At 50.1% G+C, this 141032-nt stretch overlaps 7 protein-coding genes and 1 pseudogene across 9 annotated transcripts in view; 2 read left to right on the forward strand and 6 right to left on the reverse strand.

Annotated features, from left to right (window-relative positions):
• Positions 1-10014: 10014 nt before the first annotated feature.
• EIF3L (eukaryotic translation initiation factor 3 subunit L) lies at positions 10015-25979 on the reverse strand. The gene is made up of 13 exons (XM_080939428.1): positions 25911-25979; positions 25397-25445; positions 24134-24344; positions 22971-23050; positions 21917-21978; positions 19696-19765; positions 19424-19497; positions 18034-18205; positions 17074-17228; positions 15662-15832; positions 13606-14103; positions 11028-11108; positions 10015-10213 (listed from the first exon to the last, which is right to left on the reverse strand). Exons 1-13 carry the CDS (start codon positions 25941-25943, stop codon positions 10175-10177), a joined length of 1695 nt encoding a protein of 564 aa, XP_080795554.1. The 5' UTR covers positions 25944-25979; the 3' UTR covers positions 10015-10174.
• A 2464-nt stretch (positions 25980-28443) lies between these two features.
• LOC308438202 (mitochondrial import receptor subunit TOM7 homolog) lies at positions 28444-28609 on the forward strand (annotated as a pseudogene). Its single transcript has one exon. The product of its transcript is annotated as a mitochondrial import receptor subunit TOM7 homolog (transcript).
• Positions 28610-36771: 8162 nt separating this feature from the next.
• Positions 36772-46746, forward strand: ANKRD54 (ankyrin repeat domain 54). The gene is made up of 8 exons (XM_080939423.1): positions 36772-37152; positions 38866-38913; positions 41995-42093; positions 44063-44134; positions 44565-44612; positions 44689-44813; positions 45383-45490; positions 45862-46746. The coding sequence occupies exons 1-8, from the start codon at positions 36828-36830 to the stop codon at positions 45934-45936; spliced, it is 900 nt and encodes a 299-aa protein (XP_080795549.1). The 5' UTR covers positions 36772-36827; the 3' UTR covers positions 45937-46746.
• A 7520-nt stretch (positions 46747-54266) lies between these two features.
• Positions 54267-55802, reverse strand: GALR3 (galanin receptor 3; the record flags this gene model as incomplete). Its single annotated transcript, XM_080939663.1, has 2 exons — positions 54267-55014; positions 55444-55802. 2 exons carry the CDS (start codon positions 55800-55802, stop codon positions 54267-54269), a joined length of 1107 nt encoding a protein of 368 aa, XP_080795789.1.
• A 4541-nt stretch (positions 55803-60343) lies between these two features.
• GCAT (glycine C-acetyltransferase) lies at positions 60344-66464 on the reverse strand. The gene is made up of 9 exons (XM_080939662.1): positions 66258-66464; positions 63651-63781; positions 62673-62774; positions 62299-62445; positions 61768-61922; positions 61596-61678; positions 61264-61435; positions 60830-60951; positions 60344-60568 (listed from the first exon to the last, which is right to left on the reverse strand). Exons 1-9 carry the CDS (start codon positions 66442-66444, stop codon positions 60417-60419), a joined length of 1251 nt encoding a protein of 416 aa, XP_080795788.1. The 5' UTR covers positions 66445-66464; the 3' UTR covers positions 60344-60416.
• Positions 66465-66897: 433 nt separating this feature from the next.
• On the reverse strand, positions 66898-68874 carry H1-0 (H1.0 linker histone). The gene has a single exon (XM_080939845.1). It carries the CDS (start codon positions 68618-68620, stop codon positions 68036-68038), a length of 585 nt encoding a protein of 194 aa, XP_080795971.1. The 5' UTR covers positions 68621-68874; the 3' UTR covers positions 66898-68035.
• Positions 68875-96607: 27733 nt separating this feature from the next.
• Positions 96608-120168, reverse strand: TRIOBP (TRIO and F-actin binding protein; the record flags this gene model as incomplete). 2 transcript variants are annotated; one of them, XM_080939411.1, is made up of 14 exons in its annotated part: positions 96608-97211; positions 98100-98260; positions 98871-98957; positions 100226-100339; positions 100421-100580; positions 101006-101108; positions 102644-102791; positions 109369-109479; positions 110097-110625; positions 111976-112085; positions 112358-112447; positions 112541-112609; positions 115331-115387; positions 120022-120168. In XM_080939411.1, 13 exons carry the CDS (start codon positions 120166-120168, stop codon positions 98102-98104), a joined length of 1884 nt encoding a protein of 627 aa, XP_080795537.1. In that variant the 3' UTR covers positions 96608-97211; positions 98100-98101. The 2 variants fall into 2 exon arrangements, with proteins under 2 accessions (XP_080795537.1, XP_080795538.1); XM_080939412.1 differs by lacking the exons at positions 96608-97211; positions 98100-98260; positions 98871-98957; ... (2 more) ...; positions 101006-101108; positions 102644-102791 and adding an exon at positions 108883-109223.
• Positions 120169-133893: 13725 nt separating this feature from the next.
• LOC308438383 (TRIO and F-actin-binding protein-like) overlaps positions 133894-141032 on the reverse strand; it is a gene marked incomplete at both ends in the record, with an annotated part of 10562 nt that continues 3423 nt past the window's right edge. Inside the window, 2 exons of the mRNA XM_080939737.1 lie at positions 133894-136115; positions 140169-140325. Coding sequence (XP_080795863.1) covers positions 133894-136115; positions 140169-140325 — 2379 coding nt within the window. The remainder of the gene's footprint in view (positions 136116-140168; positions 140326-141032) is intronic.

The raw sequence follows: 141032 nt of genomic DNA on the forward strand, positions 1-141032 counted from the left end.
GAGAGGGGAACATTTAATAAACGCTGGTGAGAAGGACTGAACTAATAACCTAGTTCCCGGGCTCACATTTATTTTCACACACGTGTCAAGGTATGTTTCAGAGATAAAGTGGAGAGGAATGAACTGCAGATAAGTCAAAGGTGGACACTTGCCTAGCAATCAAAAGGCCTTAGGCTCAATCCGGGTCCCTCCCCTACCCTCAAGAAGGAACCTTTAGATCTTAGAGATGGCTTAGGGGCAAAGAATATATTATTGTGGCCTATAGTCTCAGCACCTGGGAGGAGAGGCTGGCAGATCTCTGTGAATTCCAGACCACCTAGGGCTACACAGTGAGACCTTATCTTAAAAAAACAACAAACACAAAAACAAAACAAAAAATATTGCCACCAGGAGCTTCTGGTCTCTGAACCTAGCCACAAGATAAGGTAGCCCCTCAAAGGCCCATGTTTCTTCCATTCGTAGAGCCAAAGGTAGATTTGTGTATTCCTAGGTGTGGCATGGTCACATACCAACTGCTTTCTTGGCTGTGATTTCCTGGAAGACCTTGGATAAAATGCCACCTATGTGAGACTTAGCATCAGCATGAGTAAAAGGGAAGACATTCCAGCTGTGAGACCGCTAGGCAATTCCTAGGATTGACTTCCAGATGTGATGCTCCAAGTGTTTCAGTGACCTTCATTACTCCCCAAAGCAAAGCTCTGGAAATAAGCCTCTTGTTCAGACTGGGCCCAGCTGGATGATACAAAAACACAGTGGCTTCAAAAGCTGCAATGGGAAGCCCGGCACAGTTCTAGCTATGTGGGAGGCTAAGGTTGGAACATTGCGAATTCACAGCCAGACTGAGCTACATACATCCTGAGACACAGACTAGGTAAAGTGCTGGATACTGAAGCATGGGAGCCCATGTTCAAGTTTCCTAAATTAACAACAAAAAGCCAGGTGCCTATAGCATCAACAATAATGTGAGCAGAGACAGGGAGATCCCTAGAGCTCATAGGCCAGCCAGTTCACCCAAAGTCAGGACGAGACCCTTTCTAAAATAAGATGGGGGTGTGTGTGGTGGCACACCTCTTTAATGCCAGCATTCAGGAGGCAGAGGTAGAAGGATCTTTGAGTTCCAGGACAGCCAGACTATGTAGAGAGACACCATTCAAATAGATCGATAGATAGATAGATAGATAGATAGATAGATAGATAGATAGATAGATAGATGATGGATAGACAGATAGATGGATGGGTAGGTGGATGGATGGATGGGTGGGTGGAAAGGTGGGTGGGTGCATAGGTAGGTAGGTAAGTAGGTAGGTAGGTAGGTAGGTAGGTAGGTAGGTGTAGGTATGGTAGAGCCAGGGAGATGACTTCATGGATAAAAGCACTAACTATCAAGCCTAGTGACCCGAGTTCAATCCCTGAGCCCCACATAGTGGAAGGAAAAAATTGACTTTCTTCACACGCCTGTACTGTAGCATGCACAAATGATCCACACACAAAATAAATAAACAAACACAACTGCTTAGAGAGTGGCCAAGGAAAATATTCAATATCGTCCTCTGGCCTTGCACCTGTGTGCACCCTCCAATACACACAACCCCACAGGCACACACAGACACACACACAAAAATGTCACTCTCATATCAATACAGCATTGCTTCCAGTCAGACGCCACGGGGAGAAAAGCTGGCGTTTTTTACAGAGTTGCTAGTACTATTTATTGTCACAGTGCTGAGGAGTCACCCTGGACCTCACTCTATTCTCGAATGATACTAAGACGTGCTCCTGATGCCCAGGCTCTGATTGGAAAATAAAGTCAGCCTCAAACAAGGAAGCATAGATCTGCTCACTCAGCAACCCAGGGCCTCAGGCAAATTGTTGGGAAGATGGGTAGGTAACTCAGGAGCAAACACAGCTTTATAAGAAAAAGAGAGAAAGAAGAACCACATATAGAGAAACAGAGAGACTGATAGATTCAGAGAGAGACAGAGAAACACAGAGTGGGGGTAGAGGGAGAGGAGAGATCAGGCTGGGCTGTACGCATACAACCATCTCTCTGGGCTAGACAGACGGGAGTCAGACCACCTGTGGCCTAGTCAGTGCTGCATTTTCTAAGGGCCCCTGACCCTTAGATTCCAGGTTCTTAGCCTTAGGATTCCCCAAGTTCCATAGCTTCTTCTGGTGTGATCCTCAGTATTTCCACCCAAGCCGTCCACAGGCCTCTGAGCTACTCCCCAGGGTCAGCCTGGGAAAGCAATAGACAATGGGAGCCTTGTAGAGGCTGGGACAGGGCAGGCCTGAGGCCAGCAGTAGGCATGAGGAATGCCCGGGGGCAGGATGGCAGCTTCCTCCCTCTTTACCATTGTCTTGGGCTAGAACAGCCCAGGATTTGCTAGGACACTTGCTAGCCTGCCCTGAGGGAAGCTTGAGCCCTGGAATGCCAGATAGGCCTGGCCTCCCAGACCATTCTGGCTCAACTTACGACATTCTAGAAAATCTTCTGGGGACTGGGCAAAGGGAGCTAACCTTGAACTAAGCTCTGGGGAGAAGAGAGGACCCTGTGCTGTCTGTCACTGAGCATGCTTTGTTATCTGGAACTGCCCTGAGTCAAAGAAACTACTGAAAGACCCAACAGGCCAACAAGCTAATTTAGCAAGCTCCCCCGACATACTGAACAGAGCAAAGAGAGAAGAGGTTTGTTTGTTCATGGGCACAAGGGTGCTCATAATGGGAGCCCAACCCCCTCTCCTATGCATCAGACTGCTGTTGAGGATGCAGGTTGTTCTGAGATGCCTACTGCTGCTCTCCCTAACTGTATCTGTTCTCTGAGATCTGGCCCAGATGCTACCTCTCCATGAAGCTATCCCTGGCAGGCCCCAACTAAGATCAGGCCTTCAGGTCTTCTCATAGAATGAGAAGGGCCTCAAAGGGGATGTTCATGCTGAGCTCAGACAGGAATTTCCACAATGCCTACCCTGGAGGTACTGATAGCTGGTGTGGGAGACAGATCTGTAAGCAGTCACAGACAAGTGTCACACAAAGATGATGAGGCCATGATAAGAAAATGGACAAAGAACTTGAGGGTCCTCTCACTTCAGCAGGAAACTAAGGGTCAGGGTCAACCCCAAAGGTGCATTTCAGTGGTTGCCTACTTTTGGACACAGGAGTTTGCCCATTGGACAGAGATGCTAAACAATGCAAGCAGCTCAACTTTACAGGATATCAACTGTAGTTCAGACACTGCTCATTTCTGTCAGCAACATGCTTTGCGGCACTTCATAACAACTCTGGGGCCAGAGACCTGTCACCAGATGCAGTTGGGACTCATCTGGGGCCTTTTGGACCTTACAAGAATTTTCTTCACTGCCAAGATGTATTCCTGTGCTATGTGTGGTGCGGTGTGTCCACCGATCCAGTAGCGATATGACTGTTATAGGGATAAACAACTGCTTTCTGACTGGATTTGAGGCCTGCTCCATAGAAGGAAATTCATGCCAGGTACTGTAATCCTGTTCAAAAGCCTGTGGCTGGGAAGGTCTTAGGCCCTGGCAGAAAAGCCATTATTGCTGTCCCTTTAACCAGACATGATGTAGTCGTCAAAATGCCTAAGTAGTTAGGTTTTTATCCACTGTTTGGTTTCCTGCTCTAGTCAGAACAGCTCCCTACCCCACCCCCACACCTAGTGGGCAGCAGTCACTGAAGCTGGTCAAAGTGCCAAGACACGCAAACCTAAGCAGACATCTATATCAATCACCTTTTCCGATGCTCAGGTGACATCACAGGAGACAGGGCTGAAGGACCAGATGGCACGCGGTACGATGCTGTCTTCCGTGTGCCATCGCCATTACACACATGGAGCCACAGTAGCTGAGCTTCACTGTAAGGCTTCACAGGTTTGGGCCCATCACTATTTCATCACAGATGGGGCCCTGCCCATCCCTGGGGAGTTATTGGAAGTTTTCAGAGGTGTGGCCATTGGTGAGGAGCCCACGTTGTGATGTAACCATAGCTCATATAAACAATCCTACTCAAGCTCACAGGGTTACAGATATGCACAAAATAGAAGGGGACAAGTTGTGAGCTCGGGAAGGTGAACAGGAGTGGACTGCGGACAGGAGAGGGTGATAAGGGTGAACATGATCAGAATTCTTTCCATACAACCATGAAAACGTCATCATGAAATTCATCGTAGGGCTGAAGTGATGGCTCAGTAATTAAGAGCACCGACTGCTCTTCCAGAGGTCCTGAGTTCAATTCCCAGCAACCACATGGTGGCTCACAACCATCTGTCATGGGATCTGATGCTCTCTTCTGGTGTACAGGCATACATGTAGGCAGAACATTGTATACATAATAAATAAATACATCTGAAAGAAAGAAAGAAAGAAGCAAAGAAAGAAAGGAAGGAAGGAAGGAAGGAAGGAAGGAAGGAAGAATAGAAAAGAAAGAAAAGGAAGAAATTCATCCTAGCTAGGTGGTAGTGGCGCACATGCCTTTAGCCCCAGCATTTGTTAAGTAGAGGCAAAAGATCTATGAGCCTGAGGCCAGCCTGGTTTAGAGTTTTAAGATAGCCAGGGTAACCCAGAGAAATTCTGTCTTTAAACCACAGCAGACAATGTGTCCAAGTCCCCACGGCATAGCTGCAGAGCTGGTTGTCACCAGATTTAACATCCAGAATGCTGCCACCCTGGGATGCTCCACTTACACAGAGGCCCTGCCTTAAAATGTCAAAGGCCAAGCCTGGCCAGACATCCCCTATACCTCCATCTGAAGCCTTCTGGTAGTTTCTCTTCTCCTGTTTCAGCAGTAATATCTGACATAATATCAGTAATGGCACGATTTGCCCTTTGGGCCAGTATGGCCGTAGGAGATGGACTTGCGTGCACAGGAGATTAGGATAGAATTTATCTGGAGGAGAATGAGTCAAAGGGCTTGCTTTAGCACTGTTTGTAAGACACATTTCCTTCATGTTCCATCTGTACAGGAGAGCCCCGTCCGTCCCCCTCAGTGCAACCTGCCCCTCTGCAAGTCAAAGGCATGCAGAGCGGAAACAGTTCCTGAGTCTTCCTGACACAGGAAGATGGCCTCTCTGAGGGCTAGGTGACAAGGAAAGGGCTGTCACACACAGGAAAAGGTTTGTTTGCTTCCCAACTGCCTGCCTCTGTGCAGCACGGAGCCAGTAGCTCTTCCTATCACAAACAAAAAGTGACACTTTTCTGTCCAAGATCCAGGAGTTAGGGTGGGTTTCAGCCCTGGTTCCCCAGGACACCAGTTAACTGGCAGGCTATGATGGACACACACAGCTATGTCACCTTCCCTGGAGTCAGGAGCTAATAGAAAAGCCAAGGGTTGGGGAGCAAGAGCCTCAACTGACTAAATGGGCAGACAGCAGATTCTGCAAAATGAATGCACAAGTCTCCTGTTTAAACGGGCTGTACCAGGATGGGGACCCTGAAGTTCCCTCAAGACCCCAGTTCTGATCAGAGGAAGAAGCCATCTCTCAGGATTCACCAGCTCCAGTTGTAGAGGTTGGGTGGTGGATTCAGGAGGGAAGATCCTGGCCAAGGATAGAATGGAGCCAGAAATGAGCAAAAGCCCAGCCTCATAGCAGGCTGATAGGACTGCAGGGCCTGCTGGGAGACTGATTCCCACCCTCAACTCCTTTCTGCAAAACCCCAGAAAATTGCTGGTCAGGCTTTGGGCCTTGAAATGGGCGGGTCTCCTGCCTCCATCTCAGCTGCTTCCTGGAACCTCTCAGAATCCCGGAAGGCCAGCTCCGACCTGTCTGCAGTGCAGGCCGGGTGGAAAGGAGCAGCCACTGACACTGATCTGACAGGCTGACACTCACTATCCACTGTTTTATGGCTCTTGTCCTATGGCTCTACACTGTGCAGGCCTTAGCCACACACCATCACGTAAACTGTTAATGGTGTGTTAACTCTTCTTTTAGGTTCACAGTACAAGGTGGAAGAGGCAGAGAGTGAGGAAAGAAAAAAGGAAGAGAAACACTGAGGCCTGAAGGCTTCCAAGGCCCTCAGAGGTTTCGGGAGTCTTTAGCCAGCTCTAGCTGCCTTTGGGTGGGTGGGGTTTTCGTCTAGAGCTCAGGATCCTAATCCCAGCTATTGGCTCCTTCTCTCCATTTTGTTACACTCTTGGCACCTTGCTAGGCTCACTCGGGCTCTTTTCTCACTTTCCTGCCCGCTATCTACCTCTGCCTCACCTGATCCATTATCACCCCACTGTGAGTCAGGAAACTGGGCTTCTCCCACCCAGCAGCCTCTATAGTCAAATCCTGTCCCCTGTGACACCCGATGAATTTTTCTGTGCCTGCTGCTGGGCTGCTCCAGCAAGTGCCTCAGCCTCTTGGTGAACGTGGTCTCTGCACCCGAGTTTCTTTACTGCAGGAAGTGGAACCCAGAGTCCCCCAAAGGCTCCTCATGTCCTCCATTTGGTCCTTGGAGAAATAGACTAGAAAAAGCTCTTAGGTAGTGTTTGGAGGGCTCAGGTCCCTGCTCTACCATGACATTGCCAAGCTGTTGCACACATGACCTTTCTGCCTAGTCTATGACTATCAAATTCATAAGACACTAATAATGGCTTTCATTCCCTAATTACATAGTGCGGGCCGATCTAAGAACTCCATGTAATTTGCTCATCAGCACAATCGTAAGGCAGGTGCCTTTCCTATTTTATAGATGAGAAACTATAGCAGTGAACCTGTGCTGTAATCAGCTAGTGAGTGTGACAGGCGGGGCTTAAACCTGGCCACCACTACACTCAGCTATGCTGCCTTCTCTTACTGATTCAGAAACTTGTGGTAACTGGCTCCACCCAGAACTCTCGTTCCCTGATAACAAAGCGCTTGCTCTGGCCATGTATGGAAGGCTTCTGAGCCAGCTTGCTCTGCTCCGGGCAAGGCAGAACCAAGCCCCTGCATGTCGGCTGCAGCTGCTCAGCTCACTGCATTCCTCACTGTGCCAGGCAGAGTTCAGCTGTGCCTGCCCCACACCAGAGCTGCTGGCTGCCAAGCGCGGATGGCCACTGGGCTGAGGGATGACCTGGAAGCCAGCTACACACACTGTGTGACCCTGGGAAAAGAAAGCTGGGGGCCAGGAAGCCTTGTGAGTCAGCCTACTGCTGATCTGGAAAAACCCCTCAACTGTATCATTTTTATTTATGCATGTGTATGAGGCTCATAGTTTATACGTAACATGTGCCTGCAGGTGTTGGGGTCCCCTGGAATTACAGGGAGTTTTGAGACACTAGATATGGGTACTGAGAACTGAACCCAGATCCTCTGCAAGACAGTATTTGCTCTTAATCACTGAGCCATCTCTCGAGGTCCCTGATCCAGTGTGAGAAAGGAAAGAAAATACTTGCAACTCCAGTGTTAGCCCAGGGATGGTGTTTATATTGTTGCTTGCAAGACGGGGTTTCTCTGTGTAGTCCTTGCTGTCAGGCTGACCCAAGGGACTGTGTGAAAAGTACTTGCCACTTGCCTGAAAAGTTCAATCCTAGCACCTATATGGAGGTGCCTCCCTGATAAAAAAAAAAAATTTTTTTGAGACAAAGTTTCCCTGTGTAGCCCTGGTTGGCCTGGAACTTGCTCTGTAAACCAAGCTAGCTTTAAACTCAAGAGACCCACCTGCCTCTACTTCTCAAAGGCTGAGATTAAAGGGCTGTGCCACCATCATCTGTCAACTTTAAAACATTTTTAAAAATTTGGAGTGGGAGGCTCCCAAGTGATTCAATTAAAGGCCTATAACACCATGTCCGGCCTTAAAAACTGAATTTTAAAAACTGGGACAAGATTAGCCCAGGGGACTAATCACTTTTCACACACCTAGGGCTGCTGGATGAACAGCAGGAGATACTTGGGATTCAGAGCACAGCCCCTCCCCCAGCCAGGAACTCGCACTGGACCGGAAGATGAATCCAGACCCTGGCAGATCCTCACTCCAGTCTTAAGCTCCCGAGGCCACAGATGAAGAGCCTGGAGAATTCCCAAGGGTTTTACAAGCACTTGGGCTTGGATGTTTTTCTTGTTAAGGGAAAAATGCTCTTGCCTTTTTCCCTTGGAAAGTGGGGCTGGGTCCCAGGATAACAACAGTCTTTAAGACTGGGCTAACCTGGGTTCATGTCTGAACTCCACCCTTTATCTCTGGAACTGGCAGAGAGCTCTGTTACCTCTCCAGTGGGGCCCCGTCCAGCCTCACTCAGGCTGTGCCCCTTTACCACCCCCGACCCTGTAGTCTCTGGCCTCCCACTTGACACCTGCACCAACTGGCTGCCTTCTGCATTCCCTCAGCATCAAATGTGCTGTGGCCTCAGTGCCTTTGTTTCCTCTGCAGGTCAACACTTCCCCAGACATCTGTAATATCTGCATTCAAGATTCTACTCAAAGGGACTCCTATCACTGTTGTCTCATCGTGTCAAAAACACAAGGTAGTGTTCAACTGTCACTGACTTGCCACACTCAGCCAAGCATGTGGACATTGTCCCTAATTCTCCATGGGTAATATCATCCATGGTGAGCATAACTTATCACCCTGTCAAGGTTTAAGCTCCAAAGACAGGATCTAGTTTCTCCATATGTGGCTTTCCTCCTTGCCTAGTGGTACCTGTGGAGAAAGGACTCCCTCTTCTCACTAAGTCCTACAATGTCCTCAGGGCTGCTGTACCAAATCATAATACACCTGGAGGCTTAGAGCAGATATCACACTGTTCTGGAAGCCAAAACCCTGAAAACAACATGGAGGTCAGCTCTCCAGGAGAGACCTCCGTAGCTCTCTGCCAGGCAACTCCAATGCCTGTGCCTCTTACAAGATTCCTGTTAATGGATCAGACAGGGCCCATCTGGATGACCAAGATCCTAACCCATGTCCACACAGACCTCCTTCCACTTAAGGCTACATGAATAGCTTGCCGGAGTTAGGCAAATCAGTGGGAAGAAGAGAAGCACTCATGAATTCCAAATGGGGGGAGAATAACCAAGTGAGCATCCACTGTGTGCCAGGCAACAAATGGGTAGAAACAGCATCCCGCCCATTCCCACCCTTGGCTCAGAAAGCACAAGCTGTCCTGCAGTCACCTTCTGCGCTAGGCACCAAACTCAGGCACTGATCACAAGGCAAGGTACCAAGGTAACACATACATCATTAACACCCAGGGAGGGAAAGTCACTTTGCCCAGCTTTAGCACTGGCCAATCACCAGGAGTTACCAAGAAGCATGACTGTAAGTCAGACCATTCTGGGCTACTTTGCTGGCTACGTCAGCTTGAGCCACATATCAAGACTGTCTCAAAAAGCCAAAAAAGGTCTGGAGAGATGGCTCAGCAGTGAAGAGGGATCCGATGACCTTTTCTGGCTTCTGCAGGCAGTGCACACACAGTACAGACATATATGCAAATACCCACACTCATAAGATGAAGCTTTGTAAGAGCCCCTCCTCAAAAAACTCCACAACAAAAAATCTATAATCCTAGTAGAACTGAGACAGCAGGATTCTGTGTGAGGTCACCGTAGGGTACACCCCCTGTCTCAAACAGTGCCTCCACCACACACAAAAGACATTACAACATATCTGCAGAGGAAGTCCAACTGTGTCTGGCCGCAGATACTAATCTGGACAGAAGAACTAATAAAATTCGTTCAGAAACCACTTTCTAAACAAAAAAAGGTGAAGTTGCACAAAACCTGAGCTTTTAAACACGTCAAAGCCCTTTCTGCACAATTCCTGACAGTAAGAGATGCCCTATAGTTTCTTCCAAGGGCACAATGTCTACCACTAACATGCTATGCAAATTCTGGCAGGTCATTTAAATCTCATGGGATTCATGTGGGGCACAAGACAGACACAGGACATACAAATGTTCTATAAAGCATTTAGTATGTTATGAACACAGGGATAAAAGAATTCAGTTTCCACACTGTCTGATGCACCGGAAAGCTGAGTACACAGGAAACAATGGACTGTTGCCAGAGCCACAGATCCGCCTGTAATAATGAGACCACAAACCAGCTCCAATAAAGACCCTTTACTGAGAGCGCCTTAAAACATCCAGTCCTTGATTTGAACAAATTTCAATTCAGCTGATGGCTGACTTAGGTAAGGCTTCTTGGTGACAGAATACTTCCCATCTATAATATCAAAACAGGTTTTTGACTCATGTCTGAGTATCTTCAGGGCCTCTGTCCCATCTTCTTCAGGGTTCGGTTAAGCTACACGGGAAAATAAAGCTAAATTAGATGTGGAATTGGGACCCATCCCAACGGTGTACACAATCAAGAAACCAGACTCCCAGAAGCCCTGGAGACCTGGAGAGCCACAGAAAGCCTTAGACCCCAAAGCAGCCATTGTGTTTTTCCTTGTCTTCACTTAGCAAACCCACAGCCTGGACTGCTTTGTCCATTTCATAGACAGGACAGGGCTGGTGTGGTTAAATTGAGCTTCAACCTTTTTTGCTAGAAGATAGTCCCCTCTCACTGTCTGGCAACTACAGGGTTAAAAATAATACCCAACTGTCATAACCTTGAAAGATCATGGCCTCTGTTGGAGGACTCCAGGTACTAGGACAAAGTGGCTCAGAGGTGCACAAGAGGGAGCCTCACAATTTTGAGCTCTTTGGCCTGACAAACAAGACAATTCCTAGGGCAAGATACAGGAGCACCAGGTCTGTCAAACAGTTTCCAGTCCTCCAGCCTCCAGACACTGGCCAGACCAGTCTGAGCGGGAGAACACCCCAAGTGGGGAAGGAGGAGCACAGCAGCAAATCCACCCTTATTAGGAAATACCAGAAAGGACAAGGAGAGCGGCACCCCATGAAGGGCCACCCACAGACCAAGATCTTGGAAGGAGATACCCTAGAAAGGGCTGACACAGCAGTTCCTGGGCCCAATTTGCTCCCCAAGCTGCCAGCCAGGCGAGCTTAGAAAGTTAAAGGGCCAATCTTGAGTTTCTTAAGAATAAAGATGAGGAGAATTTAAAGTTCCGTCTCTATCTTCAGACTTATCAGCTAACTCTCAGATGTCTTACCTCTTCAAACTTGTGGATCTGCCGGATAAAGAAATCCCCATAGCGTCTGGCAACCTTGGTGTCTGCAATATGGATCATGTCCTATGGGAAAAAGCAGTCAGAAGTGGTGGATGGGAGGGCAGGGACTCAGGAGAGAGCCACCTAGCGTGGAGCCACGTAACTGCAAAGCACAATAGTGTCAAGTGTTAACATCTACAGTGCTTACTGCAGCACTGAGGGGAGGGGCAGCACTCCAGCTTTACGCCAGCCCTCTTCACATTTTATTATGAGAAGGTCTAAACTGCCCTTGAACTTTAGATGCAGAGCCTGAACTATCACACTCAGCTCTTACACTAATTTCCAGAAGTGTTACTAGTTAGTGAGAAAGAGAAGCATGTAAGTGCCGTGGGCATACACATGTAATCCTAACACTTGAGAGAACCACCCTCCCTCATCACTCCCCAAGCAACCAGACATGACTGGCACAGGGCCTTTAAACCATGAATGTAGTATTAATTTACTATGAATACCGTGTCCCAGGAAAACCTGACTTGTGGGCTATGGTGATGGCTTTGTGATGGTGACCACCTGTAACCCAGCATTCCAAGTGGACGGGAGGTAGGGACACAAGAATCCAGGAGAGCAGATACAAGACAGGTCCTGTCTCATCACCAAGGAAGGTGAGAACTAACTCCCAAAAGTTGTCTCTGACCCCCACATACATCCAGCACACAGATCACACACATACAAATAAAACAAAAATAAGATTGGACTCCCAATGGCCACACTGGGAGGAGCCTTTTATTAAACTGTCCCCATGGAATTAGTGCTGAGTCACTGAGAGATGACAGTGGGTAGAGCAGGTCAACGATACAATCTCAAACTCAGAGATTCTCCTGCCTCAGACTCCCAAATGCTGGGATTAAAAGCATGTACCATCTTGCTTGTCTCTGGGTAAAGCCTGTTCCAAATTACTGGACAGGAAGATGGCCCAGTGATTATAGACACCTGCCACACAAGCTTGATAATGACTATGATCCTAGAGCCACATAAAGCTGGAAAAAGAACCAACTCACAAAGCTGTCCTCCAACCTCCCCCACACCGTATGGCATATGTATGCTTGTCCCACACAACTAATAATAAACATTTTTTTAAAAGATAGAAAAGAAAGAAAGAAAGGAAGAAAAACAGGTAACTCAAGCAGGTCCATTCATTCCACAACCACACACATATTCAAGAGAGATTATATTAGGCATATGATCCAAGCCTGAAATCATTCTTCCTAGGAGTCAGGGAGAGCAGGGGCACAGGGTGTTGGCAGTCTGAGCAGCCTGACAGATAAGCTGGACCCACAGTGAAGGACAGAGTCCCGGGCACATCTGTGAAGGAAGTGGTGAGGGAGACTGCAGTACCCGACAAAGGCTCACAGATTTGAACACTTGTCTCCAGTTGGTGCACCCCTTGGGGAAGGATTGATGAAGGTGTATAAGCTGGGGCGGACTTCGAGATTTCTGAAGTTCATGCCAATCCCAAGCACATGTCTCCCCTCCCCCTGCTTCGTGCCCAAGAATCAGATGTGAGCTCAGCTCCTGCTCCATGTTCCCCCCTGTGAAGGCTCAGCTTTGAAACCTTGAGCTCCAAGCTAAGTGCTTTCATAAACTACCTTGGGGATGTGGCGGTGCTTTGTCACAGCCAACAGAAAAGTAACCCAGACAATAAGTACAATGGCAGAGGCCTGTAACTGCAAGGACTTAGGAAGCTGAGGCAGGAGAATCAAATTTCACAAAATGAAATGAAACATTGGGCTGGGATATGGCAAAATGAACCGCACGTGCCTAACATGCACGGGCTCAGCTCAGCACCCAGCACTAAACAAAAAAACAAAAACTTACTGTCATGTTCTCCTAAAACAGGACACCAAAGTGTCACAGGAAGAAAACACAATTCTTCATCCTACTGCTTATCCCAAGGAAGCCACTGCCATGCTGGCACTTCCGAAAGATCTCAACATATACCCAGACATATATCCAAAGTATTAGATTGATAGCTAACCTACAAAGCCTTACTTAAAGCAGACAATGGCAGATGTGTATAATCAGGTGGGAGGGGGCGGCAGAAGAATCAAAACTCTACCCGTCTCTCAAAAGCCTGTGTCCTTAAAAACAATCCAAAATCGACATAAGCCCATCAACAGGAAAGCAGGTGAACAGAACAATCTGGGCAGAAGGCAAGGGAGGTGATATCTCCCACGCCTCAAGGCAGAGTGAGAGAGCTAAGTTCTGCCAAAGCTTAAACTTCACTTTCTGAACAAAGCATTCAGTGCCATCTCATGCCAGTAACCAGTAGGACGTACACTGTCCCAGTTAGAAACCACAGGTGACAGGAACTTGGGGCAGGCATAGCTAAAAGGTCCTCATAGACCTGGGGGTCACCCTTCTGCATGCAGAGCATCTTGTCCCCAAATCTCTCCTGCAGCTGGAGGTGCATGTTCTCGTCTCCCATCACCCTTTCCCTGCTCCCACTACTCCTAACCCACTACACATCTGGAGTAAGGACACATCCACACCTTTGAGAGGGTTAGCAGAGTGACCATGGTACCTTATCAATATAGAAGTCCACTTCTGAGGCCGACTGGAACTCGCCATCTAGGGCAGAAATGCCACTGGTCCATACCAGGTTCTTCATCTTGTGCTTGAAGACAAGCAGTTGGATGCGGAACTCCTGCTCCGTGAGGTCCAGGAAGCCGGCCAGCTTGGCCACAGGCATGGTGGTGTAGAGCTTGAGGAAGCTGCGGATGGTGGAGAGCTGGGCCTGCTGCTGCACTTCATCAGAAAACACCTTCAGCTGCTGCAGGAAGGGCTCTTTGTGGTAGTTAGGATGTACATTGTCGTAGTTAGGCACCACAGGCGACAAGAACTTGGGGCAGGCATAGCTGAAGAGTTCCTCATAGACCTGGGGGTCACCCTTCTGCATACGCAGCATCTTGTCCCCGTATTTCTCCCGCAGCTGGAGGTGTATGCTCTCGTCAATCCTCATGGGGTACATGGTGAGAGCAATGGCCAACAGAGCATGCATCTGCTCATTCTGCTTGTTAATCTAGAAGTCAAACATAGACCTCCTGAATCCCACTGCGGACCTGCTGCCCCACCTGCACGCAGCAGGTCTCGTGTTGCCTTTCACGCCCCAGTCACTGTGCTCTACACAGCCTGCGACACCATCCCCAAGCTCCCACCTAGCGCTAAGCCTTCTTTGGTTATCTCAAGAATCCTCCCCAGGACCAATTCTAAAATGATTGCTAAGATTAAGTTAGTAGAAATCTCTGATGTGGACAGAAAACAAAATTCTTGTTTGGATAATGGAGGACTTCCAAAGCCAGAAGCCCACGCTGCTCTCCATCCAGATCTACCGGGTGGGCCAGTACTCTCAGGCTCACACTGCCTAGGAGACATCTCCCAGTCCATCCGCCCCACCCACAGCTTCACATAATGTTTATTTTCAGTGCTGAGGACTGAATCCAAGACTTGGATCATGCTAAGCAAGGGCTCCACCATCCAGCTAAGCCCCAACCCCTCTAAATGGCTGTATCACGGAACTGTAGTGATCTAAGGTAAGAAATGCTTAGCTAGGCAGGTACTAAAGTCCCACTGAAGGTCATGTGACATGCAAAAGGAAAAAATCCTGTTGAAAAGCAATACCAAGTTCTCACATGCAGAAACTAAACAAACAAACTTTATAGATGAGTAGAAAATAATTGATCCTAATGACACAGGCTTTTAATCTTAGCTACCCCAGTGGTTAAGGTGAATCATAAGTTCAAAGTCTGCTAGGGCAACAGAGTTAAGTGTAAGGTTAGTCTAGGGAACTTAGGTGAGACCTTCTCTCAAAATAATTTGGGCTGGGGTCCAGGGAATGTGGCTCAGAGATACATTGCTGATCTAACAAGCACTAAACCCTAAGTTTAAGCCCCCTGACTCCTGCAACCATCCCACACACAGAGAGAGACAGAAGCTTTGAGTCTTGTAAGCTAAAATAATGACCAGTGTGGCAATATATACCCATGGGAGCAACAGGAGTAACCAACCACTTTCTAACTGGATTTAAGGTCTACTCCAGAGAATGCGATGTATGCTTACTGCTGTAAATTAGGCAAAGAACCCACAATGGGGAAGCCAATAAGCCCCAGCAGTGAACCAATGACTATTAGTTTGCTAAGTGGACACAGCATCAAAATGCTCTCTAACTCTGTATCTAACCAACTTTATCAAAGAAGTCGCATTGTAAGATGGATGGAAGTTAACAAAGAAACTCACACATGGCCAAAATCTAGAGAAATGTTTGTGGACCACTCAGCCACGAATGGAGCATCTTTATCACATCCCCTGCACCCAAGACCACAGAAAAGGAGGGCCAGAAAGATTGTAAGAGTCAAAGATGAAGTGCTCCGGGGCACAATAGTGTCCTCTGGACACAGCAGGATCCCTGTGCTCATGAACTGACAGCAACGGGGGTCTGCTGCTAGTCAGCAATCCAGCATGGCTCAGGGAAGAGCTCAGAAGCCCTCACCCCTGGCTGAGGGGCCTCTAGCACTTGATGGCTTCTGAGGGAGGGTCAGTTTTCAATGACTCCACACCCATGAGCTGTAGACTTCTCTTACCATTTCATACTTGTATGTGGTCCTCTGGAACATACTCTTGGTCCTCTGGATGTACAGGAGGATGTTGGCAAAGACCCGGATGGCATCCTGGTATCGACGCATCATTAAATATGCAAAACCAACATAATAGTAGGTGGTGACCTGGCACTCAGGCACACGGGAATACATGCTCTGCAGAGAAAGGTCGAAGCGTAGCCATGAGTCCTGACTGGTCCCAAATAGGATGAAGTCACCAGGGCTCAGTGGCAGCAGAGGTAAGCACCTTTCTGTGAGTTTGAGACAGGACGGTCTATATCAAGTTCCAGGACAGTCAAAGTTATACAGTGAGACCTGTCTCTTAAAAATAAAACCAAACATTAAAAGCCTAAGTCTTTCAGGTATTTGTTTTTGCTTTTGGAGACAAGCCAACCTTGAACTTGTGATACTCCTGTGTTGTGGTAAATATTTTTTAAAAGGTCCTGTTGATATCGACACCATGGTCTCACTCTGGGGACGCAGCTCCAGGAGCCACTAGAGCCTCGCCAGTGCAGAGCCAGTAAGCGGTGAGTTCTCGAGCCTGGCACCCACACAGCCCATTCCACGGGCCCGCACACTTCAGCCTGCACAGCAACAGCTGGAACTGCTTTTTTTTTTTTTTTTAAAGATTTACTTATTTATTATATGTAAGTACACTGTAGCTGTCTTCAGACACACCATAAGAGGACATCAGATCTCATTAAAGATGGTTGTGAGCCACCATGCAGTTGCTGGGAATTGAATTCGGGACCTCTTAACCACTGAGCCATCTCTCCAGCCCTCCAGCTATATTTCAGCTATCGCTGGACAAAACCATGACTCAACAAATCAATAACTTATCAAACAGGCTTATAGGTTAAATTCTCAATCCACAAACCCTCTACACAATAAGCTCAAAACCAATGGACAAAGATATAAACTGCCCATCTAGATAAGATAAATAGACCCATAGAAACTCTTAGAAATAATAATAACAACCTTATCAATCTAGAGATAAGCCGAGAAAAACATCCAAGTCTGCTTCCATCTTGGTTCCTCGTCCCCTTTCTCCACCTCCTCTCTCCTTACCAGAACTCTCCACCCACTCTCTACTGACCAATCATGTACCACCTTGACATCACCCTACACTCCAGCTGCACATGCTTCCCCAGAGTGCAAACACAACCATGCCCAGCTTTAACTCTACTCTAGTGAAGAGCTCTCACTCTCCTGTTCTGAAGACAGGACACAGACTCTCAGAGTACTCACTTCAGTACTGTCAGACAACCTCATCCAGCACAGACTCTTCAGGTTTGACTCTCAAACGGTGAGTGGGGGGAGAAGGAAGGGTCTGTTTCCTGGCTACTCATCCTAGGTCAGAGTTCTTGGAAGTCAGAACAGGAGACAGGTGTACTTACTTTCTTGTTCAGCTCAATATTCTCCAGCACCTTGATAGCCTGGTAGTAATCCCCCAGCAGAGAATGCAGGCGCAGAAGCCCCACCAGGCTGAAGTAGCCAAGCATCTTGTAGAGGGAGTGTCGTCCATATTCCCCAGCCACACTTTCGGGGTCACCTGTGAGGGACAGATGCCATGATGCTTCCACAGGGGAAGATAAAACATGCCAGGCCTGAGCACTGAATGCTACACAGCAAGACTCTCACCTGCTGCCAGGTTCCACGTGACCAGCTCACTTCCTGTAACATGGAATACCTCTGCCTAGTAATCTCACCAACCCGAGCGTGGTTGTGTTCTCACCTTCTGCTGACTAACAGCTGCTTTGAGAGTGGCTGTTCATCTGTTGTTTCTGTTTTGATCCTAATATCTGGTCCTCCTAAACTTAGGTTTGTTCTTGGAATGAGCTGCTGAGCTCCTCCCAGGTGTAGTGAACAGGAGTGGGTTTACTTCAGATAATTCAGTATCTTACTTTTGTTATTAAAAAGTTTCCTGCCTGGTGGTGGTGGACGGACACCCAGCACTCAGGAGGTGGAGGCAGGCAAACCTCTGAGTTCAAGGGCAGCCTGGTCTACAAGGAGAAACCCCGTTTTGAGAGATAATTTTTGTCTGATGCTCCAAATAAAGATGCTACTGTATGAGACTTTAGTCTACCTCATTTTAAGATAGAGTGGCAATATATAATTAGAACATTACGGTTCTCAATAATTTAAGTATGAGGGAAAGCAGGTGAAAGGGCTCAGCACTGGCTGATGTCAGGTGGAAGGACTCAACTTCTGCTTGTGTCCACCAGCACATCACCATGCACACACCCCCACGTGGTATTTTATTACATAAGGCATTTCCAACAAAAACTGAGGTATTAATCCAGACAAAGGTCCTGGGATACGGCGACAGTTGAGCAGGCAGACCCTGCCACACTCACCTCCGCTGGTGTAGACCTCCAGCTGCCGGTTGATGTTGGATTTGTCTACCAGAGAATGCAGCACGTTGAGGACACTGTGCACGTTCCAGATTTTAGGGTTGGATCTAAGGAAGTCTATCTCTTCCTCTGACTTCTTGGCCGTCTTGCAGCGGTACTGACTGAAGGACTGGAACTGTTGAAGAAGGGAAAGATGCAGCAGAGGCATAAATCCAAGACAAAGTATATGTCTTCATCTTAAAGCAAATGGTAAAATAAAGCATCATATTGTAGGGCTGGAGAGATGGCTCAGTGATTAAGAACACCGTCTGCTCTTTCAGACGTCCTGAGTTCAATCCCCAGCAACCACATGGTGGCTCACAACCTTCTGTAATGGGATCTGATGCTCTCTTGTGGCACAAATGTCTAAATGCAGACAGAACACTTATACATTAAATAAATCTTAAAGAAAAGAAAAAAAAAAAAAAGCATATTATTTGAAGTGACAGCTCTACAGGAACAAATTCTTATGAACACCTATGCACCAATGTCCCGAGATTAACTGATACACATAGGCACTTTCATGTTATCTGAGGATTGAAAATACTGACTAGACTGTCCTCTACAGAAGAAAACACAAGAAAGGACAGTCGGAAGAAACTCAAAAGACGAGCGCTCAGTCACGTTCCAGCGAGCCATCACTGGTACATCTCTAGCTGATATAATGGCCGAGAGGAATCAGAAACCAGAAGTTAGGAAAGTTCAGCGAGAGCAGGCCGTAAGGGCTGCCAAGGAATCAAAAGAGGCTAAGCAGGCATCAAAGAAGACAGCAATGTCTGCAGCCATGGCCCCCACCTAAACAAAAGATTGTGAAGCCTGTGAAGGTCTCTGCTCCCAGAGTTGGTAGAAAACGCTAAATTGGTAGATAAGAGTTTAAAATAAAGATGTCTTTAACTCAAAGAAGAAAAAAAAAGACACTGACTAACACCACCACCCCCCCAACACACACAAAACTGGTGGTGGCAAATGCCTTTAATCCCAGCACTTAAGCGAAAGAAGGCAGATGTCTTTGGGTTCTAGGCCAGCCTGGTCTACAAAAAGAAATAAACAGACACAAGAAGTTTCTATTAGATGGATGAGAGACTAGCAAGGCTTAAACAGGGTCAGTTACTGAGACCCTAGGCAGCCTCCAGGCTAGAAGCTACTTATTCCTGACCCTAAAGTATACACGGCCAGCCCAGTTCCTGAAGTCAGAAAAGTATCAGGCAGAAGAGCTCAAGCCCAAAACTTCCATGTTTGCATCTAGAATTCTCTCTCAGACTTCACTATTCTCTTCAGAGCCCAGTGCCGCAGGGCCATGCTGGAGACATAATTCAACACCGGCCATAGCCACTGTCATGGGCAGAACAGACACCTGGTAGATGAACTCATCAATGATGTCCCAGAGCCACTGGTTGGGGAGTTCAAGGGGAGCAGGTCCATCAGCATCTACAGAGATAACAGGAAAATCAGAGTTCAGACAGGAGCTTGTCTACTGGAGCAGGGTTACAGAGTGCTCATCATGAGTTCCTCACCAAAAGACTATAAACCACCAAACCCCCCTTCTTCCTACTCACACACTGAACTCTGGCTAAAAAGAGCTAACCAGGTGCTCACAACACTCCTTTAGCCAAACCTGAGACTTACTGAGGATGTAGTTGAAGAGATTGCAGTAGTTGTAATAGGATTCGAACCTCTGTTCTAAGGAGGGTCCCCCCTGGAAAGAGAAGATGAAGTTTTAGAGCTTTGCTCACAGCCTCCACCATGGCTGAGAAATGAGGCCTGTCCTCTCCATGTCCATAAGGGAGATAAAAAACAGGGTACCACAGTGACTGAACACCAGGACAAGGACAAGGTTCATGGCCATCGATCACAACCAACACTCACACAACAGACATGCAGGTTTAGAAGGAGACAAAGGGAAGATCCTTCTGCAGCTATGGACCTAACAAAGGGGAAGAGGAAACAGTGGGGCACCTGAAGGTCAGAGTTAAGGAGACAACCCAGCACTGGGCCACCACAGGTTTCCAGTGCTGGACTGTTGTTTGCAAGTGGATGATTCTATCCGCAGAGGGTCCCACTCTGATTTTATTGTGTGGACAGGCTGGTCCAGAATTCAGAGAACTGCCCGTCTCCTGTGTCGGCACCTGTGTACCTGGGCTGACATTGGTCGCCACTATCCAGGGCTGTGCTTCAGTGGAGTGTAGAGTAGTGCCCAGAAGAGCCCAGGCTGGCAGCATTTAAACCTGTTACATACAGCATGGGCTCTGCTGCCTGTGTGCAATTGGTATAGAGTGCATAGCTGCACTGACAGCTCTTCCTGAGGTCCAGAGTTCAAATCCCAACAACCACATGGTGGCTCACAACCATCTGTAATCTCCTCTTCTGGTGTGTCTGAGGACAGCTACAGTGTACTTAAATATATAAAGTAAACCTTTAAAAAAAATTGATTTAGATTCTGAACTCACCAAGATAGGATAATAAAATACTCTCTTGAGTTGACAAACACAAACTGGACTTTTTGAATGTTTTACCTAATAATTTTTATAATTATTTTGTTCCTATTGTATGTTTATTTCCAAGAGAAAGAACCTTTAAGAGAAAGAAAAAGAAAAAGAAAAAAAAAAGTGTGGGTGGGTGGGGGGTGGGGAATTGTTGAGGTTTAGTCTGTAGCTATGTATTGTGATGCTAAATATTGGCCTTCAAGATCTGGTTGCCCTCAGTGATGAGGGGATACTCATGTACATCAAGTGATGCTATGTAACCTTGCTCCTTAATTTAAAAGTATTGGTTGAATAAACATGCATACAGCCTATGCCTGAGCAGAAAAGAAGTAGGTGGAGTTTAGTTCCTGGGCTTTGGGCAGGTCTGAGGCAGGACCATAGGAGAAGAGAAAGAAGGTAGAGGGGGGTAGAAGATGCCATGGAGTAAGGGGATAAGGGATCAGGAAAACTGACCATGAGGCCTGCCCAGTCAATGTAAAAGCAACCCAGGTGGACCACAAGTCATATCTCAGGGTTATCAGCAGGGAAGTTGACATGATCACATAGAGGGTAGATATCTGAGCAGCTCTAGTGCTGCCTAAGGCTTATTGTAAATATAAAAGTTGTGTCTTTTATCTGGGATTGCATGACTTATTAAGGTGGGGTAGGAACCACCATTGATGGTTAATATTTATCACAACAGGTCAGTAATGGGGAATGAACAATCAAAGTTAAGTGTGGCATTCAAGCCGGCCTAGTGTACACAGTGAGCTCCAGGGCAGCCAGGGCTACTATACAGAGAAACCCTGTCTCCAAAACAAAACAAAACAAAAACAAAGAAAAGAGACCGGCAAAAACCTGTGAGGCTGACTCAGCAGGGCTACCACCTGACTTGGGATGTGTTAACCGTGATGTGCAGTGGGGACGTATGTGCACATGAAGGAGGCCTGGGATGATGGAGACATTGAGGACAGATAAGCTCGAGTGTCCAAGTGTCTACAACACATCCAACTTTCTGGGTCAAACAATTCCTCCTGCCTTTCTTCAAACATGTCAAAACAAGGAAGAACCAATGGATTAGGGGCGCGGGGCTGGCTAGGGAGATGCTTCATGGTTAAGAACACTTGTTCTTGCAGAGGCCAGGGTTAGATTCCCAGCATCCAACATGGTGGCTAATGGCTGCCTGTAACTCCAGTTCCAAGGAATTTGATGCCCTCTTCTCACCTCTGCAGGCACCAGACACACGGACAAGCAGACACATCACCCATACACATATAATAAACATAAAAAGAAACATAGGAAGCATCTTTAGACATGGACTAGAGACTGTATTATGGATGAAGCTGACATAGACATTTTACAAACACTAACACTGATGTACTCACACTGACTTTGGCGTAAATATGCCTGTAGTACAGTTCTTTGTACAAAATTAGGAATACAGCATCTGAAAGACATGATTGAAGGGTACTTCCTTAATCTACAAGCCAACCAGTTGTCTTCTGCATCAGCAGTCTTTAAGGTGGAGAGACAGAGGTGATTTAGAAGCTAAACTTCTTAAGCTTGTGCTCCAAGAAGCTGGGTATCCAACACATGGTAGCTCAAAACTTTGATCCAAGTACTTGAGAGACTTAGGATCTCTGTGAAGTCCAGGCCAGCCTGGACTACAGAGATAGCTCTAGGATAGCCAGGGCTAGTCTGGAAAAACAAAACCAAACAAACAAAAGGCTCAACAGCAGCCTGTCTAACATGCCTAAGGTCCTGGGTCACATCCTTAACACCACACATCTGCTGACCTCATCCACATAGAAAATGAAAGTGAGGTCTAAAGAGATGACTTAGTAATTAAGAACAATGACTGCTCTTCCAGAGATCCTGAGTTCAATTCCCAGCAACCACATGGTGGCTCACAACCATCTGTGATAGGATTCGATGCCCTCTACTGGTGTGTCTGAAGACAGGTACAGTGTACTCACATACATAAAATAAATGAATCTTTAAAAAAAAAAAAAAATAGAAAATGAAAGCAAGAGATGAGAGGCTAAGAAACCCAAGCCAAAGATCACCCTACCTCAAAGGAGGAAAATAAGTCTTATTTTCTTATTTGAAGAAGCTCAAATTGTATAGCTTTCTCTCACTGTGTAATTTCACCAACAACCTAATATTAATCTCTGGGGAAACAAAATTATAAGTGAAACAAACACAAGCCAGGTATGGTGGCACAGGTCTTTAATTCCAGCTCTCAGGAGACAGAGGCAGGTAGGTATCTAAACTTGAGCCAGCCTGACCTACAGAGCAAGTTCAAGGGCAACCAGGTACACAGAGAAACCCAGTCTTGAAAAACGAAGATAGAAAAATCACACAAGCCCTCTTGACCTCTCTATGAGTCCAGTCTTGACATCTGCTATGCAGCACCAAAAACACAGCATTTACACCTACCATTGCCAACTTGGGGTGCAATTGCTTCTGCCTCTGGCCACGGTGTATTCTTGAAGAATCTTTCAGTTAGCTTGGTCCAGCTGGAAGCCAAATGTAAACAATTAACAACTGCAAAACGAGACATATTCAAGACCCAACCCTCAAGTTTTATATACTGGGATTCAGAGACACAGGATATCACAGAAACAGAGCCTGAGGCTTCCGTGTACGGATTTTCTCAGCCCAGCTCTCCTCTTCAGACCCTCATGTGGGAACAGAATCCAACTCCTGCTCACCGACCCAACAGTGTCTGGTTATTTGTACACACACACCATCCTTGCTTGAAGTATTTCCCATCTCGTCCCTAGCTGACCCGTTCATAGCTAGCATTCATCGCCATCAGGGCATCCCCTCAATGCTACTCTGCAGCTTCCTTCTCCCTGGCACGCACGGCAAAGTTACATAGTTCAGAACTAGGCTCTGGTGTCAGAGCACGGACATCCAGAACTCAGCGTGTGCACAGTGTTAGCTATACAACTCATTTCTAGGAGTTTCCTCTATAGGTAAAAGGAGAAAAACCACAGAACTTCCATCATGGGATGACTGTTAAGAGCAAAGTAGTCAACACACACACCAATGACAATTACTGCTTCATCTGCACAGTAATATGTGCAAATTGGGACTACTGGCATTATTAGTAATGACATTATTTTAGACCTTGTTTGTTTCTGGGATCCAAAGCCCAGCTAATTAACATGGCTCCAGGCCAGTAGTTTGTAATCTGTGGGTCACAACTCCCTTGACAGGTCTTTACCTCCAAAAAATATTTACATTCTAATTCGTAACAGTAGCAAAATAAGTTATGAAGTAACAGCAAAAATAATTGTATGGTTGGGGCATCACAACATGAGGAACTGTATTAATGGGTATCAGCATTAGGAAGGCTGAACCGGTGCTCTGACTCAAAAAAGTCACAAAGACATAGTGAAACTGTCTCCAAAAACAAAAACCATAAGCCCTATTTACACACACACACACACACACACACACACACATATACGAGAGAGAGAGAGAGAGAGAGAGAGAGAGAGAGAGAGAGATTTGCACACGCAGGAGCTGTATCATCTTGCAGGTCCCCTTCACCAAGCTAGTTCCACTCAGAAAGACAATATTATGGTCCATACCTGTTCTCATAAATGTCCTGGATCTCATACACCTTCTGGTCAATGACATCACTAGAGACACGACTAGCCTGAAGCTCGTATACTTTCTGATCAATCAAATCCGAGACAGTCTTGTGGAAGTACTGAATGAAGTTTTTGATCACTTCAGGAATCACCTGATAAGTCTGCTGTTCATACTGTCGCTCATAGGCAAGGTCCTGCTTAGGATCTCCTAGAAGAGAGATACAATAAAGAACTCTAGAGTGCTTGCAGGCTTCTGATGAAACGTAAGGCCAGGACCACCCTACAGGGCTGGGAATATAGCTCAGTCTCAGTCACAGAATGCTTGCCCAGCATGACATCTGTGATCCTCAATCCCACCCCACTGTTCTTGTGCCTTCAGAACAATTACCATTAGAGTCACTTCTCAGCTGGGTAGGTGGATGCATATCCAACCCGCAGACAATTGGATCTATGAGGCTAGCATGGTCTATATGAGTTCCAGGATAGCCAGAGCTACATAATGACACCCATCTTTAAATAAAAATAAAAAAAAAAAAAAGAAAGGAAACCCACTTTCTAACTAAATGATGCACAGTAAGCTATTTTATTTCACCTTTAAAGAACCATTAACATGTTTACTTTGTAAAACTAACTGTAAGGGCTAATAAAACACGCACCATGAGCACTGCGAGCCACTCGGTACTTACTTCATTTCCAAGTCACTAGAACATTTCGGTAAACTTCAAAAGCCTCCCTCAAAATATCTGACTTAGACTTGGTTTGAATCAAGGAAGATTTTTCACACCGACATTTTCTTCCTTGGGGCTGGAGTGTGTGGTTCAAGTGGTAAAAGAGTGAGGTTAGCATGCACCAGACCCCAATCCAATCTCATCTCCAGTACCAAAACAGCAAGCCACAAAGATTTTTCACCTTCACCTGACAGTTCAGGGAGAAGGGTTGTCGGTGTGGTTCCGAGATGGTCTACAAACTTGGGGCTCTGGGTTCCACCCCCAGCACTGACAAGTAAGATTTGCCACAAGAAAAACCTAGCCTGACCAGTGATCCTCCTCTTCTGAGGACAGCAGGTAGACCACAAAAAAGGCCTGGTTTATTAGGCTCTTGTACTGCACCACCCTACCAGTCAGACCTAATGGTTGACACCACACTTGGGCCATCAGGAAGCAGTTTTTAACAGGGCCCTGCTGGGAGTCAATGCTGGGACGTTCAAAAAGTGCCAATCCTTGGAGGCACTGAGCCAGCCGGGCAAATTCAGAGCCTCACCTGTGTGCATATCATAGTCGCCCGGGTAGGCATAGGGGTCATAAGCAGCCTGCAGAGAAAGAGACAAAGTTAGCGAGACACGCCAAATGGGGACTCCAAAATGTTCGTCCTCGGGCGTCCATGTCAAGCAGGAGGCAAAATACACTACACAGATAAGACGGTCGCTCCCTCAGAGGGATTCACTTGTGTGAGAGAAAAGGGAGCACGAGAGAAACATGGTTACAGGTATGACAAGATAAGAAAAGCACAGTATTAGCCCGTCTGACGCAGACGCAATCGGAGTCAAGAGCTCAGCACCAAACACCCTTCAGCCCGCCTCAGGCTGCGACACGGGGGACATACGCCGGGTAGGCCGTCAGAGGAGGGACCGGAGAGGCGTCCCGGCGCCGGAAGGGCCGAGGTGATCGAGGCCCGCATGTTACGGCCCGATCTGGACACCGCCTCACCTCGGGGACAGATCCCACCGAACCGGGTCCCCGAGGCGGACCCCACCACGTGCTCACCGCTTCATTACCTCAGACTCGTAGTCATCAGCGGGATAAGACATGGCTACGGCGCTCCACAAGCCCGTGGCAGAGAGCGGAAGTAGTATTCCGCGCCTGCTTGGTCGGACCGGAAGTCCCGCCCAGCCCAACCTGCGGGGAAGCGTTTCCGGGGTCGCCGGGGAACTTTTAGAGCTCTGATTGGAAGGACGGAGCTCCCAACCATCGGAGATCCTTCCTCCCTGCAAAACCTGCTTTTCAAGGGATGTTATTCTGGAATGTTGGTGTACGCGCAGAAATAGGGGCCGGCATGATATAAAGGAGAAATCTGGAGGCCCGACCTGTTGGCTCATGGCTGCAGTCTTATGAATGGCGGAGGCAGGAGGATCGTAGCAAGTTCGAGGATAACCTGACTTAGTTATTTTCAGGCCAATATGGTTACAGAGCGAGGTCCTACAAACAAAACAACAAAAAAGAAAAAGGAAAGAAGAGGAATCATTAAAAAACGGTACCAAAAAAATGGTTAACTGTTGGCTTCAAGTAGCCTGCTAAGTTGTACCGGGCCTGACCTTAGATTTAGGTGTAAATGGTTTGCCTGAAGCGAGAAATTTCTTTAAAAAAAATTAAAAAATCAACCTGAGAACAGGCGAAAGGACCCATCATCTAGCAGGCCCTTGACGCTGAACCTAAGGACCTGAGTTCAATGTGGGAGATCCACATGGTGGAAGGCAAGAACCGACTTTTAAAGTTGTCCTCTGAGCTCTATGTACACTCAAGGAAACACAAACTAGATAAATGTCAAGAAAAAAAGGGTAGGAGTTAAACGTTGAGACTTGGTCCCATGAAGTGAGAAAGCCCTAAGAAAGTGCCCCCAGCTTTTCTACTTACGGATCAGAGAAGGCAGAGATGGGGACAACTGTGGAATGTTTGGATTGCTCACCTTAGACTCCTACAAGAGAGCTTAGGGGAAGCCCCCCAAGTTTCTGGAAATAGGGATGAGGTTTAAAGCAACCCAGCAGGAACAGATGCCTGGTATGTAGAGTTCTTTGAGTTCCAGAGGTAACTGTAATCGCATCTAAGGGTTGCGCGACTGATTTGCCTTACCTTCTGGGCACCAGCATCCATGTCTCCTGGTCACAACACTCCTTGCTTATCACAGCCAGGTACACAGCTCTGGGCTTCAGCACTCCTGTTCCCTCTGACTATAGTACAAATTACCCCGGGATCACTGTCAGGCTCTCTGTGGAAGACAGGTGTTTGCTACAAGTGTTGCCAATTGATGGCCTCTACTCAAAGCATCCTAGCATCCTATTTAGAATTGGCAGCCCCACCCCGAACTCCTTAAGGTCTATCTTTTTTGTGTGTGTGATTGGTTGGTTTGGGTTGTTTAAGCAAGAAATAACTAGGGTTTAATAAAGACTTTACTTTTAAGGTAATTATTTATTCCTCTGTGTGAGTGAGTAATACACACAGGGCATCAGTGCTCCGGAATTACAGGTGTTTTGTCAAGACAGTTTTTCTGTGTACTCCTGGCTATCCTGGAACTCAGTCTGTAAACCAGACTGGTCCTAAACTCAGAGATCCACCTGCCTCTGCCTCCAGCTTGCTGGGATTAAAGGCATGTCCCGCCACCTCCCCACTCATTTATTTCTGAGACAAGCTCTTTCTATTATGTAGTTGGGGTGGGGTGTCTGTTATGTAGACCAGGCTGAGCTCAAACTCACAGAGATCCACCTGCCTCTGCCTCCCGAGGCTGGGATCAAAGGTGTTTACTACCACACCCATCCCCCCAAGATGTTTTACCATAGGTTAGACACTAGCATTAAGAGAGAGAGGCGCTAAGAACAATATAAGACACACCTGAGAACAGAGCAATGAACATCTCACATAGTCATAATAAATATGGGTAAGGGTCCTCCAAGGGAGGGTTACCTTTGCCACTTTTCTTTGCCCCTCTGTAGAGTATGACCAGAGGTGACCATGGTCTTGAGACAAATGACTTTTTTAAAAAAAGACCATGGCTACTGCCGTGTCATGTCTTGCATCCAGCAATAACTTAAATCCCTACTGAGGTCCATTGCATGCATATGTTCCTGGGTGGGCTTCCTCCAGGATCCCAGATGCTACTAGACGCACACGGGGGAACTACAGCACAAGAGAAAGCCAAATGGAAAGTGCTTCCCTGAACAATTACAACATTACTATTATTGTGCCCATTTTATAAAAACATATAACTATCTGAGCCACTTCATTCCCTCAGTACACCCAGAAGTGGTCCCGGAGAGTCTAGAGACTCTAAGATTAGTCATCCAATCTTAGGATGGAGAGATGGCTCTGTGGTTAAGACCTCTGCTCTTCCAGAGGTCCTGAGTTCAGTTCCCAGCAGCCACATGGTGGCTCACAACCATCCTTAATGAGACCTGATGCCCTCTTCTGGTGTGTCTGAAGACAGCTACAGTAGTGTACTCACATACATAAAATAAATAACTTTAAAAAGAAAATTAGTATCCGAACGAACGCAGTCCTGTTTGTAGGGGCTCCTCATTCCGCTGGTCTGTTGTCACCATGGTGAAGCTGAGCAAAGAAGGCAAACAGGCTGTAGCAGCTCTTCAAGGGCGGCCAGTTTGCCATTCTCTGGGGCTTTATTCCTCTCATGATTTACCTGGGATTTACAGGGGGTGCAGATCCTGGAATGCCTGAACCATCAATTTTCAGCCTACTTTGGGAATAAAGGACTGTTTGGTCATATGGATTTGGACAAAATCCAACATGGAAGGTATGTACTCTGGCTGGATAAGAAAGGAAATGTCATTTCAGCTCATCTATGGCAGAGTGGGGTCTGCACTGACTTATAATAGACTATTAGAATAAATATTTTTGACGTTAAAAAAAAGGAAATTAAATCAAACATGGCAACATATTTCTGTCCTCCCAGCTCTTCAGAGGCTGAGGCAGAAGGATCACAAGTTTAAGACTGAAAAAAAAAAAAAAAAAAAAAAACTTTTCCTGATCTAAAATAGATTCTAGAGGAAATAGTTATTTGATCATTTTCAGTTTTGCAAATGTTAAAGTTGGGCCTGGGGTTTCAAGCCTGTAATCCTGGCTACTCAAGTGGCTGCGGCAAGTTCAAGGCCCAGCTAGGATATAAACTGAGTTTAAGGCCAGCCTGTCCCAAAAAGTAAAAACCAATCTGGGGAAAGAGCCCAGACTTGGAACACTTAGCTAGCATGTGGGTGAGGCTATGTTCAAACCCCAGTGGTGAAGGGGGAGGGGAGAAAGGACACAACATTGTTTTAGATCCAAAAACAACCAGCATATTCCATCATCAATCAGGAAAAGAAAGTATGTGTTTCAGAACATCAAGATACAGATTTGCTGCCTGGGTTTTGAACTTTGTGTTGCTTTTGTATGACTTGGGGCAGGTTCTTATTCAGCCAGCCTAGCTGTCCTGGTTTCTGCTGTGTAGCCGAGTCTGGCTCAAACTTGTGTTAATCCTCCTGCCTCAGCTTCTCCGGTGCTAGGATTACAGGTATGGATTCATAGACCAACACACCCGTCTTTAAAGATTTGTTTTGTCTTGATATCTGAGATAAGGTTCACTGTGTAACCCAAGCTGGCTTCCAGCTTTCAGTGGCCAGAGCTTCACAAATCCCTGCGGTTTTAGGTGTATACATCAAGACCCAGCTCTCTGTGGTTTGGTTTACAGTGTTCTCTCTGCAAGTATGCCGGCATACCAGAAGAGGGCGCCAGATCTTCTCATAAGTTGCCACGCCTGGCTAGCACCAGGCAGCAGGTGATAAAGTCAGCTATTGCTAAGTTGCTGTCCCTAGGTTCCTGGGAGAAGCCTCGTGGAATTGTCTGTAAGCCGATGCTTAACCACTGAACCATCTCTGTAGCTCCTAAGAACTTCAGAGGAGCACAGAACCAAAGAGAATCAGTAAAGCCATGAAAGGCCCTCCCTTGTTACTCTTTCTCATTTCCCTTTGTGCTGGCTCACTTCTTTTCTCTCCAGTCACAGATTCCACAGCTTTCCCTAATTCCCTTTTCTGAATGCCTGTCTATCTTAACTCCCTAGTATCTTATCTAGTCCAGTGGGCTTAAGGACCACCTATAGGCTGTAAACCTTCCATTTCTGTCTTCATCCCAGACTGTACTATTGAGGCTGGCTCATGATTATGTAATTGCTCATCTAAAAGGCATCTCAAAATTAGCACAAGCACTAGGGCTGTAGTTTAGCAGCAAAGACTTCATAGCAGGTGTAATGCTATGGCTAACATCAATCAAAATGATTCACGCCTTTAATCCTAGTAGCACCCAGAGGCAGAGGGGGTGGCTCTCTGAGTTCAGGTCAGCCTGGTCTACAGATTGAGTTCCAGAACAGCCAGGGCCAAATAAAAACAATTCCAAACTGACCTCTGACTTTCAGATGCTACCACATTTCGATTGCAGTTTCCCCTTCTCAATTTGTTGAATAAGGACAACTTTGGTTTTTTGATTGCCAGCAGGGAGGAGGAGGAGAGAGTGGAGAAAGGAAACCAGGTTCCTGGTGCTTGTTCACACTGCTACAGTCTGACGCTGGCGAGTTTCTTATAGACATTTAAGTACAATGTAAGTTTGGAAAAGAACCTTCCTGTTAACAGTTACCTCAGTCCCACTAAGACCATAAAGCTTAGCAAGATTAGATCTGTCCTCTACCATGAGCATGGGTTCTATAGGTTAAAAGCCTAGGATGTGGTGTGGTCTCTGACCAAGGCATTACAGAGGTCACCAGGCTATAAGGTGCATATAAGATCTCCCCTAAGGATGGGTTCAGTTGACGGAGAAACAAAGCTAAAGGTCTAGGGAGGGAGAGTTGGGGGTTCCAGTGAGGCCTGTCCTTACTGAGAGCAAAGGTCACTGGGTTATTAACCATATTCATTCCCAGCCTTCTGTGTGGAGCACAGGTATGCACAGCCCTTGAAGAGAGAAGCCCGTGTGCTCAGCATTCCTGGTTTCAGCTGTGCTTAGCTGAGAGCAAAGGACACTGTGCCCCCACAGTCACTCATCTCAAAACCTCTGTGGCCATCCTTCCCTTCTCTCCCTCTCTCATGCGGGCCATATTCAACGCATCTGAAAATCTTGCAGGCTCTACTTCCAGAGATGATCCTATAAGCTGGGATCTGGCCACTTGTCTCCATCATTCTTGCCCCAGGCCCCCATCTGAACTGTAATAGCTACTCCTCTCTCTTGCTTCCATTTAAACCCGTACTTGTGCAATTGCACTGAGTGGAGATGCAGTCCATTCTGGACTGCATATTGACTCAGTGAGCAGATGAAAGCCCCCACAGACCATGCAATCTTCATCACAGGCCATTTGATTTCCCAAGGCTCCTTGGCAAATGGAAAAGCAGGACTTCAAAGGCAAAAGAACAGAGCAGCCCCAAGCTCCTGCAATAGAGGATCTAGAAGATAAGGTGCTGCCTTTTGATCTGTTGCCTGGGGTTTGAGAGAGGAAATTCTCTGCTTTGGGCTATTAGTCCTATCCCAGCCTGTCATGGTTTTCAGATGGATGTATTTGAAGCTTCCCATTAGGCAAACTTTTGGCTACTTTATGGCTTACCTTCTACTTCAACCTTATCCCTTCCAACCCCCACAACACTAGATAGGAGAGAAAGGAGATTTGAGTGGAAAGATGGAGTCAATGTTGCCAGACTACTTCCTGTGATTAGGGGTGTTGAGTGAGGCAAGAAACTCTTCCTCCTCAGGAACTATCCAACAGCCTACATTAAACAGTAAACAGCCAGCAGCAGCAGAAAACATCTGCAGTTGGCAGAGTCACACCCCTGACAGAGCACGAGGCAAATCACAGTCCTTTGCTGTGGACTCTCTGAAGCTGAAGCGGCTCCATATCCCACATCTGGGATTGAACAAAAACTTATTAACATAACTGGGTTTTTTAAGAAACCAAAATTCACACTACAGCTCCCTCTTCCACACCCATGAGGTTGGCAGTTCCTTTCCCTTTCCTGTTTGGCTGCCCCAATAACAATCTCAGGAGCCCTGCCTACCCCAGCCTGCACTTGACTTTACCGATCAGCTAGAAGCATCATTATGGATCCTCTGGTATTGGTTTCATCAAGCAAAACCTAAAGCAAGGCCAGTGAAGGGGCAGGGTGTCTTCTTACTGCATCTTAAATTGTGTCTTTTTCTTTCACCATAGACTGAGAAAACTGTATTATTCATAGCCACAAGTAAAACATCTACTTACTTGTCTTGGTACTTTTTTGTTTCACTTCACTGGGAGTTTGTACATTTATTTATCCATTGTATTTGATCTCTATGGGGTTTTTGCCTGTGTGTGTTTTGTGCACCACATGCATGCATTCAGAGAGAGCATCAGATCCTCTAGAACTGGTAGAATAGCAGGTTTTCCTAACTTCTGAACCATCTCTGCAGCCCAGAGATCCGTGTTTTCTCTTCTTTCATTCTCCCTTTATTTATTTCTTTTTAAGATTTATTTTTATATTTATTTATGTGAGTACACTGTTTCTTTCTTCAGACACACCAGAAAAGGGTATAGGATCCCATTACAGATGGTTGTGAGTCACTATGTGGTTGCTGGGAATTGAACTCAGGACCTCTGGAAGAGCAGTCAGTGCTCTTAACCACTGAACCATCTCTCCATCCCCTGTTTTTTCTTTTTAATATTTAGTGTGCATAGGTGTTCTGGCTGAATGTATACTTATGCACCACAAGTGTCCTTAGACCAGAAAAAAAAGCGTTAGATTCTCTGGGACTCAAGTTATAGAGTGTTGTGAGCTACCTTGTGGATTCTCAGACTCACACCTAGGTCCTCTGGACCTAGTTCTTAACTGCTGAGTCACCTCTCAAACCCCAAGGCTTGCTTAAAAAAAAAAAAAAAAAGATTTAGGTTTCGGGATGCAGCTTAGCTGGTTCCCACTGACCCTCTCAGCCTTCTGTTTTTAATTCCTCTCTATTCCTTTGTGCCAACTTTGGATACCCAGAAACATTTTCTACCAAGGACCTGCCAGTAGCCACACTGGGCTGGGACTCAGGAAAAAGATTCTCACTACCCTTCCTGTTGTATAACAGCTCCGAGGGGAACGGTATCCTGGCAGTCAGAACCAAGAAATACTACAAAGTCAGACTGCGCTACAAACCTCACAAGAGATTTATTAGGAGGTAAAACCCCAGGAGAGTAGTTAGTTGCTTCTGCTCAGTCAAGCAGCAGCATAGAACTGAGCAGAAGTCAGAGTTTATTTTATATAAGATTGCTTAGGGGAACAGAGCATTCCAGGGTAAAGATAATCCAGGGTGGGGATTGGTGGGATTTCAAGTCCAGAGCTTGAGGTCAGCTCACAGATTGGTGGGATTTCAAGTCCAGAGCTTGAGGTCAGCTCACAGATTGGTGGGATTTCAAGTCCAGAGCTTGAGGTCAGCTCACAGATTGGTGGGATTGCATGTCCTGAGCTTAGGCTTTTTGTTCTGCAGGGTTGGGATTGGGTCCAGCCATTAGAACAGTTAAAAGGTTCTGTGGGTAGGACCTGGCACCTGGCAGTTGGAAGTTGTATGGCCCCCATAGACTAATGTATTGGAGTATGTGACATACAGAAAGTGGCACTAATAGGAGGCATGGCCTTGTTGGAGTAGGTGTGGCCTTGTTGGAGGAAGTGTGTCACTGTGGGGGTGGGATTAGAGATCTCCTATGCACAAGCTACACTCAGTGTGACATACAGTCTCCTTCCTGCTGTCTGATGATCTAGATGAGCTCTCAGCTCCTTCTCCAGTAACATGCCTGCTTGCACACCGCTATGTTTTGCATCATGATGCAAACCTCTGAGCCTTTGAAACTGTAAGTCCGGCCCAATTAAATATTTTCCTGTATAAGTGTTGCCTTGGTCTCTTATAGTGTCTCTCCATGATAATAAAACTGAGAGAGAGGTCCTCAGGGGAGAGGCCTGCTCTCTCATGTGCCTCTAGAGGCTTACCTGTCCCTCATTAAGATTTGTTTATACTTATTCTTAGCCCTGTAGCAGGCTGCGTGCAGGAGCCACTGCTTGCACCCCAGATCTAATCCTTAGAGACTCCATTGGTCCCAGTGGCCCTTTCATCTCTCTCCAGTCTTACACTTTGTCCTTCTTCGGCCTACTTGCAGAAGCCCTTCCTCTCACCACACTTCCACTCCCCGGGATTTCCTATTCTCAGATGACCCAATTCTCCCTAGTGTAAATGTCCCAGCTTGAATGGGAACAAATCCTGGCAGTCAGGAACCCAAGAATACAACAAAATCCAACTGTACAACAAACCTCACACATGAGATTTATTGGGAGGTGTCTTAGTTAGGGTTTTATTGCTGTGAAAAGATACCACGACCATGGCAACTCTTGGAAAATACTTAATTAGAAGTGGCTTACAGTTTCAGGGGTGTCGTCCATTATCATCATGGTGGGAAGTATGGTAGCAGGCAGGGCATACTTCATTTTAAAATATTTATTTATGTATATGAGTACACTGTTGCTGTCTTCAGACACACCAGAAGAAGGCAGAGGATCTCATTACAGATGGTTGTGAGTCACACCATGTGGTTGCTGGGAATTGAACTCAGGACCTTTGAAAAAACAACCAGTGCTCTTAACCACTGAGCCATCTCTCCAGCCCTACCCATCAATTTCTAATCAAAACCAGATTGCAAAGGCACAGTTTCAGGTGTATATAAATTATACTTCTGTGTGGGCTCCATACCCAGGAGCAGATGACCAACAGAAAATGTATTCAACCTTATCTTTGCAAACTTTTGTTTTATATTGCATTGTTTGGGCATTTTTGTATCATTGGTCCTTTGCCATTTTTGATGATTTTTTTTGTTGTTTTGTTTTTAACAAGAGAAAGAAAGGGCATGAAGGTGGGTGGGTAAGGAAGTATGGAGGGTCTGGGAGGAGCTGGGAGAGGAGAAAAGCATGATCAAAATCTATTGTATGAAATAATTTTCAATTAAAAATATTTTTTAGAAAAGCACTTAGAGGGCTGGAGGGATGACTCAGCGGTTAAGAGCACTGGCTGCTCTTCCAGAGGTCCTGAGTTCAATTCCCAGCAACCACATGGTGGCTCACAACCATCTGTAATGGGATCTGATGCCCTCTTCTGGTGTGTCTGAAGCCAGCTACAGTGTACTCACATACATAAAATAAATAAATAAAGATTAAAAAAAAAAAAAAGAAAAGCATTTAGAAACCCTCTTTCAGAAAACCAAAAGGAAAAAAAAGAATAAAAAAGGAAAGAAATATCTATCCATCCATCCATCCATCTATCCATCTATCTAAAAATCCCAGCACTCAGGAGGCAGAGGTAGGCGGACCTCTGAGTTTAAGGACAGCCTGGTCTACACAATGAGTTTCAGTACAGACAGGGCTACACGGGAAAAACCAATCCTTTGATGTCAGAAAGACCGACTCTATGAAGTTGCCCTCAAATCACAATCTTGGGGTAGGTAGAACAGAATCAGCACCCAAGTTCTTTAATTAGCACAAGGTAGTGCTACAGGTATTTATTGGTGTGTGTGTGTGTGTGTGTGTGTGTGTGTGTGTGGTGTGTGGTGTGGTGTGGTGTGGTGTGGTGTGGTGTGGTGTGTGGTATGTGGTGTGTGTGTACTTGCACCCTCCTTGGGTCAAGTTCAGGCCAGTGATTTCAAGGCTGAGGAATTGCTCTTCGTTTATCTGCCTACTACAGGGTTACTCCTGTATAATTACATAGAATGAAATTTTTTGTTGAAGCAATGATTCCCCAGGAGGGCAAGAGAAGCCAATGACGCAAAATCTAGATAATATCTTAGAAAGATATTATCGCTTTTCGCCAAGATGGCGCCGAAAGCAAAGGAGGAAGAAGCTCCTGCATCCCCCCTCCCCCAAACCGAAACCAAAGCAAAGGCCTTGAAAGCTAAGAAAGCAGTGCTGAAAAGTCGTCAACAGCCACAGAAAGAAGATCTGAACACCACCCTCTTTTCGGCGGCCCAAGACTCTGCGGCTCCAGAGGCAACCAAAATATCCTCGAAAGAGTGCACCCAGGAGAAACAAGCTGGACCACTGTGCTATCACCAAATTCCCACAGACCACTGGGTCAGCCATGAAAAAGATAGAGGACAACACGCTTGTGTTCACTGTGGAGGTCAAGGCACCAGATCAAACAGGCCGTGAAGAAACTATGACACTGATGTGGCCAAAGTCAATACCCTGATAAGACCTGATGGAGAAAAGACTATGTTCGCTTGGCTCCTGATTATGATGCTCTAGATGTTGCCAACATGATTGGGGTCTTCTAAACTGAGTCCAGATGGCTAATTCTAAATATACGCCTTTTTTTTTTCACCATTAAAAAAAAGAGAGAGAAAGATATTCTCGCGATAATACCGCCAAATCATAGTTTGTTTGATTTTTTTTTTTTTTTTTTTTTTTTTTAGTTCATTGAGTCAAAACACACCTACACCAGAGTAGTTAGGGTTTTTTCACTTTCCTTCCTGATTGGCTGGAGACCATTTTTCCTTGATTGGCTAAAGCATTTGCCAGTCGTTTTTCTGGAGCTACCACTGGGAAAAAAGGAAGAAAGGGGTGTCCTGAACTCGGCTATTTTATTGGCTCCGGTAGCAACGCCGCTTAGTGGAAAAACAACCCTAATTTCTGATTGGTTCCTATGCCCGCCAGTCACACTACTGAAAACCAATGTAGTATGTCTCTTTGTAGTATGTCTTCCTTACCTGATTGGCTGTGCTGTGCAGGCAGTGCGAGCTCTGATTGGTCCGACGCTCTGGTGCGGTCCGGCCTACCCGCACTCTGTTGCCGTGGTTGCAGGCCCCGCCCACCCGTTCGCTGACAGCGAGGCTTCTCCTGGAGGGAAGCGGGTCCGTTGGTCGGTTCGGAACGAGGCTGGCGCTGCCAGGCCCGCGCTTAGCCGTTGCCATGGCAGCCACCGGCGGGGGCGCGAACGACGAGTCGCGATCCGGCCGCTCGAGCTCGGACGGCGAGTGCGCGGTGGCGCCGGAGCCTCTGGCGGAAGCCGGAGGCCTGTTCTCTTTCGCGGACCTCGGCGCTGCTCTGGGCAGCGGCGCAGGCCTCCCGGGCCGGACGGTGGGCAGGCCACAGTCCCCGCTGCGCTACCTCCAGGTCCTGTGGCAGCAGGACGTCGAACCTCGCGACGAACTGCGTTGCAAGATTCCCGCCGGGCGGCTGAGGCGTGCCGCCAGGCCCCACCGTCGGCTCGGACCCACGGGCAAGGAGGTGCACGGTGAGCTTAGTCAGGGACCCTGGGGTCGCTTGTGAGTGATCGCAGTTGTTGGAGCTGCGGAGGACCGTGGCTTCGTCCACTTGTTCCCTGAATAAAAACTTTACACTCCCGAGGGTGGTTATTAGACAATAATGTGGGACAATGGAGAATACTTTTATTAGTAGAGAAGGGAGCCCAGAGCCAGTGGCCACGTTGTACTAATTTGTGTGAATACTCAAGTCTGAACCAGACTGCTTCACATTTGGCCCTTAGGCAACCTATAGTCACTTGAGGCCATGGTTTTCTGTTTGTAGAATGAGTACACTACCAGCCTTGCTAGGGTATTAAAAGTTAGGCAATGTTCTGAATGTATATTCAACCTTTGAGAGGGACCAAACACTTGTTTGATACACATTTTTAAAAATGTATCCTTTCAAGAGATACACTGTGAACCATGAGAAGTGACTTATACAGAATTTACTATAAGCAAAAAAACAAAAACAAAAAAACAGTCAGGTATGGTAGTACACATGTGTATTCCAGCACTCAGGAGGCAGAGGCAGGGAGATCCCTATGAGTTCAAGGCCAGCCTGGTCTAAGTAGCAAGCTCCAGGTCCACAGGGGGAGTCCTGGCAGTTCCAGTCAGGAGGTCATGCTTTGTAGCAAGCATCTTTTCCCACGGAGCCATCCCAGCATCCTTAAGTCTTGCATATTACTGAAGGACAATTCCAGTGATTACCATTTAGTCATGTTGGTTCCAAATACTTAGAAAAAATGTGTTATATTGTTTTCTACAGTTTGGGTGAAAAGGAAAATGGGGTGCAGAGAATTAAGAATGGAAAGGTTGTTTTTGGTTTTTTTTTTTTTAAAGATTTATTAATTTATTATATGTAAGTAAAGTGTAGCTGTCTTCAGACACACCAGAAGAGGGTATTGGATCTCATTACAGATGGTTGTGAGCTAGGATTTGAGCCAGGATTTGAACTCAGGACCTCTGGAAGAGTAGTCAGTGCTCTTAACCACTGAGCCGTCTCTCCAGCCCAAGAATGGAAAGTTGTAAGGTCTCTTTTTACACCTAACAGCATTTGACCTGGTATGCTGGTGTTACAGAAATTAAGAGACTTTCAAACAAAACAAAAACAGTGCCATACGGACCTATGCAGTTGTTACCCATTTGCAACTTTTTGGACCATTCTCTAACAACTAAGGTATTGCTTCCTGTTAGCTCTGAAAGAGAGGTGCTACCTTTGAAAGGGGGAAAGTTTCTGTGTAGGAAGTACCAAGTTTGGTAAGTCATTCAGGAGTGACCTGCTTTGAAGTTGGATAATAAGATGTTGACTATGATTAGCTCACAGAGGGCCAAATCAACCCTCATTCTTTCTGTCTTAAAAAAAAAAAAATTAATCTCAGTGTTCTTTGTAACAGCTCAGAGCTGGCAGGACAGTTCAGCCTTGCTTTGCAGATAATAGGCTGAGGCCAAGGATAAGTAACTGGCTTGCTCAAGGTCGCCAGCCACCACAAGTGGCAGAAATTAGATCTGGCTCCAGAAGTCACCTGTGGCCCTGGTCCAGTTTCTTCTTGTTGCCAGTGGGTTTTATCCTGACGCCTTTGCTTCAACACTGCCATGACTAAAGGAGGAAAATGAGGAAAAGCTAGGAACCCATGTACCTTCTGTTTGGTTCTGTTTTTTTTTTTTTTTTTTTTTTTTTTTAACTGTCATTTCTCTGTTTATAGCTCTGAAGCGCCTGAGGGACTCAGCCAATGCCAATGACATAGAAACAGGTGAGTGTGCCCAAGTGGGCCTATGGGCTGATGGGGAAGGAAAAAGCAAGTACTCCATGTCTGGGCCTTCTGGGTCATCTGCCAGCTCGCCCTCACCCCTGTGGAGTAGGCTTACTGCATTTACTCCTTGCTCTGAAGTCACAGTGCAAAATGGAAGCAAGGTGCTCCCTCGGAGTTTTCCTGGTATCCTGGTCTTACCACTGTGTGCTTCCTGATCCTAGCAACTATGTCTGTCTGTCTGGTGGGTTCCTCCACCCCCACCCCTAGGACTCAGCATAGCCCTCAGCAAGAGAGAGTGCTCATTTTGGAACGTGTGGCTCCCAGGAATGAACATTCCACCTTGACTGACAGGCGGCTGTTTTGTTTTGTTTTCTTTTCTTTTCTTTTCCCAAGATACGCTTTATTTATGTAGCCCTGGATATCCTGGAATTCACTCCATAGACCAGGCTACCTTCAAACTCAAAGGTAGTCTCCCGAGTGCTGTTTTAGACCTGTTATTAACAGGGCACCTGACAAACATGGATGGGGCTCTCCTCAGAACATTGAAACTGCCTTTCTATTATGCTTCCAAGTCTTCCGTAACTGAGGGGGAGCAGCAGAGGTACAAGGACTACTTCTAGAACAAATACTACTACTACTACTGATAATAATAAGGGTGTAACCCACTGACAACACCTCCCATGTTTACTGTGGTTGCTGTATTGCCAGAGACTTCCATCACAGACTAGTTAGCCGAAATAGTGCCTAAGGAGGGGCTTTGTTTTTGCTCCCGGTTTCGGATCTTTTAGTCCTCAGGTTATTTCCTTCACTCATCCCTCAGAGTGCTGAACTGTGCCCTCGTTCTCAGCCCCAAGGAGACAGAGATAGATGGATCACAAATTATGGCCTGTTCGGTCTACTAAACAAACTCTAAAACAGCCTGGGGAGGAGAGGGAGATAGAAATAAAAGGTTTGCCCTGGGGAATGTCTCAGTGGTTAAGAGCACTGACTGCTCTTCCAGAGGTCCTGAGTTCAATTCCCAGCAACCACATGGTGGCTCACAACCATCTGTAATGAGATCTGATGCCGTCTTCTGGTGTGTCAAGGTCATAAAAGAAATAAATCTTTTTTTAAAAAGGCACTAGACCCTGGGACCCATGTAAAAAATGTCAGTTATGGCTCCATGTCCCTGTCACCTCAGCCTTAGGTGATTGGAGACGGGTGGATCCTAGGAGTTTGATGGACAGCATCCGAACTGGAACAGGAAGCTGCAGGTTCAGTGAGCAAGACCTTGTGTTATAAAATAAGATGGCAAGTGATCCATGTTGGTGTCCCCCGCTGGCCTCTACCTGCACACCATAGGCACATGCACTTGTACACACCATGAGCACATAAGCTGTCAGCACTGATTCAGGCCAGTGTTTAAGGGAGTCAACTTCTAGCAGGCATGGGATTACCCCAGGAACCTGCCTCCTGATGGCTCCCTTCCCTTTGCCACAGCATTTGTCAACGGGTGCAGGACCTGGGAGGTCTCAGCTTGATCTGTTTGCCATCAAAGTTAACGTTTTAGGATATTTTCAAAATTCTACAAAGAAAAAGACTTTTAATGTTTCTTATTTGGGGAGCAAGTGTCATGGTGTGCTTGTGGTGTCAGAGGACAAGTTGTAGGCACTTATTTCCTCCTTTACTATGTGCAATTGAACTCGGCTCTTCAGTCTTGGTGACAAGTACCTTTACCCACAGCCTTCCTATGCACCCAGGCCCCTTTTTAAAAATGTTTAAACTGTCTTTAGTATGTGGCAAGAGAATGGGGTTCAGGCTAGTGGAGTTCAGGTTAGCCTTGAACTTGTGGTTCTTCCTGCCCCTGCTTCTAGAGTGCTATGGTTACAGAAGCGTGCCACCACACCCAGCCAGCCAGTCATCAGCACTAACTGAGCAGGTACTTACAGGACACTATGCCGCATACTAAAGCGCTAACCCTGTACCATAGCTGAGGAGAAAGTCTATAAAGTGACAACCATTCAAAACCCACACAAAACACAGCAGTGATATACTTTGTGTCTTTGGGTCTTGTCTCCTGGGTCAGTGTGCCCTCTGAACCTAATGCTGGGCAAAGTGTCCTGGTCTGTGAAGTGGCTGTGACACCTCGCTGGGTTACCATGCAGCTGATGCCTGGCTAGAACTCTGAGTACACTGTATAGTGAGGACCACGTCTCTTGCTGTTCAGGAACAGGATGAACATGGGAGAGGTGTGGGAGAGAGAAGAAGGGGCTGACTCAGCTCGGGAGAGCTGTGTAGACAGGAAGCAGTTCTTCCTCTGGCTGCAGGGGCTCAGACCCTGGACGGGCTCCTGGGGAAAAGAGCCTATAATGCCACTGACTCAAAAATGAATGGCAGCAATTTTCCTCACTTGCGCTGACACGGTCATTAGTGCATAATGTCTCCCCCTCTACAGGGCCTCCGCGTTGTCAGGGATGGAGTACCACATCCATTATCCCATCATAGCAGCGCCCATTTTCTGGTGACTGCTTTGCAAGTCCAGGCCGTCATGCCTGTTCCCAGCCCGGCTCCTGCCACCATCTCACACTGTAGGCCGAGCAGTGCTTCCTTCCTTAGCTTAGCCTGGGATTTTGTATGTCCCTGAGGCTTGTGCTCTCTCCTTTTCAAAGTGCTGCCGCTTCTCCTCTTTCCTCCTCTTCCTCCTCCTGTTTTACTTCAAGTACCAGCTGGTAGACTAGGTAGCTGTGTCTGGCTGGAATGCATATGTTTCCAAGCAGAGACAAAGAGATGGGGCCACAGCCTATGCCAGAATTACTGTGACTCTTCAGGTCCTACCATGGAGATAGAGAGCCTCTCCTGACATTCTGTCTTATCCCTAGAAACAGCTTAAACACAGAATCCATGACCAATACGATAAGTGAGTTCCTCACAGGGCTAGAGAAGTCTCTGGAGGGCCAGCATCCAGGAGGGACCAACTTTCCTGTGAACTGTGGATGGCTCATCTGGAGGGTCCCTTGAGCATCATTCATCCCTAGGGACTGCAGCATCGCTAACACGCCTGCTCTGTCACCCTTCTCCTCCCTTCCCCATCTTGGTTGTCAGTGCAGCAGCTGCTGGAAGATGGTGCAGATCCCTGCGCAGCAGATGACAAAGGCCGAACAGCCCTCCATTTTGCTTCCTGCAATGGCAACGACCAGATTGGTGAGTCCTGGGAGGCAACAGGAGCTGGTGAGAGGCAGTAAGTTTCTAAGCAGTAGGGCGGGGAGTTGCCGTCTGTATGCCTCAGGGGACCCAGGAGTATGGAATAAGGAAGGTTTGTGAATGGAGTCAAGTGCTAGGATTACAGATGTGTCCCACCACAGTGGGCTTAGTGAGTGGTCATTTAATAAACAGAAGGCCTTGCTAAATAAATGAGGGGTGTGTGTGTGGTGTGTGTTTGAAATGGGGTCACATGTAATTCAGGCTAGCCTCAGACTTGCTGTGTTGCTGAGAATGACCATAAACAAATCCCCCTGTCTCTGCCTTCAGAATGCTAGGAGTACACACATCTGGGTCAACTTTTTTTTTTTTCCTTTTTCTTCCGTTTGTGGTCCTGGAGATTGAACCCAGGGGCTTCAGTCATGTTAGCAAGTGCTCCCTCACTAAGCTACTTCCCTGGCTTTCCTCATTAGGGTTTTCATTGCTGTGAAAAGACCCCGTTACCAAGGACATTAAATTGGGGCTGGCTTACAGGATCTCTGAGATTCAGTCCGTTATCATCATGGCAGGAAACATGGCAGCATCCAGGCAGGCATGATACTGGAGAAGCTAAGAGTTCTGCATCCTGTTCCGAAAGCAACTAGAAGACTGTCTCATAGGTAGTTAGGAGAGTCTCAGAGCCCATCCCCACAGTGACTCACTTCCTCCAACAAAGTTACACCTCCTCACAGGGCTACTCCCTGGGCCAAGCATATTCAAACCACCATACTGGCCCTCTTTTGGCTTTTTGAGAATTTCTCTGTGTACCTGGCTGTCCTGAAGCTCACTCTGTAGACCAGAATGGCCTTGAAATGAAAGATCCTCCTGCCTCTGCCTCCTGAGTGCCGGTATTATAGTTCTGGGCCACCACCACCACCCAGCTTTACTTTTTAAGAAAGGGTCTTAGTAAGTTGTCCAGGCTGGCCTTGAGCTCATGCTACAACCCTGGTGGGCCTAGAACTTGAAACCCTCTAGCACCAGACCCCTGAAGAACTAGAATCACAGTCCTGAGCAAACAGGTTCAGCTACGGCTCCCTGCTGCTCTCTCCTATGGTTAGTGGGTTTTTCTGTGTGTGACTCTTTACAAATATTTGCCTACCCCACAAAGATAGCCTTCTATTTCCTTCTAGAAACATGAGACAGTGTTACTGTTTACATTTTATCTGACCGGTCCCTCTGAAATTAGCTTTTGTTCTTTTTTGAGACTTAGCCTGGCTTCCCTGTACAGTGTCCTTAGCCAAGGTGACTCTGGCTGGTGACTGGCAAGCCCTGGTGCCATGAGGTATTGTTCGTGGAGTGCAGTAACATCTGTTGCCTAGCTCTCGTGGCAGCTCCTGCAGGGGGAATAGGAAATACCTTCAGGAGACTTCTCAGAATGGACCTAGAGGCCAAGAGACCCTCCTAGAGTCCTTGGTTCCTGACCTTTGAGGTCCTGCACCCTATAGATCAGATAATTTATTTGATGCATCAAGAACTGGATTCTGCACTCCACTGAAGTGGAGATCGCTGGTTTCTTTGAAGACGGAAGGCACAGTCAGCAATGAGACTGTTGGCTCACCTCTGATGTCCCAGTTACCACTGAGCCCCCTGATCACACCCTCAAATTTAGGAACAGCTACAGAGTTATTAGACCAAGTATGTTCCTACAGATACTGATTGTCAACACGACTACTTTGAGCCCCAAATAAAAGGGGACATGGAGGTCTTCAGCCTGGTATTCGTTACAGGTGTCCCTGTAGTTGGAAGTGATAAGATGAAGTCTGTCTCTGAGGAGTTGGGTAATCCAAGGGCATGTATGGCTAGTGTGACACTGGTGTCAGGACAGAGAAACCAGAAGTTTCCACTTCACAGTCCAAGCAGACTTCTGCTGGCTTCAGGCGAGGTTTAGCTGGTGGAACCTCTAACAGTGCATTGTGGGTTTTTCTGTCTTCAGTGCAGCTGCTCCTGGACCACGGGGCTGACCCCAACCAACAAGATGGTCTGGGCAACACGCCATTACACCTGGGTAAGTTCTCAAAAGCCACCCCAAGCTAGACTTGTAACGTGTAAAGCTTGGGTTTGGGCAGGGTTAGCACATCTAGCATCCTGGCAGGGCCTGCACCACAAGTGTGCACTCCCCACAGCTCTGTCCCACGGACCATTCATTCCCGGTAGGCTGGCTGCAGACAGCTCTGCTAGGAAGTGGGTTGCGAACCCTTTGGCTGTCCCAGCCTTGCTGTTGTCTCACCCCAACAATTACCGGGAGTCCCAGCTCCATGCCTCAGTTTCCCCAGCTGCACAGGGATAAAACTGGACTTGATCTGAGTCCTACTCAATAGGGCATACTGTCCTGGTGACATTGTCTCAGGAGGTGACATGGCACAGCCACAGGAAGAGACTGAGCTTTTCTTCTTTGACCCCCACAGTTGTGGTTCTTACGTCACTTTCCTTCACAGCGGCCTGCACCAACCATGTTCCTGTCATCACCACCCTGCTTCGAGGAGGTATGTGGCCCCTTCCCTGTCTCCCACCCTTTTCTCCAGCTCATCCCCAGCATGCCTCCTCTGCCTGTTCCCACAGGGGCCCGTGTAGATGCCCTAGACAGAGCTGGCCGCACGCCCCTACACCTGGCCAAGTCAAAACTGAACATCCTACAGGAGGGTCATTCCCAGTGCCTGGAGGCTGTCCGGCTAGAGGTGAAGCAGGTAAGTGATTCCTTTCCAGACAGCCTGCTTCTGACTCTGCATCTGTGAATGAAACACACACACACACACACACACACACACAAACACTCATGCCAACTAATTTTAATATGCCTTGATTAGCTCAATGGCTGGGCATTTCTAATCCTCCCTGCCTAACACCTTCTAAATCTATGTTTTATCTTTGCTGCCCTGTTAACCTTCTGGGCAGCAAGCCCTATAGGGCTGTTTTTCCTTTCCACCTATGTTGCCAGATGAATTTTCTTCTGCAGCTCTTAAATCTGATCCTTCTTCCTCCAGGTCAGAGAGATTCTCGCCCTTCTTTCCTCTCTCTGGGTCCCTTTCCCACGTAGTCTAAAAGTCCAGCCCTGTCTCCCTGACCAACCATTGGCTGTACGGCAGTTCTTTATTATCAATCAAAGGCAGCTGGGGGCCAGGACCCTCAGGTCTGGAAGCATGGTTTTGGGAGCCAAAATAAGACAAAGCATTAGAACCAACTCCCAACACTTAGACTAGTGGTGGCAACTTGCCTGTGCCTGCCTCCTAGCCTGCAGCTCCCCATCTCCTTCCAGATCATCCACATGCTACGGGAGTACCTAGAGCGCCTAGGACGACATGAACAGCGAGAACGGCTAGATGACCTTTGTACCCGCCTCCAGATGACAAGTACCAAAGAACAGGTGAGCTATAGCCACAGGAGAAGGCAAGAGCCTCAGCCAGTCCAGCCCTTCTCCAGTGCAGCCAGACCCATGTATCAAAAAAGAAAAAGGCAGGACCCAGGCTGTTGCCACCACCATGGCCCTCACAGCCTCTATCTATGGCCTTGAAGCTGAAGTGGCTGGTGTATGCTCATGCCAGACCACGTGATATCCAGGATGAACCCATCGTCAGGGAGAAAGGTTGGTGTCGGGGGCCCTTCACTGGCCAAGGACTCTGCTGAGCACAACACAGAAGTCTCCAACCCCCATCCTGCTCATTGAAACACCATGAGGGGGAAGCATTGGTATGCCCGGGAGAGGCAGTGCCCATGTTCCTGGATGTCTCCCTGCAGGTGGATGAGGTGACGGACCTCTTGGCCAGCTTCACCTCCCTCAGTCTGCAGATGCAGAGTATGGAGAAGAGGTAGCAAGGGAGGTTGCTCCTTGCTTCGCTGCTGCCCTCCTGCCCTCCGAGCTCACTCCAGGGAAAGCCCAGGGGCATCTGGAGTTCCACTTTGCCCTTTCCCTGAGATGCCTAGGGCAGAACTGACAGTCTGCATCATCTCTCTGGGTCAGGACCACAGCCCCTGCTCCTGCTGCGTAATGCCAGCCTCTGTAGCCACATTCCCGGCCCACGTGCTGTCCTAACAGACACCACTCCTCCTGTGGCCTCCCTGTGCCCTCAGCACACCTCAGAGCCTTCTCTGTTTCTTCCCAGCCATGGACTTTTGTTACCATCATCTGGCTTTGGGTAGGCACGCTGAGGCCACCCAGGCTGCAATGCGCTCTAAGCTTGCACTGCCCTGATACCAGCACTAAAGTTTACCCTGCTCCTGACTTCCAAGGAAACACTGCACTGTGAGGTGTCTCTGAGCAGAAGAGGGACATTCCTCAGGCTTAGGCCTTCATAAGATTAGGAAGGACCCTGTTTAGCCCAAAGAAAGGTCTGCAGCTCCTTCCCTCCCAGTCACTGAAACACTACAAATGGGGGTCCGTTTTACAGCCCAGTTCTCAGTGGTCAATAGTGGGTCATGGGCCCAGGTCCTTATCCCAAGATCCTAGGCCTTAAGTATTGTGACAAGAGGCTGTACAGATTTATATTTAGAGATCTTTAGTGAAGAGAGGATCCAGGATCGCCTAGGTGGGCTGGGTTTAACCCTGGGAGCCCTGGGAGAGGAGGCAGATGACTGCTGACATGAGACGTCAAGAAGTCGGGAGCTGACAGAGGACAGCCAGTGGATCCCTCAGAACCTCCAGCAGGGACCGGCTCTGCTGACAACTGCACTAGAGCCCAGCCGGACATCTTTTTGTTTCTGGTCTACAAAATTGTGAAAAAAAATCGGTTTTTTAAGCTGGGTGTTGTTTTTTGGTTTTGTTTGTTTGTGGTGGCTTCCTTTAGTAGCAACAAAAACTGAGAAAGTAGCAGCACCCAGATTCATTGCCGAAGTCTCAGGTCTGCTGAACCTGTCTGGCCTACCCATTCCCAAGTGAGGAATACCTGGGGAGTATGTATGTGGGGTCAGGGGGCGGCACAAATCCTCACCTAGGAGGTGCCCTCTCCTGACAGAGATTTGGCCAGTGGCTTCTAGACTCCCAGTCTGTGTCGGGCCTGGCATTGCCCCACTTTCTCTCTAAGCTGAAGCCCTGGCTACTGGCAGAAGAGAGCCTGTCCCAGCTTGATATTGAACTGAACCTTAGCCACTCCCCAGACCCTGCCAAAAGAACTGGATGGAATTTCTACTCCCAACTCCCTGTGGGGAGGAAAACCCCAAACTTCTTATATTGGTAGGATTGGGAGGGCAAAGTGCTTCAGCCTCAAGACTGGGAAAGGGTGTTGCTTTCCCTGTTGAGTTACAAGAACAGCAAGGGGCTGGGTGTATGATGCAGACCCTCTGCCTGAGTGATCAAGTGTGATCCAGGTGACCCTCACTTCTTAGGGCCCAGGGGCTCACTTGATCTTGCTCTCCTCTTGGGGCTTCACTGGGGCAGGCTGGAGACCAAGGCAGAATAGAGGCAGGGCTCCATCACTGAGCTCCTCACCCTAGACCTGGAAGGATTGAGGCCTGGTTACCAGCATGTCAGGGAAGGGACATGAACATCAGAACATCTGCATGGTTACCCTGAAGAAAAGTGCACATTAAGAGAAATTGGAAATTCCAGCTTCGGTGCCCTAGAAGCAGAGTCATAAGGAGCTGCCAGGGTCCTCTGGGCATGCCAAGGACACCTTGCCCCAGGCTGCTGCTTTGAATATAAAGAGTGGGGTGTGCTGGGACTTCAGAATTGTTCCAAGGTAACCCAGAATTTCTAAGACCTGGAGACCAATTCCTGAAGCTGGCCCTAGCACAGCCTCTGTTGCTAACTCCCTCAGTGGCCATGCAGACCGTGAAGGGAGGGCTTGACGCAGGAAGTTGCTTCTAGGTTAATCATCAACACTGGTCAGGCGGCCAGGCAATCTTCCTTGTCTCATTTCCAGCCAGAATATTTTCCTATAACCCTGAATCAGTCTGAAGAGCCAGCCAAATAGACTTGTCTCAGACACTTGAGTGAGTCAGAAAACACAACTGGACCCTGGGCACTGGACTGGGCAGGGGGCAGAAAGGAACACAGCCGAAGTAGTCCTCTGGGCTTGCTTCTGAAGCCAGCTGCCTGAAAGGCCCTGACGGGGAGACAGTGCAGTGGGCAGGGCCAGAAGGGAAGCTCTTGGCTTCACCTGGGCTTGACTCCTTCCTAACATGAACTGTCGTTACTGAGCACTTACTCAGACCACTCATGCTCACAGGTTTGAGGTGGGCCGCTCCTGCTGCCACCTACACCTGAACAAACAGGTTTGCCAGAGTCCCCGACCCAGGCAGCTAGATCCATCTTAGCCTCATTATTTCTGCCATGCCCAGAAACCAGAGCCTCTTCACAGTCCGTTTCCCCACAGGGTAGTGGTATGTGTTGAATGCCTACTGTGTGCCAGCATGTGTTCTGGATAGCCTTAGAGTCTGGTAAAATCCATTTCTATGTATACTATCCTATTCTGCAGACTCTGGAAACTGAGGCTTAGAAGGGGAGTTGCTTGTCAGACTCTAGCCTAGCATTCTCTCCACCTGGCTGACTTCCAAAAATCCTGTATTTAGGGTGCTCCTGGGATGTGCTTGCTAGGATGGGAACATTGAGTGAACGCCAGTCTGACTGGTCAGTGTTCTCAGAAGCAGAGGGCTCACAGTACAGTGTGTATAGTGGGTAATACAAGCACCTGGCACTAAGACAAGGGTCATGGGGTCAGGAGCCTAGGTAGTCCAGCTGATCTTTGGGAAGGATACCGCCAAGAAGTGAGGGGTAGGCTATAACGGAAAGTGAATTTGGCCAGGGAGGTGCTAGGCCAGGACCATAGGATAGCGCCATGGAGTGGGGGCCCAGCTCCAATACCCCCCCAGTTCTACCTAGAGGGCTCCCAGCTTCAGTATGGCAGCTGGGGTTCACAAGGTTTGAACCCACCCTTTTCCCCTGTGCCACACTGCTTTTCTGAGTTGGCCCAGTGGCTGAGGCCATGCCTGCCTGCCTGCCCCAGCTCCACAGCCACCCAGAGCCACCGATGCTGAGGGAGCTTCAGTGTACCCCATCTCCCCTGTCCTGGCACCATCCTTCCCCTTCCAGCCTCATCCCCACAACAAGCCACTTAGCTTGTTGCTAAGCAGATGTCTCCATAATCAGTCTCAGCCTCTTTAACTAGCTCCCAGCCCGGCCTCCCATCTTCCAGCAGCAGCTCACAAAATGAGCTGTGCACCAGGAGGTGATGTTCATTAACAGGAAAGTTGTGGTGGTTAATTGGTGGCTTTTCCTCAGGTCCATGCCTCATAGTTGATAGATGTTGTTCCTGCCAGCCCAAGGTAGGAGGAGGGACTCATGAGAAGGCCTGCGCCAGAGCCCTCACTTTAGCCAGGGTCAGGCAGCCCTGCCATGGCATAGAGTTGGACCACCCGGAATCAGTCAGCTCCATCTTGCCATTTGAATGACTGCAGGTACCCAAATCAGATAAACCTGAGCTCTGTGGTCTAGAGCCAGGTACTCAACGTTTCTGGTGTCACTCTCTCCAAACCAGAGGAGACATAAGTTCCAGAGTCAAGTGCAAGACCTAAATGAGACTTGGCAGGTGTAGCACGCATTTCCCCAAGGATGCCTCACCATCCCCCATGCAGATAGTCAAATATATCTCAACCCAGCTCATCACCTTCCTTTGAATCTGTCCCCTTAGTTGTCCCCACTGCCTCCCCAGGGCTCAAGCCTAGGTACCTCTTTCCTTTTCCTCTTCAACTGTCATCAACCTTGACAATTACACCTCCCACACAGTTGACTAGCTAGGCCTCCACCGTCTTTGTCCTGGGTGTCTTTAGTCCTGGATTTTCAGCAGCCTAACCAGGGTCCCTGTTCATCCCCCTTGGTTCTTCCACCAGAGTTTCCACAAGAGTTGGCAGCAACAGAGAGCTCCTGAAACCTCGCCAAATCATTCTGGTTGCAGAACAGGTGCAATGGCTCCTTGGTGCCCTCAGGAAGAATCCAGTCTTGAGGGGGAAACCAGAGCCTTCCTTATCATGCATCCCCACCATCTCTGCCTCTCTTCCTGAGGGAGTCCTGCGCCATCACAGGCCCATGCCATGAGTGAACCCTTGTAAATGGTCTTCCATGCCTCCCTCTGTGCCACAGTGAATGCACATTTAATGCCTGGCCTTGCGCACAAGCTTCTCCAGGTAGTCTTTTTTTTCTGGGGGTCAACACCTCTGAGTCCTTTTCTGGCTTCACACACCTGGCTGTCTTTCCTGCTGTGCCTGGCAGGTACTCAAATACGAATGCTACACATTGTTCCTTACAAGTTTTGCACCAGCTGGGCATGGTGGTGCATGCCTTTCATCCCAACACTCAGGAGGCAGAAGCAAGTGGACCTCTGTGAGTTCAAGGCCAGCTTGGTCTAGTGAGACTATGTCTCAAAAAAAAGAAAGAAAAAAAAGACTTTCACTAACAAGAAAGCAAGGGCTACAGAACCCAAACCTGTTCCAGCTAGGAAAGGCTTCTTCCCTATAAGGCTATCCCAGCCTTGACCTAAGAGTTGCTGGGCCCTCAGGTTAGGTGGCCTGGCGTCGGCCTCCACTGTCTGTCCTGGGCTCCACAGGACAGTTTTCTCCTAACCAGGTTGTTTATTGCAACCACCTGCTCATCCGAGCACTTCATTAGTCCTAGAAACAAACCCCAGAGTCCTGGCTGCCACGTACAGACCAAGCAGCAGGCTATCAATCTTCCTGTCAAGTCTGCAAAAACCATTTCCTAGCTCTGGTCAAGGCTTGATGGCTTTCCTCACTGGGGCTCCCAGCCTGTGTACATAGAAACCCTGTGACTTTCTGAGCAATGCCCCAGAGGGGACCCTACTTCTTCATCTCTTCCCTCCTGGAAATGTTTTATCCAGCCTGGTCTGCCTGAGAGATGAATTCCCTGTTGTCCCCACTGAGCCCACCACAGGGGAGGCTACGTGAGCTGTATATGGTTGCTTTCACTGCCTCAACCCTGCCTCTTATGGGTTGTCTTCCTTCATAAAACTGTCTTTATGTGTCACCTCAGGAGACTAAGGAGTCATTGCTGTGAGTTTGGGGCTAGCCCGGGCTACATAAGAAGTACACCAAGTCAGCCAGGCCACACAGCAGGGCTTTTCTTGGTAACTTGGTAACTCTAAGAGGATCAAGTACAAGTATCCATCCACAGTCAATTGCAGGCTGCTTCCTGGGCTTCCATTTGGCATCCCACAGGCCCTACCTGCACTGAGCCACAGTTTTGTTTCTTCAAACACAGGAGGTCTCAGACTGTTCAACTGGTAGAAGACCATAAATAAGGGTTCCATAAATCATCCTCATCTCTGGGTCACCTGCATAGACCTGCAGAGGACTAGAGAAACATCCCAGCCGGGTGACTAGCCTCACTTCCTTTAATATTCTGTATTAATTTCTACTTTGCAGGTATGAACCATCTCTAACAGCCTCCTTCCATACATGCATACATTTACACGATGATGTAAATGCAGGCTGTCCTGGGTCTAGAGTGAGTCCCAGACACACTTTCAGTTTATGTTTCAAATGTACTTATGAAATATAAGCTACACATTGCAATGTTGTTGGTATGTCCAGGGGCTGTACAGTATTATGATGATCTAATTTTACTTTATTCTTGCTTTTCTTTCTTTTTAATTTATTTTATGTATATGAGTACATGTGGCTGTCTTCAGACACACATGAAGAGGACATCGGATCCCATGACAGATGGTTGTGAGCCACCATGTGGTTGCTGGGAATTGAATTCGGGACCTCTGGAAGAACAGTCAGGGCTCTTAACCGCTGAGCCATCTCTCCAGCCCAGCTTTTCTTTTTCTTTTGAGGCAGGATCTGTGTATCCGTAGCTGGCCTGATATTTGCTATATAGACCAGGCTACCTTCAAAATCAGAAATCTGCTTCTCTCTGCCACCACACACATGTGAAGGTCAGATCTTCACAATACATGGGATGTGGGGAATCAAACTCAGGTTGTCAGGGTCCTCAGGCTCCTCAAAGGTATTTCTGTTGTTGTTTTGAGATAGGTTATTCCTACGCCCTAGCTGGCCTGTAACTCACTATATAGACCAAGTCGGCCTCAAAATCAGATCCTGCTGCCTCTGCCTCCCCTTTGCTAGGATTAAAGGCATTTGCCACCAGGTCTAGTCCACTGATCTTTAACTTCCAGTTCTCCTGCTTCCAATTGCTGAGATTACAGGCCCGTGTGGGCGACTGCCTTCTGGGGACTGACTTCAAAGCTTGATTGAACCCAGGGCTTTCTGTACACTAGCTAAGCACTCTACCTCACGAGCTGCATGCAGCCCTAGCCATGTGATTTTAGAAATTCCCATCATCCCCAGAAGAAACTCAGTACCACCCACCACCCCTAGACCTAAGCAAACGGTGAGCTGTGGTTTGTCTTTATAAATCTGCTGATTCCTGGCACTTTATGTGAACAGAGGTATAATATATATCGCATTGCCTATTTTTAAGGCCTGTCCTCTGTGACTGTTATTTTTATTGATATATGGAACGAAATGCCAGTGTGTGGATTCCACATTTCACTCAGAGACTAGTAAACACTTGAGGTGTCTCCCCATTTGTTTAAACGATGCTACCATCTACTTCTCCTTTCTGTCTGTCTCTGGTTCCTGTTAACCTTCCTCCCCGTGCCCAAGGTGTCCCATCTGTTTACCAGTGTTGGGTGAGGCACAGAAGCGATGTCAGCCACCGCGGATGCTACTCAGAGGTAACAACACACTTCTTCCGTTCGGTGAACTTCCCCACTGAGCCTGGAACTTTGGCGGGACCGTGGGAGAAGACACTGGGCCTGGTGTGGGGGCCTGGCTGGGCCCTGGAAGCAGGTGCTTCCCTGTCTAATGTCAGCTTCCTCTCACTACTGACTTCTGGATCAGCAGCAGGTGGTAGGTCATAATGACCAGCAAGCAGCTGCCTCCTCACAGGGAGAGCCCTTCACAGGGTGCTCTACCCAGCAGACAGGAGGTGTGTCAGGGTGTGCAGACTTCAGCCCCAAAGCTAATCAACATTATTGACATGTGGGAAGGGAGGGCAGAAGCAGGCAGCTTGGGACCCAGCAAGACCGATTTATTGGTTAATTAGTCTTTTCCACAGCCTCGGGGCTTCCTCAGCTGTGTGTGGGGATGGGGGAGCCCGAAAGAGCAATCAAGGCCCATAGGAGACCAGCTGGATCCAAAGCGGGGTTCAGTGTCTCTTGTCAGCTAGGAATACCACAGAGCTCAGGGAATAATACAAGGTGTCTGGCTACTGACCCAAGCCCACTGGCCACACCGCCTCAGGAGGATAATTCTGAAGGAAGGTGTCTTGGAGGTCTGAAACTTCTAGAATATGGGATTGGATGTAGGGTGCTGAAGGGCTGCAAGTTAGAAGCAAACCCAGGCTGGGGACAGAGTGCAGTGGGGACAGAGCGCAGTGGGAGAGCACTTGCCTACCATTCCATAAAAAGCATCATAATAACAAACAAATGATAAAAAAAATAAATAAACCAAAGAAACCTTAAGGAACCAAAGAAAGGCCATGGAGCATAAAATCTGTTAGACAGCCATGGATTTGGTAGCCAGCCTCTACCAAACATTCCCTAGATGACCTCTCTGACCCTTGATTTCTATGCGTGTAGAAGAAGGCTAACCATATCTACCTTACAGCGCTGTCTTGATAACAAAAGAGCATAGCCTTCTGTGAAGTACATAGTAAGAGCGAAAGGAATATTTGTTATTCCCTGCTTGAACAAGCCAGGAGTCTGGGGCTCCCATGTCAGCACTTGGGTCATATAAACGGGAGGATCAGAAGTTAAAGGTGGTCCTTGGCTACAGTAGCCAGTTCTAGACCAGCCTGGACTACTTAATTTAGTCTCTGCTCTCTCCTCCTGAGTAAGTTAGGTCAGAGCTTGGGACCAAAAGGGTCAAGTCAGAGGTGATAGAAGAGACTGGACCTGGAAGGTTCGGCCAGGTGAATGGACTGTCCTCCTGACATACTAGCTCTGCATAGGGGCTGAGGCTGCTTTGGGACCAATTTAACGACCCATGTGTCCTTGTAACTTTGCTTCTGCTTTTCGGTGGAGCCTGGCGAGGCTGCCACTCCCCCAGATGTTCCTTAGTGGCATTCTGCTGCCCCGGGGAAGAGGACAGACGGACAGTCGTCAGAGTTCAAGCAGGTAGGGTTATTATTGCGGTCCCCTGGCAGACAGGATTAGTCCAGTCTCTCCACCACGCAGAGGATCCCCTCTGGGCTCCATACTCCACCCGCGAGGCCTGGCGTCGCCGGGATAACCAGCGGGGCCCGAAGACGCCGGCTGGATCCGACGGAGGGCTCGATGGGCGCGGTGGTGGCGGTGGCGGCGACGGCCGCAGGGCCACAGGCGGCGGAAGCGCGCGCGGAAGTGGCGCGAGGCGAGCGAGTAGACGAGCGGGTTGAGGCAGGAGTTGGCGTAGGCGAGGCAGTGCGAGGCCAGGCGACAGGCGTAGGTGGCCGGGCTGAAGGCGAAGCGGCCGTACCAGAAACAGAGGATGAGCGCGTGGTGCGGGCCCCAGCAGAGCGCGTAGAGCGCGGCCACCGCCAGCATGGCGCGCCCCGCCCGGCCGGTCGCCCGTCTGCGCGCCTCTGCCGCCGCCGCGCCCGCGGGACCCACGGCGGCCCACAGGAAGCACAGCGTGCGCCCGTAGGCCAGGCTCACCACGGCCACCGGCAGCAGGTAGCCCGCGGCGAAGGTGGCCACGTCCAGCGCGCGCCGCCGCGCATCCTCCCAGGCGGGCACGCAGAGCTCGAGCGCGCCGTAGCGCACCGTGCCATAGTAGCTTAGGTAGGGCGCGGAAAAGAGCGCCGCCAGCAGCCACACGAGGCCCACGGCGGCGCGCGCGTTGCGCGGGGTGCGCAGGGCCCGGGAGCGCAGTGGGTGCCGTACAGCCAGGTACCTGCGGGCGTGGGGGGGGGGGGGAGCCGCCGGGAAGGTCAGGGGCGGGGCTTCTTGAGAGCCCGCCCCCGTGCCTGCCTTAATTTATCCCATCCCGACCCCTGGTCTGGCATCTAGCAAGGGCTCAAAGCTCATCAGCTCGGGAATTTCGACCCATGGAAGCTGATGTGAGGGTAATGCGGGCCAGGTACAGGGTACAAAACTCCGCATTGGAAGTTTCTTTTGTTGCTACACAATTTAAATTTATACCAGGCCCTGCACTGACACTTGAGACATAGAAATGCCTTCTGGAAGTTCACACTGGAAGCAGAAAGGGCAGGCACCACTGAGGCCTACCTTTCCTCCCACCAAAGTCTGGTCCCTAGTCTCCGCTCCAAGCTAATACGAATCTGTCCAGCTCCCTCTCCAGCCTGCCCCAGGCACGGCTCACCTGTCCACTGAGACGGCCGCCAGGGTGAAGCTGCTGGCATACATGGTGAGGTAGATGAGCAGATGTACCGTCTTGCACACGAAAGCCCCAAAGAGCCAGGCATCCAGTGTGTAGATGGCCGCCTGGAAGGGCACGCAGCATAGGATGAAGCAAAGGTCGGCCACCGCCAAGTTGAGGATGAAGAGATCCGTGGTACTGCCTGGCTCCTGCCAGGCACTTGGGCTAGGCTGCAGCAGCACCGCCAACACCAGCCCATTGCCCACCATGCCCAACAGGAAGATGAGGGCAAAGACCACAGGCACTGCCACCGCCCCTACGCTTCCTGGGCTGTCCAGGGAAATGTTCTGGATGTCAGCCATCTTCCTATCAGAGGAGGAAGAGAAAATGGGTCTTCAGACAGGAAGCCAGGTCTCCAAGCACATGACCCAGGGACCTGGCTCCTCCAGCCTGGATCTGACCAGGTATCTGGGCTAGAAGTTCATGGAGAAGAGGGTCGAACAAAGCCAAAGTCAGCATGCGAGCAAGAACCTGACACAGTCACAGCGTGTGAGTGCATGTGTGTGTGTGTGATTCTGGATTTATAAGGCACATGAAGACCCAGGCAGAATAAGATGAAGATACTGCAGCTGGTGAGAAGCAACATACACTCTGGCTATAATTTCTTTTTCAACCACGTCAGAAGCCCAGGAGAGACCTTTGTATTTAGAGCCATTTTTGTGGTGACAGGCCCCACCAGTGACACCCCTGAGTCACTGGAGAGCCCTTCCTCGTGAGAGGACTACAGCAGCAGAGCTAGGAAGATCACAGAAGTCACTGCCTCCGCTCTGCACATAGGGAAACTGAGGCCTAGAGAGGTGACAAGAGTGGCTACTGTCACGCCCCGAGTGATAGATCTGGGGCTGCTGTGATCCTGACTCCTAGGCTGGAATGGGATCTAAAAGACTGCAACAGGTGGTGTCCGACTGCTCACATATGTCCCAGTGTGCGTGTCTGTGCACACATTGCCTGGTTTCATTCCTGCCCCAATCCCAGTTTACAACTGGAACAGGGGGGCATCAGGAGGCAGGGAGGAGGGAAGAAGGGGGACATCTGCCCCTACACGGCACCCACATGCAGCAGACCCCCAAGCCCAGGATAGGCGGCACCCACCTCAGCCCTAGGCACTGGGCCCTTGCAGGCTTCCTGGTAGAACGGCCAGGCTGGAGCTTCTTGGTTCAGCCCTTGGTTGCCTCCATGCAGGTACGCCTCTGCTTCCTAGTCATCTCTCTTCGTTTTCAAGGCCCCTCCTTTCCTTTCCCCTGCCCTCAGCTGTCCGCTGAGTTGGATGTGGGCACTCGCTACTGCTCCGGAGTGGACTGGCCACCTCTTCCTCAGACCCCCGATTTCCCCGGGGTGGCATGCTCTTCAGCCTGGCTCTTCTCTGCCTGTCTGCTTCTCTGCCTGTTGCTACCTCATTCTCGCTTTCACGGGCAGTAACCCATTGATCTCCGCTCTATGAGATTGGCTTTGTGGTTAACCCTTTCATGCCCAGGGCTCAGCCCATTCCTGGCACCTCCCACCTCCTGTGGCCTGTGACTCCTCCCCCTAATGCCCTAGCGTCCCTGGCTCCAAGTAGAACTCTGATCTAAGCTCGGAAAGGATTTCTACTTTTAAATGGAGTTCCCAAGGCTGGGAAACCAGGACCAACACTTTGTCGTGGACTTCAGGTATGAACCCAAGCTTCCGTTTCTGTAAATCCCCAAAGACCCATTTCATTCGATTAGCTGGTTTCAGGGGCTTCATCTACTGGAAACCAGTTCTTGGTTTATCCTGAAAGCCACAGGGAAGCTAGAGAAGGTTCCAGAGGGAGACTATGACCTGTGCCTTTCCATTTTGTAGAAAGTTTATTATGGCTGAGGTGAAAAGAACAGAGGATCTGCACTTAGTTCCCGAGAGCCTCTTGCCCAAGCACAAACCAGAGGCTAGGAGATGTTGCTGAATGGTTGGCATGACCCCTTGGAGGAGTGGTCTCCGGTCAAATGCTTCCAGGGGTAGAGCAGCTGCCATTTGGGGAGGGAGGGGCACTAGACTTGGCAACCAAGCGATTGGATATCGGACAAGTGTATCAAGAGCAGAAGCCTGCAGACAGCTGGGAAGGGACAAGGATCCTTCTAGAACTGAAAGGTGGGGGGCACATCAGAGGAGAGTGCTCCAGAGTCATGAATGGAGGATCTAGACAGCACTCTTCAAGACCAGTTCCCACGGGAAGCCCCTATGCAGTTACCAGTGTTTGAGGGGCTTCTCTAGTGTGGCTAACCCCACACAGAGACTCACTGGACTGAAGCTATTAGGAAAGAGGCCGAGACCACAAAGCTGAATTTCAGAATCTTTGGAGCTGATGCTCAGAAAGGCGGGCTCTTCAGATCCCTGGACAGGGCCGTTTGCAGTTTCTAGACTTGACGTGAGATTTTTAAATCATGGGTGACAACGCAGTAGACTTCCAGAAGTGTGAATCCACACCCGAGGCCCAGGCTCAGATGGACTCCGTGACCTCCTGCCATCCCTTGGAGCACCCCTGCTGGCCTGGCCTCCAGAACCCCTCCTTCCTTGCTGGCGTTGGGCTCCAAAGTAGAGGGTTCTGAGGAGCAGCAGGTTCAGTAGTGGAGGAGAGAAGGGAATGGAGGTAGTCAGAGAGCCCGGCTATGGATAAGGAAAGACAGACAATGACAGCTGGAGCCCCAAGGTGTCTTTACCACTACCCCCTCCCCTTGCTCCTGCCAGCCTCCATCCTGAACCCTACTCCTACCCCGTGCTGATGCAGAGGACAGCACGGCCAGGAGCTGGATCCTGGGATCAACAAGATGAGGACTTAGGGCTGATCCACAGCCAGGCTTCCAATGCTTTACAGTTTGTTACGGGGACTTAGAGGCTATTGGTATGTGCCCACTCTGGATCACACGCTGTGCCTCCTGGGCACCTTCTATGACCCCTTCTGGACGGCAGAAGAGTTACAAGGTGTGAGAACCAAACCTGGATCAGCGGGCTTGCTGAGCCCCACACGGCTTTAGTTAACAGGCCGGGGGAAGTCACGGTGCAGCTGCTGCCAGAACTGCCTCCTGACAAACAGTGGCGGCAGCCAAGCCTGGGAGCTGCAGGAGGTGGCTCTCCTGCTGTTCGGCTGGATGACAGCCTCACATAGGTGTGGGTGGGCCCGGGCCTGGTGTTCTGGACCTGGCTGGGTATGCCACACACATCACCTAGTGGCTGCTCTTGGTCCCTGGGCATGAGCTGTCAGCCTGCACAGGACATACACATCAACCTGCTGCTGGTGGCCTGCAGGTATTTCTGTTCTTGACGTTGTTGGTTTACAGACAGTTCCACTAGGCTCCTCCCAACAGTGGCCTAGCAATGCTTACATCATCACCCGCTGCCACAGCCTGCCAAATGCAACAGTGTACAAAGAGGACTATGCCTCATCCCAGCCCTTCCTTCTCTCTCTATCCCCCAACTCTTTTTCTCTGTTTCCACATGTTCCTGGCTGGCCTTTCTTTTTCCTTCTGTCCCCCCCTTTCTCTGCTTCTACCCCTTTTCCAGGTCTCTGCTGCCTTTGCCCACGATAAACTTCCTTATATCTGGACTGTTGCGTGGTGTGGTTTCTCGGGGAACACCTTGGCATGAGCCCTCCAGAGACCCCGTTACTCTCACTAACATCGCTCTATATTTTGTATCAGACGTAGCCACAGCCACCACCCCCACCCCACCCCTGTCAGACTGCAACCCTTTGAGCACTAGGGTTGCAGATGAGGGCTCCCAGACCCCAGCTTTACAACTCGGCAAGGTTAGGTTGGAGCTCGCTCAGATTGTCTGTCCCTCCCAAGCTGTTCTGGTACGAGACAAGTGAGCTGGAGGAAGGCGAATAGGCTTTACTCCCTGTTTGTTTGTTTTGTTTGTTTGTTTTTTAATGAAAATCAAGTGCCGTTTGTCCTCAGCTCTACTTGTAGAAAACTAAGGAGCATCCCAAGGCCACACCTCCACACTTAGCCTGCAGCTGCCTTCAGAAGCCTGCAGGGCTGAGCCGGAGAGATTCCAACCCTCTCTTCCCACCACAAAATAAGGTCAGCAATGTGGGAAGGAGGCCACAACTATGGTAATGGATCATCACGTGTGACAGTTGTGGGTAGGAAGACAGAAAGGACAGGGCCTTCCCAAGCATCAAACCGGCCCTTCTGGCCTTGCCTGAGGGCTGCTCAACAGCCTGGTCCAAGGCCCCCAGCTCGAAGCCTGAACACACTGTGCCCCCTGGTGGCTGACCATCAGACTATCTATCGGCTTTGGAGCCAGAGACAGAAACGTGTGGCTCCCTATGGAACACCCGCTCTCTAAAATGGGAGAAACTGGAGGGGCATGTACAGGGGCCCAAGGCCACCAAGTTAAGGACAAAGCTCTAGAAAGCAGGAGTTAGATGTCCTCCCGTGACGATCTGCTTTCTTCTTTCTGAGGCCTGAACCTCTGCCCTCTCCTTCCAAACACAGATCTAGGAACAATTTGCATTCAGTAGTTATGTTTTGTCTTCGGATAGGGCACAGGAGACAAGGTGCCCACCAAGGTTACACTGCAGAAAGGGTCCACAGGGCTGATTCTCCACTGCCCTGCACGGCAGCACAGAACATGCCTGTATAAATCGGCAGCTCCCAGACAAAGCATCCTGACTCAATTTGGGGGAAGGGTGCATCTCATACCGGGGACTACCCTCAGGGATCCAGCTCCTGCCTGATTCTTTAATTAGCCAGAAGACTAGGCCTACCCAGAAAGAATGAGGCAGACTGAGGTGTCAAAGCCAATTTCCACCTTGTTGTCTCTCCAACCACAAGTACAAGCCCATACCAGGCTCTAGGAGCCTGGGTTGAGTCAGAGCCTCTGGTCTGGGCTGACCAGAGGAGCCCTAGGTCACTGGCAGTAGAGGAACTTTGGTTCTGCAGGTCCCTACCCGGAGATTAGGGCAGCGCTCCATGCAGCCGCCCCACTTCCACAAAGGCCTCCACACAGCGGTCAATGTCTTCCTCACTGTGTACTGCTGAGATCTGTACCCGGATCCGGGCCTTGCCCTTAGGGACCACAGGGTAGCTAAATCCGATGACAAAGATACCTGGGAAAAATAACAGGAGTACACCAGAGGCAGACAGGCTTTGGGGCTATGACATATAAGAGCCTACTTTCCCATGGCCCACCCACAAGAACAAAGGATGCTCAAGCTCACAGATATGGGACCACCTCATAGCCTGTGGTTTATGTTAGGAAGACAGTTGATCTAAGGAGATGTGGGCAGCAAGGAGCAGGACATGGGTCTATGGAGGGGCTACAGTTTACAGACGTTCTTTTTTTTAAGGCCAGCTCTGCCTCCTCTTACCTTTCTTTAACATGTCATCTGCCATTTGAGAAGACAACCGGGCATCACCCAGCATCACAGGGCAGATGGGGTGATCGGCTCCTGAGACAGTGAACCCAGCGGCTTCCATCTTACTGCGGAACCTGGGGACACAGCTGAGGGTCACGGGTAGCTGAAGGCCATGGAGCCTGAGGAAGAGGCTCGGGATCTATGCCCACTTGTAAGAGGAAGGATAAAAAGACAGAAGTAAGGCCCAAAGAGCAGGTGGGACACAGGCAGGGGCAGGAAGGCCGAAGGGCGGCGGGAAAGGAGGCGTAGGAGGGAAGGCACTGGAGACTGAAGGAGTTGATGTGCAGAGGGAGTGGAAGGAAGAGCGGGAGATGGGCAGGAGGGAGCAGAAAGCTGTGTGGCTACCATCTCTCCCTCTCTCTGAGCCAACCCTGTGGGTACCATACCGCCGGGTCTTGGCAGCCATCGACTGAACGATGGCATTGCTCTCCATGAGCAGATCCAGGGCCTTCGAAGCACAGCCGACAACAGCAGGGGGCAGGCTGTTGGAGAAGAGGTAGGGCCGAGAACGCTGCCGTAGCAGGGAGACCAGGGGCTCAGGCCCTGTGGTATAGCCCCCTGAAAACAGAAAAAGAAGTCAGGGTCCAGGAACTACCTGAAACTCCTCCTATAGTTCATACCATCCTCCTCTCTGATTCCTGTCCCCAACTTCTCTACAGCTACGAGGCAGGCCCTGCATGTAGGGAAGGAGACCCCATAAATAGGATTCTGTAGGCACCTGATGCTCCGCCCAGTGCCTTTCCCAGAGTGGAGTTGATGATGGTGACCTGGTCCATCACACCTAGCAGCTCATCTGTGCCCCTGCAAAGAAAGCAACCACGGCTGTCACTGGCCTCCTGACTTCCCAGCCACCTCCAGAAGCCCCCCACCCAGGCTTCAAACGTTCCCACCGTCCATTGGGTCCAAGAAAGCCGGTGGCGTGACATTCATCCACAAAGACCAAGGCACCATACTGAGCAGCAAGGCGGCAGATCTCCTGTAGAGGAGCGATGTCACCATCCATGGAGAAGGCTCCGTCTGTGGCCACCAGGCGCAGCCTGTGCTTCTGTGGGACGGAGAAGAACAGGTAATATATAGCAGGAACAAACCACCTGCTCTTCTACACCCAAGGCAGCATTCTGAGTCCTGCTCAACTCTGCTAGGCTTAGCCACTTTAGCCCAGTCCCTGAGAAAGGGCTCAGACTCAAGAGGACAAGGGGGGTGGGGTGGGGACAGGTCCTAGACACGCCCACACACGTTCTGCTCAGAAAGTGCTTCCTGATCTCAGGTAACATGGAGCCACAGAACAGTCCTGGGCATAAGGGATGAGGAAATCAAAATGGCTCCCTCTGCTCTTTAGGCTCTTTGTGAAGAGGGAATCCCTCTGAGCTTGATTTCCTTGAGCAGAGACATTTCTCTGGAGCTCCAGGGCCTCACCCCACCTGAGCCTCCTTCAGCTTAGCTTCCAGGTCAGCCATGTCTAGGTGGCGGTAACGGTACTTGTGGGCCTTGCACAGTCGGATGCCATCAATTATGGAAGCATGGTTCAGCTCATCTGACAGAACGGCATCCTCTGGGGTCAGCAGAGCCTATGGGGAGGAGATCGTATACAGCCATCAGAAGTTCCCCTTCCCTCAAAACTCCCCTCGAGGCAAAACTCTACTTCTACTGGGTTCCTAGGGCCAGATGAAAATGCCAGGTTAGTACCAGGTTCCTGTCACCCCACCTTCCAGTTTATGTAGGTTGTTCTGTGGTACTGACATGCTGCTGAGCTCTCCCAGCTGCCCAACTCCAAGCCACCACCGCCTCTACATACCTCAAATAGGCCAGCGTTGGCATCGAAACAGCTGGGATAGAGGATGGCGTCCTCACGCTGGTGGAAGCGGGCTATCTTGGCTTCTAGATTCTTATGGATGCTCTAAAGGACACAGGAAGGTAAAGATCAGTGCTTGAAGGCTTTGTGGGACAAGTTCTAGAGGACAGAGGCTTGGATAGCCATCAACAGACCCAGTGCAGGAAGCCTATGGCCTCAGCCAGCCCTTTCCTTAGACACAGATGACTCTGGGAGGCTTGGAGTAGTACGGCTCCCACCTTGGAGGTTGGGGCCTGGTAGGTCCGATCCTGAGTGGACCTTTGTCGGCAGTGGAAGTCTGTCTAGTATTGGGATTCTAAGTGATGCTGGGGACAGAAGATATGTCTTCACAGCAGACTGTCTTTTTGGTTTCTCCACAGCAAAGAAGAGGATCACATTAAATGAGCCTATGCTTGTCTGGGGCTCTATGACTTACATTTGGGAGCTGTTTGGTGCGACTCTGGGTTTGGTTAGAAAACAGATGTATGGCCAGGCATGGTGGCCCACGCCTTTAATCCTGGAACAGCACTCAGCACTTGGGAAGAAAAGCAGGTAGAACTCCAGAAGTTCAAGACTAGCCTGGTCTACAGAGCTAGTTGCAGGACATCCAGGGCTACACAGAGAAACCCTGTCCCAAAGAAACAAGAAGGCTACCACCTTCAGTGGCACAGTTTCTACCAGACATTCTGGAGACTGGGCTCCAGCTCTGTCTTCTGCCCCTTTCCCACAGCATGGCTGTGGCAGGCGCTCTGTCTGTGCTACAGATGGGGAAATGGAAGCTCATAGGTCAAGTTCCTGGTCCCAGGCTTCTCAGAAGAGACCTGGCCCAGCCTGGCAGCACTGAAGCCCTGGGGCTGACAGTGGGTCCTGCTCTGGGACTAGTTAAATTGGCTGAACACACAGACAGCTGAAGCCAGTGCCCACCCAACACCTGCTGTATACCTGGGTCCCGCAGATAAAGCGAGTAGAACTGAGGCCAGCTCCAAACTCCTCCAGAGCCTGCAGACCTGCCTGGATCACCTCAGGATGGCTGCTCAGGCCCAGGTAGTTATTGGCACAGAAGTTGAGGATTCCTGAGACGGAGAAAACCAAGAATACAGCTTAGAAAAGCAAAGAGGGTTGGGCCAGGTGGTGGTGGCCCATGTCTTTAATCCCAGCACTCAGAGGGCATAGGCAGGGCACATCTCTATAACTGGGAGGCACAGGCAGAGGAATCCCTCTGAGTTTGAGACCAGCCTAGTCTACAGAGCAAGTTCTAGGACAACCAGGGCTACCAGGGCTACACAGAAAAGCCATGTCTCAAAAAAAAAAAAAAAAGAAAGAAAGAAAGAAAGAAAGAAAGAAAGAAAGAAAACCAGACATAGTGGTGCACCCCTTTAATCCCAGCACACAGGAGACAGGCAGGTGGGTCTCTGGATTTGAGGTCTATAGATTAAGTTCAAAACTTACTCTGAGTGTGTGTGGGGGGGCTGGGGGGACTGGGGGGCTGGAGAGATGCCTCAGTGGTTAACAGCACTAACTGCTCTTCCAGGGGTCCTGGGTTCAAGTCCCAGAAATCACATGGTGGCTCACAACCATCTGTAATGAGATCTGTGCCCTCTTCTGGTGTGTCTGAAGACAGTGACATTGTACTCATATATAATAAATAAATCTTAAAAAAAAAAGAGGGGGGAGAGAGAGGGAGGAAGAGAGAGAGAGAGAGGAAAACAAAGAGGAAAAACAAAGAAAAGAAAAGAAAAGAAAAGAAAAGGAAAGAAGAAAAGAAAGGGAAAGGCCTACAAAGATCATAGTGCTAGGTCCTGGGATGGGGCCAGAGGAAGTCAACTTGGATTTGTCCTTGAGAGGCAACAGCTGCACAGATGATCCCATTCTAGGGAGAGGCCAGAAGGCTTTGAATCACTGCACAGTATAGGAGGATTAGAAGAGATTTGTCCCTCTCTGCTTTGTACCTTGAAGGATAAGAAGTTTAAAACCTGGCTTTGGATAACATTCCATCTAAGAGGATCCTAGGCCTTCCTCACAGGTTCTGCAGCCCCAAGACCTTGGCGGCCATCTTGGCTTTATTTTTCTTGATCGTGAAAGGGGCCTGCCTAGGTCCTCCAGCTCCAATGCTCAAGCATCATCTACCATAACATTGCCATCTCCAGAGGGGTCCCAGAGACCTCAGTCATCCCTCTTAAAAAGCTAATAGGGCGGGGCTGGAGGGATGGCTCAGTGGTTAAGAGCACTAACTGCTTTTCTAGAGAACCCAGGTTTAATTCCCAGCACCCATGTGGCAGCTTACAACTGTCTTTAACTCCAATATCTGACACACTCACAAAGACATACATGTAGACAAACACCAATCCACATAAAGTAAAAATAAACGGCCTAAGAACTTAATTCTTCCAATGTCTCATCATTTGTGTGTGGTGTGAGTGCTGGGAATTGAACCCACAGCCTTATGTGGGCTGGGCAAGTGCTCGGCCACTGAGCCAACCTATTGATTATATATCTCTCTGGTCTGGCTGAAGGTTTTGTTAGGAGACAAGAGGTTCATTCTACAGTCCTCTTTAGGAGACACGAGAACTTTTACAGCCCTAGTCCCCTTGCTTGCTTAGATTTTTCTCTTTGGTTGAGGCTGGCTGGCCTTCCACTCCAATATCCTAGTCAGTGGAGAGTCTGGGGAAATCTGGTTGAATTTCACCTTCTTCCTTTTTATCTATCTATCTATCTATCTATCTATCTATCTATCTATCTATCTATCTATCTATCATGAGTACACTGTAGCTGTCTTCAGACACACCAGAAGAGGGCATCGGATCCCATTACAGATGGTTGTGAGCCACCATGTAGTTGCTGAGATTTGAACTCAGGATCTCTGGAAGAGCACTCAGTGCTCTTAACCACTGAGCCATCTCTCCAGTCCTCTTTATGTTTTTCAAGACAGGGTTTCTCTGTGTAGACCTGAATGCTAGGAATAAGGGCATGCTTCCTTTCCATAGAATTGTTCTCTCAAACCAGGAATGGTGCTGTACTCCTTTGATCTCAGCAATTTGCGGGCAGAGACAGGATCTTAGAGTTCAAAGCCAGCCTGGTCTACAGCGTAGGTTCCAGGAGAGCCACTGCTATGCAGAGAAACCCTGTCTCAAAAAAACAGGGGAGAAATGGTTTCTCTCTCGCGAAAACGTTATCAGGAATAAAGGTGTAGCAACTGGAGCCCTTCACACACAACTGCTCAAGGAAGGAGGGGTTTGTTCCGGTCACCCCTCCTGGAAGCTGGGTGTAGGGAGCTGATGCAGCTGGATATCGCTCTCTTTTTCTCACAGGGTTAAGTCTCTTTGCAGCCCAGCCCTCGGCACCCAAAAGGTGCTGACGAGTAAATCACCTTCTCTGTCGAAACAGGTTTAAACAGGTGGAATTAACACTAGGAGGCCATACTGTGTCCCAGAGAGCCAAGCAGCTAAGAGTGCACGTGCTTCTTCCACACCCACCCTAGGGCCTCCATTCACTCGCAAGCCCTGGAAGGGCTCTTGGCCATGTACGAGGACTCCCAGTAGGGGAAGTTACCTCCGGAGATGCCGTCCACGCGGATGCACGGTCCCTGTCGGGAGGTGATCACCCGCTCACTCTTCCAGGTGCCGGCCCCGCGGATCCCTTCCAGCTCACCGTCCAGAATGCAGCGCAGCTGAGCCAGCGCTGAATGAGCGCGGCGGCCGGGGGACAGCGTCGCGCGCCACATGAAGCTGACCCACATCGCGCCCACAGGCTGAAGTGCCCCGGCCAGCCTGCTGCCTAGCGCTCTCCGTCACGAGGCGTGGGTCGGGCCCCGGCAGCCAATCAGAACAGCAGGAGCTCACTTTAAAAGGATGGTAGTCCCAACCCGCAGGCGGGGCCTGACCGAACTCGCTGGCTACTAAAGGATTGATTTGTAAGACGAGACCCGGGAGGTCCGGGCTGGGGAAGCTGAGTGGGCGGAGAAAACGACTTCAATGCTTCTCCCTAGATCCTGCCAACACACCTACCTCTTCTCCCAAAGACCCACCTACGTGCCCAGCTGACCAGTTTTGAGCGGTCTCGTCACTCCAAAGCTTCGCTATTCTCAGGTGCGAACGTGATGCCAGCTCTCCCCACATTGACCGACCGTCAGATTGCTCCTCTCTCTTCCAGTTAAAGAAAAATGCACCACTCAGATTTTTTTCTTTCCAGTTTTATTTTAAATTTTTAAAATTACAACCACAGTAATTTTTCCCGGGCACTAGTTACACTTGTTTAAAAAGTGGGGTAGGGTGCGCGAGTTCCCTATTTTATTAAAATAAAAGAAAGAAAACTGTACAGATTTTTTCTCCCAGCTCCCGAAGTGAGACTAAGTACTAGTCTTAGATATGGATATATACATATACACACATGCACACAATCCTGGCTCTCTAAAGCTACCTAGCAAATTAGAATCTACTGTAGTATGTCTTACAGTCCACACCCTGCCTCTCCCCCTCCTCCACTATTTAGAAAAGACTCAGAGTAAAAGAGGTTGGAGGGGCTTTATGTGGCAGCTGGCAGAACCGAAGCGGCACCAAGCAAAGCCATATCTTACTTTACACAGGAAGAGGGGGAAAGGAAACGAACAAAGTCCTCCTAGGACACAATCCATCAATCGTGTGGAAAAAACCCAAGTTTCCATAGGCACACTGAGGCACTTGGCTTACCCCCCCACCCCTCCCCCTAAGTCCACTCCCATTTAACTGCCGAAAAGACCCCTCCTTCCCCATGGCTACATCCCGGTTGTGAGAAGCTATGGCTGCTATAACCAGCTGTCACTTGGGCCCCTTTCACCTTTTAGACAATGGGGAGGCACTAGGGAAGAGAAAAAGAAACCAGGTCCCCAACTTATCACCAGCCCAAGGAGCTTTTCCTCCCTCCTTGGCCAGCCAGGCGGGGTATTACCTGCTCCTCATTAAAGGTTTTGAAACGCTCACGAGGAACAAGTAACCTAGTTCCTGGGTCCCCTCACCTACCCAGAACTTTGCCAGTTCCATTTACCTTCACAGTAAACAAACCACCGAAGGAAACACACACACACCCATCCCTAACCCCGTAAGAAGGTTATTATCAAATCAAGAAAAAAAGTACATCTCCATCATTACAAAGATGAGGTCTGTTTGCTGTCCTTGAACAATGGGTTAAGGGAAAATGAGTTATTCCACAATGTCTGTCTGAGGAACCTAAACTCTGTCCTCTATATAAAGTCATAATAGAATGGGCAAAGGGTTGCAGATGGGGTCAAGAGAGAAATGTATTTACAGGAAACAGGAGGGAGGAAGGAGTATCCCCAAGCAAAGCCTTCACTGTCACTTCTTCTTGCTGGACCTCTTGGCACTCGACTTGGCTTTGGGCTTCACGGGTTTGGCCTTCTTGGGCTTGGATGCCTTGACTGGCTTGACTTTGACAATCTTGGGCTTTTTGGCTTTCTTGGGCGTGGCAGCCGGCTTCTTCTTGGCCTTCTTGACCGGGGTGGCTTTGGGTTTCTTGCTTGGAGCTTTGGAGGCAGCCTTCTTGGGCTTAGCTGCCTTCTTTGGAGTGGCCACTTTCTTGACTTCCTTCTTGGTCTTCTTGAAAGCCACTGACCTCTTGGGCTCATCGCCTTTGGCCAGCCTGAAGGACCCCGAGGCGCCCACCCCTTTGGTTTGCTTGAGAACACCGGTGGTCACTAGGCGCTTGATGGACAACTTGATCTGCGAGTCTGCGTTCTCACCCACCTTGTAGTGGCTCTTGATATACTTTTGGATGGACTGGCGCGAGGAGCCGGCGCGGTTCTTCTCTGCCTGGATGGCAGCCACGATCATGTCTGAATACTTGGGGTGGTCCGTGGACTTCTTGGCGGCCTTGGCCCGCTTGGGCTTCGCCGCCGGAGTGGAGGTGGAGTTCTCGGTCATGGTGGCCGGCCTGCTCCCGCTGTTCAAGGAGCCTTCCGATGGGCCAGCCCTCGCCGGAGGCTGTGCAGAACCTGACTCGCGATCTGCTCTTCCGCTCCACTAGCAGGCCAGACCAAAGTGCGGCTGCCGGGGACGCGGGGCGACGCGTGGCTCTTGTCCTCCCGGCGCGGGTCGCGAGCTGCTCTGCGCGCCCAGCCCCCACCGTTCCGTCGTTCGCCCGGCGCCTGGCGCTGCCTCCGCCTCCACGGCCTCCCTTTTCCCAGCTCTGCGTCTGGCGCTCGGGCGGCGCATCCGGGTATTTAGCGGCGGCGGGCGGACCGCGGTGAGGACTGGGCTGCTGGCTGCCTGCTCCCGGCCCGGAATGGCGCCGCGCTGCCGCCATCTGTGTTTCTTACGCTGAGAAAACTCGACCTTTCCCGGCGGCCCGGGCCCTCCCGCTGCCCGCCGTCTCTCGGGGTCTCTGCCCGGGTCCCTAGGCTTCCCCGCTGGGGACCCTGGCGCCCCGGCCGCCGCGCCCCGCGCCCGCCACGAGCCCCAAACGGCGGAGAAGAGCGCTGGGGCGCCGGCACATTTCCCTTTTGCGGGGGGCTGGCTCTGCGGAACCGGGGAGCCCCGGGGCTTGAGACCCCCCGTTGGAAAGCTCTCCCTTGGGACTACCAGGGACCCCACTCCCGGCTGCCTGCGGGGTCCCCCAACCTGGGAGAGCGGCTCAGAAGCGGCCCCAACTAACACACGCGGCCCCAAGCTGGGCGACTCCCAGCCGGGCCGAGTCGGGACAAGGGGGGAGGGGTCGCCTCCCCGGGGTCCCGTCACCTCTCGGGGGTCACCCGACCACAGCTCCCCAGACACCCCTACCCCCTCTCTGCCTGCGGGGCCCCCAAGGAAACTTTCCCTGGAAGAGTTGGAAGGGCACTTTCAAACTTTGTCCCTTCCCCCTCTTGAGTCGCCTCTCCACTCAATGCACCCCCGAACCTCGGCGAGGAGATTGCTCCCAGAGCCCAAGCCCCCCAAAGCTTCCTGGGACCCCTGGGAGATGCGGACGGGCCTCCCGGGTGGTCTGTTCTCTTCAAAGACCCCCTCCCATCTTCCATATGTCTGAGTATTAGAGTTCATTTACATGACTTGCTAGCTTGGGATTTTGGGGGGTGTGAGAAGCAGGATCCCGAGGCCCACCCTGAGGGTGAAGGTCCTCTCCCCCACTGGCCTCTTCAAGGTGGGGGTGTGCCTTGATGGGGGTTCAGTCTATATCATAGGAGCTGTCCCATGGCTCTGATCAGGCTGGGGGCCCTTGGGATGAGCAGAGGCTCCGTGTGCTTTAGAGACTTGGAAAAACGGGGCGCAGAGGGAGAAGCCGAGGAGGGGTCCTCGTTTCGCTGGTTGTGACTTAGGTATAGGAGGTATGCAGTCAACCAGGGAGTCGTGGTCGGGACCACCGCCATTTTGCTGGGAAGATGCCATGTCTTTGTTAAAATGTATCGATCTCTCCAGCACTGCTGGGCAAAAATTCACAAAGTGAGCAAGGGGCGCCACCACCTGTAGTCCGACCTGGGGCTGTTGAGAGTCCTAGGCTCCGGGAGAATTTAATGACCCTGAGATCTGCCAAAGAGACCCCCCAGAGAGCCCAAACCTCTTGTCTGCAGCGGACATCCTACTCCAAATGCCTGGTCCTCTTGGCAGCGGCCCTGAAGTAGGGTTCTGACGGTTGTGCTTACCCGAGCTCGATCCCTGGACCCCAGTGTTTTGATTTCCTATCAAAAAGGCACGAGGTTGTTTAATTAAACAGTAACCTGGGAATGGGGAATTGTAGCTGATCAAGATGAACTAACCTCTGCTAAGGCCTGGGGCTGTTTGTCACACCAGAAACTTAGATGAACACACACACACACACACACACACACACAATAGGTTAATCCAGGAGGAAGGGGAAGGGAGGAACCAAGACAGGGTGCTTCTTTCATTGCAGACTTATCTGGGTGAAAGGATTGCTGTTTGGAAGCCAATTTAATTCAAAAGGTCGGGGTTTTAAATTCTGATGCTGTCAGTGACCCTGCAGCTTCCTAATTTGAAAACACATTCTAGTAGGGTGGTTTGGAAACAGATTCTCTGGATTTCCACTAAGATCTTTATGGAGAAGGTACCCAAATGCCCTTACCTCTGAGATACTATACAATGCTCCCCACAAATCCAAACAAAATGAATAGGATCACATGATGTTGACATTTTTTTATTCTCATAGTCCATAACAGTTTGCAAGATGCTCCCAGCAATTTCTCGATTCTTTGGCAGGAAGAGTATATATTGTGATCAGGACCACATATCCACCTTTACCCAGAGGGCTTGGGGCTTGGAAGGAGTGGTAAGAGGCATTGTGCAGTGAGGCTCAGCTCTGCACAGACCCTAGACCTTCGTTTAGACTCGCAGCTTTAACATCTTTACCGCCCCCGCAGTCCTCTAACATCTATTACCTGCCCCCTGCCCCCATCCCAAAACACTACATCTTCTCCAGAAGACAGAATTGTGGAAGGGGACGCCTTGGGTTGGGACAAGGAGGGGCAGGCAAGTAGGTGGAGGAGGAGCCTCCCGCCCCCACACAAGATTAACAGCTCCACCTCATGTTTCTGGGGAGTTAAGAGAAGAAACGGGGTTTTCTGGGAGATGCCGAGTTGGGCGAGATAAGAGGGGCTGCCCCGGGCTGGCATAGCCTAGCCTTACTTCCGGGACTCTACAGAGCCAGGAGCCTGGGTGACTCCTGTCTGCCCACACAATCCTCCTCTCAGGAGGCTCTCTGTGGCCGGCTTCCATCAGGCAGCCCCCACCCAATCCCGGACTCCCGACCAGATCGCTCCAGATTTAGCCGTTGAGGCCCTTTAAAAGCCTCAGAGCTGCAGCGCTGCGGGCAACCTTCCTGGGAAATGTAGTCTCTACAGCGGAGCCTCGCTGTTACCCGGACTGTCACTCTACCTCGGACTTCTGTGACAGAGAAACGAACCCTGGCGTGGGAAAACATATACATCGCATTCGAGTAGGCATCAGGTTCATATGGGGCAGGGAGCTCACTATACTCTTGGCTGTAACATCTTGCAAAGTTATACACAGGAGCCCTTGAAAGGCTTGGTGACTCTACAGGGTGGCTGACTCCTCAGCCACTGTCCAAAATTTCCTTCCACCTCCTCGTAAGACCCCTGGCTCATTCTGAACTCAAGATTTCTAATGTTTTTAGTATGTGTCGGACACTTGGGTATAAAGCCAGGAGCAGAAAAGAGATGCCTGCCTGCCTGTGTGGGGGTCAAAGGGCAGTGGGAAATAGAAGCACAGAGAAGAAAAGGAACAGTAACCATTAAATTCAGCTGGCATAGTGATGCACACCTGTGATTCCAGCACAAGGGAGACTGAGGCAGGAAGGCCTGAGAGTTTGAGGTAGGCTGGGCTACACAGATCCTGCTTTCAAAAAAGAAAATGTATTTGTTGGAAAGGGATGGTGACAGACAGACAAGTAGAGGTCTTCAGAGGGACGGAGGCTCCAGTCAGAACCTACCTGGGTTCAGGAGAGATGGCTCAGAGGCTAAGAGCACTGGCTGCTTTTCCAGAGGAACTGGATTCAATTCCCAGAACCCACGTGGTGTCTCACAACCATCTGTAACTCCAGTTCCGGGGACCTGACATTCCCTTCAGGTCTCCACCTTTACCAGGCATGCATGTGGTACACAAACGTACATACGTATAAAACTCTTACACACGAAATTAAAACTGTTTTCAAAAAGCCAGCATAGAGACCTGGAGAACATGACTTTGCTAAGAGCACTTGCTACTCTCCCAGAAGACCTGAGTTTCATTCCCAGCACCCACGACAGCAGGCTCATAGGCTGTTACTCCGGTTCCAGAGGATCCAGTGCCCTTTTCTGGTGTCCTTACTGGACACCATCACATGCACATATACATGAATAAAAATAAAAGGCACCAACACTGGGCAGTTGAGATGGCTCAGTAGATAAAGGTGCTTGCAACCAAACCTAAGGACTTCAGGACAATTACCCAGACCCACAAAGTGAAGAAGAGCTCTGCCTTCCAGACGTTTTTCTTCTGACCCCAGCACATGGCTTGTGTTAAGTTCATGAGTGTGCATACACAATAAGTGTAACTTTTTTGTTTTGCTTTGTGTTCCTAAGATAGGATTTCTCTGTGTAGCCCTGGCTGTCCTGGAACCCACTCTGTAAATCAGGCTGGCCTCCAACCCACAAAGATTCACCTGCCTCTGCCTCCCACCTGGTGTAACCATTTTTTAAAGCAGCGAACATATTTGAAGCCAGGAAGGAAAGGGGCCATTTCTATTACAAGAGGAAGATTTCCATAGTGAAGAAACATCTGGCACAAGGGACATGTGACAGGAGTGTGCAGAGTGACTAAAACAAGCACAGTGGGCACAGGTGAGTTTAAGTGACATGAGGTGGCTGAGGAAGGAGGCACACCTGGTCTCAGGGACTTTGGATTCCAGTCAGTGAGGTGGGAGCCAATGGAGGGACATGACCTCACCCAGAGTCAACCCCAGCAGCAGACACAGAAGCAGGACAAGGGGGTGGTGAAGGCATCCAGCCGGACAGAGTGGAGTGTGTGTGTCTGTGTGTGTAGAAACTGGCATCAGATACCGTGAAAGAGACACAGAAGGGCCAAGGTGAGTGGGCGGAACACAGAGAGCAGCGGTGGCCAATGAGAAAGGAAAGTGTCAGGCAGGAAAAGAGTCATATCAGATGCCACCAGCCAGGGTAGCAAGGACATAGTCCACCCTGTTGTAAGGCTGCTACCCTCCAGGAGACAAAAGTTCTGACAAAGGATCCTCAGAGTCTGCAAACCTCTGTGGGGGTCAAAGTTCAGCCTCTAACTTGCACATACTTTCCTAGATAAGAAGTAAGGCCTTGCTGAGGGTAATGTGGGAGGGGTGGGTGAGGGTTGGGGGTGGGGACAGGAGGGGCTGAGGGAGAGACAGCTCAGTGGAAGGAAGGAGCTGGGCTTTGGAGGACCAGAGTAAGACTTTAATAGAACCATGCAGGCAGCTCCAACCTGGTGGGACAACTTGGTAAAGCCCATCGGTGGGAAGCCGGGCACTATAGAGAGTAGGGGGCCTGAAAGGGAGGAGATCCTTACAACGGGAGGAGTGTTCGTGGAATGAAGGTAGCAATCTCTGGCCACTGTGTGCAGAGGTATTGCACAGTGGGATAGGGAACCATGTAAAAGGGCAAAGTGGTAAATCGGGAGGGTAAAGGAAATCTGGCAGATTTCCAGGTGTGATGCAGTGTCAGGATGTAGACTGTGGGGCAGGGGACATGCTGGAGGGCTCCTCAGGGAGGTCTCAGGAGACCCCAAGGCAAGGCTTCTGAAATGTCTAGGACAGCAAAGGTCTGCAGCAAAGTGAGCTCTCCAAGGAAGTGTGAACACAGCAAGGACACCAGGGGCCACTGTGACCTCCAATCTCAGAAGCAGATAAAGGCCAAGGGGTCCTTTGGAGAGGACAAAGGTAAGAGACAGGAAGAGAGACGCCCTTTGCCTCCTAGCCTGCAGCTCTCAGGAGAAGTCCTGCCCTCCCCTCTGCCTGGCCCATCCAGCAGCTGAGCCTTGCCAAGTGAGTCCTCATTGGTTCTCGGTGCTGCTTTTGCACCCCAAAGGAGTGTTCGGCAATGCATGGAACAGAGAGGTGAAGTAACTGCCCGAAGCCACACAGCAGAACTCCCAAGCCAGGCTGGCCTGACATGTGAATGCTCATCAGGTTTTGCTCCTGAGCACAAATGCAGAAGCAGGTGACACCCAGGACTGAGGTCCTGGACATCCCTGCCCATTATCCTTCTGCCTCTTGGAAACTTAAGGTGCTAAATGATTGCCCTTGTTATGAAGTAAGAGGCTGCTCACCAAAATGCATGGCTTTGTGTGTCTCCTCCAGTGGGCAGAATCCATGTTATCACAAGGGAGAAAATGTTTGGATTTTTCTGAGACAGATCTGTTTAAAACAGTGGACACTGTGGCTGGAGAGCTCAGTGGTTAGGAGCACTGGCTGCTCATCCACTTTCCCCTCTGCCTCACCCGTCACTCAGTGTGTCTCTGTCAAGGTGCAAAAACTGAGGTGTCAGAAAGGGACAGAGTAGCAGGGCGTAGTGGTGCGCACCTTTAGTCCCAGCTGTTGGGAGGCTCAGGCAGGCAGATCTGCGTGAGTTCAAGGCCAGCCTGGTCTACAGAATGAGTTCCAGGACAGTGAGGGCTGCATAGTGAGATTCTGTCAATAAAGTAAAATGAAGGGATAAAAAGAAAGGAAGGAAAGAAGGAAGAGAGAGAGAGAGAAAAGAAGAAAGGAAGAAAGAAAGAAAGAAAAAGAAAAAGAAAGGCAAAGAAAGGCTCCAGCAGGTGTGGTCACCAGGTGACCAGGGTCACTCCAGGCTGACCTTCCTGGCTCCGATGCCAAAGGAGTAGGTGGGTATTGCTATTAGTGCTCTGTGACAGTGCTCAGAATGGTCAGAGCCTGGCTGTGTGCGCGTGCGCGTATGCGTGTGACAGGTGCCCTGGAAGGCTGTGTAGCTGGTTTGAGGACATCAAAGGGGAATGTGGGTGGAGGGGTGCACAGGCCCAGTCATAATGACTTTAAGTTATGGCAGAGGGCTTAGAATTTGTGCATGGGGCAGCCAGAAAACTCTGGAGAATCTACAATAGAAGCATTGTATGTTATAAAATAATACAGTTATTTTAAAGTAAATAAGTTAAATTATGACATACCAAATTATGGCATGTACTGTCCAGCAAAAAAGTAGGTGACATTTGTACAATTCTGAAGCTACTGTGAAACTAGACAGCTGTGTTCTGTCTCTGTAGTCAACATAAGAAACATGGCGGGGGAGGAGAGAAAATTAAAGAAGCAGCCTGAATCACTGTTGCTAGGGGGATGGTTCTGATAAAAGCCCTTGCAGCCAGGCATGGTGGACCCCTTTAGTCCCAGCACTCGGGAGGCAGAGGCAGGAGAATCTCTGTGAATTCCAGGCCAACTTGGTGTGCACATCAAATCCAGGACAGCCAAGGCTACAATGAGAGGCTTCGTTCCAACTGTCTCCTAGTCACCAAAGTCCTAAAGACCTCTTTTTGAAATGGATTTCTCCCCTCCACCCCATCAGAAAGAACTTCCACCTAAGTAGGAGTGGGAGGCAGGCAGTTGGGGGAGCTGGGTAAGGTGACAATAATGGAGGTTTCTGCACCAGACCTCCAGAAGGGACATGACCCAGCTGGCTCAGTAAACTTAGCCCACTTCTGACTTCTAACATCCTGATAGAGTGGCACGTCTGTATGTGTAAGACTAAGACAGTGATGGCTCACACTTTAATTCCACCACTCACTCAAAAGGCAGGTCATCTGTGAGTTTGAGGCCAGCCTGTTCTATAGATGAAGTTCCAGGATAGCCCGGGCTACATAGAGAAACCCTGTCTCAAAAAAAAAAAAAAAAAAAAAAAAAAAAAGAGGAAAGAAAGGAGAAAGGAAGGAGAGAGAGAAAGGGAGGGAGAGTAACCCAGGCTGGCTTCAGAATTGCTATGCAGCCACAGATGACCTTAAACTTTTCCATTGCCCCAGAGCAAGGCAACTGGGAGGCCATGTTTTTGGAGGAAAAAACCCACAGTCAAGGTTGGCTGGGGATGGTGAGGGAGGAGGACTTCCTGCTTCCAGGAGCAGACACAAGATGGGCGGGTTAGAGAAGTGATGGCTCAGATCTGACTCCAGAGCCTTCCTCTGGCACGCCTTCCCTTCCTGTGCCCACTGGTGGTGGCAGAGTTCCTGGACCCTTCACACCTCCCAGCCTCACTCCAGGGAAACTAATCTTTCACTTACTCCTTCCCAGTTGGGAAATCAGTTGTCAGCTCAGCTCACACGTACTTGGAGCCGAGGGGCAGAAAGACAAACACACCCTCCCAAAGTCAAGGCGATGCAGGCTACAGTTTCTTGGCACAATTCTAACTGGTCTCATCTACGAGGCAAAGGTGGTTGGAGATTGATATGCAGATGAGAAAACAGCCTCAGGGCCACAGACTACAACAACTCACTTTTAGGAAGCAGAGGAGTCTGGGAACTCATACAGAGAGATAGTTCATGTTGACTGAGCCGTTACCAAGTTCCAGCACCCCCAGTTCTCTATCATGATCACTTCTATGGCCAGATGGGGACTGAGTTAAGTCTGACTCCCACACTTCACCAACTCTCAAAACTGCTCCTCCCATAAATGGGGACAAGGGGGATAAATTTAAAGTTGACTGGGGAGCCCCAGTAGGAAAGAGCTTCAGATCTCTTGTCCTGTGTGAGGTTCAATGAGACAAGCTGTCATCTGGCTCATCAGGATAGTCCTGTCCCAGGTCAGCTGGTAGAGAGGACACTTAGACTTCAAAGGAGATGTCTGACATGTGGTCAAGGTGTATACCTGGAGCCGGAGGCCAGGCATTGGGACATGCAATGACTCACGTGCTTTAGGCTAGTAGCCGCCCTGAACCCACAAACCGCATCCATTCTCATTTCCAAGAGCCCAGGGTGTGCACGGGAAGTGGGAAGGTTATGACCGTGGGGCCCACCAGAGGCTTGCCTCTGTTGGCTGCCACAGGATTTCCAGACTATTCTGTAACAGACCTCAAGAGGGAGACTTTGGTCTTTTAACTATGTAACTCAGGAATGCACAACAGAGTTTGGTTGAATAAATGGCCACAAGGGAAGCCTGGGGCAGGAGGATCCAGGCCAACCTAAGAAATAAGGCCCCATCTCGAAAACTCACCCCAGTGCTGTGGTCACATTTCTTAATGATTTATTTATTCTTTATGTTCATTGGTATTTTGCCCGATGAGTGTCTATGCGAAGGTGTCGGATCCCCTGAAACTGAAGATACAGCTGTGAGCCTCCATGTGGTTGCTGGGAATTGAACTCATGATCTCTGGAAGAGAAGACAGTGCTCCTAACCACAAAGCCATTTCTCCGGCCCCAGTCCATTGGCTTTTATTTTTCACTTCATGTGCTCCTCTACTGCTGTAATTCTTTATAAACAGCCAGCACGTATTACTCCCCCCCCCCCTTTATTGTATTTTTAAATGTATTCTCTGACAATTCCATACAGGTATGTAATGACATATGTATGTGATCCACTGAACTGAGTCAGGGCTACAGGCACATTCTGGTTATTATGACACATAGGGCAATTTACCAGTCACTACACCAACGAAGAAAAATGACTCCCTTCCTAGCAGCCATTAATTACCAAAAGCTCCTTGGCTAAAGGTAGGGCCCCTCTTTTATCCACAATGGAATGTTGAGAGCCTTCATCCTATACAGGTCTTACCTTAGCCACAGCTTCTGAGTTTATGAGTCCAGTGGCCAAGTCTCATCTAGAAGACAGTTTCTTCCCCTCCTTTGTTACTGTGGAAAGAGAGAGGGGCTGGAGAGATGGCTCAGCGGTTAAGAGCACTGACTGCTCTTCCAGAGGTCCTGAGTCCAATTCCCAGCAACCACATGGTGGCTCACAACCATCTGTAATGGGATCTGACGCTGTCTTCTTGTGTGTCTGAAGAGGGTGACAGTATATATTAAACAATTATTTAAAAAAGAAAAAGGTTAGTGAGGCACAGGAATGGAAGAGCATTTGACTAGCTCACGGGTCCTTCATCCCAAGCTGTTACTGTTGCCATTATCATAGAAGACAAGCAAAAAGGAAGAAAAAAAACCTCCCTGGGGGTGTGGAGAGCCTTTTGGTGCCACTGGATAGTTGGTGGTGGGAATCTTGACTTCACCAGGACAATTAGAAGTCAAATCTGACTCTGGCTCTAACTAAGGTCAGGAAACTGACCTGGATTAAGAACATTTACATTTGTAACTCAGGGTCTGCTCAGTGGATGTAGGTGTGGCAGTTCCTTTGTCTCTTGGAACTCACTTTTGTCCCTGGTCTCCCCACCTAGCCCCCAGAAAGAGGTTTCCAGAGTATTTGATTACCGACTTGCTTGGTCCCTGACTCAGAACTGATATTATCTTTCTGCATGTAATTAAAGTGATTTAAAAAAGGACTGAATAAAGAAGACTTGCTTCAGCCTCAGAACTGGCTGTTATAATTTTGACAACTGTCTCTCTTTTCTTTCAGTCCTAGTTCCTGCCCTGGGGAACCTGTTGTCTGATCGAGCTGGCCTCGAACAAGGTGGTGGTGGCATGTTCCTTTAATCATAGCACCTGGGAGGCAGAGGCAGGCAGATCTCTAAGTTTAGTGCCCGCCTGGTCTACAGAGTGAGTTCCAGGACAGCCAGGGCTACACAGAGAAACTCTGTCTGGAAAACCAAACCAAGCAAACAAACAAACATCTCAAGGACCTCGGTAGACTACCGGGGGAGTGGCGACAGCTGTCCTTAGCATATCAAAGGCACAGAGCAAACAGTTCAGTAGTTAAGAGCTTGCTGTACAATCTTGGGTTCTGAGCTTTAGACCCCAGCACCCATGTGACAGACTGGGGATTTCCCACTAACACAAACAAAATCTTGGCCATGACTGGAGTAGAGACCGAAGGTGAGGCAGGGGAGGGGGCTTGCTGGCTTCCAGCCTAGAAGAGAAAAATGCAAGCTCCATGGTTGTGAAAGAGACGCTGCCTCAAGGACACAGGTGACTGAGAGAGTGACAGGGAGAACCAAAGGCTCTCTTCAGGTATCTGTGCATAGGAACAAGTGTGCACACCTGCAAAAACACATCAATTAAAAACATTTTTTTAAACATTTATTTATTATTATAAGTAAGTACACTGTCGCTGTCTTCAGACACACCAGAAGAGGACATCAGATCTCATTACAGATGGTTATGAGCCACCATGTGGTTGCTGGGATTTGAACTCAGGACCTCTGGAAGAGCAGTCAGTGCTCTTAACTGCTGAGCCATCTCTCCAGCCCCTTAAAAACATTTTTTAATTTAATTATTTATTTTATGTGTGTGAGTACACTGTCACTGTCTTCAGACACACCAGAAGAGGGCATCAGATCTCATTACAGATGGTTGTGAACCACCTCGTGGTTTCTGGGAATTGAACTCAGGACCTCTGGAAGAACAGTCAGTGCTCTTAACCACTGAGCCATCTCTCCAGCTCCAACACATCAATTTAAAACAAGAAAAATGTTACTATCTTAGTAGGTGCCTTAGTTTGTTCTCTGTTGTTGTGATAAGCACCAGGACCAAAATCTAACCTGGGAGGAAAGGGTGTGTTCTTTACTGAGGGTATCTAAGGCAGGAACCCAAGGCAGGAGCTGAATGAGCAGAGTCCATGAAGAAATGCTAATTATTGGCCTCCTCCCCTTGGCTTGCTCTCCCTGTTTTCTTTCTTTCTTTTTTATTTTTATTTGTACACTGTAGCTGTCTTCAGGCACACACCAGAAGAGGGCATCAGATCCCATTACAGGCAGTTAGTTGTGAACCACCATGTGGTTGCTGGAATTTGAACTCAGGACCTCTGGAAGAGCAGTCAGTGCTCTTAATTGCTGAGCCATCTCTCCAGCCCCCTCCCTGTTTTCTTCTGTTTGTTTGTTTTTCTTTTTTAAAAAAATGTGAACTTTATTTATATATATATGAGTACACTGTAGCTGTCTTCAGACACACCAGAAGAGGGCATCAGATCTCATTACAGATGGTTGTGAGCCACTGTGTAGTTGTGGGGAATTTAACTCAGGACCTCTGGAAGATCAGTCAGTTCTCTTAACTGCTGAGCCATCTCTTTAGCCCTGTTTTATTTTTTGAGACAGGGTTTCTCTATGTAGCTTCTCTGTGTAGCCCTGGCTATCCTGGAATTCACTCTGTAGACCACGCTGGCCTCAAACTCACAGAGATTCACTTGCCTCTGCTTCTGAATGCTGGGACTAAAGCTGTGTCACCACCACCTAGCCTGTTCTCCTATACAACACAGAATAGCCTGACACAGGGGTGGCCCTGACCACATCAATCATTAGCCAAGAAAATGCCCCACAGACATATCCAACAAGCCCACGGGCCCGCTGATAGGGACATTTTTCTCAGTTGAGGTCCCTTTCCCCAGTTGATTTTGGTTTGAATGAAACTGATAAGAACCAACCAGCTGGGCTGGAGGGATGGCTCAGGGATTAAGGGAAGGCAATGACTGCTCTTGCAGAGGTTCTGAGTTCAATTCCTACTTGGTGGCTCACAACCATCTGTAATAGGATCTGATGCTCTCTTCTGCTGTGTCTGAAGACTGTTGCAGTGTGTTCATATACATAAATAAATACATCTTTAAAACAAAACTAACCAGTGTGATAGAAAAAAGCCCAACATCTGCACATCTGTCATAGCCTGGTTGCTGTCTGCAGCTTCTTCAATCCCAGGAAGCAGAGAAACCATGCTCCAAACAGCAGCTATGTTAAAAATTTCACCCTAGGAAATCAAGTAAGAGCTCCTTCCTCCCTCTCTCTCCCACTCCCTCCCTCCCCCTCAATTCTTTCTGAGACAGTCTCTCTCCATAACTCTGACTAGATTGGACTTTGCTGTGTGAACCAACCCTGTTATGTGACCTCAAACTCACAGAGATCCTCCTGCCTTTGCCTCTGGAGTGTGGGATTAAAAGTATGCACCACAAAGCTTGGCCTCAACTATGCTTTTTATAAACCACAGTCTGACTTCAGCATCAAGAGAGACAAGTCCTACCCCTCCCCCCATTGGTTGTCAATTTGTAACTAGGATAGAGGCCCTGGTTCAAATCCTTTGGAAGATGACAACAAACACCAAGACAAATTCATCACATTTCACAAGATGCTTGGTCAGGAACCTGCATTCACACTGAAGTCAAGAAAGACCGGATTAAAAGAAATAAAGGCAACCAACGTGGCATGGTCCTCCAGATCGAAGCTTGGATACAGAAAAGAAACACGCTCTAGGAGAACGTTCTTGGAATCCCTGGAGAAGTTTGAAAGTGGTTTGCCTGTTAGGTTTGCTGTCCGCTGTCCATTTCCTGCAGGTGCTCAGTGCACTGGTTCACTAGGTAGGTTCCTCTGGCCACAGCTGCTGTACCACTATGGCAGTTTGAAGGACAATGGCATTCCTGAGCACTCCATCATACATTTGAAAACTTGGTCACCGGGTGGTAGATGCCTTTAATCCCAGGACTCAGGAGGCAGAAGCCAGCAGAGTACAAGGCCAGTTTGGTCTATAGTGAGTTCCAGGTCAACCAAGGCTACACAGAGAAACCCTGTTTCCAAAACCAAACAAACACGCAAAAAGAGGTGTGGCCTTACTAAAAAAGGTTTGTCCCTAGGGGTGAGCTTTTTGGCTTCAGAAGCCCAGGACACTTCCGGTGTCTCATACCCGCTCCTCAAGATGTATGCTCTTAGCTACTGCTCCAGCGCCATGCCTGCCTGCCTGCTCTCAAGCTTCCTGTCATGATGATCATGGACTACTAACTCTTTGGCATGGTGAGATCCAAATTAAACAGTCCCTTTTGTAAGTTTCCTTGGTCATGATGTTTTATGGCCAGAGAAATAGATGCAACCAATGTAAGCATGGTGTCATGCCTGTAGTCATCCCATTCAGCGACATACATCTTAAATTCAGAGATGTCCTCAGCCGAGCACAGCTGCCTTCCTTCGTGCATAGATCCAAGTAACTGACAGTCAAAAATATTCAGAAAAGAAAGTCAGAGAAAGGACGGGTTGGATGGGGGAGAACTGAGATCACAGTGCTTGCGGTAGAAGCCTAACAACTTGGGTTTGATCCCCAGAACCCTTGGTGGAAGGAGAGAACCGACTCCTAAGTTTCTAATCTCTGAATCTTCACTTTCATATTTTCATACACAGGTGTACGAATGCGCGCGCACACACACAGATCATCATAACAAAACAATGATACAATTAAAATAAATAAAAGGGGAAATGGGCTGGGGGTGTGGCTCAGTGGTTGAGCACCCAGCATTAGCAAGGTCCTGGGTTTGTTCCATGCTCAGGTTTTACTGTGCTGAACAGGCTCAGACCTTCCCAGACTGGGTCTGGGAGACCCCCATAACAGCTGTGCACACAGTAATTGCATTGTATTAGGGACTGGCTAGAACTTAAGGTGTTTAGAAGGCTGTGCACAGTTAACTTGAAAATACCACACCACTGTATATGGGAGATTCAGCATCCTGAGGGATGTTCTATCCCCAAGGATCCTAAGAGTCAGTACATGTAGGCATGGGTGTATCAGAATGGAGAACAGGATAGAGTAACAAGAAGGCAGAACTTTGGCATCTGGTGAAGCCAGGTATCAGGGCAGGTGGTACTGGACCATCCAGTCGCAAGACTTTTCTATAGGTCTGAGACTTTACACAGTCATCTGGTTAGAGAAAGAGCATTGAATGCAGAGTAAATCTGGTGGCCAGGTTCCCACAACCCCACACAACAGGGCCAGTGGGGCAGAGCTAGCCAGCTCACAAAGGCTAGCCCAAGTCTGGTCCTGAATGCCACTAACTATGCCTGCTCCTGCTCTCCCCTGTCCTGAGAGCCACAGCCTCAAGCACCTCTGGCCTGGGAACCTGGACAGACCTCTATCTCTGAGTTCTTTCTCCATCCTCAGGGATGAGACTAACTAGCCCCTTCTAATCAACCTAATCCTTTATGGGTTTAGGTGACAGCCATCCCACATGCTGGCCCTGGAGGGCTTTAACAAATTAACTGGCATTTGTCTTTGATTTGTTCATTTGTTTTGTTTTGGAGTCAGGGTTTCTCTGTGTAGCCCTGGCTGTCCTGGAACTCACTATAGAGATCAGGCTGGTCTTGAATTCAGAGGTCCGCCTACCTCTCTGCCTTCCAAGTGCTGGGACTAAAGGTGTGTGTCACCACTGCCTGGCTTGTTTTGTTTTGTTACCATTTGTATTACTTAGGTATCTATTTCTATGGTAAAACACCATTAGAAAAAGAAAGTGTGCTGGGCTGGAGAGATGGCTCAGTGGTTAAGAGCACTGACTGCTCTTCCAGAGGACCTGAGTTCAATTCCTGGCAACCACAGGGTGGCTCACAACCGTCTGTAATGGGATCCGATGCCCTCTTCTGGTGTGTCTGAAGACAGCTACAGTGTAATCACATATATGAAATAAAAAAATAAATCTTAAAAATAAAAAAAGAAAGAAAGAAAGAAAAGAAAAAGCGGCCCGGGGAGGAAAGGGTTTATTTCTGCTTACAAAATGACATTTCACCATGAAGAGAAATCAAGGGTCCATGGAGGAAGGCTGTTTACTGGCTTGTTCTCTATGACTTGCTCAACCAGCTTTCTTATATAATCCAGGCCCACCAGCCCAGGTGGTGACACTGCGCACACTGGGCTGGTCCCTCTCACATCAATCATGAGTCAAGAATTAATCAAGATTTGCCCACAGGCAATCTGCTAGAAGCATGTTCTCAACTGAGAGTCCCTCTTCCCAGATGACTCTAACCTGTGTCAAGCTGGCAAAAACTAACCAACACAGGAGATGTGTGGTGACAAGGACCCTGGTACTGCCTATGGCCTTGCCTGAGGCTCCTCTGTCCTGTTCTGGGCTCTTCCATCCTCCCCGGCTCTTCTATATGTCTCTTTCCCTCAGGTCTGGGGGCACAGGCACCCACAGGAGTCTGTCCCGGAAGCCACAGATCACCCAGCTCCTGCCCTGTATTTATTCTTTGGTACAGGCATTCCTGCAGCGTGTCCAGGGTTTGGCTGGGGAAAGAAATGTTTTTTTCTCCCCAGTTTCTTCCTACCTTCCCCCCTTCCTTTCTTCCTTCTTTCTTTCCTTCCTTCCTTCCTTCCTTCCTTCCTTCCTTCCTTCCTTCCTTCCTTCCTTTCTGAAAGCTATAACATTCGGCATGCATGCCAACTTTCTCTCAGCACAGGGTCCCATCTGAGCTTGACCTGGGGTTCCAGAGAGAAGACAAAAGGCAGTCTGCCCACTAAGGGAGATGAGGAGGGAGGGGAGAGAGACTTCAGCAAACACAAAGCAAAACACTTCCAGAAAAGCCTGCAAAAACACTCAGGTCTCTTCCCTCTGAGAGACATAAGCTGTGACCAGCCACACTGCAAGATTTGACTCTCTACTAGCTGCTCGAAGTAACCACGGTTTTTCTAGACCCAATTGTGGGAGCGAAGGGAGGCTGCCCAAGTAAAACAGTTCAGAGTAACAGAATGGTGGATGTGAAGGATTCTGGACTGTTTGTGTTAGAATTCTGAAGTCTAGGGGCTGGAGACACAGCTCTGAAGTTAAGGAGCCTTCGCCTGTCTTGCCGACCTGAGCTTAGTTCCTTGAACCCACACCAGGCAGCTCACAACTGCCTGTAACCTCGGTTCTGGGGATCTGACTCCCTCTTCTGGCCTCCAGGGGTACTACATGCAGGTGGTGAGCCTAAAGATACACAGGCGTGCAGGTGGGCACACACATGAAAACAATTTTTCTCAACATAATATTTTTAAAAAGATTTATTTATTTTATGTATATGAGTACACTGTGGCTTGGCTGTCTTCAGACACACCAGAAGAGGGCATCAGATCTCATTACAGATGGCTGCGAGCCACCATATGGTTGCTGGGAATTGAACTCAGGACCTCTGGAAGAAGTCAGTGTTAACAGCCCATCTCTCCAGCCCAACATAATATTTTTAATTGAGTCTTTGGGAGTTTCACATCATGTACTCTAACTCCACTCATTTCCCAGTCCTTCCATGTCTGCCCACCCTTGTAACATCCCCCACAAAAGAAATTTTTAAAAATTAAATTAAAATGAAAGAAAGCATTGTTGTATTTGTAGCTGTACTGGATTGTATTGTGGTATTTGTAGCTGCAGTATGTCATGTGGTATATCCTATTGCTCAAACAGGTTTACTTGCAAATGCTTATTGCAGTGAATCTGGTTCGAGGCCTCTAGTTTCTGCTACACCATCAACACTGGACCCTGGGGAGGCTCCTCTCGGATATTTGGTTGTAGTCATGGAGATCCTGCAGGTCTGGTACTTCCCTCCAGTCTCCAGGCCCACCTGCTCTCCTGTATGTAGCCTGAGGCTTGGGATGGACTTGTGCAAAATTACACTGTCTAGGTTCAAATCCTAACCCCTGTAGTTCGAGAGAGGTAGGAAGCTGTCAGTCAGTTTCACTTTTCTTTGCCTCAGTTTCTCCCTAAGGGTTAATCATTATGACTGTTGATGGTTCCTTCCAGATACACTTTTCATGAGACCTACATGTGCTTGTACTTCAAAATATGAATATGTGTGCATATGGGTAATAAGTTCATGTTGTAACCCGCCATTGGGGCCTGGCCTTATTTTCCCCTCCCCCACTTGTTTTGCTAAAGAACTCCTTGTCCATCCATGTGTGTCAATTTGTGTCCATGTTTTCTTTGAGTGTTACTCGTGTTTCATGTATTTTTAATTGACAAGCCTGCACAGCATTCAGATAAAATTTTTTTAAAAGGTGATGTCCCTATATTGGTTAATCAGCTTCAAAAAAAATTTTTTTTTTGGACACTCAATAGCTAGTGAAGGGGCAATTGAAAGCTGGCCACGTTGAGCCTTCTAATTCTCCCTAGAATTCTGCTATAGTTGTAATTAAGTAAAAATCAAACAGGTAAAAATTGCTGTGGCTTTGTGAAGGGCTGAGGCTGTGAAATTTACAGCCTGGTTTACTGCTTCAGTTGTTATTCCAAAGAATTATCATAGATTTTCAAGATTGTTTTCATACTATTTCCTTTGCATTTTCATGATTGTAAAGAGTTTGCTTTTGGCGTGTCAGCTTGTGGTTTTGAGAGCCCTGGAGGCGATGGGTGTCTTTTTGCCTCAGGGAATGGCTGATGTCCTTGTGTTGTGTCAGAGATTTGCTGCTGCCTCAGTGGCAGGAAGTTGGGACTTAATCCTCAATGTAACTGGAGTTTTTGCTTTTACAATGAGCTTTATAATTTTAGAGAGTGGTCGTTGCTCCAGAAAAGGAGCCAAATAATTGGGTTATCGGTCTTCCTAGTCAAATTATGGCATGGCAAATTCATAAAGATAATTTACTTTATATAATTTTTCAAAAGTCGTCAGATGTTAACTGACTAAAACCTCTCCTTAAGCTCACCACAGATCTTAAACCTCTGGTGTTCTCCAGAGATGCAAATTCTAGCCTCCTCTACAGTTAACTGAGAGATGAAAAGTTTTGCAGAGATTATAGAGAAAGCAGTGAGTTAGTTAACTGCAGATATTATATAAATTACAATCAATTATTGACTGTCTGTATTTTTGCCTCACACCCACAGCAGTGTGGCAAAGAAACCATTAGTGTGAATTCATCTTTTTTCCTTGTTAAGTAAAGTTTTAACATCCTATTATGAAACCTTTGCTGTGTTAAAACAGAATTGCATGATAGAATAGTGAAGGTGTATATATATACATGTATTTATATATGTATGTATATATATGTGTATGTATATGTATGTATATATATATTTTTTAAAAGGTAATATCTTAACCTGATGAAATATTTATTCCTTATTCTAAACAGCAATTAAATTGGCTATTACTAAATACTGACTTGGCCTATTGCATGTGCAAACTTTTCAGGCAAAAATTTACAATTGATAATCATTATCCAAAAGACGAGTTGTTAATTCTTTTCCCTATGTATGCTATTTTATTTTCTGTACATTTATGCATGCAGCCTAAAGGTAATGTAATTATAGATAGTTCATCTGTGGAAAAGTAATATATACAATTGGATAACATATTCATTCTCCTGAGTTTCCCCCCTGCTGCAGCAGAGATTATTGGATTACATGCTGTAGCCACTGTTTTTAAATGTTAAATTAGTTAAACCTTAAATTTATTTGATAGTCAATATAAAGCTTATAGTTTGCAATTGCTTGAAATTGTTTCATTTTTAGATACTGCTAATTCTTGAGCTTTACAATTGTTTATACAAATACAACTCAACTCAAGAGAACGTACTGTTCCATGCTTAGATATTTAAGAGATACTGGGTTGCCTGGATCACTTAGTAAAGGCAATGCCACAACAGATTTCTATACCAGACAGATTATAATCTCATTTTTTACCATCAAAATAGTAATGGCCTAAGACAACAATTTTGATATTTCTAGAGAATGTACACGTCAGATTGTAAAGATTTCTCTTAAATGCCCTCTGTTTCTTACTATATCACATAATGGAGTTCACCCTCAAGGACTTATACCTAACCAATTATGGAAAATATTTATTTAAATATTAAAACCTTTTCAATCTTTCTAGTTGCAATTGCCTTAACAGAAGAAACAACTAAAGGTATAATTTTTCATGGCCTATGTTATTTTCCTATGGTTGATGCTCCAAATCAGATTATAACAGATAATGGAACGGGCTATTACAGTCAAGCATTTGAGATGCTTTGTTGACAAGTTAATATTAGCCATATTATTGAAATTCCTTATAATTCTCAAGAACAAGATATTGTAATACAGATACTGTGAAACTTTAAAACAATATTTTCATAAATTAAAAAGGGGAGTTATATCCCCATTTATTTGAATCATATACCTTTTTATTTAAATTTTTTAAAAAAATTTGGATGTCAAGGAATGTCTATGGCATCCTACAACTGGGCAAACTTATGCTAAAGTGAAATGAAAGGATCCACATACTGGCATATGGTATGGTCCTGATCAAGGGGACCAATTAATATGGGGAAGAGGGTGTGTTTGTGCTTTTTCCCACAGGATGTGGCAAGAGCATGCTAGCTAACAGAGTGATTGCTGATGCTAAGACAAAGAATCATGTTGATCTGTGAGCTTCCTGAGTGCCCCGACAATGGTGATTAAGAAGCTGCATTAGACATCTGTTCCTGACCCACCTTTGCTTGCCTTTAACCCAGATTGGACAAGCAGCTTTACCTCAAGCTTTTAGAACGTGTGGGACAGAAAACATGGGAACTGTAGAAACAGACTTTTAAAAATTAATCTAATAGAGAAGAAGTTGTAATGACTTTTCTCTTAACTTTAATGTGATCAGCATTTACCATATTCTTATGTTTGGACCATTTCTTTTAAATAAGTTTCTAGGTATTTTGCGAAGTCGACTTGCAGCTTTTCAATTGATGATGGTGAGAAAACAGTACCACGTCCTTCATGAAGGAAGAGATTTCGTCGACACCGCATGCTAGAACCTTTTCCCTCTTGACCTTTACTCTCTATTCCTTTACCATGCCTGTGCTCCATAGCTTATTTTGAGCATCCAGCGTGTCCAGAGCTGGGTGCCATGCTCCTTCCTTCCTTCACATAAGACAAGGTCATGAGGTGCAGCTGAGACTGCAAGAGGGGCTTGTTATAGCCGTCCTGGATCCTCTGTGAAGTATGCTCTCTTGATGCCAGTTGAGGCCAATATAACATTTTAGACCACAGAAAAATTATGGCCATAATGACAAGCAGTTAGCCAAGGACAGGCAACCTTCTGGGACCAGGCTCACCTAAGGCAGGGGCTCTGAAGACTGGCAGGGTACCCAAAGACGGGCAAGAGTCTTGGCCCCCCAGATTGATGCTAAGACAAGGCGCTGCTTGAAATTGAATTTATGCCTCTTTTCTACTCATTTGAGCCTCTACTTCCCCTCTACAAATTTGTCTTTTATATAATATAAAAGGGGGAGCTGTTGTAACCCGCCATTGGAGCCTGGCCTTATTTCCCCTCCCTCACTTGTTTTGATAAAGAACTCCTTCCTTGTATCCATTGTGGTTCTTAACCATGCCCTAGAACGATCCATCTGAGCTATCTTTACCTTTAAATCATCCTGTTTTGAACACTCTTGACTGTGCCTGGCCTCCCTGGGCTTTGTTGTTCACCCCATATAAAAGGAGTCCCGAGTAAAGCCTGGTTGGCATTCATCAATTATTGAGTGACCCGTGTGTGTGTGTTTCTTTTTCAATCCCCCCCCCCCCCCCCGCGCCTCTGTCCGAGGCTCGGTCACATTGATGGCGCAGGCGTCGTCAAGTTCACAGTCACAGGCCCCGCCAGATTCCTTCGATGGAGCTGTACATCCTGGATGACCCGGGGCCGAACAGGAGCAGGGTTTAACTGTGGTCTTCTGTGCTGTGGCTCAGCCTCCTGGACGGGAATGGTGTTTCCCTCAACAACAGGCGGACTCCTGCAGCATCACCCGCAGCACTTTATAGTACTGTCTTAGACACACCCCTGTGAGGACCACGTTGTTGGTAGCCTGCTAGGGGCAGGAGAGCCAAGCCCAGAGAGTGGGGCTTTTCCTCGGGATCAGGTAAGGGCCCTCTGGAAGCATGGGTATGGCCAAGGGTAAGCAGGTCATCGTAGAATGGATCAGGTATAGGAAGATGTTCTTGTCCACATGTACCCACAACCCTGTTCCTGCAGGAGTCCCCCAGTGCCCCAGTCATGGCTTGTCTTGTAGCCTTTCCTGTAGGCATTTTCCTGATCTTCAGCTCTAGTTTGTCTGTGAAGAGACTGGGTGTCACCGCTGCCAGTCAGCCTTCCCTGGTTTCTCTGGATAGATGAGTGCCAACATCAGCTCTCCATGGTTTTTACTTCCTTATTCTCACTCCTGTGGGAGGAGGGCAGGGTAGAGGGACTCGACTCTTCACAGTTGTGTCCCTGTGATTGTCTGGAGCAGGCTTGTCGGGGACATTAACAGGTGTGCACACCATCTACCCATCCAAATCACACAAATAATATTTTAAAATTTAGGAAACATGTGATATGCACACACACAACATGATCATATGTGTATTTGGGCATCCTTAGGCACACAACACACACACACACACACTAGTGGCCAACACTGCTTGTGATGTATGTCGTGAGGTCTGGCTGCCAGGATCAGGAGTAACTTCGTACCTGGTACACCCTCAGGCTTTTCTAGGGGACCCCAACCCTCCTAGCCCTTAGAGAGGAAATTTGCCTTGTTTTCTTAGGAAAACTGCAGGTCTGACCCACAGAAGCACCCCAGCTTTCCCCCCATGCTCTCCTCCCAAGTGGGGAGACCTAAGTAAGATCTCTGATCTCCAATGAAAAGACCTTTGCTTTGCCCTTGTCTGAACCCTGGTCCCTCACCTGCAGACAGGGCAAATGAGCCCCTCACCCACAGGTTATCCACTCTAGGCACTGTTGGGATGACTGTGAAATGCTCTTACAGAGCCTGCCTCTGTCAATGGTCAAGTCAAGGAACCATATCCAGTTAGGACAGGATATGGGCTTGGGAGCTGTGAAGGTTTGTATATGCTTGGCCCCACCGATGGCACTATATGGAGGCATGGCTTGTTGGAGGAATTGTATCACTGTGGATGTGGGCTTTAAGACCCTCACTCCTGCTGCCTGGAAGCCAGTATTCTGCTAGCAGCCTTCAGATGAAGATGTAGAACTCTCAGCTCTGCCTGCACCATGCCTGCCTGGATGCCATGTTCCCATGGACTGATGATAATGGACTGAACCTCTGAACCTGTAAGCCAGCTCCAATTAGATGTTCTCTGTATAAGACTTGCCTTGGTCATGGTGTCTGTTCACAGCAGTAAAACCCTAAGACAAGAGCCATAGTGGCTGAGGTGTGAGTTACTATGCACCTTCTTGTCCTTTGGTAAGCCATGCTATTCTCTAATCATGCACCCCCCCCCACCCTCTCCCTGTAAAATGAAAGAGCTGCCAGTATTTGGAAGGCTCACTGAGAACATTAGGAGAGATGCTATGTATAAAGTTGGCTTGGAGCAGACACTCATCAAAGTAAACCCCTCCCTCCCAGGTCCTCAGAATCCACCCAGCCCTTGTGAAGTCCAGATGGGACGCCAGGGTGGCTGAAGTGAGTCACAGCCACAGCTGAGCCCTCTCATGTTCAATAACTATTAGCCTGCAGCCCTTCAGGTTAGCTGCTGGGAATTCCTGTGGGGAGGGGTAAGGGTGTGGGGGACAACAACCTTTTGCTTGGCGTGAGGCTGAGGCTGTGACCAGTTTATAGGATGCTTGGCTCAACCATTCATTTCCAGTTGGTCTGTCAGTCAGTCCATCAACAAATACTTGCCCAGCTGAGATCTCAGGTGCTGGGCAATGAGCAAAGTGAGAGAAAATGACTCCCGGTCCCGGCTTTCATGTCCGGGAGAAGCCCATGGAAAGATGATGCCCTGTGGAGGGACCTTGGGGATCAGAGCAGGCATCTAACTCTGGGACATCTACATCTGGGAGGGAATCAGTCCCATGGCAGGTGGTAGCGGAGCCTTGAGGTTGACCGGAAGGGGTCACCATTGGGGAGGGCGTGGACCAGGGAGTGGGAGGACAGCAGGAGGGACAGGGACAGGCAGGCTGTGTCCCATAGACTGCCTGTTGAGGTCAAGGGCCGGCAGGGCCTGTGCCAAGAGTCAACACAAAGGCGATGGAGGGCAGGGCCGGACTTCAGGAGAGGAAACAGCACGAACAGCGCTGCTTTGAAAAGCAAGTGTGTCAGGAGTGTTTGCCACACAAGCCTGAGAACCCGAGTGCAGTTCTTGGAACCCACAGTAGGAGAGAACCAACACCATAAAACTGTCTCTGACTTAGACAGACAGACAGACAGACACACACACACACACACACACACACACCATGGCAAGCATATGCCAGTACATACATAAGTACGCAGAGAAAATGCTTTTTTTTTTTTTTTAAGCCAGTGTGGGGCTGGGGAGAAGCCCAGTGCTTGAGAGCAGCTGTTGCTCTTGAGAAGACCCACGCTGGATTCCCAGCACCCACAGGGCAGTTCACAACGGTTACTCTAGCTCCTGGCGATCTGACAGAAGATGCCGAGAGTCCCTTCATGGGGTCCTCAGGCAGAGCTCCTCTGTCTGTGTCCTCAAAGACCAGTGGCAATTCCAAAAATGCACCAGGTCCTGCAGAAGCACCATGTTTTCCCCCTCCCCCCACGGAGGCATGGTCCACTTCCCTGTCAAGGTGCCCTTCTGACCCTGAGGCTGGCTCAAGATCTTGCTTTTCCAGCCAGAGAGAGTCGGCTGGAGTCTTGCTGGCCAAGACAAAGATCCAAATTCACAGCTTTACTACTAATGGTTGGGTGAGTCAATTTGCACCATTGTAAGCTTCCAAGTTCCCTAAGTTCAACCATCACCAATCTGACCATTTGGCTTTGTGCCTGGCAGCTGTTGTCAGTGACACAACTTTCATGAAACCATAGGAATGGTTGGGAAGTGATTCATGGGGGTCTGCCTGAAGGGAAGGGCGGGTCTGAAGTCTTAGAGCTGACCCCAGGGTTGGGGAGGGGAGGCGTCTAGCTGGCCCGTGAGCAGCAGCCCCTACTGATATGAAGAGGAGCGACAATGAGGTCCGAGGAGACAACCAGAGTTTGTATTTTGTTTGATGAGGCACAGTCACTCGCTTCAGCATGTCACAACTGTCACATGCTGTCTTCGTCTTTGTAACACTCAACAGAGCAATCACTCACACTATTGGACGGATGAGGAACGGGGGTTCAGAGGCGCTGTGGAGCCTGCCCAGGTCAGAAATATGAGGGAGGGCTCCTTGATTCGCCATTACCTGTCTCCGTTAGTAAACCTCCCTCAGCATCCGTGCTGGGTGAGGGGAGAGGTGTCTAAGATAGAAGGGTATGTCCAGGGGAAGAGGGGCGGGAACTGCTTCCTCTGGGAATCTTCTTCTTGGGAATGGCAGCCTGGATCAGGTTCAGACACTCATCAATAAGACAATTAAAAGATCCTTCTCTCCCTCTCTCCCCCTCCCCCTTCTAATTATGCTAGTTAATCTTTATGCACCAGCACTGGCGATAATAAATTTTCTTGTTCTGTGTAAAAAAAAAAAAGACAATTATAGGAACCAAATTAATAGTGGAAAGCAGTCAGGTGGTGGTGGTGCGCGCCTTTAATCCCAGCACTCAGGAGGCAGGTGGACCTCTGAGTTCTAAGCCACGGTCTACAGAGACAGGACAGCCAAGGCTACCCAAAGAAACCCTGTCTCAAAAAAATAAAACCAACTAGCCAACCCAATAATTTAATACTGGGAAACAGAAAAGGCTTTGTTCAATGTGGCCATAATGAGAAGAGGAAAAGATCAATTTTCTGGGTCCGGAAGTCATGTAAGTTTGGAGGGTGAAGAATTTGCATTTTTAGGCACTCTTAGGGGTCAGGGTCAACATGGACGGGTCACCGTCTGGCCTTTCTACAAAGGTCTGACAAGATGTTAGAACTGAGACCCCCTCTGGCTGTGGCCTTCCCTTCTCCCAGCCCGAGACTCTCAAGTAGATTCCCATCTTTGGGTCATTGTTTCAGCCATCCAAGAGACAGTGTCTCTTTAGAGCCCTTCATTCCACTGCGCTCTCCTCTGCAGGTTTCTGAAGCCATGAGTAAGACTCCAGAGTCGCCATGGGAGGCAGAAGCACAGAGAGGGAGAGGCCCAGTGGGCCTGGAGCTCCTCTGTGCCCCACTCCTGACTGACCGGACTCCAGGCTCCACCATCTTTACCCAGACCCTCTGACCAGCCTTGAATGCCATGCTCAGAGGCAGATTCATTTCCATGGCCTGGCTAATTCTTGCTCAGCTCCAGTGCCTCTTTCACCAAGAAGCCTCCCAGGATTTCCCCACTGGTCTGTGCTGACTATGGTTTTTTGGAGGAGCTGACTGCATACTTTGGCCACCCGATAAAGCTGCGGAAAAGGCACAAGAGACTGGCCCAGGTCTACCATAAACCGTGTACAAAGCAATAGATAACTGAATGTTTGTAGTTCAATACCCGCAGCCTTCTGGAGGAGATTACTGAGAGGGAAGTGAGTTCAGGAGGCAGTAGTGGAGTATGGGGAGGCTGGTCCGGGCTATCCACATAGAAACAGATGCCTGCGGCCACAGACAAACTGAATGGCCGGACCACGGTGCTTCCGGCCAAATGGCTGGCCCGGTTCCTCTGTCAGGTAGCTAACCTGACACCTGCTGGAAACCCGGTTTGTTCTTTTAAAAGTCACTTTACAGGGCTGAAGAGATTGCTCAGAGCACTGGCTGCTCTCCCAGAGGACCTGGGTTCAATTCCTGGCATCCTGATGGCAGCTAACAACCATCTCTAAGTTCAGTTCTGGGGGAATCTGACTTCCTCTTCTGTGAGGACCAGGCACCAAGACTGACTGCAGGAAAAACAAGGGCTGGAGAGATAGCTCAGCGGTTAAGATCACTGACTGCTCTTCCAGAGGTTCTGAGTTCAATTCCCAGCAACCACATGGTGGCTCACAACCATCTGTAATGAGATCCGATGCCCTCTTTTGGTGTGTCTGAAGACAGCTACAGTGTACTCACATACATTAAATAAGTTAATAAATCTTTAAAAAAATATTTTTAAAAGCTTACTAACAAGACTTATACCCAGAAAAATGCACAGACCATAAATGGGCATCTTGGTATCTCTTACACAGGTATGTGCCCTGTCACCACCATCCAGACTGAGGCAGAACACACCTGCAACCTCAAAATCCCTATGCCCACTGTCTGGTAATGTCCTTCCTTCCCCAGGTCAAGGCCTCGCTGTTTTATGTTTGAACTTGGTGTGAATGAACTCCTCTGGCATGTGATTTTCTTGGCTTCTACTAAACCATCAAGTCTGGATGACTTACCTGTGCTTTTGCACACAGCAGATGTGGTTGATTGCCACATTACATCACCATATACAAATACACCACAACTGTTCTTTTGTTGGGAGTAGGGAATTGGGCCCTGGAGCTTGCTATGTAGCTGAGGGTGAGACTTTGAACTTCTGCTCTTCCGGCCTCCATTTCTCAAGATTAACAGATCTGTACCAGTTTACCAGGGTTATAGATTGGACCCAGTACTTCATGCTTGCTGGAGAGCATTGCACCAACTAAGCCACCCCCAGCCCCGGCCACTTATTCTATCACTGACTGGCAGCTAAGGTTTGGGCACCTTGAACAGGATTAGTTGTGCTATGGGCCGGCCCTTGATGCCCCATGTACCTGTACAGGAAGAGAGGCATTAGGTCAGAGGGGAGAATGTCCATTTTTCTCGGAACCAAACTGCCAAAAAACTCCCCACTGTGTGCCCAGTATGCTCCTGCCAGCAGAGCGCGGCAATCCCTGGTCTCTGTCTTGACTAACACTTGGTCTTCTGAGCTAGTCTAGACCTGGGAAGTGAGGAGTATGGACGCTGGAGCTACCATCTACAGATGGCATCTCTTCCCTTGTATCTCATTGGCAGAACTGCCTGCCATTCAGGCCATTCTTGAACCGATCACAGGGAGGGATGTAGAGAGGTACTGCTATACTCTATGAGGTGGGCTGGCCTTTCCCAAAACACACCAGTGATGTTCACAGAGCAATTCCTCCTGCTGAAGGCTCTGCTTGGAGGGCCCTTCTTGAATTTTCCATTTAGGAAAATTGTTCTTGAAGCTCTTGAACTAGCAGCAGGCAAGCTAGTGTCTCCCATGGGATTCCAGTGTCCTTTTTTGAGAAAGTGACCATGGGTTCAGCCTGCTTTGATGGTTGCATCTGATGTTCCCACCCCTACTTCCATCCGGGGTAGAGAAACTCTGGGCATAATCTCAGACCAGTGCAGGGAATGATAGAAAACATACCCATTTTCTGGAGAGGCAAACTGAGGTGCAGGGGGAGGAGGTTGAGGAGGGCAGACTCAGAACTAGTCCTCCTCAGCTTCTCAGACAGGAGGGTTGATGAATTTAATTGAATCTGAGGTGGAGCCACTGGTATTTCTCCAGGGAACCAGATCAGAATGAAATTTCTGATTGTTGTGAGGGTAGAAACTGGGCTCTGCTGCTGTTAACCTTCCCATCACTCAAATTCCATCACTCAAATGTCCGAGGCCCTGGCCCAGGGGATGAACTGGACTCAGCTTGGCCCTCAGAAGCCCACAGACCCTGCTTTAGCTAAGGTGGGACACAGAAGCTACTTTAACAACCTGGTTGCCACTTCTGACCCTGCCCAGCATCCACAAAGCCAGAGTTGCTTGAAGGTTTTATTAAGTTAGGATGACTCATGGAACAGAAGTGTCTTCATGGGTGGCACTGGTGGTCCACACCCAGCGCCCCTCAGAGGAAAGAACTATGGGGATAGCTACTGGCTCCTCCCTCTGCCCACTGGTCCCCTTGTCCCAAGGCCAGGGCAGGAAGTAGTTAGTAGAGGTAGGGCAGGAAGAGAGGGCTGCTCCCTGCCTTTTCCCTCTGGTCAACTCACCCTGACCCTGCTTGGGCCTTTGTGAGACACCCAGGGAGGGAGGAGGGCCAAGCAGGGGTCAGAGAGGAGTCAGTGCTTGAGGCACACGCCGCCAAGAATTGCCTTCTTAAAAAGTTTAAATGTTTTAGGGGGAAAAAAAGGCAAAAAAAAATCTATATAAAAATCTCTTCACATATAAAATCCTGAAGAAGGTGCAAGGTAAGACCCTGTGCGAGGGACGAGCTCAGATCCGCAGTGTGTGTCTGTGCATACGTGTGTGTGTGTGTGTGTGTGTGTGTGTGTGTGTGTGTGTGTGTGGTGTGAGTGCACATGTGACCAAGGGTAGGGAGAAAGCTTGGCTTCTGACTTCTGCCAGAGAAGGAGGGTGGCTGGTCCCCCGGGGCTGGAGAGTCCTCAGCTGGATTGAAACCACAGGGACCTGAAAGGCAAGAGTGAGCACTGAGCCCAGAGTGGTCGGGCCCAAAGTGTACAAGCAAGATTGCCCATGACTGCTGGCCTCAAGGCTGGGCCAGCCATTCCTCTAGGCTGCGCACATGGCCTGGAGTGGCCTGACCCATGTGGCTTAGTCCTGTAAGTAAGAGAAGGTAGACAGGCCATGCCGTATCGGATCATATCATACCATATCATATCATATCATATCATATCAGATCATATCATACCATATCATATCATATCATATCATATCAGATCAGATCATACCATATCATATCATATCATATCATACCATATCATATCATACCATATCATATCATATCAGATCAGATCAGATCATATCATATCATACCATACCATACCATATCAGATCATACCATATCATATCATATCATATCAGATCAGATCATACCATATCATATCATATCATATCATATCATACCATATCAGATCATACCATATCATATCATATCATATCAGATCATATCATACCATACCATATCATATCATATCATATCATATCATATCATATCATATCAAGCCCTCTGAAGGAAGAGCTTCTATGATCAGTGCTGGCTGCAGCATGAAGCTTGGGAGCTGGGAGAAGACTGAAGGCAAGTCTGGGATGTGTCAGGGGTCACCACCAGCCTGTGGAGGGTCAGCCTACTAGGGAAGTAGTCATGACAGTGGCTAAGACGCAGGCCTTGGGGTCCCGACCCAGCCATGTGCCACCTGCGAACAAATATATACGGTTGACAGGGCAGACTGGGACTGTAACGGCCATGACAACCGTCTGTAGCTAGCCTGATGCTGTCACTGACAGAGAAATGAGCTGGGCGGGGAAAGCAAGCGGCACTGCAGGGTCCGCACCCACCTCTACTCAGCCAAGCTGTTCCGCACGGCCTCCTTCTCCTGCAGGGCAGCCATGGCCAGGCGCAGGTGCTCCTTCAGCTGCTCGATCTCACGCTCCGACCGAGTCTTAATGTGGTTCAGCTCCACGTACACATCCTGATACTTTCCCGTGAAGCGCTTGTCCTAGGATCACAGAGGGACACTGAGGGCTGAAGCCCACCACACCCCTCCCTGCCACATACCCGCTTTGCCCCCTACTGGTAGTACAGAGATGGGGATTTCATTGTCCTTGTCTCATTAGAGGGGTGCTAGCTAGGGCCTGGGGAGGTGAAGCTTTGCCAAGGTCACAAGGGGTGGCAGAAGAGCCCTGGTGGGGGTTGGGGGGTATGGTCAGGGGTTCTGGTCTTTTCCTGAATTCTCTGCCTATTCTCCAAGCACAGCCAGGGCAGTGCTGGCTCACACTCAGCGCCACCATACATTCACAGCTCGATGAAGGCACGAATAAGCCAAGGGTGGCCAGAAGGGCTGGACAGGGCTGGGTGGCTTCCCCAGTTCCCAGCAACACTTGGAATCAACACATAGTCAGGCCGGGAGAGTGATATGTTCTGTTTTCAGCTACATCCCTAGCACCTAGTAGGTGCTTAATAGTAATAAAGTCAAATGACCTTGAGTGACCAAAAACCAGGCGCAGCCTTGGGTGAGTCACACCGCTCTTTTCTCACGGTTCTCTTGTCTGTAGTGGGGCGGGGGAGGCCTAAGGCGAGGTACCTAAGCCCACGCTGGCGCTTCCTACCTTGTGTATCACCTGGAGCTCATCCCGGAGACACTGCACCTCCTTTTTCAGGTACTGGAGTTCATTCTCCTTTACACGTAACAGCACCTAGGGACACATGTGCTGGGCTGAGGCAGGACCAGAGGCTGAGGCTACCCAGACCCAGCTCCCTGCAGCCTGGGACCTCCCAGACTCAAGTCTCTGTGCATGACCCCAACTTGAACCGAAAGCCCCTGCATCCCACAGCCTCGTTCCCCAGGCCACTGCCTCTGCTTTCCTCTTCCTCACACTTGCTCCTCCTGTATGTTTGTAGGACTCAGCCTGCTCCCTCAGCCACGGTCTGACACAGTACCAGGCCCTGCTGCTAGCGTCAAGGGGGTTGACACAGGCCGTGTTGTGGCTCTGCTGTGAACCATAGCTACACAGTGGCCTACTCCCATTGAGCTCTCTGAACTCTAAGGAGCAATACTATTTACATGTGGTGAACATAAACTCAGCCTGGCAGAGCCCTTAAACTTCAGACTAGCAATCTACTGCCTGGTTCCAGCCCCAGCTCCTACAGTTAGCGGTGTGACCTTTAAAAAGGCCATTATCTTCTCTCTCCGACAACAGTGACAGTGACTTGACTAATGGCTTGATGGAAGATGAGGGAACAAAGGGCCTGAAGCCCCCAGGCATAAAAGTGAGCCTTACATCAGTGGTTCTCAACCTGTGGGTCCAGACCCCTTTGGGGAGGTGAAGGACCTTTCCATAGGGTTGCCTAAGACCATTGTGCATATCAGATATTTACATTATGATTCATAACAGCAGCAAGATTACAGTTATGAAGTAGCAACAAAACCGCTTCTATGGCTGGGGGTCACCACAACACGAGGAACTGTATTGAAGGGCCGAAGCATCAGGAAGGTTGGGAACCCCTGCCTTCTACCTTTGCTAATGAGACAAAAAGTTGGGTGATCCTGGACTCACATGATCTACCTTCAACCACCCCCATATAGAGCACTAGCAGCCTCCACCCCCTCCGTTTATCTATTTATTTCTTGAGACAAGTTTCTCTGTGAAGTCTGGCTGTCCTGGAACTTGCCGTGTAGATCAGACTGTCCTTGACCTCGCAGGGATCCGCCTGCCTCTTCCTGCCCCTGCCTTTGCCTCTGGACTCCTGGGACTAGAGCCGTGCGCGCCATGCTCGGTGTGCTAGCCGCTTTATATACGGTACTATTCACAGACGCAGTGACTGAGTATGTCACTCTACAGGTAGATGCCAGGGCCGGATCAAAGGCTAGAAGGCTTAGCCTGGAAGACCTCAGAGTTTTGAGTGACACCTATAAGTGACACCCAGGGGTTGGCTGGCACAAGGGGGCAGTGAGGACGTTTACCTCTAGCTCACAGGAGCTCCTCTCATTGCTGCGCCCGCAGCTGTTGCCTGTGCCCTGAGAGGCAATGAAGCTGCGCAGACGGTTGATCTCCTCAGACAGATGGGAGTGCAGCTCCTGAAAACGTAGGACAGTCAGGGTGGGGACACCAGGCCGGTCACACCTGCTCACAGCATGCTGGAGGGGGGGACAGTCTACCTGGTTGTGGCGCAACAGCTTTTGGCCCTCCTGCTGGCAGCACCTCAGGGTGTGCTCGCGCTCTTCCGCCTGCCTCGTCAGGGCCCCGATCTCCAGGCACTTCTGCGAGTACCTCTCGGACAGCACCTGCAGCTCCTGCTTCAGAGCCTCCATGTCTGACCTAGCCAGCAGGGGATGGGGCAGAGATGAACCAAGTGGGCTCTCCTGCTACCCCTTGGCCTGGAGTCACATCTTAACACTACTGGTTTTAGATTCATTGTGGTTCTGAACTCAACCTGTAGCGGCGGCGGGTTGTCAACATTCTCTGGCCTGCAGGGGTGTCGACAGGGTTGGGTTGAGGGGCTACCTCTCACACACAAGCCCAGCACCCAGAACTGTGTTGGGGCAGGGAGACTCTTAGCAGTCAAGAACAACTCTGCAGCTCTGGGGACACTACAGGGGTACAGAGGCTAGCTAGCCCTGGGCACTGAAGACCCGTGAGGGCTCTGCCAAGGCCCTCAGCAAAGCTCCAGGCACGTCTATCAGGGTGAGTGGAGCTCCTGGCTCCCGGCCACACCCGCCCTGCCCGGCCCATCACCATCTTACTGGTGTTGCTTCCGAAGGCTATCAGGGCCCTGCTGGAGACTCCGAGTTTTGCTCAGCTCCCGGCTCAGCTCTTCTTGATACGCCTTCTTCATGGCTTCAATGGCTGGGAGCAGGACAGACAGGCAGAGGACAGGTTGAAAGGGAGTCATCAAAAGTCCACTGTATTGGTGCAGACAGGGCCAGAGGTGTGCAAAGAACACGGTCAAGGCTGTGTTCCGAACCCAGTGGCTCTGTGTGAGTTGGTCAACCTTTCTGGGTCCTCCCCGAGGTAATTCTGTGTGACGAGCTCTCATGGGGGGGGATACATCAGTATCTTGTATTAATGGTTTCTGGCTAGCCTTGCACAGTGCCTCACACCATCTCTTCAGTGCTGAAGACCCTCCATCACGGCTATCTGACCTGCCTGGCCCATGGTCCAGACAGCAAGCTCTGCAGTCACTACAAACCTGTGTGATGCTGTACACGTGACTTAATGCCTCTGCCTCAGGACCCTTCCTAGAGGTGCTTAACCACAGCTTCTCTCCAGAGTGTGACTAAGTAAGGCCTGACAGAGAATACGGCCTGCACACTGGCTCCAGCTGGCTGTTTCTAACAGTGAGCTCCCAAAAACCCAGTATTTTTTTCACACTGCACAGGGCAGCCTAAGGATTGTGCAAGCCTCCAGCCTTAGATCTGTCCGTGATTGGAAAACTCAACATTTCTGAACACTGGGTGATCTCATTCCTCCTGGGCAGCAGGCCCTGATGTGTAGGGACATGGGCTGCTGGTAGTCTGTTAGTCAACACGGTGTCACTTCCATCAAGTTCACTGGAGAGACTGGTGCTGGACCACTGGGCGATGCCTGCATCCTGCTGTCGAGGGGCAGCTATTCTAGGCTGCCTGCCTGCCAAGTGGGCCTGCCCTGAAATATGAACACAGCCGAGGCTTGGCAGGACCATGTGGACTTGAATCCTTAGCCAGTATCAGCAGGATGCAAGCTCCAGGTCATGTGACCTCATTCATGACCGAGGGGCTGCCCAGGATGTTCCAGGCACACCGGCAGGTGTGTACTGGGCAGAGGAGGAAGTTGTGTCTGTCTCGGCTGTGTCCCGTTTCTGGCCTGGGAAACGTGAGGCAGTTCGGAGCCCAGCTTTGCAGTCAGTGTCTGCTCCAGGCTCAGAGCCCAGCGCTGCCATTTCCGAGCTGTGTCTTCCGGGTCAGGTCACTAGCCTCTCTGAGGTCCAGCTTCCTTGCTTGCTGGATACAATAAACACTTGGTGCTCCAAACGTGTGGGGCACAGAAAGGTAGGCACTGACAAGCTACAGCAAGGCTCACAACCGCTCCATGAGCATCCCAGGGTCTGATCCTAGTACCTAGGCAGATGACATTCCACCAGAACAGTATGTGGCTGATCGGTGTCTCTCCCCTAGCATGGAGGTAGTATGTGGCTGGAAGTACCCCTGCCTCCACAATGTCAACAGAGCCAAAGGAAGAGAAGTCACAACCCATGGGAGGAAGGGGGTCTTTTACTGCTTCATTTGCCCCTTTGCAACCTGGAACACAGACCATTTCCAGGGCTTCCAACCACTACCGGACCCTTCCCCCACATCCTTAAGGGGCTTCCCAGGCACTGCCTGTAGCACATCCTTGGTCCTCACCTGAGGCTGTGGCTGCCGTCTCCTCGGCCAGTAGCCACTCCTTCTCCTGCTGCAGCCTCTGCAGCTCTCGCTCATGGTGCCGCTGCAGCTGCTCCATCACCTGCTGGTGTGAGGACTCCATCTCTGCCAGGCTGCGCTCACAGGCTTCCTGTGGGCCAGAGGCCAAGGAGGTCATGAGGCTGCACCCCATGTAGGCTTGTCTGGTACCAGGCTCATGACCGTGCTCTAAAATGCTGTCCCACGATTCCATACCTGCTCCCCTCCTCCACCCACCTCTCCCCACTCACAGACTTCACCAGCACCCTCCTCCCTCCTCGGCTTCAAGCCCTGCAGCGACTCCCCGTTTGCAGGACTAAGTCTGGCTCCCACAGTCCCATCTCTGCCTGGCCCGGCACTGCCAAGCAGTCTCATAGTTATGAAACCAGCTCTTGGGATGGTGAAAGGGCTCATCAGGTATAACCCTGCAGTTCAATCCCCAGAGCACGCTCAAGAACGGAAGGAGAGGACTGCACGAAGCTGTCTTCCGTGTGCATGCTCTGGCATGCGTGTGTCCACCCACCCCCTTGATAACAATTTAGAAACCAAGGCTATTCCTCTGCCTGCAGTGGGAACGCTCTCCTGGGTCGCTCACTGCCCCCCCCCAGACCCCCACAGCCCATCTTAAACTCTCAGCCTCTGCCCTGCCTCCCCAGGTCCTGCTTCTTCGAGAACATAATAGCCTAGTGATACCATACACCTGACCCTGCTTAGGCCTGGGGTACAGGCCAGGGTAGGTCATGTGGCAGGGGCTTCGAGCTGAAACTGCTGATAGCATGCAAATAGTTTTGTAGGTAGGAGAGTGAACAGTTAGACCCATGTCTGCTGTGACAAATGTGTAGGGGCGGCTTGATGTCGTCACTGTCTTTTTGTTTTTTTGAGGCAGGGTTTCTCTGTTTAGACCAGGCTGTCCAGGAAATCACAGATCCACTGTCTCTGCCTCCTGAGTGGTGGGACTTAAGGTGTGTGCCACTACCACCCAGCCATTATCATCTTTTTGGGACAGGGTCTGGCTGTGTAGACAGGCTGGCCTTGAACTCTCAGCATTCCTGCCTCAGCCTCCTGGGAACTTGGGATTCCAGGCATCGATGCATTTCTACAATTCCAGCCTTTGCTTGGGTTAGGTTCACTCCTAGGAACATCTCACAGGATGGGGACAAGAGGGCTCCCACTGCAAAGCTGGGGATGTAAAAACTGAAGGCGACCTCCATGCTCCCTAGGGGACCCTTGATTCAGTGATGGGGTCTAAACCCATAAAGCACACTAGGCTGCTGTTGGCCAGGCATGCCACGTGGACTGCTGTGGGATGAAAGCCGACTCCTGACAATACTCAGGGGTGCAAAACAGGCCGCTGCCTGCCCTAGTCCAGGTATGCAGAAACGCTGCAAGGCTATTGCTATTGTGGTAAATAGAATAGCAGCCCTCCAAAGATAACCATATATGACCTGGGACCGTCTCGCTGCACGAGCAAAGAACTAGGGCTTCTAGCCAGCTGACCCTAGAAGCAGAAGGCTGTCCTAGACAGTCGGAGGCCTGAGGGAGAGACCAGGAGAGAAGGGCAGAGAGTGACAGTGAGTGAAAGGCCCTGAAAGGAAGGAAGGGAAAGTGAGCCGGGAAAGCAGGCTTAGTGAAGGCATGGATCCCACCATCCCACCTGCAGCCTACCAAAAGTGTTGTCCAGCCCACACCCCCTCCTCAGCCTGTGCTGGGCTTCAGCAAGTCTGTCACTGAGTCAGCTGTTGGTGACTGGTTCCCTTAGAAGCTGATCCAGACGAAGCAATGGTGGGAGAGGCACACAGAGAGCTGGGGGCGGGGCAAGCACCGGGAGCTCACTGCTTTTTGCTTTAGGGCTGGGGTAAGTGCGTGCCAAGATGCACATATGGAGGTCAAAGGTTCTCTGTTTACTATGAGGGTTCCTGGGATGGAACTCAGGTTACCAGGCCAGGAGGCAAGTAACTTTACCACTGAGTCACCATGGCCCTCGCGGGCTCATTTCTAACCTTTTAATTTAGATAGATTTTGTAGTGGAGCCCAGAGATTTGAGCATTCGAGGAGAGTGCTCCACTGCTGAACTACAGACCAGGCCATCGTGTGACTTTGCCTTTTTGTTGTTGTTGTTGTTTTTGTTTTTTTTAAGACAGGGTCTTTAAAGACCTTAGCCTCTAACTAGGTGGGCCTCACATGTGGGACCTGCTTCAGCTTCCCAAATGCTGGGATTATGCACTACCTATAATCCTAGGACTCAAACTCCTGGAGGCAGAGGCAGGTAGAAGCTCTGGTCCACAGAGAACTAGATCCAGGACAGCCAGAACTACACACACACACACACACACACACACACACACACACACAAATCCTGCCTCAAAAACTAAAAAAGTAAATGTGGTTCTTATATAATTCTTTTTATTAATTTCTTGGTTTTTCTGAATCAGGGTCTCACCACATATCTCTGGCTGCCCTGAAACTCACTATGTAGACCAGGCTGGCCTTGAACTCATAGAGGACTGCCTGTGTCTGCCTCCCAAGTGCTGGGATTAAGGGCATGCTAGGCTATCTCTTATATGATTAAAAAAGCGTTTGAGGCTGAAGATTCGGCAGAGTGGGTGAACTGCTTTCTGCAGCTAAGGACCTGAGTGCAGGTCCCTAGCAGCCACATAAAGAAACAGTAGTAAGCACAGTGCTACTGGGTAGGAGGCAGACAGGTCCCCAGCTCCCAGCAAGCTCTAGGGAGGTTCGGTGAAGGACCCTGTCTGAAAAACATAAGGAGCAGTTGGCATGGTGGTAGAATTTTTAATCCCAGTACTTGAGAGACAAGGCAGATGGCTCTGTGAGTTTGAGCTGGTCTGTCCACATTCCAAATTGCAGGCCAGCCAAGGCTACTTAGTGAAACTCGGTCCCAAAAAGAAAAGAGGAGGGGATGTCTAGAGAGTCTCAGCACTCAGTCAGTGGCTCAGCCCCTTGCTGAGTTTCAGGGGATCTGAAGCTCTTTTCTGACCATGGTGGGTATCCATATGTACAAGATATTCACATGCATGCTCACACATACACACACATGGACATAGACACTTACACATAAATAAAAATAAAGAGGCCAGGTATGGTGGTACATGCCTTTAATCCTAGCACTCAGGAGCAAGGCAGGTGAATTGTAGGGAGGAAACCTGGGCTACACAGACCCTCTGTCGGAAAAACCAAACAAAACAAAAACCAACCAAACCAATCCAAGCCAAATAAATAAATCAATCAATCAATCAATCAATCAATCAATCACTTTTGGCCTTTATCTGCATACACAGGTGAGTATATACATGCACACACATGAATACACCACACGCACAGAAAAGGGAAAAAGAGAAAGAAGAAAACACGTGTAAGGTCACGACAAAGGGTAGGGCAAGGGAAGAAGCCATGACACCGAAAGGCACATAATGGAGTCGTTCCTCCAAGATCTTCACCCACTTCCTGAGACCACAGCAGGCTTGTAGAGGGAAGGGCTGGATCCAGATGTTTTCTCTCTCTCTCTCTCTCTCTCTCTCTCTCTCTCTCTCTCTCTCTCTCTCTCTCTCTCTCTCTCTGTGTGTGTGTGTGTGTGTGTGTTTGTGTGTGATCACCTGTCCTGTTGGGCCTTTGCCCCTGTCCTTTGCCTGTCCCCTTAAGACCAGGCCACCTAGGGAATAGAAATGAGCTGACCATGCTTCCCCATGATGCACCTGTGAACTTTAGCCTCCCTCAGAGAGGTCTCACAAAGGCCACTGGGTACAAGGAGGTGAGGTCGAGCCAGGTGCCAACTGTGACCTGTCTTCCTTAGTGCCCAAGATGTCCTGACACTGGCCATCTCTCTGCCATGACATCATAAAACTCCTCTTAGGGTGCAGTAGGACCAGTGCTGAAGCCCCTGCTCCCTGTTCTGCAATGTTGGGTCCTTCAGCCTTGCCAGAGGGCCACCCACTCAGCCTGAGAGAACAGGCTGAGGGATTGCTTCCCAGTGGTCACCTCTCCAGGATCAGCTGAGTTTCCAACCACCTCCTGTTCCTAAGGGACGTGTGACTTACAAGCTTCCTCTTCTCTCTAGTGCTGTTCCAGTCTTCTGTCACCCCAGCACTTCCACCTTACCTTTTAACCCCCAAGTCCCACTTGCTCTGAGCCCATGCCAACTTAAGATGGAGCACCGGCAGCTTTTGAAGTACCCAGTGGGGCAGAAGAGGACCAGAAAGCAAGGGCTCCGGGTCTGCCTATAGCTCAACGATCATACCAAACTTCTGGGTCTCCATTTTCTTATGGCGGCTTTGGAGCTACTATAGTGCCTCTAAAATTTCAGTTGAGTAAAACAAGCTTTTTCTTAAACGAGATCTAAAGCTAGTTCTAATAGAAAAGCGAACACACACAGCTGTTCCGGTCCCAGCGAATGGTCCCTCCCAGAGGACCTCCAAGTTCCACTCAGTGACCCCAGGCTAGACTTCACCCTGCATGGTGGGCCCCACCTTAAAAGGACCTGACAACACTCACCACTTCCACCCTCCCTTAGCCCAGGTAACCTCAGGATAGCCTCCTCACCAGTCACCCAAACTTTTGCTCCATCAGCTGTCCCCTGCCACACACACACACAACTCAGCAGTAGCCAGCCCTTGCTAATGCAGTGGCCCAGCCCCAGAACTGCTAGGGTTCCCCTGCCCTCCCGGGGCCCAAGCTCTCCCTTCAGACCTCTGCCAACCTGTTCTCAGTCAGCCTTGTCCTAGCTCAAGCTTGGGCCTTGCCCTCTTCTGATCCACTGCACTCCCTGTGTGTCACTGGAGAACTCCCATCATCTGCGGGAGACTACCTCCAGCTGCTTCTTGGAGGTTCTACTGTAGGCACGGATTGGTCTTCTACCTTCTGCCGCAGCAATATCCCCACCCACTCGCCACCAGGAGCTCGCCACCGGGAGCTCGCCACTGGGAGCTCAGCGTGTGACCCTGCTCCCAGCCCAGCATTCTTTTCTCTTCTTAGCACTGGTATGTATGGTATAGGGTGTACAGACAGCTGACTAAGCCACTTAGTCACAACTGTGACTCTGCTGTTAAGCAAAACTACTTTTTAAAAATTAAATGCATCAGCGCTAATTATCAACTAGACAGACTATGAAATCACCTAGGCAACAAGCCTCCAGACACACCTGTGAGAAATTATTTACGGCCTAGCCTCTGGCCATGCCTGTGAGGAACTGTCTTCTGTAGTTTAACTGAAGTGGCGAGACCACCATACAGGAGGGATGTACCAACTTCCCATCCCCCTGCCCCTAGGTCCCCTTCTGCATGGCGGGGTGAAGAGTAACTAAGCTTACTCATCCCCTCAATCTCCTGGCTATGGGTGTGATGTGACAGCCGCCCCAGACTCCTGTTACCATGCCTTCCTCCTACCATGGACCCTGAGCCCAGATAAACCCTCTCTCCCTTAAGGCCCCTGTATCAGGATACTTTATCACAGCAACACAAAAGTAAGGACATAATGGCTGATGCTCAAAATGTGTCCGTCCCCCTGCTACAAAGTGTTTCTATTGAGTGTGGCCTTGGCCTTGCTTATGGCTACTGCACCCGGACAGCAGAAACCCTACACTGCTGGTTCATCACATGGGGAGGCTCACACCATGGAAACTGCTCCATGTCACATACTGGGACTCAGCCTATTGTCTCCCACATTGTCTGGAAGTGACAGGAACATGCTAGCAATGCTGTGTCATATCTAGAATTACTTTTGTACAGAACAAGAAAAGGCAAACCATTCTGACTAGAATGTTCTTGGTCTCAACAGAAAGCCGTTGTTTAGTTCAGCAAAGATTTACTTACAACGCTGATCTTGAGAAGCTACTCATTAGTACAAAAATATCAATCAATATACATATGAGAACTGCCCGCGTCTGTTAGTCAGCTGTGGCCACAGGAATATAAAGAAACCATTAAAGCAGTCTGAGAAAAATCCATTTCTGTATGGAATTCACAATAAAAAGGTGTATATACGCTTTATTTTTACATTATATACTAAACAACCTTTTATAAGTCATAATAAATATAAGCACACATACAGTTTTGTTTTGTTTTGGTTTTTTTTGGTGAGCTAATTATCCAGTTGTGAGAATCAAAATCATTCCCAGATATATAGACAAATGTCCCCAGGGGACAAAGTCATTTCCCAGGGGCAGACAAGGTTGCCCTAGAGGGAGAAAGTAACCCCTCTCGTTGAGAACTGCTGTCTCAGGCATACTCCTAAGGGCAAACTGGAGGCTTCCAAGTCCCGCAGACCTCCTTGGTAGGCAGGGAAAGCCTCTCCCTGTATTAGGAGAGTGACTCCCAGGACCACCGGGTCCCCACTTCCCCACAGTGATGCGAGGAAGAGGTCCCAGTGCGGACCAGTCACACGGGGACTCACACACAGGCTCTGCAGTCAGCTGGACCCATTCTCAAATCCCACCTCTGACACCTGCAGGCTGGGGAACCTCGGGCAGGTCACATACCCTCTCAGAGCTCAGTGGCCTTGTCTGTAAAATGGGCACAGTGATCATGCCCACCAGCTGTGGGGAGATTAAACAACATGATGTGTAGCAAATGCCTGGCACGATCCTCACACACAAAGGGTTTCCCAAACATAGGTGCTCTCTGACAACACAGCAAACCAGAAACCTGTCCCCACCCCGCAGAGCAGTTCTTCAGCCTTACCTGTGAGATGTAGCCTGGCGGGATACGGCTGCCCTCCTGGACTCTGGATGCATTCTGAGGAGCTTCCCCTCGAAGACGCCAAGCCTCCAGCTGGGCACGGAGAGACTGGACCTAGGACACAGGAAGCCCAGATTAGTGGGTGTCCTGAAATGGGGAAGGGGACTGGTGGGAGGAGCCCACAGTTCCATATGCTACAAACCCAGGTTCCCTGGGTTGTGTAGCAACAGCTTTGGTTTGGAGAAGGGCAGCAGTCCTGAGAGGCACTGACAAAGGACTCTGTGTCTCGGTCCTGGATGGCTAGGTCAGTGACCCAGGTGAGCTTTGGCCCAGAGATGAAAAGACAAGATTGGGAACAGCACACTGTAGTCACAGTATAGGGAATGGGTGACATCCCCGCGTCTCGCTTTCCACGGATGAAAGCTGGAGTGGGACCTAGCAGATCAGATGCCAAGGAGGGTAAAGAGTCACCTAACAAGGCTCAGGATGTCACGGCATCAGAGCAAATGGCCTGTTCTTCACCTCTCCTCATGTTTCTTCCCCATGGTTAAGGGCAGAACAAAGCCATACGAAACAAAGGCAATGCAAAGAGCCAGTCTGTCCCCCGTGAGGAACCTGAGGTGCCAACTGGCAAGTCGAATAAGGGTGAGCTCCTCATCTCTATAGGGCTGCAGGGCCAATGTCGGGCCATGGCCACTGATACAGACAGCAGCTCGGGGGGAAAACCCTACCTCCTTCTCCAGAGCCTCATGGCTGTCACTTGTAGGTCCCCGACGCTCGCTGTGGCCTTGGTTGAGCAGGGCAGTGAGCGGTACCCGCTTGTTCTCCCGCAGGGGCAGCTTTTCCAATTCCTGCCACTTCTTCTCAATCTCCTCACTGAGCCTGCTCTGCTGGTCATCAGTCAGGGGGGCACCCAGGCCCCTTCGAGACCCATCGCCACTGGGCGTTTCTGGGGTCTTGCTGTCCGTGGACTCGAACCACTTGCGTCTTTCCTCAGAGCGTTGTGCCAGGTCCCGCTCCAGATCCTCCTGTTTGGTTGGGCGTTCAGGGGTGGAGCGGGACAGAGTACGCATGCGCTGTGGGGAGCTTGGCGTTAACGGAGAGAGTTCCACGTAGTCCAGTGACTGCCGTGGTCCATCCACCTTTCGAGGACCACCCCGGCCGATGACCTCAGAGCCTGTCCGCTGCTCCCCTATCTTCAGGGAGCTCTTCTGGGTGCCAAAGCCATGTAGTGTGTTTTCTTTATTGCATTCTGAAAGCCTAGGACATCAGCAGAGCCTCGTCAGGGGGGATCTTTGTCCACTCGGTCTCAGAGAAGCTTTGCAAGGGGGTTACTCATATGCCAGGCCCGTAGGCCAGGGGCTGGACATGGACCCCAGTGAGCAAGCTGTCCAGCCTAGAAGCTGACTCACACCTCGTTATCATCAGACCCTGGGAAGACCCTAGCAAGATCATCTGCCAACAGATTCCCTCTTGTAGTCCTGGTCACTGCATGAGGAACAAGGGACAGCAGTGCTTCATATGGCATGCATGTGGGGCTCAGTGTGCAAACCAGACAGGAGATCCTTTGCAAATGCTGGTACATGCGTTATGAAAGCCATAAAACAACAGTGACAACAACAAATGCACTAGAGCACAGGCTACTCTTGCAGAAAATCTGGGTTTGGTTCCCAGTACTGGCATGGCAGTTCGAAACTTAGGGGAACCTGACGCCCTCTTCTGGCCTCTGTGGGCACTGCACACACATGGTGTATATAGATATATACAGGCAACACATCCACACAAAACAAAAGAAACCTTGAAAACGTGTAAGACCAGGCCCTGGGTTTAGGGGCTCAGTGTAGGCACTGCTGACGAGGGGACACACTGAGACCTGAGTGAACAGTGCACATGTGGTTGAGAGGTTGAGTGACAATGGCAGCTCCAAACTGTATTTCCCAGGATCCCCCGAAGCAATGTGATCATGTGACCACATTCTAGCGGGCAGGGAGAAGCAATCCCTCTAAAGGGCCTTCTCTGCAATTCAGCCGTGCCCTCTGACCTGATGGCCAAGCTGCTGAGCTGCACACCAGGCCTGTATTGCACACTTCGGGGCCAATGCTGCAGAGCACTCTAGCCTGAAGACTGGACAACAGCCCAACAGTGCAATTCTGCAGAATTCACCAAGGAATGCAGGACACATGCCTACATGGGGCAAGTGAGGAATCTGAGACCCAGATGGAAAAGCCTCTGGCCTCCGGCTGAATAATCAGGGTCTAGTCAGGCTTGGGGACTCATGCTTGTATCCCCTTTAACTGCAGCAGCTAAAGGCAGCCATATGACAGCTGAGCCAGCAGACAGAGAGCCTCTCAAGCCTCCTCTCTAAATCACCAGGACCCCTTCTGGCTGTTAGGATGTAGGAGGATGGAATGAGACAGCAGGTCACATCCTCAGTTCTCAAGGGATCTCTGGATGGCCAAGGACATGTGTTGCTCTTTCTGTAATTTGTTACTAGATTAACTGAACCCTGGAAGGTACAGCCACAGGGCCCTCGGGTGAGTACCCAGAACCCCATTCAGAGACACATCATCATCAGTCCCCACTAGGGTCCCAGTTCAGCCCAACACATACTTGGTGACATCCGGGGCTGAAGTTGGACGCACAGTCTTCCTGAGAGCCTCAATCCAGTTGCGCCGGATGCCAGAGGTCATAGCCGACAAGGTATAAACAGCATCCTTGGTCTGTAAGGACACCTTACATGTAACTCACCACAGGGCCAGCCCTGTGTTCCCTCCCCTTGTGGAGGTGGTCCTTCCTTCCCAGGAGGGTGTGACAGACACCCTCTGCCAGTCTGTGGAAAGTGCCTTACTCCAGGACTCTCTAGGTATGTTAAGTATGGGCATCAGAACTGCTGACTGGCAGAGGGTAGTCTGAGAAGTGAGTGAGTCAGGTCACCACCTGCCCTGGGCCTCAGGTTACACCCTCTGCCTCCCAGATCTACATGCAGCCTCACATGGATCTGGAAGCCATAGTTGCGCTGGACTGCATATTCTGTGACGTCTGTGCAGGATCGCAGGTCGATCTCACCATCCAGCTCATCAGCCTACAGCAAGAAGATCCACCATGGGTCTCCCAGTCCACGAACCCCAACCATGGCTTCCACCCCTTCCCAGGGTCCACCCACCCAGCCCCTCACCTCCTCAGCGGTGGAGTCTCTGTAATATTTGAGGCTTGAATCCGTCAGCACAAACCAATGCTTTTTCCACTGTGAAAGAGGAGACAGAGAGAGAAAGGTTTGGGGAAGGAAGGAGCCTGTGTATGCTTGTCACGTCCCATTCTCACGGCTGAGGGGTGTGAAAGGCAGATCAGATCTGAAACCAAGCAGATGGGGGCTATGGAATGGACTGGCCCCTCCTCAGTAACTAGGCCTTCTGTGATCCCAGTGTTCACCTTTCTTTGGCTCGCTGACCCCCCCCCCACTGTTTTTGTAGTTTTTTTGAGGCAGGGTTGCATGTAGCTCAGGCTGGCTTTCAGCCTGTGGTGGAGCCAGGATGATCGGATTGTGGATGGGTACATGTGCGGCAGTGCATCGTGTGTGTGTCAGATAATGTGGATGGTGGTGCACGTATGGGTCAGAGGACAACTCTGTGGAGACCTTTCTCTTCCCTTCACCTTTACCCTTCTTAGATTCCAGGAATTAACTCGGGTCACCAAGCTTGCCAGGGCAAGTGCTCTGGTGGCTGAACCGTCTTGCTGCCTCGACCCTGAACTTCTGATCGTCCAGCCTTCAACCACCCGGGCATGAGAATTACAGGCATGCGCCATCATGAGTGGATTGTGTGATGCTGGGGGTCGAGGCCAGTGTCTTGCCTGGTAGGAAACCGTCCTAGCAACTGAAGTATTCGCAGCCCATTCCGGACCTCTCAAGACACCAAAGCTCAGCATAGCACGTGCCTTCCTCCAGTGCAGATGAGGACAGGGACAGGACTTTGTGAGGCTAAATGCCTACAGGGGCAGTGACTAAGTGGGGCCAGACCTCTGCAAGTCTTTCTCCACGTGCTCGTTGGGCTGATACAGGATCAAGGACAAAGGCCTCTCAGAAGGACTAGAAAGAGGTCTGAGGCAGGCAGCTGAGTGCTGCTTCCCCATCTGTGCTGTGGGCTGGTTACGCACATGTCCCAGTGTGAGAATGCATTGGTTAACCCTCACATTTGGGATTCTGCAGTTTGAGTCTCTGCAGTACCTCTCCTAGGCCGGGGAGCCATACGGGTAGCCCAGCCTAGCACCCCATGTAGGCCTCAGACTCCCTCTGGCCTTTTCACTAGGATTCCAGTTGAGATCAGCGCACTTCCAGGATCAGTGTCTCCTAGTGCAGCCCTCCTGGGGCTCCCCAAACACCACCAACCCTGTCTGGGCTGTTTCCTATTTTTATTCCCAGGGACACAATACAGTTTCTAGCATTTGAGGGTGATACTTTCTACTTCTTCCCGGGTGTCTCCCCTGAGAAACAGGGTTCAGCACCAAACACCAAAGTATGAGGGTTACCTTGCCATGTGCTTAGCACCAAACACCAAAGTATGAGGGTTACCTTGCCATATGCCATCAGCACCGGGCACACATCCCCAGACTCAGTGTTCTGACTAAATATGGGGGTGGCAAGAAGTCCCTAGATTTTGGGTCAGGTTGGAGGTTATCTGTCCCCCATGTGTCTCTTATGGCACATGGCACAGGATCCTGAAGACAGTTCAAAGACACCAGCCACTTAGAACAATCTTGCTCCTGGAGTGGACTAAGGTATCACTTAGGAACTCAACTGTCTCTGCAGAGTGAGGTAGGTACTATGGAAAATGGTTTCTTGGACATCTAGGCCCACTCTATCACTAATTGCAACAGAAGCCGGAGGGCCCAAGGTACCAGGTTCTAGGACTGGGCTGCCCAGGGTATCACACAGCCTGAAAGCTCACTCTAGTGGACCTGACTCCCATCTGTGCATCAGGGGCTGGGCTGGCTGCCCTCCCAAGGCCCTTCCAGCTTGGACATTCCAAAACCCAATGAAAGAGCATGAGTAATGGCCAGTTCTGGGTGGGGCCCATAATCCCTCTCCCCCCTCCCAGGGACTTTGGGTAGGGAGGCCAGAGAGGGGTCACTGGCAGGGCGCCAGGCCTTGTGTGAGCCTGGAGAGCAGCCACTAAGGGATAGTGAGAAAGCAGAAGGGACAGAAGGCTGCTGGCTGCAGGGAACAAAGCACGTGGGCAGGAAACACAATGCAAGTCCCCTTGGCTCTGAGCCCTGCCTGGCATGCAGGCCACATGCAGACCTGAGCCACAGGCGCATGCAGGCAGAGTAGGCAGAGAGCCAGTTTAGCGCCCAGCCTCCGGCTTGCCTGGCAGCTCAGAGAGAGCAAAGCCAGTGAACAGCATCACCTCGGCTATTTCCAAGGGCAGCAACAGTAGACTAGAAAGATGGAGGGTGATGAGCTGAGCTTATCAACCCAGTCAGCAGAGGCTTCTGACACATCAACGCAGTGACATCCATCACACCCAGGTCATAGATCTGGAAACTGAGGTTGTGGTTCCACCCACAGGCCTGGCCTGTGTTCTGTGCCCTACTCTGTACCATCTGGAAGTTGCTACAACTCAAGCTTCTGTGAAGCCTTCACCCCAGACCCTTAGATTCCTAGCCAGCGTTGTCATGAGGAAGAAGAGCCAAGATACACCTGGTGAGAGCTAAAGATGGGACCTGGACCGTGCATGGCAGGGAGGTTCCACCCTGTGACTTACTTGTTAAGACTAATAAGGAAGCTTATAGCCAGCAACCTGTCCCTCCTAAGTACTTACTAAGCCAGGCGTCCCTTTTCCTGGACCAGAAATTCGACTCCATTAGGGTTTTCCCAGACCCTCACCTTGGATCCCTTTGCCTACCCCAAAAGCCTCTGAAGAGAAGCTCTGCATCAACCCAGGCCAACCTCTCCCCTCCAGCCTCCTACCTCTCCAGGCTCATCCAAGATCGACATCCATCCCTTCTTGAAGTTGAGCAGATCGGGCTATAGGTGGATGAAAAGGCAAACAGTCAGACTCAGTAAGAAAGCCAACTGGGCGGCTAGGAGGGAATGCATGTGACAGTCATCTTGCCCTACCTAGTCCTGTGACACTGAGGCTCTGGGAGACCAATGGAGAGGGCAAAGGACCCAGAGAACTTAATTTCCACCCCTAAACCGAGCAGAACCAAGCAGACTCCCAGCCACTGTGACAGCCTTGGACCTTTCCCCAGCATCTTCTGAGAGCCAAGAGGTGGGGCTGAGTGGCTAAAACACCCCCCCCAGATGTCCAAGCTCCACGGCCCCACCCAAGATGGGAAAAGGGGAGACAAAATGAACTTTGCCTATAAAGAGAGCCCTAGGAAATCCAGATGGTAGCCCAAAGAAACAGCCTAGCAAATGTCCAAATCCTCTTCAATAAGATCCAGGTGGGCCATTCAGAACACAGCCTAACGCTTTATCCAAGCCACCACTCCTGCCCTTCCCTCATCTCCTAGAGACCCCGAAAGGTTGAGCCAGGCCCAGGCTGAGCCCAGGCTGAGCTCAGATATTCTAGGGCCTCTTTCCCCCATGTCTCCTTAGACAGGCCATAGCACCTGAATCCTGGCAAGCCCTACCTGGCAGGTCCTACCCAGGGAGGCATAGCCCTGAAGTCTGGGAGCCCCCAGCTGCAGCATGGTCCACGGGGAGGCTGTGAGCTAGATGCCTGGGCCTACATTTAGGTGCTCATCCTGATATTCCCCTGACCTGCTCATCTGGAAGGTATCATCCACCAGGACCCTCTCTGACCACTGGGGCCCTCTCCTATCTAGGTCCCTCATCCTTCGGCAGCTTCAGCTTCTGCCCACTGGCAGGGAGGAGAACAGGGCAGGCCAAACAGGCTGGCAGGGAGGAGGTGGCCACCTGTTGCCATGGCTCTGAGCCCACCTATCAGAGTGTGCATCAAGTGAGCCTCACCAGGCCAAGGTGTCTGGTTGCATGAAGAGAGTAGTCAGTGGGACAGTGTAGCAGGGTGGTAGCAGCAGCTGGGAACCAGAGCTGACCCGGCCATCTCTGTGGGCCTGTTCCCTTCTAGAGACCCCCGTTTTCCTCAGGTAGAGTAAATGTGCCGAGAGCACCCAGCCAGTAGCCTAAACACCTAGAACCATCCACAGCTATAGCTGGGGCTCCCTCACCCTGTCTACCTGTCTGAGGGAGGAGGCGGGCTGTGCTCCAAGCCCGGAAACCCTGGGGCTGTGTTCGTCCTGTTTGCTTTCCCTTCTGCCAGACCGTCTCCCATCTGTGACAAGGCAACCCAGGATGATCCCCAGCTAAGACTGAAGATAGTGGCCACCCATACCTGGCTCCACTTCCCTTCAACACAGACCTTCCACAATCACAGCCTCAGGACCTGGGTGGGGAGGCCTAACACAACAAACAGGTCACGGGGAGGCTGTGTAGGAACATTTCTTCCCTCCTTTGCATAAATTCCTGTGCTTTGGGGCAGATCCCCCGACTCTACACTGCCTCCAAGCAGCCAAAAGCTAGCATTTGGGGCTATTCCAAAGAAGGTCACCAGGCACAATGACAGACAGGGACCCAGAATACTGCATACCAACTGTATACAATGACAACGACCAGTTCCCTTCGTCACATGTGTGGCTCCCTCCAGGCTCTGGTTCATAGGTGGCAAATGACCATGGGTTCTGCCCCAGTCCTGGTCTTCCAATGGGACAGAATGTACCATAGTCAGAGCAACCAGATGACTCAAGACTAGTAACAACAAAGGTATGTCAGGTGTGGTGTGACCTAGTGTAGCAAGCAACTTCAGAAAGAGACCAGCGAAGTGTTTCATCCTTCTGGGAGGGGAAACCTATGGGCAGGGATTAAAGACCTGACAAGAAGTAGGGAGGTGGCTAGTCAGTGAAGCATGTACCACAGGAGCACAAGGACCTGAGTTTGGACCCCAGCAGCCATCTGGATTCGATGCTGCACACCTATAATCCTGTGAGGGAATTGAGCTTGCTGTCAGCCAGCCTAAACTGGAAAGCTCCAGATGCAGTGAGAGTCCCTGTCATTAAAAATACGGTGAAGCGAGAGACATACCCAAACCTCTAGTTTCCTCCAGAAGGGTACACACACACACACACACACACACACACACACAATTGAGAACACCTGGACAAGCTGCATTCAGAGAGCCACTACTACTTCCCCAGCTCCTCAGGCCCAGAGGCCCATTCTCCACCAGCAAGACCAGCATGAGGAACACCCTCCTCCCCAACCAGTACCACAGGTCATTCCTGCCTGTCACTTCAGCCCTAGCTATAGCCCCTTCTAAGCACGGACAGCCAAGGGGACCCTTTCAGCGGGGTCATCAAATGCCTTAATCCCTCCTGCCAGTCTGCTCTGACCCTGTCTGTTTATTCCACCACACTGTGCTCACAGATCCCCAACACACGAGGACACCTCCCTCCAAGTCCCTTCCATCTGCCATGTCCTCACCGTGAAAACACTAGGCATCCTCCTCTGCTGACCAAGCCACAGCCCTGCTCATGTGTCCAGACCTGCTAAACTGCACCTCTGAGGCTGCTTCTCAGAACTTACTCCATTGGATCCTCTGCCTCACCTGCGACCCCAGCCACCTCCCCGCCTCCCCCTGCAGAGACCCCTATTGCATAAGGAATGCCATAAACACTATCATTTCCAAGGGGACTGATGCAGTACAAGACGGGGGTCCCGAGCAGTCCTGAAGGCACCAGGTACTTAGGGGACAGACAGGACACAAGCAGAACAAGTATGTAATTAGATGCCCAGCAGTGGCTGCAGAATGAGGCTCCTTAACAGTTTGGCCGGGCTAAGGGGAAATAAGAAAGAGGCTCTGGATTCTGGGCCAACCAGGATCCACTCACTGGCTCCCTGAAGAAGCCATTCTTTCCCAGCCCAGTCCTGTGCCCCTGACTCTGTACAGAACACTACTCAGCTAGGAGCCGTGTGTGTGTGTGTGTGTGTGTGTGTGTGTGTGTGTGTGTGTGTGACAGATGGCAGACATGAACAGAGTATGAAGGCTGGGAGGACCTGAATGGTGCCCAGAAAGAGCCTGGTGAGCATTGTGGATGGTGATCACAGCCTCTTCCCTGCTTCAAACCATTCTTGAGTACCCACCGCTCCTGGTCTGCCCCTGCCCCAGACCCTGATCTAAGCTTTCAGCATCTCCAATTAGACCACTAGCCTTGATCTACAGACCCCTCCCTCCACATTCCATCACCATCTGACAAAGCCCTGCCATCAGAGGACAACTCGCTCAGGAAGGTCCCTCCCACCAGCAGGGAGGTACCATCCCGCCTCCTGGCATCCCTCACTCAGGATACAGGTATACATGAGGCACTTAGCAGACTCAGCCTTGCTTAGCTTGGGCTTCCTGGGCGTGGCAACTGTGTACATTTCTTATCTCTCCCCAGAAAGCAAACTGAGACCGACTGGGACTTAAAATTTGGCCTAGCCAAGGCCAGACTGTTATCACCAGGGCTATGCTTCATTCCTTCACTCAGTTTCCCCAACTGTCCAATGGGAATGGTCCGTCAACTTTAAATCTGGTATTATGGAAGCACCCGCTTTAGCATCTGGTAGGAGCCCACTGGGCCAGGCAACCACCTCCCCCCACACCAGGACCCTGCCCCGACTCCTCCCCCCAACATCCCTCTGCTCCCTAACAGGGAAGGGGAGGTTGCTGACGCCAGGAAAGGCCAGTAGGGAGGTGGCAGGATGTGCGGAGGCCGAGGAAGTCCAGGCAACAGAGCCAGGTCATCTCACTCACACACACACACACACACACACACACAGAGGCAGGACCCCACAGACCACGCCCCCAGCACAGCCCACCCCTCACTAGGCCTAGCCTCAGTAGAAGGCAGACTTGCGCATGTGCATACACACCCTGTTCATCCTCCTCCCAACCCCAGGAGGACCACTAGACTCCCAGAGCCTGTCTGGGGCACTAGCCAGAAATCAAAAACTGCCCCACCCCTCCATTCCAGAACTTCATGGCTAGGTGGTCAGACCGACCTGGAAACGAGGCTGTTTCTTCTTTTACATTCAGTACACCTCACTAACACCCCTCCCCAAGTCAATTCACTTGGCTGTAATTAGGGGGGAGAACAGTGTTCTCAACTGTGAGATTCTAAAGGATGAACAGAGCGCAGCCATTGATTGACAAGTCTTGGTAGAGCCGACCTCCAAGAGAAACTGAAACCTCTGACCCCGCCCAAGGCCCCAGCTCCTAACGCTGTGAAGACTCAGTTTCAGCGGCCCCAGAGAGGTCTCCCAACTATGGGGTGGGCGGGGCCGGATCCCCCTAACTTCTGGCCAGAACCCACATGGGCTGGACAGTCATCCCAGTTTAGGTCGGGTCAGCGCGACCCGTCCAAGGCCGAGAACACCTCTTCCCAGGCCCAAGCCAAGCAGTCTGTGGGAAACTCGGGCTTCCACCATGGAATCTGGTGCCCGGGGAAAGTGTCGCCCTAGTCTGTCAGTGACTAGTGCCCTCCACGGCACCGGCTCCACGGGGGGGAGAAGGACAGGGGACCAAGGGGGCCAGTCTGGACCGAGCTGCCCGGACACTCGGCTCCCAGCCTCGCCGGCTCCAAGCCGGGGCCACTCACCGTCATGGCGGCACCAGAGGACGCTGCACGGGACTCTCGGGCCGGGCTCCGCGGCGCACCCAGCCCGCTGCCCCTCTCGGCCGCCAGCCGCCTTAGCTCCAGCCCTTCCCTTCCCCGGAGCTGCCCCGGCCCCTTCCATCCGCCCATAAAACTTTTTTTTTTTTTCAAACTTCCTGGGAGGACCCGGGCGGACCAATGGGCAGCTTGGAAGCCGGGGCAAACTGCGACGGGAGTGACGGGAGGACCAATGGGAGCGAGGGCCGGGCCGGGGGCGGGGCCTGCACGACGGGGCGGGCGGATGGGGCAGCGGGCAGGGCGGGCCGGGCTCCGGCCGGCGGTTCGCAGGAAGGAAGGGCCTGAGTGCAGGTGACTGCGCCGGAGACCGCGTAGAGGCGGGGCAGTCCGGTCGCACGGCCGAGACGGAGAGCTTGAGTCCCCCACCCCCCACGCCCCGCCGGAGTGAGGGATGCGTATGGCGAAGGCGCCAGTCTTGCAAGGCACACGCAGCACAGCACTCTCCTAAAGACTCAGCGAGCCCCACTAGTTACCCTCGGTGTCAGCATTCGTACTCCCCTGAGAAGCAGGCTCTCGTTTGTTTCTATTTTACCCATGAGAACGCAGTGGTTCAAAGATGGACCCCCTTACTTGGCTGAGGTCTCATGGGGAGGGAGGATTGGGTTGGATGGGAAAAGGGAAGGGAGAGAATTCTAGGAAGTAAGCTGTGCACCAGATGAGTTCTGGAGTGGTAGAGACAGAAAGCTTTCTGAAGTGCCCCGTTTCCCAGGTGGGACTTTTTGCTGAGAAGTGCTGGGTTTCCCGGATGTGGGTGTACACCTGTTGCTTGTGTTCCCAGCTCCCTTATCAATGTGTTAACTGTGGTCCTGCAGGTGAGGAGGGACCTTGGTGGAATTCGTTGCTGATTGCACCGGAAGTTTGTGTGGCATTGGCCGTTCAACCTGTTAGTTTGAGCAAGAAACTTGAATACGCTCTGCCTAATTTCACACTCACAAATGAGTTGATGCGATTGCCCATGAATGGTAACCAAGTCAAATAATTAAAACAACGTCTCCTTCTCTAGATCGCTTAGGAAGCCTGGATTACTTGTAGTTTCAGATACTCTTGCCATCTTGATTTGGAGAGGCATTGCTCTTGCTGCTGCCCGTGCTGGTATAGGCAGAGGGGGAGACAGGAGGATCAAGAGTTCCAATCCAGCATGAGCAACACCTGTAGCTAGCCTGAGCTACATAGCAATATTCCGTCCAACAAGTAAACAAACAAAAAGCATGGGGGTGCACACCTGTAAACCCAGCAATTGGGAGACAGAGGCAGGAGGATCACCGCAAATAGTGACTTGAAGGCTAGACTAAGCTTCATATCAAGACCCTGTCTCAAAACTAAAGAAATGAAGGTGTATTGTATACTTTAATGACCAGAGCACTCTGAATCTTTGCCCATCTCACAGATGAGGACTCAGAGGCCCTGAGAGCTGAGTCCTTTTTGTGGCATCTCTGTTGAAGTCTCCTCATCACAGCCCACAAGTCCACATGTTAAGTTCATTTACTCTAGACGCCGGCCTTTTGGTACCCATTCGCTTCTCACCCATGCTGGCATTCCTCAGAGGTTGCCAGCCCTCAGTGAGTGAGAAGAGGAAGCCCCCTACCACCAGGGGCCTGGTCTCAGAAAGCACCAGCCCCCTGGTGCCTGTCCACTGCGGTTTACCTTCTGGTAAGCTCCACCCAGGGTCTGCAGTGCTGGTGATGACCTCAGTGCACTGGATTTTACCCATCAGGGTCCCTTATAATCTGCCTAGGACTGTACTAGTTTTTATACATGCCTCTTCCATACAAAGGACACAAAGCTGGACTTGTAGAATCCCAATTAAAGGCAGATCTTTGGAATCTAGACTACCATGTATGGCACACTTCCCTTCCTGCTTTCTGTACATGCACACACACACAGGTGGTAGTATGTGGGGGAGAGAGTTTTCTCCCACTACCTCATAAAAAGATGCCTAGAAAATTCTCTTCACCCTTCAAGCTTCAGTCTAACCATGTTCCAGCCAAACTGAGAAACTTACCGCATTGTGTTCCCATTCCCACCTAGTGATCCTTTCATCAAGCACCTTGCCCAGGGGGCCTAGGGACATAGTTACACGATACAGCCTGACACACACGAAGCTCTGGGTGCCATCCCCAGGAGTAAAAAACAAGAGCTTTGCCCTTTACTTCCCGAATCTGACCCTTCATCCCGTGCTCCCTGCATCAGAACCTTCATCCCGTGCTCCCTGCATCTGATTCCTTGCTTAGTGCTCCTTATGCCCATCCCCTTGCCTGAGAGTATGACTCAGGGAAAGAGACAATGGCCCAAGAGCACACAGCCAGGTATGGGCAGAAATAGAATTCCAGGCAGCTTTCTGGTCCTCAGCAATTCTCAGGGAGGCCCCAGGTTTCTGATACTTACAACTCTAGTCCCCAGATAAAAACATCATTTCCCCCAGACTCACCCAGCCTCAGCTGCCACAGTCTGGTAGGGAACATGCCAGAGAGCTACAAGAAGTGACCATCATAAGGGTAGGTTTGTAGCTATTTGAAGCTCAGATTGGCCACAGTAGGCCAGAGCATCTCAGTTATATATCCATGTGTGACATGGAACAAGAGACTTCACTTCTACAGACCAGTGTGTGGACAACATGCATCTAATTGTCCTTGAGATGAGGACCAGACAGAGCCAGGCACATCCTGCATGTGACACGGGGCTGGGAATATAGTACATACACAATAATTGCTGGTGGTGTGCAGAATGCTAAGAGTCCCACACTTCACACCTCCTTCCACCAAGGCGTTTCCTGCCACGCCTCCCAGCCCGGTTGTGTGTTGGTGACCTTTAGTTATTTTGATAAGGCAAATCCTGCCCATGGCTTGAAGGACCACTGCACCCAGTTAGCCATGTTTGCTTGGCTGTCATGGGTACCTCTGTCCATGGAGAATCCATGACATAGATGGGAAACATCAGGGACAGTACCTGCCCGAAGTCCTCCCACAGCTTCTGAGAATCTAGAGCTTCTTCCCCTTAATCCTAGGCAGTTCCATGAGCCACCCTAGCTAACAGATGTGACATTCAGTGCTCTGACTTCCTCTGTAACACTCTGACTTGGGACTGTGCAAAACCGCCCGGATGATATCCTGACTGTCAGCTCATTTCTGGGAGCCCCAGCGCCTACTTTGTAAAAATCGGCGTCTGCCTCCAAGGGTCCTGCAGTGTCATGGCCTAGCACCAACAAGAAAGTCCAAGAATCACCCAGTCACTGACATGATTGACACTCCCCTCCCCCAAAGCCAGCCCTTGGTTGCTTCTTGCCTGCTGTGAAGGGGCAGGAGAGGATAAATCATAGCTATCTCCTCCGTGCCCTGGAGGAAGCCCCAACCAGAGGCCCCAATGTTTACAGGCCTCTCTGGGCAGGAGATGGGTTACGTAAGGCCAGATGTTTGTGAAACTGGCCCAGGCCCAAGTCTGAGACACACTCTGTAATCTCAGAGCCCCTGCAGGCCCTCCTCCTCCTCCCCTCCCCCCACCTGGCTCACTGGCCCAGGCTAGTAGTAGCTGATTGCACATTACCCAAACATCCTTCATCTTAAAAGCTTGCAGGATCTGTGCCCTGCAGTCAAGGCAGAAAAGACTATCTTCCAGCCAGAGGCTGCCAGAGCTTTTGGAGCATTCTCTCCTTCCATGAGGTTCCCCCACTCCTCCCTCTTAGTCCCCCTTCTCTCTTGGCTAGCCCCAGCCTCCTCCCCATTCCCTTCTCTATCCACCCTCACCCCTCCAACCCCTCAGGAGCCAGCCTACCCTTTGCCACCTGAGGACCCCCAGAGACAGCAGGTACGGATTGAACAGCGCGGGCCGGTCCCCAGGCATCCGCCATGAAGTCACCAGTCGGCCCTTGAGTGGGCTCCCAGCCTTGCCCTCTGCTGGCCTCTTGTCTGCCTGTCAAACAGGGTCCAGTGTTGGCTGTAGGTCCCTTTGGTGGGACGGGGTATCCCTGGCCACAGCCTCCCCTGACCACTCTGCTGCTACAAAGGCCTAGGGCTCCCACCACCTCCCCCATCAGAGCTGCAAAGGGAAAAAATGTTATCTTGCTTGTACTACATGGTGTTTGACCAACACATTCTTGGGATTTGTATCCAAACACATAAGGTCAAACCGCAGACTGCCAAAGAGAGGGTCCGGGTCACAGACATTTAGCTCATGTGGTGTGTGCCAATCTGGTTCCAACATTAAAAACCAAGAAATTTGAGCCAGGTGTGGTAGTGCACACTTGTAATCTCAGCACTTCAGAGGTGGAGGCAGGAGGATTACGAGTTCAAGACCAGTCTCAGCAAAATAGCAAGTTGAGGTCTACCTGGGCTACCTGAGGCCCAAACTAAAACCACATTTTAAAAAATGTTAAGGGCTGGAGAGATGGCTCAGAGGTTAAGAGCATTGACTGCTCTTCCAGAGGTCCTGAGTTCAAATCCCAGCAACCACATAGTGGCTCACAACCGTCTGTGATGGAATCCGATGCCCTCTTCTGTGTGTCTGAAGACAGCTATAGCATACTCACGTACATAAAATAAATCTTAAAACAAAACAAAACAAAAAACCATTAAATACGTATTTCTGATTTCTCTTGAAATGTCTAGAAGATATGGAGGTCTGGGTTCACTATCCTCAGCAGCTACCAACTAGAGACAAGGGGTCACACATGTGACCCCAGGTCCTGCTTTCATCAGGAGCTTCTTAATCTGTCTGACCTTTGGGGCGTTACCTTGAAAGTAAAGAATCACCAACTTAATAGAGACGCCTATGGCAGAGCCCTAGCACGCCCATGATGAGGCCGTCTCTATTGGGGCAACCAAATCACCAGCAAACCAGACAGATTGGTCTAAAGCCACACAGAGGTTACAGGTTGAGGAGAGGGGTGCTCCCTGTGACCACACTCCAGTCACGGCCCACAGCCCTGACCACCACATGGCGCCATGCTGACTCTCAACGCACACCACCACACAGAAGGGACGTTCACTATGTGTGTGTGAGTAGGAACAGGTGAGTGAATGAATGAAGACAGAATGAGGTAGTTAACACTTCTGTCCAGTAGAAGTGGCCTGGGGTGGGGGTGGGGGCTTTCCATGTTGCTAATTTCCTCTTTGCTCACAAAGCCCAAGCTCCAGGAAGCATGAAGAAATTACCCCAAAAGAGGAAGCGTGGAGCTGTTAGGGCTCCGATTAGTGACAGGAGTCCTCTGTTTCCTCCCCATTTCACAGAAGAAAAGACTGGCCACCAAGCAGATAGAGGCACATAGACTCGACAGGGCCAGGAAGCAGGAAGACAGGGGTGGGAATGAGGAGCAGAGGGAGCCCTGGGTGGGGAAGCAGAGTCCTGGGTTCTACTTTGGGTCCATCCACACAGTGGCTGTTCCCTTGTCTGTACAGATGAGTCGGACATTGTATGCCTGTCCCCAGCTCTGATGAGTGGTTAGCCAGACTCAGTACTAGTCACCTCTGGCCTTCAGGGGGCAGCATGGGGGAGCAGTGGGGAAGGAAAAAGCATAACCAGAGCATCGTCCCTCACACTGCCTGCCTGCTGTCTGCCTCTGCCTCACGCCTTCAGGGATTTCTGGTGAGAACAGCCTGTTTGCAGGTTTCAAGGAGGAGCAGGACACAGCTATGCCACTACAGGCCCAGGTCGCCTCCCTGGCCCACCCCCTGCATATAGCTCTGGCCTCCAGGACCCTGCAGTGCCTTCTTTGACCCATTCTAACCTGGCCCAACCCTCTAAACCCAAAAGAACATTGCTCTCAGGAACTACTGGGATTAAGCTGTCATTTGCTTAGGGAAGGACAGTGGGCCAGTAAGTCAGAAGCAGAGCCCTGAGCTTCTGACCCCAAGGCCATCCCCACCCAGGTCCCCACTTGATGGTGGCTCTGCTGACCACCTCCTCCAAAGCCCCTCTTCTCAAGACCTCATAGCAGAGCCAGTCTGGGTCATGATGGTCCCAGAGCTCTTTGGAGGAGCTCATCCCACCTCCAACCTGATTTTCTTTCCATTTCCCTCCCCATGTGCCCAAGCCTAGGACCCAACTACCGAATCAGCCTGCTTCTGGTCAGCCAGTGAGTCTTCGCCTCTGCTTGGTTCTGACGCCTCAGGTTCCTCTGGCTGAAGCTGGAGATGAGAAAGAACATAGCTGGGGCTGGAGAGATGACTCAGCAGTTAAGAGCACTGACTGCTCTTCCAGAGGACCCAGGTTCAAATCCCAACACCCATAATGGCAGGTCACAACTGTCTGTAACTCCAAGATCTGACACCTTCACACAGACATTCATGTAGGCAAAACACTAATGCACATAAAATTAAAAAACAAAACACACGAGGCATGTGGGCAAGCACACACACAATTAAAAAAGAAAGAAAAAAAGGAAGGAAGGAAGGAAGAAAGAAAGAAAGAAAGAAAGAAAGAAAGAAAGAAAGAAAGAAAGAAAAATAAAAGAAAGGTCACAGCTTAGCCTTGGTCATCCCCATGATTCACCCATCCATCTACCTTCTAAATTTTCCAGTTATTTTCTCTTCATCCAACGTCACTAGATCCACATTGTCCATCCAGCCATCCCACATGTGTCCCACATTACTCTCCTGCCACCCGCTGCTCATCACTGTCAGCCATTCTATACGCCCCTTTCATTTGGCTGTCACCCAGTCGACCATCTACCATCATGTAGCCCCCTCCCATCCACTCCCCCGTCTCCCCAGCCTCCCAGCGGTCACTCATCTTTGATTAAGCATGTATCTATCCATGCCATACCAACCATCATATTCCACGTAATGTTTATCCACCCAGCCACACGCTCATCCAACACTGCACAACCACCACTGCCCATCCCCCTCCCGTCCATCTACCGTCTGACCATCATCCATTCAGACATCCTCCAATGGTCCTTCCATCACCTAAGTACTATCCCATCCACTCGTTCTCTGTGTACCATGAAGCATCCGAGGATTCACTGATCTACCCGCCACTGAGTTGAACACCTCCTCTCTACAAAGACGGTACCCACAGCGTCCGTAGAACTCGGGGCTTTGAGCATGCTCCATAAGTATGAGTACGCAAGTGCCCTACCACTGAGCCACACCATCGACTGGTGCCCGTGATTCTAAGGAGAAACACAGACCCACGTTTCCGATGTGACGGATGGATGGAGGAAGCGGAGCTGCGAAGGCCAGAAGGGGAATGTTGCCAGCCCCAAGGTGAGATCAGTGCTGAAGGACAGAACGTTAGATCTAAGAATTTGATAGTGAACAGATATTTGTCAGGTGACGAGTGATGGTGGAATCAGCGACAGCAACGGGAACAGCATGTGCAAAAACATGATGCGCAGAGTCTCCCAGCCAGCCCAGCGCAGTGAGAGCAAAATACAGGGAGGAAGGTAGGGGAAGGGACCTTGAGTGATATGGAAAGCATCCTCATTAGAGAAAGACCTGGAACCCTGGGAAGGACCTGTGGAGTTCTCTGCTTTGTCATCCATGGGATGCCTTCATGCTGGATGGACACATGTATGACACATGGGTTCCTATAGAACTGCTGCCAGGGAGTAGCCACCCTCAACACACACACACACACATACACACACACACATACCAATGCTCTGGGATTGGAGGCTAAGGGTTCTCTACCCCCCCACCCCAACCCCTTTCCCCATTGCTTAGTTTCCCAAGAATCATGAGCCTCAAGTAGAGAAACTCCAGCCTTTTAGACCTCCCACCTCCCCTGTGAGAAGTCAGCCTGAAGCAAGCCAGAGATGACCGGGAGGCATCTCTGAATCTCCACCCCACCTCCCACCCTTGAGTGTCCTGCCATTGGCCGACCTCCCCATAGCCTAAGGCCATGTCATCTGACCCTCTCCCCCGCCCCACCACCACCACAGGCTGGGGTGGTAGAGAGAAGCTGATGCTGGAATCAGCAAGGCCTTTGGAACAGGTCGCTTTAGTAAAACTCCCGCAGGTGTGACTCCTGGGAAATCCTAATCTCTAAACTGGGGACAGTGGCAGCTGCTTCTTCACTGTGCATGGCATATGTGGCCTAGCACACAGCCTGTGAGCTGGTAACAGAACTGCCAGGTGTCTTGTCCCGTGGCAGGGGACAGGGGGCATAGTTTGAAACAATGCCCTTTGATGGACACCCTTCAGATATTGGGCAGACTTACCCCCAGGTCTGGTGGGCTGTGGCTCTCTAGGTGATCTATCTGCTCCAGAGCAGTCAGAGGTGAAGTTTCTGGTCCACTTGTCACTTTGGTTGTTGGCCACTGGGTGGAGGTACAGGTAGGGCTTGGTAGCTGTGCTGGGCTCTCAGACTGCTGAACAGGCCTGTGTCCATTGGCTAGGGTGGCCTTGGCCCATTCTTCAGGCTGGGTTTGTGACTCTGTCTTCAGGGTGTCCTCTGTACCTGAGGAACCCAGCTCTGGTCCTGAAGCTTTGGCTGGGTCACGCCAGTGCGTAGCCGGGTCCTTTTGGGGCAACCTAGCCTGCAGGAGCTCCAGGAGGCCTTCCCAATCCAGCCTTGGGAGCCGGGTCCAGGCCCCATCCTCAGGTGCCCGGAGAAGGCCTAGCAGGTCCCTCCAATCTAGGTCGGGTGACCTCTCAGTACTATGCTGAGGCGGGGACGATCCCTCAGCCCTCCAGCCCATGGCAGTGCTGGCCTCAGGCTGCCGAGCACACAAACATTGTGCTGGGCCCGCCCAGGAGTTCTCTGGGGAAGGTGGAGGCGGGTGGGACCTGGATAACTCCTGAAGGCTACCTTGGCCCCTTGAGGGGGCCCCCTGTATCCCATTACTGGAAGGCTCCTCCCAGGCCTCTGATTGTCCCCACCTTTCCCTGTGCTCCTGGGGAGGGCCCCTCCATATCCCCTCCAGGCTGGGACCCCCAAATTCTGGCCAGGCCCCCAGGCTTGGGCCCTCCTCCTGGCTGTCCCAGCTCTTCTCTGGGTGTCTGTTAGGACTTTGGGGTCCTGACAGCCCCTCCTGACTCTGCCACCCTCCGGGAGGCTGCCTCAGGCCAGTGTAGCCACCATCCAGATGCCTTTCTCTCTGAGCCTTCCTCTCAGGGGGCCTGGCTGGTGTCCTGGTGGGTGGCGAGGTCCTCTGGAGCTGCCGGTCTCCCTCAGGCCGCTTTTCAGGACTCTTAGGATGTGGAGGTCCTGTTCGGCTCTGCCGGGTTGGCTCTGCCTGCTTAGCAGAGGGCTTGGTCACCTGTGGATGAGGGTGAAGGAATGAGTAAGCTCCCGACTGTACTGGGTAGTCGCTGTCTCTCTGAGCCAAGCCCCAGAAGTGAGGCTGTGTCTTCCTAAAAGCCTGGATCAAAGCAGGTGAGAAGCCGCTGTCTCTGTGGCGAGCAGCTCTCCCCTCTCACACACACTCCTCCGCTCCAGAAAGAGAGCTGCTCACTTTCCAGACTCCCCTCTCTAAGCTATCAGGTGCCCGAATTTCCACCGTGGGTAATGGTGCCATTGGGGTGTGCCTTGCCCTCTAAGTTTCACTTGAGATCCAATCTCTGGGCTGGATGAGGCAGCCCCAAGAGCTTGCCTGATGCACCTGTAGCTCTCAGAGATGGCAAGATAGCTGGTGCCTCCAAGGGGACAGCACTGAGGGGCGGTCTTCAAAGGATTTTCATGGAGTCCTTCACATCTTCCCAAGAGCTCCTGGGCCCTGCCCTTCTCACTGAAGACCTCCCTGCCACCTGCCTGGCACTGAGGGTATTGGGAGAGGCAGTGACCACTCATAAGGGCTGGTGGCTAGCAGTGCTCACCTGCCTGCTGGGGGCAGGGCTGGACTGTCTTCGAAGTTGGCTCTGACCTTGGCTGGGCCGCTGTGACCGTCCCTCCTGGAAGGCCCCGGGTGCCTCGGATTTCCTATGAGGAAATGTAGCTGTTCCAGAGGGCCTTGGGGACTCCACTCCAGCACCCCACATTCCTAGCCACCCCTGATAAAAGACTCATCGAAAGTCCGAAGTGAGACCTCTCAGGGTTTCAGTTTCCCGTTCTGGAAAATGGGGAGATGTAATCATAAGGCCATGAAGAAGACACAGGAGTGAGGATGGGGAGGAGCCCATGGCTCTTACTCACCTCCTTCAGCCACGAGCCACCCCGTAGCCAGCCACCCCCAACAAAGGTTATAGACTAGTCCTTGTGGGAATTCAGATTTATTGAGCATCTATTGTGTACCAGGGCACTGAGCGAAAATAATCACAATGTTTAAAAAATATATATTTATTGAGCACTTCCTACATTCTAGATGTCAAGCACTGCTGTGCCACGTCGTCCCACTTAACTTTGTACAGCTACTTCGAGAGGACAAGAGAGGTACCATTCTTTCTGCCCTTCCCCCATCCATATGCAAGCCAGCTGCATTCTGTGCTTCTCTTAGAGATAAGCCAGACCACATCACTCAGCTTCAGGAGTGTTGGCCTCTTCTTAACCCCTGGCCATACGGTTCCTGACTGGATGACTAGGAAGAAACATTTCTCTCCAACACAACACTCCCAGAAAGGGCGCTAGCAAATGTCACCATACACAACAGAGATGACCTTCGGCCTGTGCCAAAGTCCTCCCTTCCAGATACTTGTGTGGGTTGACAATGAGTGGCCGTGGTTAGATTCAGCATGGCACCACCACTGCAAAGCTAACAGACTCAGGGCAGTCTGCTCCCTCTCCTAGTAAGGGGGTTACCACAAAAGGCTCAACCTCCGTGAACATTTACCTTCTGTGGGGTCCGACTATTGGACTTCATCCAAACTGGTAATGGAAAGAGATTCCTGTGAGATCCTGGGGTCCATCCCCAGCACAGCAAAAGTAAGTAACATCAGTGGAGCCATGACTGTTGGCTGAGCAAAACCACGAGGGACACCAGGAAGAAGAGAAGCATTCAGTGAGCCCAGAGTGAGTCCCAAAAGGAGACAAGAGGGGGGCCGTGAGGGGGTCTGAGGGGACTGTCTCTCCCGAGTCTGCACAGCTGAAGAACCATGCAGAACACTGCAGAGGCTTATAGAAGGAATGTACCATGGGTGGTGATGACTCCTGAGACCCAGTGCTCAGGAGGTAAGGCAGGGGTACCAGGCTTCAAGCGCATCACTGACTACGTGGAAGGTTGGAGGCCAACTGGGCTCCAAGAGACCCTGTCTCAAACCAGCCAGGAGTGTGGGTGTCAGGCTTTGCTATTGTCCTGTGACTTTTGCTGAAGTCATTAGGATTAGTTCCGAAGGCTGTTGGAGTCCTTGATAGTCCTGAGCTCCCTGGATTCTAAACCTGAGGGATCCCTGATGAGGCGCCATTTTTAATCAAATCTAAGGCCTCTGAGCAAGTTTCCCTAAGAACTAATGTCTAGGAGCTTCAATGAAGCAAAGTTCCAAACATGACGGGGACCTAATGGGAAGGTGCAAATGTTTGGTCTCTTTCAAACGTGCATTTTCCATACCAACTCCAGCTTGCTCAATGGTCATCCCTTCCAATATGTCTTCCCTTATCCCTCATGAAGCTTTGAAAGACAGGACTGAGAGTCCTAGAAGATCTTGAGACGCCCCCACTCCCCTCGGAAAACCAACTCTTCTACAACGAATACCTGCCTGGGGCAACCTTTTCCCAAGGGTTCCTGTGGCCGACCAGGGAAATGAGTTTTCTCTGGATACTCAGATGAGCCTATGGGTCTCCAAATAGTGTCAAAGAACCAACAGGGCGGGGTAGGACACACCTTTAATTTAATTCCAGAGCTGGGAGGCAGAGGCAACTATGAGTTCCAGGCTAACCTGGTCTACATAGCACATTCCAGACAAACTAGGGCTATATAGTTTTTGTTTGTTTTTTAAAAGAACAAAAGACACCAATTCTAGGTGGCTCAAGAAAGACTATTTTAAAATTCAGGTATCTTATGGGTGTTAGGGGAAGAAGGCTGAAGCACCAAGCCAAATGACTAATGATATGACTCTTCCAGAAAAATGTTCCAGGCTCAGAACAAAGTTTGGGCAAAGTAGATGCTCAATAAATACATGTCAGAGGAGTAAATAGAAGAGAATAAAATACAACCCTGTACACACCTCCAACCCCCCTGCCTCATAAACTCTGCCTCTCGCACAAATGCATGCTGTCCGCAGAGGGCAAATGGTACTCCACCTAGAACCGGACTAGATAGAGAAAATAGCCCAGGGGTTTAACACTGAGTTGGGGAGACAATATTCTAGGGTTGGGAGGAGAATGAAGTGGACAGAAGCAACATCGAGTCAGCTGTGGTTCTTCCAACCTGTAATACCAGCACTCAGGAATCTGAGGGAGGAGGCCAAGGCCAGCTTGGGCTACACAGCAAAGCCCTACCTCAACAGTAAGTAACTATGAGACAGAATGTTTAGTAAATGTGTGAACACATTTGTGATTTCTATTACAGAGCCAGCAATGTCTTCATGTACACCCAGCTCTCCGCTGCCGACTCGGGCTCCAATGAGACCCTGTCTCCGAACCGCTCCTTCCCCAAAATTGTTTTTTTTTTTTTTTTTTTTTAAGATCAAAGAAAGAGAACACACAAATTCCAGGGTCAACAAGGTTTCTCTCTTGGATAGTAGATGGATCCAATTCACTGGGACAAGCATTCAAATAAAACTTCTTGTCCAAATTCAGATCTTACAGACATGTTGCCTGGGGGCCAGCAAAGAAAAGAATCTTAGGGTGCTAGGGCTAGGCAGTGGTGATGCATGCCTTTAATCCCAGTACTCAGGAGGCAGAGGCAGGGGGATCTCTGAGTTTGAGGCCAGCCTGGTCTACTGAGGGAGCTTCAGAACAGCCAGGGTCCAGAGAAACCTTGTCTCAAAAAAAGAGGGTGCTGGAAATGTTCTAGCGTTGCTGCGGGGATGTCTCACTCCGTCATATCATATACTGAAACCCACTAGATGGTGCTAAGAAGGCTTCCAGACCTCTAGGCACCCCTGCCTTATTTCTCTTGTCTCTAATTAGTGGAACCGCATCTCTTTAAAAAAAAAAAAAAAAATCAGGTGCTGGTGCTGCTGAAGAGAGAAATCCCAGCCAGACTGGCAGGGGATGGCTCCCAGCAGTAACATGCTACTGGTGATGTAGGGCATTCATAGGACACAAGGACTCCGTGGCCCTGTCCCTGGAAAGGAATGCCCAACCTTTGAAAGTCTGCAATTCTGGGAGTTTTTCCGTAAAGCACGTGGCTCCGGGGTGACTTATCTCCTTGGCAGGTGTACACTTTGGGATCCATCCCCAGTACCCATTACCCAGTACCCAAGGCATTTATCTACAGGGCCCGTGCTTGCTGCCAAGTGCTCCACCCTGAGCTACATCCCCAGCCTCCGACCATCTGTGTACAACAGCATGTTTGTCTTCCCACAACGTACAGAGAAGACGTCATAGGTACTTTCTTTTTGTTTTCCCTCATGCAGGGAAGAAACATTAAACACGCCACTCTGAACCAAACCCTTCTGAAGTTTTGCCTCAGTGAAATCAATGTACTAATAATAGTCTCTCCCCATTTGACAGATGAGGAAACTGAGGCTTAAGTAAGTTAAATTGCTTTAAGCAGATATCACAAGATATAGGGTAGATTTGACCCCATATTTGAACTTAGACCATCAGACTCCAGTGTTTTTGACTACCTTGGCTACCCGTAGTGTTGCTTCAACCTCAGGAATTAAAAAAACAAAAAAACAAAACAAAAAAAAAACCTAATATACAGATGAAGAAAGTGATTTGCCCGACTGTACAGCCAGTGAGCAGCAGGGCTTGAACTCTTGCTTCTGGAACTTTCCAACTGTTCTCCTCCCCAGCCCACTTGGCTGCCCCTGCCCTGGCTCACCTGCGCTCTTGCCCGAAGAGGCGCTCCACCTCTGCTCGGCCAGGGCTGCGGGTACGGCCCTCGTTGCTGCCCTGTGCCTGGGGCTCTGGCCCCCTCTGAGCCAGCCTCCTGGGTGGGGGCAGGTCAGCCAGCATGGAGTACTCCTCCCTCTCCAAGTTGTGTCTGGTCTCCCCTGGGGCTGCTGAGCCCCGGGAGCCTGAGCTACCTGGTGGAGGTGAGGGTGCCAGGAGACCTACGTCACTAGGTGGATGGCGGGGAGGAGAGGAGGCTCTGGGTGCGTCCCGATGGCCGATGCAAACCTGTGGGAGCAGCAGTGAGGAGCCATGCAGAGAGTCAATGGAAGGGGCAAGACTGTCCATACTGGTCCCAGGAGGATCCTGGAAAAAGAGGGAAGGCTCGGGGGCCTGGCGTGGTGGGGAGGAGAAGGACGGAGCGTCTCTGTGCCCAATACATACAGGAGTGGGAATGTGGGGAGGCTCGTGCATAGAGTCTGTGGAAGGGACAAGGCTCTCTGTGCTGGCCCTGGGGAGATCTTGGAAGAAGGAGGGCTCTGGGAACTGGCGTGGCGGCGAAGAGGCCCGCGGAGCATCGCGGTACCCGATGCACACTGATGGCGGAAACTGAGGAGGATCGTGCTGAGGGGACTCATTCTCAGCATCTGATGAGTCTGGGAGGAAGGGGAAGGGATCGAACTGGGTGTGACGAGGTGGTGAAGTGGCCCGGGGTGCATCCCGGTGCCCGATACACACTGCAGGCGGTATGTAAGGGGGTTCATGGTGGGGTGATTCGCTCTCGGACGAGCGGGGATCTGGAAAAAAGGGGAAAGGGTCATACTGAAAATAGCGAGGTGGTGAAGAGGCGCGAGGTGCGTCCCGGTGCCCAATGCACACAGCGCATGGTGGCTGAGAGGGCTCCAAAGAGGTCTGGGGAACCCCTCGTGGTGCTGGGTGAAGAGGCAATGAAGTCCTAGAGGCACTGGGATGGCCAGGGTTATGAGAGGAGGAGGAGGTGGCCGGGGATGGCGAATACTGCTGGGGAGAGTCGTTATGAGCTAGCTTGCTAGGAGCTGAAGTCTGAGACTTGTCCCCTTGGGTTGGCCGGAGAGAAATGGATGCCCAAGGCACCTGGTTTTGTTTGGTGCGTGATGGAGATGAGGTTCGGGGATTGTCACTCTGGGTTGGCCGAAGAGGAAAGGAAGCCCAAGGGATATCTTTGTTGGTACGGTGGGGGGAAGGGTTCCTCGAACTATTCCTCGGGGTGGCACGGCAGGGAGAGGATGGCCCTGGATTGTCCTTTTGGGTGCAGCCTTGAGAGAAGGTCCTGGGGTTGTCTCGTTGGGTGCAGGCGCTCCGGAGATGTTCCCATCTGCTGCAGGAAGCTGTAGTCTTGTCGACTTGGGTAGAAGGGGTCCTGGGGGTATTCTGTGATATGCAGGAAGTCCTGGGGTTGTCCCACTGGGCACCAGGAGTCCTGGGGTTGTCCCGCTGGGTGGTTCTGTTGGGAGAGGAGGTCCGGGGATTGTCCCGCTGGGCACAAGGAGTCCTGGGATTGTCCCGCTGGGTGGTTCTGTTGGGAGAGGAGGTCCGGGGATTGTCCCGCTGGGTACAAGGAGTCCTGGGGTTGTCCCGTGGGGTGGTTCTGTTGGGAGAGGAGGTCCGGGGATTGTCCCGCTGGGTACAAGGAGTCCTGGGGTTGTCCCGCTGGGCGGTTCTGTTGGGAGAGGAGGTCCGGGGATTGCCTCTCTGGACACAGGAAGTTCTAGAGCTGTCTCTCTGGGTGGTTCTATTGAGAGAGGAGTCTTGGGCACATGGAGGTGATGTAACATGGCGGTCATCTTCTGGTGCAGAAGTCTTTAGGGTCTCTGGAGTGGCTCTGAGGGGAGAGGAAAGTGGAGTATTCCTTCGCTGGGTGGACATGGTTCTAGGAGGGTCCCGCTGGGACCCTCTTGAAAGAGAGGAAGTTACAGGGGTGCTCCACTGTGTGTCCCTTTGGGTGTTCCGGGGCAGAGAGAAGGTTTGGGGAGCTTCTTGTGCAGAAGCAGCCTGGAAAACATCCCTTTGAGCAGAAGAAGCCTGGGTGGTGGTCCGAGGTCCACTTTGTGATGTCCCAGAGGAAGCCTGGGTTTGCCCTGAGCACTGTCGCTCCAGAGAGAAGTAGCCGCTTTCTGATCGCAGCTTCGCCCAGTGCTGGCCAACGCTCTGTCCACTGCTGCCAGAATCTGGAGAGAGATGAAGATGCTTAAAGTGAGGAGAGGAATCCAGGCAGGACAGAAGATTAGGGCAGCCCCCAACCTACATCTAATAGGCTACAGTATCCATTCTAAAGACTCACACTCATCCTATTTAGGCTGAGACTAGCGGAGGTTCCCCTCTACTGCCAGGAGACAGTGACCCCAGAAAGGATGAATGGGCCAGGAGCATCTGTCTGATGACTTTGGCTCCTCACTTTTACCTTCTGGGTCAGATGACCCCAAATCACCCCCACTTCTAAGAACCCTCTTTCATGGGCACCTGTACCTATGCTACACCCAAGGGCTCTTCCTACCCTCCTGTCCCAGACACTCATCCCGGAGCTGGAAATATCCAAGGTTGGTGCAGCTGCTGGGCACCTACACGTCTGCAAGAGATGCAGAATGACAGGTCTAGGGCAGAGCAGAATCGGGCCTTAGCCAGGTCACTGCATGTGACAGTGGATATCGTCGACAAGAGGTACTCACCCAGGGGACAAACCTCTGAGCATATCTGTGAGGGTGTTTCTCGTTTGGGTTAACTGCAGAAGAAAGGGCCGGCTGAAATATGGACAGCGTTATCCCCTGCACTCGGGTCCCAGAGTGGCTACTTAGGAGAGAGCAAGGGAGGGCCTGTGAGATGGCTCAGCAGGTGAATGTGCCTGCAGCTAAGGCTCAGGATGTGAGTTTGATTCCCAGGACCCACGTGGTGGAGAGGTTGTCCTCTGACCTCCACACAAGCACCTTGGCACATGTACACATGCCCATGTGTAAATTCACACCTACGCACAAATAAATAAATGAACTTTTGAAAAGAGAGGAGGACACACGGGGCAGGGGAGCTCACACTGAATATCTAGATCAGAGTTTCTCTCCCTGGGGGCTGCAACCTGGGTGTGTCGCTCCATCCTTTCGGTCGTCTAAGAGCATCAGAAAACACTGATATTTACATTACGATCCGTAACAGTAGCAAAACACAGTTAGAAAGCAGCGGCAAAAATAACTTTATGGTTGGGAGGGTCACAGCATCAGGAAGGTTGAGAGCCACTAGTGTAGGTCCTTCCTGACCACAGATTACTTCAAAATGAAAAGAAGGGGGGAAAAAAAACCCTCCAGGGGCTCAAAAAAAAAAAAAAAAAAAAAAAAAAAACTCCAGGGGCTCCCTGCTGGATTTGGAATAAGACCCGATTTGCAGGAATTGTCTCCTTCCCCCTCCGCTCCTCGAAGACTCTCCAAGGCCTAGCACCACTCACTCTTCGAGGTCCTCCAACACAACACAGGAGCCTCGGAACCCCAGGGCCGGTTCTCTTGCTGCTGCCTCTGTCTGAAGCACCCTTCCATCTTTGCCTGTTCCTGTCCAGTACTTAGGTTTCCTACCCAGGGGCTGCATTCCACGCCCTTCCGCGTGACTATTCCTTGATTACCTGCCCCCTGACAGCTCCGTGCAGAAGGGCCCTGCATTCCCATAGTGCCTCTGGGACTTGCAGAGGTGTACAGCACACAGTAGGAATGCGGTACACATAATGGTCCCACCTCTGGTTCTGGCTTGGCCTCTCCTACTGTGCCACATACTGAACGAGCTGTCTCCTGCCACCCCAGCCGTTAGGATGCTCTAGGAGCCTGCCTCTCACAGGATGAGGGCTCCACACAGGGCGGGGACACAGTTGTGCTTGGGCAATTTGTGTCCTGCACCTCCCTCACCCCACAGTGAGCTGTGTCAACTGGGAGGTGCCTAGTTAGCCCCTGACTGCAGTGTAGCAAGTGGCCACCAGGTGGACAGTGGCCACAGATTCTAGCTAAGTAGGTCACAGAGAGGATACCGCCCACTCTCAAGAGCAGCAAAGCAAAGCCTGGCTGTGTGGGGCCTGGCTGTAATCCCAGCACTAAAGAGGTGGAGACATGAGGATCAGGAATTCCAGACTAGCCTCAGCCACATAGAATCCAAAGCTCACCTGTGCCAAGTCACAGACATGCACCCCCACACCCAAGTGCTGTGTGTGATCCTGTCCCCAGGCAACACAAGGGGGGGGGGCAACTTGTTGGACACTGAGCGGCCTCTTGGCTGCTGCAGTATCTGCAAAGCTCCCCAGCCTCAGGGAGCCTTTCCCTGTAGGTCAAGTGTGGTCTGAGGGAACATTGTGAGTACCCTGAACATCCTGGTTATGGAGAAATCTCTCACCCTGGAACTGAGCATCACCATCAGTTATGGACTGAACTAGATGTTACTAGGTGGCTGTCACCTAGTTTACCTGTTTTCTCTTTCTTTTTTAAAGATTTATTATATGTGTGTGTGTGCATGTCTGTGTACATATGTACATATACACATATACATATATACACATACATACATACATACACACACACACACACACACACACACACACACACACACACACATCTCTGTCTTCAGACATACCAGAAGAGGGCATCAGATCTCATTACAGATGGTTGTGAGCCACCATGTGGTTGCTGGGATTTGAACTCGGGACTTCTGGAAGAGCAGTCAGTGCTTTTAACCTCTGAGCCATCTTTCCAGCCTGTTTACCTATTTTCCAATCCTCCTGCCTCACTGCATTCTGCCCAAACCATACTTAGAGAAGAGAATCCCAACTTCTTAGCAAGGCTGAGGAGGCCTGGCCCAGCCCAGCCCTATTGTGACCCCCTACTACATTTAATCTGAAGCTGCCAATGGGTCACACAGACTTGCCTCCATGCCCTGCTTTCATTGGTCCAAACAGCCCTCCTGTCCTGTGCCAGCCCTGTACCCACATCTTCCCTCATTCCTGTGTATTCTCTTGCTCTGTCGTGGGTCACCCGGCTGACTTCTGTCTATCTGCCGTCTATCTGCCGTGTTGAACGGTGAGCTCCCTTGGGCAAGGGTTCATGTTAACTCCCTCTAAGACCCCAGAGCATCATAACCCAAACTTCACTTGTGCATGTTGATGACACCTCTGCAGGGACCAGGGAAAGCCAAGACTGCCATCAGGGAAGGGGGTGGGAGGTAGCAGGCATCCTAGCCCCTAGTCTAGCCCCAACTTCTGACCATACTGAAGAAAGATACCAGGGCCAGAATATGGTACCCACCATACTAGACTCACATCCCAGCAAGATGCTGGCCAGCCTCTATTGACTTGGAACAACCGTAATCTCCATCCCCGTCTTTCCCAGAACAGCACCCTGACTGCCTTTTGGAGACTTTCCCCACCTCCTCGCTCAGGCCACGAGGTTTGCACAGGAGGCCAGGTTTGGTCATTGAAATGACACTCAGCAGTGCTTGTGAGAGCTCTTCCTGAGACTTTTAACTGTAATTACAAGAAAGACCCGCTCTTTTCCTGTGGGACACAGGCTAGCCCATGCTATCACTGAAGAAGGTTTTAACGAAGAACAAAACCACTTTGGCGGTACTGTCTGAACACCTGGGCCCAGCCATACCTGAAGTCCCACCTGATCCTTCTGTTTATGGCAGGTATTCCATTTGTGTTTGGCCAACTTCAGACTCAGAACTCAGAGGCCCCAATCTTTTGAGAGAGGTCAGTATGGCCCAAGAACGACTATTATTAAGATTAAACATTATCATTAAGATTCAAGCCCTTGGCTGGGCCGTAGTGGAGGTATACACCTTTAATCCCAACACTCAGGAGGCAGAGACAGGCAGATCTCTGAGAGTTCGAGGCCAGCCTGGTCTACAGACTGAGTTCCAGGACAGCCACGGCAACAGAGAGAAACCTTGTCTCAAGAACAACAAAAACAAACCAACAAACACAAGAAGACTTGAGCCCTCAAGGCTGGGGAGATGGCTGAGCTGTTAAGAGCACTGGTTGCTCTCCAGAAATCCTGGGTTTAATTCCAGCAACCACCTGTCAGTTCACAACTCCCTGAAACTCCTGTTACAGGGTCCAACACCCTCACACAGACATACATGTAGCCAAAACACCAATGCACACAAAATAAAAATAAAGTAGTTTTAAAAAATGTGGTCCCTCAAAGGAAGACCAGGCCCCTCGGCCATCACTATTTTATGGCTATGAGACTAGAGGGACTCACTCTCCTTCCTCTGGCCTGCTGTGTCTCCTCTGCTTGGGGACCTGGTGATCGTCCGAACACTGTCAGCTCTCAGCCCCTCCTGAGGTCTCCTTGGGATCATCGCGGTGAGTCTGTTCCTGTTGGGGACCACCCCTGGCCTCTCAACAGTGTCCCAATCCTGCTAGAGAGAAAAGAGTTTGTCGGAAGAGGGCCCCTGGGTCTGTACTCCCAGAACGAAGGGTAGAATAATAGAATTTTAAGGGCACCCCTGTAGCCTGTGGGGTTCTCAGCCGCAGTTGCACCATCTGTCAGTTTTGAGGAGATGCAGCCATTAAAGCCAAAAGCTGGGCCAAAGACACACAAATGGGAGAAATAGTTTCAAATCCCAGGCCCACCACTTCCCAGCTGTGTGGTCTCAAGTGACATGCTTCCTTCCAGTCTCTGGGCCTCAGTTCCCAATAGGGCCACAGCCATCTTTATTGGCTCAGGCCCACTGAGACCTCGGGACGGCACCTGCCACGTGTGTGAACAGCCTAGGCTGTTTCTGTGGAGCCCATTCTTTTCTGTCATTTCCTTTTTGGTAGGGTGGGGATGTCTCATGGGACAGGTCTGAGTGACAGGCAAAGGGACAGCTTCTAGGCCTCTCTCTCCTGCCAGCCCCTGCCACCCAAACCCAGTCCCTTCCCTCTGCCTTTGGAGATCAACACTGGGACTGATTATGGACTCAGAACAGAAGCTCGCGGCCAGAGCAGAGCACGAGCCAGTCTCTTGTTTGCTCTGGACACCACGCCTACTTCTCAGCCCTGAGACCTGAGCCAGCTGGTGACTAAACCAAAGTACCCATGGACTGAAACTCCTCCCACTACCTACCTTCACTAACCCCCA

This window comes from Micromys minutus (assembly GCF_963924665.1).
Source record: "Micromys minutus genome assembly, chromosome: 27".
In the NCBI taxonomy this organism is placed as follows: domain Eukaryota; kingdom Metazoa; phylum Chordata; class Mammalia; order Rodentia; family Muridae; genus Micromys; species Micromys minutus.

Excerpts from the sequence above, each read along its gene's own strand:
- EIF3L (XM_080939428.1), bottom strand. The coding sequence starts at position 25,943 with ATGTCTTATCCCGCTGATGACTACGAGTCTGAG. Across the intron at positions 18,206-19,423 it reads TTGATGAGTTCATCTACCAG|TTCCAGTCCTTCAGTCAGTA; the intron begins GTGTCTGTTCTG and ends CTTCTTCAACAG. Across the intron at positions 14,104-15,661 it reads CCACATACAAGTATGAAATG|ATTAACAAGCAGAATGAGCA; the intron begins GTAAGAGAAGTC and ends TTTGACTTCTAG.
- ANKRD54 (XM_080939423.1), top strand. The coding sequence starts at position 36,828 with ATGGCAGCCACCGGCGGGGGCGCGAACGACGAGTCGCGATCCGGCCGC. Across the intron at positions 44,613-44,688 it reads CACCACCCTGCTTCGAGGAG|GGGCCCGTGTAGATGCCCTA; the intron begins GTATGTGGCCCC and ends CTGTTCCCACAG. Across the intron at positions 44,814-45,382 it reads TCCGGCTAGAGGTGAAGCAG|ATCATCCACATGCTACGGGA; the intron begins GTAAGTGATTCC and ends ATCTCCTTCCAG.
- GCAT (XM_080939662.1), bottom strand. The coding sequence starts at position 66,444 with ATGTGGGTCAGCTTCATGTGGCGCGCGACGCTGTCCCCCGGCCGCCGC. Across the intron at positions 61,679-61,767 it reads TTTCTTGGACCCAATGGACG|GGGCACAGATGAGCTGCTAG; the intron begins GTGGGAACGTTT and ends CTTTCTTTGCAG. Across the intron at positions 60,952-61,263 it reads ATGGCTGCCAAGACCCGGCG|GTTCCGCAGTAAGATGGAAG; the intron begins GTATGGTACCCA and ends CTGTGTCCCCAG.
- H1-0 (XM_080939845.1), bottom strand. The coding sequence starts at position 68,620 with ATGACCGAGAACTCCACCTCCACTCCGGCGGCGAAGCCCAAGCGGGCC.